The 144179-nt window shown below is 39.0% G+C and overlaps 1 protein-coding gene across 3 annotated transcripts; it reads left to right on the top strand.

The window, feature by feature from the left end:
- Positions 1 to 37346: 37346 nt before the first annotated feature.
- Positions 37347 to 141076, top strand: LOC124797465 (fibrous sheath CABYR-binding protein). 3 transcript variants are annotated; one of them, XM_047260789.1, is made up of 10 exons: positions 37347 to 37765; positions 37842 to 37952; positions 62269 to 62418; positions 63615 to 63775; positions 63998 to 64144; positions 65626 to 65710; positions 66725 to 66939; positions 82146 to 82274; positions 118821 to 119033; positions 139656 to 141076. In XM_047260789.1, the coding sequence occupies exons 2-10, from the start codon at positions 37843 to 37845 to the stop codon at positions 140822 to 140824; spliced, it is 2379 nt and encodes a 792-aa protein (XP_047116745.1). In that variant the 5' UTR covers positions 37347 to 37765; position 37842; the 3' UTR covers positions 140825 to 141076. The 3 variants fall into 3 exon arrangements, with proteins under 3 accessions (XP_047116745.1, XP_047116744.1, XP_047116746.1); XM_047260788.1 differs by having other exon boundaries at positions 63995 to 64144; XM_047260790.1 differs by lacking the exon at positions 62269 to 62418 and having other exon boundaries at positions 63995 to 64144.
- Positions 141077 to 144179: the final 3103 nt, after the last annotated feature.

The following is a 144179-nucleotide window of genomic DNA, read 5'->3' as shown; positions in this document are numbered from 1 at the left end:
ACTTTTGGCCATTGCATGTAAGGCCACTTCAAGTCATGTCCTGACATATTGCCTCTGCAAGTGATGTCATAGGATCGATGTACCCTGTAACATGCTTGCTATCCTCATACTCACTTCTAAATGCTTTAGTGAGGTCCCATTTCTTACCAAGCGCAGCAATACATGCTATCAGCCACTTCCAGCTGTTATACGTACATGCCTCATAGGTCTTGTAAGTTAGTCTCATCTAACTTCTATAACCTATTTTACTTCTATGAAAGGTAGAAATTATTATCACCTCCAATATATTCGTTACTATTTCCTGGAAATCTTTGCTTTTTGAAGAGATAAGCTTATTGGATTAAAAACACTTCATCCTAGCTTTAGACTAGGCTCCACTTCACTAGCTAAAAGCCTATCAAATCTCATTTTTTATACGTTACTTGTATTGTAGTTGACTATTACGATCGTCATGGAAGTTACATATGTGTGATAAAATGGAATACAGAGGATTTTCCATTATCAGTTACCATGAGCTGTGAGCTATGAACTATGATCTGTGAGCTGACAGTTGCAAAATGTTTTAAACCCCCATTTATTTAATAACAGTTAAACAAAGAAAAAGTAAATTATTTATAGAAGTATAAAAATAAAATCCCTGCTCCTTAGTACTACAGCCAGTGTACTGCTTACGAAAATATAAAAATTTGACATTTACTAATAGTATCAATGGTCTTACAACTACAATTATTAAGTCCTATTCTTTCTATCTTAGATGTAAACTCTATACCATCCTGCATTTCCTTTCTTTTCTCTTACACAGAAAACTCGATGCTTTCACACAGACTGTCTCTTTTTTCTTACGTGAAATGCTTGCGACCTTCTTACATTCGTTTCCTTTTTCGTACAAGGAATAATCTATAATCTCTGGCATTGCTTTTCTGTTTTCTTTATACTTTATGCCTTCCTACATTCTTAAAACAGAACTTGAACTTTCTTACATCAACTTTAGATCTATACCCTTGGAAGCATAACATTCTTAGTTCGACTAAATTTAGGTTCAGGGGCTGCTAATCATGTCCTTTCTTGTGGTGTCTCTTCGCACCATTTCTCAGGCAAATGTGCTAGCATTCTGGTTCCTTCCACCACTTATCTTTCGCCCAATATTTCCTTGGGGCCATTCTTCTTCATGTTTAAAGGGCAACCAACACTGCTATCCACTGATAATTATGGGATAACCTTTTACTTCTCTCTGTCTCCTTTTGATAATATTTTGAGATATCATGTATACCTTTCCAATCTTAGTGGTTGTACCATTGACTGCTTAATTTGAGTATACAGTCGTTCCATATTATATTCTATCTTTTCTGTAACTGTCTCTTAGAATTCATTTCTTTCAGCATTTAACTCTAATTTCATTTCCTTTATTACACCTGACACTTCTGTCACATTATGGTCTCACCTATCAGCAATTTCTTTCACTTCTTTGCTGTTGGTACATAGCTTCTCTGCCATGAACCATATAAATCTATCCAACTTATTCATTTATTCCATTGTCAGCAAATATTACTACTTAGTACTCTTTTCTTAAAAAAATATTACTCCATAATAATTAAAACTTACTTTTACTGAAGTTAATTTTGTAGCCCTGACTGTTCGGTTTATATTCTAGTCCTCTGTTCACAGATACATTTATTCAGTGGTATTGCAACACACAATTCACTATGACTAAACAGAAAATAATTTGTCTCCCTCAAATGATCTGGTTCACCGAGTATTTAACTTTGACAAACATCTGTTGCTCTAAGCACTGCTGACAGTTACTGGAAAGTACAGGTGGAATGCTCCAGTTTGTATTGTAGCAATATGCATCGGTGCATTGTTATAGTATTATGGACTGCAACTGCTCCAATGCTTGTCAAAGTCCAATGAATAATTATTGACACTTGGACAAAAGAAAAGCTCAGCCCAACACAAGTGACATTGTCTCTTTTTAGAGTTTTGGGATTCTTACTTGATTCTTCATCTTGAATCGCCAACTTCTTACTTGTACCTTCCATTCTTCCAGATGATATTTTTTACTTACCTTTTTTAATTTTTTCTTTCTCTAAAAATTTTGGCTTTCTTTATGCACCCTCTATACCAGTGTTTTTCTAAAGGGCGCCACCTGTAATGATTTTACACAAAGCAAAACTGACATAAATATGAATGATTATGTATCTGAACTTAACTTTTTCAATATACAGCTATGCATACGATGTTATTGTTGTTGTGGTCTTCAGCCCTGAGACTGGTTTGATGCAGCTCTCCATGCTACTCTATCCTGTGCAAGCTTTTTCATCTCCCAGTACCTACTGCAACCTACATCCTTCTGAATCTGCTTAGTGTATTCATCTCTTGGTCATGCATACGATACCACCTCTTTAAATACTTAATAGTTTGCCAGTTGAGATGGAACAAGCCAAGGAAGATTAATACTTCTGGATACAACTTCTGTCTGAGGCTACTGTAATTTAGTGTTGATTGTCTGTGTTGTTCAGGCACAGACATCTAGAGCCGGTAGATATGGGTATGCTGGACTACTGAAGGCACCGATAGATGTTTCTGTTGTCAAGGCATCATGATTCTAAACTGCAGTAGCCATTGTAGCAGGCGAATTAAAGCAACAGCCTTCATATTTTCAATCGATACATTCATTGCAGTTTCTGAAGCTATTGCTGCCTTTTCTTTCTTTGAAAGCAAGAATTTGTCAAATTCATAATTGTTATTTACATGTGTGTTACTAAAAATAACAACAAACTTGCAGAAATGTAAACTAGTGTCTGTTTATGTCACAGAAGCATCTGCACTGTAGCATTGTGGTTCAGTCAGTAAGAGATAATAATTAAAATAACTTACAGATAAGCAGTTAAGTGATGTTGTCAACAATTGCCAATAATTTGAGAGGAGCACACCATGCCATTTTCAAAGCATTGATTTTCAAGGAATAACCTTATAAATATAGATAATGCTTTTTGTTTAAATTCTGCATGAAATCCTGCTCTGTCCCTTGTCAAAAAGCAGGGACAGAGACAATGCTAACTCATCTGTTGATTATTAATTTCACTATTGATAACTTCTAACATTGGTCGTCTTTGATTTGTCATAGCGCTAGTGAGTACGTGTGTTTTCTTCTTCAGGAGTTTCTCTGCAAACCAAGGTTTGCCCAGCGCTTACTTGCTGCAGTTATATCTTGAAAATGGCAGCGTTTTCTCCTGTCGAGATATAGTCTAATATTGTCTTCTGTAGGGCAGTGAAGAATATCTCCGATCCTTTACTTAATATTTGTTTCTGAGACTTTTGCAGGATAGTTGGCGTCTCTCTTCAAAATGTCTGCCACGTCATGTCTTTCGCCATTCTGGTGTCGCCTTTGCACAAATCAAACAAATTTGTAACAACTATACATTCAATATCCGCCATTAGCAATACCTATTGTGTGTTCCACAAGTTTGAGTAATGTTGTAAAATGGGATCGATGAGTAATAGTAAGCAGCCTCTTTTGTAGATGTCCTCTTAAATAGGACATCTATGAAAGAGACTGCTTACAAAGGAGACAGTGAGACTAAAAGGTGCTTAAAGGGCGATGGCATTAACAGTAGCCTCTCATCACGTGGTGATTAACATGCTACTGAATATGAAGCGTTGGAATGCAGACCTCCTGCTAACCTACATTCAGGTACACCTACTAGTAGCAATTGTGAAGTAATCACAAATTCAGACTCAGGCATTTGGCCTAATGCGTTGTCATCCTGCATGATAAATGAAATTTTACAGAATGACTCTACTAACATTGTAAATTTTCAGTATCCTTTAAATGAGAAAAGAAGAAAATTTGCAACTCATTTTTACATAACAACTTTGTCAAATAGAGAGATTCTGGAGTATGCTGCTTTATAAATATAGAATCAGTTTTCTTTTCCATTTGGTGTTCTGTCCTTCAAAGGTTTAGCTGTCTAATATTATACTCCCTATTTCATAATAATCAGGTGTTATTAAAATGTTAAGGGGTATTTTTGCTATCGAATTTCTATCCACAGACTGGGCACAATTTAATTCTTTCACAACAGGGTCAGCTCAGGTATGCAGAAATGGCGCAACTGCACAGGGTCCCACGTTTTTAAGGATCCCGCGCAAAACAGTAGAAGGTAATTTGAAAATTGTCATCCATAATTTTGTTATTACAAATAAATTGAAGAAATAAAGTAAGGTGTTTATGAGACTATTTTTAATGTAATGTAGTTCAATTATACACCAATTGTAACACGACTATGGCTGCCAGAGTACATCTCAGAAAATTATGCCTGCATCCGAGTCAAGGGAAGCAGCAGCTGTGATACTGATGTGGTATTGTAATATCTGTTGTCAACACAAGATTATTGCTCATGAGTAAATTAAGAGGTATGCAAGTCATTGTTTCTCAACTCCTCTGCGCATCCTTTCTACTTATTGCTGTGGCTAACAATCAAGCATTACATTCCTCTGTCAGCAGGTGTTTTCCACAGAATGATTTGTTCATTGTCGTCAGTTTAAAAGTATGGTATTTTCCCACTCCACGCCGTTTCACGTGTTGTGTGTGCAATCTGTGTGAAGATACCGTGTTTTTTACTATCTTGTGAAGTTCAAAATGCCAGCAGGGACAGATTTAAAAAGCTAGAACATGAACAGCTTTTGACCTCACAAAGTGACGTCTTCGAAAAATTTCTTCGCCCAACAACTTTAGACAGTGAGACTAAAAGGTGCTCAAATGGCGATGGCATTAAAAGTAGCCTCTCATCATGTGGTGCTTTACATGCTACTGAATATGAAGCGTTGGAATGCAGACCTCCTGCTAACCTACGTTCAGGTACACCTACTAGTAGCAATGGTGAAGTAATCACAAATTCAGACTCAAGCATTTGGCCTAATACGTTGTCATCCTGCATGATAAATGAAATTTTACAGTATCCCTTAAATGAGAAAAGAAGAAAATTTTCAACTCATTTTTACATAACAACTTAACCAAATAGAGAACCAAGGGATCGTAAATGGCTTGCATAATCGAAACCTATTGAAAAGTTTTTTGTTTTGTTGCAGACTTTTTAGATTTCTTTCAGAAAAGCTATAATGTAATGGACTCTGTGATTGGTTTCATTTAGCAAATCGGCTTCAAGAGAATGGACAATCATTTAACCACATAAATTGTACAAAAATGGATAGCATGTGAGATATATTTGAAACAAAAGAGCAGTATTGATCAAATTGACCTTGAACTACTAGAAAAAGAGAAGGAACATTGGTGTTAGGTTCTAAAAAGAATTATACTCACCGTCAGGTACCTAGCTGAAAATAGTATGACCTTATGGTGAACCAGTGACTAGCTCGATCAAGAAAATAATAGTAATTTTCTTGGTTTGATGGAAATGAAAGCAGAATTTGACCTTGTTTCGAAGGAACATTTAAGGTGGGTAAATACTCCAAAAATTCATGACCATTACCTTGGGAATAACATTCAAAATGAACTCATAAATTTGCTTGCCAACAAAGTTAAATCATTATTGTACATTCTGTAAAATAAAGCAAATATTTTCTGTCATTCTTGATTCCACACCTGACACAAGACACAAAGAACAAATGACATTGATTGCTAGGTTATCAAAATGGTGTTCAAGTCAGAATCCTACTGTGCAATCCAAGATCATTTTATATGTGATGTGCCAGCTGCAGTCTTAATCCTGTGTTATCAGATGCATCAAAATCTACAGCACACACATTCACTTTTTCTGGCATAATGCAAAGAATGTACATCGGTTTCCCTGCATCCACTCAAAGATGGGGAATCTTACTGAACAGGGTACCAAATTTAACATTGAAGAAGTTTTCAGATACTGAATGGGCAAGTAGGGTGGAGAGTGTCAAAGCTATAAGGTACCAGACAAGAGAAGTCAGAGACACCTATTTTGAGGTAAAAGCACTGTTGAATCGAAAACAAAGAGCAAAGCTCTCTCGCTTGTTCTGAACGAATTAGAAAGCTTCGATTTTACTGTAGGTGTTGTAATGTTGTATTGCCTTCTCTTTGCCATTAACGCAGCAAGTAAGACACTTCAAACAGAAAACAGGGAAATGAAAGTAGCAACTAAATCCCTCGAAAGCCTAGTGAGGTTTATTGAGAATTTCCGTGAAGAAGGTTTTGTTAATGCGCATACAACAGCGAAAGAGATAGCTGAAAGTTTATAGACTCAGCAAAAATTAGCAGAAAAGAGATCTGGCAGGGACAGGCGATTTGATTATGGAGGTAACGACATGGTTTACCGTGTTTAATGTTCAGAGCAGAAATACAAAATCGATTTTTTGTACCCTGTTGTTGACACAATGTTGAAACGTTTGAAATAACGGTTTGGCCAACTGGCTAACTATTCCGTAATTTTCGGCTTTTTGTTTTCTCCAGAAAATTTGAAATACATACAGGATGAAGAACTTGAAATGCTATGCAAATACTAAAAGAGCTGTGTGTTAACATAAATGGTGAATGTTTGAAAGACATTGTTATATCAGACCTTTTGACAGAAATTAAAGTGTTCACAGAAATGGTGCCCAAGAATGTGAAAACTCACATGTTAATACTGAAATACTATAATGACATTGGAAACCAATTTCCCAACATTTACATTGTCTTCAGAATTTTGCGAACTGTGCTAGTAATTGTCACCTCTGCAGAAAGGAGCTTTTCAAGATTAAAGTTTATGAAGAATTGCTTCAAAAGCTGCATCTCACAAGAACACCTGTTTTCTCTTGTCATACTGTCTGTGGAACATGATATGGTTTCAAAATTAAATTTAGAAGATATTATTGATGAATTTGCTTGTCAGAAAGTAAGGAAAACATGTTTTGTGTAAACTGTGTAAAGTGGAAAACTCTTAGTATTTATAACCTATATCTCATTTAATTCCTTGTAAATACAGAACACAGTCATGTGATGAACAAATTTCAGTGTATGTCCTGAACAACACTTTTGTACATAATTTGATTTTGAATTTCATTAAATTGGAAAGACTCCCAAAGCTTACTTCGTTTTTATTATTAGCATTTTAGCAGTTACCATACCTATTAATATTTCTTCTCTGATTAATTATTTTCTTATGACAACAGTACAGCTGCTGTATTTGATATATTGGTAGTACGTCAAATACAAAACATAGATTTCTTTTCAATATGACTAAGATGTGTAACCTGAGTTAGAGGTGGGGGGAGTGTGGGAGAGCCCCACGCAGAGGTTTTGCACATGGCCCCATGCCAAGCTAAGGCGGCCCATATTGCGCAGGTATTTGTCTTCTAATACATAAAAGCAACATGTTGCTTCAATACGTGTGTGCTTGAAAACTTGCAAAATTCTTTCAAAGCTTCTCACACTTACCTAAAATATCTGTTGTTAAATTTTAGCGCTATGAAGGATAACACTATAGTTGGATTTCCACAAGCACGAATTTCTTACATGTGCAACCCTCCATCACTGCCCTTACATGTATGTTAATGTTTCCCCACACCTGAGTTTGAAACGCTATTTATGAGGCTTTCAAGTTGATGGCTACTTAAATTATTCGTGCAAGAGTTGCTCAGCTCTTAGCCAAAGGGCTTATAGTGACACTGAGGAAGAAAAACCGGACCCACAGGTGCTGGATATGGAATGAGCATCTGGTAGGAAGCATTTGGCAACATAAAATATGCTTCTAGGAGAGTTATCTGTTGAGGATGATATTTCGCTCGACAATGATTAAAAGCGATTTCGACATCTTTTAGAGATGTATTTCTGGCTCTGTACAAAAGTATAATACAAGTATGCAAGATGCCTTGCCACCTGGTATTAAGTTTCAAGTAACATTGCAACATCTGGCAACTGGAGTCACTGAAATATGTGTATTGCTTTCTGAAGAGCACTACTGAGGGTACATCGTAAAGTAAGTTTTTTTTTATCTAAATACTTCAGCTTTATTTCTATTTTCAGAGTTATTCAATGTTTTGATGGGTTACAGGTGTCTTAAATACACGTTTATTTTACCAACACAGTACCCAATTTTGTAACCAAACTTTGTACTACTGTGCAGAACAGTCATCCCCCAACGATAGCTCTGACAGAAACAGTGTTATATTTACAAAGACTTTTAATGAGGGTCAAGAGTGGTTTTAAGTCTCTATAACCACATATAATTTTCATTTTACAGTAACATTTACACTCGAAGACTAAAGCAAAATATTTTTACCAATGTGCTGAACTTTCCTAATGACAGAACTCATGGAGCATTTATATTTATGGGTAAATCATTTATGTAGAATAGGAACATGATTGTCCCTAATATGGAGCCCTGAGGCAAACCTTGTGGTACTGTCTCCATTTAGAATATTAATTAATTATATTTGGAGTGACAGGTGTGCTTTGTTTTGTTTTGTGCCAGTAAGATGTAACCCATTTCAGAGCATTGTTCTTAATCCTGTATTTATCTAATTTCTATATAAATAAGGTATGATTTACAGAGTCAAAGGCTTTTGTAAGATTGCAGGATATACCTGCAACTTTACTACTTTGGTCCAGTGCTTTCCATTCGTTTTCATTAAAGTTATTCCCTGCATCCATGGTGTTTTTTTCTTATTGAAATCCAAATTGGTTACTTACAATAATATTATTTTTATAATAAAATTTTGGATCTGAGTTGCAGCTACTCTCTCTAACACTTTGACAGGACTGGAAGAATAGAAATAGGATGATAGTTTTCCATGTCTTCCCTCGAAACTTACTTGGACAGAGGTCTCACTTTAGCATAATTGAACACATTAGGAAAGCATCCCTATTCAAAAGATTTGTTGACAATTGAAATAGTGGAGGTGCTATTAATTGACACATTGGTTTAACCGTTTTAGTGGGTATCCAATTACACCCAGAAGAGTTTTATTTTTTAAGGGTAATATAACTTTTTCATGTCCTTTACTGAGATGTCTTTTTTTAAAAAATCTGTGAAGTACTCAGATTCTTGGTGGAGTCGAAAGGAGTTTACATTACTCTGATATTCTGGTATGTCAGCACCTGACTTTGCCAATGAAGAATTCATTTAAACACTCTGTCATCTGGGCTGGTTTTACAATAAGGCTATCATCTATGAGGGTGTTTTGGTGAGTCTAGTAAAAAAGCAAGAAAAAATGTTGGTTTCACAGACAACTCGCCTTGCTTCTTGATGTAGTCTCCTTTGAGGGGTATACAGTTGTTCCCGCCATCCTCCAGCTTTTTCATTCCATCAGAGTAATAGGTTCGGTCATTTTTCTGCAAAATACTCTTTAAAAATAACTCCAACTATCACTTCCTTGTTTGATAAAAGTTTCTTCCCAGCAAGCCAAAGTCTCGAGTTTGGAAACGTGAATGTCATTTAGGGTTGAATCTGCTGAAGAAGATTAGGTAAGGACCCATTTCAAAGAACATTTCATGCATTTTCCCCATTCGTAAAGCTGATATGTGGGGTGGTGCATTTTGCTAGTAAAAGAGCACCTTTTTGAGTGCCAACCTTGCTTTTTTTCAGCCAACGCAAGTTTCAAACGATCCAACAATGAAGCATATTAAGGTTCAGTTATGGGTCTGCCTTTTTCCTAGTATGTATGAGGATTATTCTTTGGGGACCCCAGAAACAGCAGACACCACCTTATCAATGGTCTTTACTTTCTGCAGTGCACTTCCACCAGCATTTGTCCATTGTTGCAGAATGCAGAATGTGCAAATTAACAGTACAGATAGTCTGCAAAAATCAACACACTTCTCTAACTGGGAAGGTTTCAAGAATGATGTACCACAGGGTTCAGTTGTGGGTCCCTTATTGTTCTTAATATACATTAATGAAGATGCAAAGCTAGTCCTTTTTGCAGATGATGATCACACCCAACAAACAAGAATTGGCTGAGAAAATTGTAAATACTGTCTTGCAGTTCTTAAGTGGTTATCTACAAGTGGATTCTCACAAACTTTTGAGAAATCGCACTATACACTATTTATAAATATATAAATAATAAATGCAGTATACACAGTTTTGTACAGTAAATGGAATAACAGCATTGATAAATGTAGAATTTCAACATAAGTCTGTTGCCAAAGCAAAATACTCAAAATCTATGGGTGTATTAGTTGATGAGAAATTGAATTGGAAGACATACTTTTATAATCTGTTGATTCGTTTAGGTTCAAATATTTATGCTGTTAAGGTTATTGCAAATTTTGGTGATAAACATATCAGAAAATTAGCCTACTATGCCTGTTTTCATTCATTGCTTTTATATGCCATCATATTTCGGGGTGATTCAGCGTGAAGAGAAACATTTTTCATTGCGCAAAAACGTCTAAACGAATAATAGCCGGAACCCACCCAAGATCACCTTGCAACCATTTACTTCAGGAACTCGGGATGTTTACAGTACCTTCACAATACAGATGTTCATTTACGAAAATTGTAATTAATAACACATCCCCTTTCAATAATAATAGCAAAGTGCATAGCTACAACCCTGGGGAAAATCATGACCGTGACTATTCTGCATTAAAACTGACTTTGGCACAGAAAGGGGTGAATTATGCTGCCACAAAAGTCTTTGGTCATTTACTAAATAGCATTAGACGTCTGACAGTTGCCAACCAATATTTAAAAACAAAAGTATTTCTGAATGACAACTTCTACTAAATAGATGAATTTTTAGATTTGAAGTGAACTTCTGACTAACAACTCCTACTAAACGGATGAATTTTTAGATAAAAAGTAGTAATTCCAAAAACACCAAAATTAATTATATCTTGTAAAGAAACCTTCTATTAATCTGACACATCCCACATCATTATAAAATGTCGTACTCACGATCTATGGAACAAGTGGTAATGCAATATAATGTAACATAATGTAATGTTTGCATTGCTGTTTTAACTCTGGTGTGAAATAATGATTTCATCCTGCATCAACAATCGCAATTCAGTGCAAGAAGTCCTGCAGATTGCGATTAAACTTCACTAGACAGTCTGCTGAAATGTTGTACGAGACACATAATTGACCAGTGGGAGCAATCGCGGCAACCAGGTCACACACACCTTCTTTATAGCCAATTCCCCAAGCAGGATATTCGCTCCATAGAGATACCTACATTCTCAGCAATCTCAGGAATTTTTATTCAGCAGTCTTGCATTACCATATCACCGATTTTGTCAATAGTTTCCTTTGCAGTGAACTAAACTGGACAACCGGAGTGCACTTCATCTTCGGTGCTTGTCTGACCACATCTAAATTCATTGTAAACATAAATGTTCTTCAATGACTCTGCAGTATCCCCATGAACTTCACCCAATTCTGTATTAGTTTGTGTGGTAGTTCAACCTATCAAATGAAAATACTTAGTAACAGCACAAAACTTGGTTTACTCCATTTTAAATGACGGTCAATGCGCTGACCAATTCAGATGGCTGTCAACAATGAAACGAACACTGTATGTTGTTGAAATTCTTTGTATTGTTCTTGGAATAATCAAGCTTACCAACTATAAAGGCGCAATAAAAGAGTTCCATTATTTCATAGAAATTTACCAGACTTATCAAACCACCCACAAATTTAAGTTCTAGATATTTCATAACTATGAATTATGACACCTAACTCAGATATGACAATCGACCACATTGTCTTTTCTCACTTTTATGTTGTAAAGTGAACTCATTGTTTGCCAATTGTTTGAGTGCTTTCACAACTTTTTAAATATAGCTTTATAATGTCCAACATAACAGAATGCCTATTTTAATTATACTTCAGTTTGTTGTGGAGCTGAATCTTCCATGCACTATAATCCGTTCATCATAAGGATAACGACAGTAACGGTATGTTTTGTGCTGTGCATTACGTACACATCGACTTAGTGATAATAAGGGACAACAGTTTTAACGGCACATTTAACTTGGACAGCACTGGCCGGTCAGCTGGTACAGCTAGCCTGCAGTGACGTGGCCAATTGCAGTTCATTCGTAAAAAGAGATGAGCTGAAGACCAATACAGCTTAAGCATAATGAAATAACACACTGCCAATCTCCCACAATACGCTCCATAGAAGACTAGACGAAAACCGTAACACATTATCGTTTTTAGCTAACATACTATTGTAATTAAAAAACGAATGATGAAAATTCCTGACTTAACCACAGGGTAATTTTTCTGCATAAGCTGTGTGTAACGTAAGAGAGTATTGAAGGATTTCACCATTGAAGCCACTGGAGGGATTACTTATAGTCAGTGGTCTGCTAATTTCTTAGCTCCTTATTTATCCAAAGCCGAGAAATACATTTCTGTGCTGGAAGTGTCACCTGTTACGTTGATAACGAGCCTATCAACAACAGAATCAACGAAGAGAACCAGCAGCAGCATTTTCTCTTCTTCTTTTACGACGAACCATTCTACATCCCGCCAGCGTTCGGCAGTGATGTGTGAAAAGCTGCGTGCATTAGTTCCAGTATGTCTGGCAGCTTAACAGTTTTGTTACTTCTCGGGCCAAATCCCGCAGCTTGGCTCCAGATCAGTTCGGTTGGGTGCATATTGTAGTGGTACAGTAGCAAATGTAAAAGTGCAGCATTTGTATGATGTGCTCGATGCTGTGAAAACGATTGTTTTTCACGTTTTACGGTACTTATCTACCTCTGTGGAATAAAACCATGGACATAGTCCAAATAAAGAGGATTTGGTTTTTGCCTTAAAAGTTAAATTTGTTATGTTCTCTTAATTTAAACAATTTTTATGAACAGTCTTTCATAAGACATCGATAATTAAGAATTTGTGTTTGAAATGGAAACAGGAATATCGCCTCAAATATGTAATTAGAAACAAGAAGACGTGATTATTCATAAAAAATGATGGTGACTTTTATATTCACGAGATGTAGGTATTTCAAATTGAACGAGAAAAAAATTGATACTGGAACCTACGGACGAATAACCTCGTGTAGTTCACGTTCTATTACATTACCGACTGCGCTTCAGATTCAGTTCGGGTCTCATTATCAACTGTGGTACATAGAACGCTGGGAAACCTTCAAAGCCGATTATCTCCGTAAATTTATGAAAAACAATAAGAGCAGCCTAGTTCTTGTCACTTTTCAACCGTGTTCAACGCGCCTGTTTCACTACAGAACAGAAAGCAGCCTAAGCCATTTTATACTGCGCCATTAACAGCTCGACAATCAGAGCACAACGCTGCAGTGGCTGTGACTGTATTCGATTTTTGAAATAATAACTACTTAGCTAAAGTGTGATTAAGAAAAATGTTGATGGCGGTTAATACATTTGAATATCTTAATGTTTCATTTAAAGTAACTTAGTAAAAAGGTATCTAATACATAAGTAGGACCTACTTCAAGAGCGCAACACCAGTGCATGAGTGCTACTCCTGCTGACCAATCATCGCGTTTGTGTTTGTTTACATCAGGCTTATTCTTATCATGAACGGATTATAGATATTTTCATACCTTGAGTTGTCTGTTTAAGGGGACCACACCCTGCCTATATAACCCATGTTAATTTAGGCAAGTATTTGACCCATTTCTGAAAAAACTATTTGATGCAGAACTTTAATATTTTTACTGTATGTTACATGATGCTGAAAGAGTCAGCTGTTTTTAAGTGTTACTTTTTTAAATTTATTAACAAAAAATGTAAAGTTTTTCTGCAGAAAATATTTTTTGTGACCTTCCTAATGGGGGAATATTAATGAATGTAATACGAGAGGTGGCTTTTTGTGTTATACAGAGTCTCTGAAAATTTCATTCATTTATCTATGATAGTTTCTTATATAATAGGGCATATGTACTGAAAATTTTAGTTTGTGGGAAATTGACTTTAAAGGAAAAAACTTTTGAAATTTGTCACTTACAGTTAATTAAAACTGTCCTGCTGCATAAGATGGCCCTTCTTTAGCCTCTAGCAGGTCTTCCAGGTTCTTTTTCACCTTCCTGCATGTTTGTCTTGCTTTCTTGGCCATATTAGATGCAGACCTGCCTGCATCAGCTATCCTCGTTTTAACGCAGTGTTGTAGCCCAGTGATCATATTCTCACCAGGATTAATTCCCAGTTTTTTCAGTGCCCAACACTTTCCAAAATTACTGCAATCGAATGTAATAACAACATCATGAACTCCTAGTTTCATTGTATGCATGCCTACAAATACAGTTTTTGGAAAGCGGTTCCAAATTATGCTGTTGAAACATTCATTTTGGGTTCTGTGTCTGCCCATGCAGACATTTCCTTAGAAGGTCAGGATGAGCCAAAGTGTCTGAAAATAGGTATAATTGCTGTAATAACAGCAGCAGGAAGAGAATGCTGGTGAGACTAAGATTTTCCAATTGCATGAGCCCTATTGTATTTGCACCACGAGTTTTCTCCTGATAGATGCAATTCATGACATGGCTAATCATCAGTTGAGGACTTGTGGAAGAATATGGCCCAAACATCTCTCTTCATTGCCTCCAGATTTTCTTTATTTCTCCTAATTGCTTGCCCATTGTATACCTGCAAGTTTTCTATTTCAGTTTTATTTAACTGACTGTGTCCGGTCAACAATTTCCCATCTTCTAATGTTTTTCCTCTCATAGCAACAGTTACTTTTCTCTTGTTCCCAAACGCTTTTGAACATGGCCTACATACTCTATTTTGCTAATAATGGAATCTCCATATGGCTTAGAGCTCAACACATTGTTGTATGCCTTACTGTCACCATCGCCCAAATATTTGGTGTACCATACGCCTTTTGTTTCTACAGAGCGATGAAATATTTGTTATACTCCATGAACTTCCATACCACCACTTGTTCTTCTAAAATTAGCCACACAGTTGTGTTCTTTATGTTCTTTGGCTTTACAATATTTACAGTATTTAGACATTACCTCCACATCTAACACTATACTGGTGTCTACACTGTGGCTGTCACTACTCCATTCAGAGAAGTATGTTCTCTTCTCTGCCTGTTCCATCAAGTGCAACTGCAATATCCAAACATCCATCATTTTCTTCCAATGCTTCCCTAGTAGCCAACTTCATGCTGTCCTCACTGACCTCACATACAGCTTTCTCTAATATTGCAGTCAGTTTTTCAAATTTATTTGGTGGTTGATGAAAGTTCATCACTGAACAAAATGTTCTCCCTGCAGCCATGCCCTTGACAATGGATCATTAGGCGTAAACTGATCTAGTATTGATTTCATAAGGGCCACTTGCATCTGGTTTTGAAGAACTCATAAATGAAATCACAGCTGAGCATTTAGTGCAATTTAAATCCAAAGCAATTGCTAGGCCTTTTCTCCCACTGGCACTCTCACTAATTTTCACACTATGTAACTCACCACACTGTCTACATTGTACAAATATGGAAATTACATCTGATAATATTCTCAAATTTATAAAAATGTTACTGCACCCCATGTCACTTACAGTAAATTCGTTGTAACTCTCTTGAAATGATGAGATCTTCTTGGATGATGAACTTGTTGAAGAATAACAACATCATTGCCAGGCGACATAACCTCTTGTACAGAAATCTTATCTAAACTTGTTCCCTCTAAATTGTCGTCATCTTCAATAAACACAACAAAACACACGTAAACAAGCATTGCAAACGTAAGTTTAACAACTACTCGCAATCACACTTGAACAAAACTAACTGCATGATTGAAAGCGTGTTGTTTACAAACAGCAGAAACAAAAGAATACCGACCGTTGCATTCCAAGGATAGCCAACACACTCGGGAGTAAAAAAATACCTAACTTGCAATGTAGGGGATATAAAGATTTAAAATATATGCAGAAAAGTGGGTGATAGAAAAAGTTGATGTGGCACATAAACACACGTGGTAGGAAAATGCTCTTTACATGCTCAGCAAAATCCTTTTCAGAGTACTTAAATAAAACCTTCATCTATCGAAATATAATGAAAACCGAAAATCGATTTTTTCGACCTGAACCACTGTGCAGTCCCCTTAAGGGTTAGCTGTACAATCTTGGGTTAAATCCAGGAATAGCTAACTGAGGAACAGGATAACCACAGGTTAATTTAGATCATTGTATGACATTTTATTCCCCAGTTCGTTATTCCTGGAATAGTGTTCCTGTCCAGTTCAGTCGGCATTTCATATTTACATAGGGGGCGTCTGCAAAAACAGCCTGTCTAACGCAACCAATCTAGATCGAAAAATTATTCATTTGAGGATATTTTGAGCCTGGTAGAAATAGTGGACGAGTTGAACAATGTACTAGAAAACACGAAAACTTCCACGATCTAATTTCATGAAAATATTAGTGTCAACATTTAACTAAGTTTGTAGGGTCCTTGCATTTATAACGGTATAACGACGTATCGTGAAGTTGATTAAAGGACCACGTATTTGTTGTTTGACCAGTAAGAGATTATCTGAATTTCCGAAGAAAGTATGGTAAAAAATATTTAACAGTTCCCATTCCCCGCCTCCTCCCCCAACAAAGATATCGTACCTACACGTAAATGTTATGCATAGAAAAGGTAGCAGAGACTGTAGATCTTTGGCGCCCCATATGTGGAATGTAAGGTCCAAGTTGTGTACGAGTAATTTACGATTTGATAAAGTTGTCAAGGGGAAGACTTTACTGTCCAAATAGGAGCATAATATGAAAGTAACTGTGAAATGCGATGTGCTTCGTGAAATAGTTTGTCTTTTCAGAGTCTCCAGCTGTGATAGCACAGACATAATTGAGATTGCTTTAACAGATAATCCTGAAATGTGTTACTGGCTAACTTGCTGTTGTATTTATGTCAGAATAATTAATTCATTACAGCCACAAGGGTTTTCTACAGAAAAAACCTTTGCTGGATTATTCAACATTGTGCATCCACTTTCGCAGTTACTCGGCGTATATAAATTTTGTTTCTATGATGTGATTATTCATAATTATATTGAGCTTATAAACTGAAGACCCAAAGAAAGTGGTACAGCAGCCTAATGTCGTATAGGGCCCCCACGAACATGCAGAAGTGCTGCAACACGATGTGACATGGGCTTGACTAATGCCACAAACTGTGCTGGAGGGATCGGACGCCTAGAATCCTGCAGGGCTGTCCATAAATCCGTAGGAGTACGAGGGGGTGCAGATCTCTTCTGAACAGCACGTTGTAAGGTATCCCAGATATGCATTCATGTCAGGGGAGTTTGGTGGCCAGCGGAAGTGTTTAAACTCAGAAGAGTGTTCCTGTAGCCACTCTGCAGCAATTCTGGACGTGTGGGGCATCGCATTGTCCTGCTGGAATTGCCCAAGTCTGCTGGAATGCACAATGGACATGACTGGATGCACATGATCAGACAGGATGCTTACTTATGTGTCACCTGTCAGAGTCGTATCTAGACGTATCAGGGGTCCCATAACACTCAAACTGCACATGCATCACACATTACAGAGCCACCACCAGCTTGATCAGTTCCCTGCTAACTTGCAGGATCCATGATGATATCTCCATACCCATACACGCCCGTCCGCTGGATACAATTTGAAACGAGACTCGTCCGACCAAACAACACGTTTCTTGTCATCAACAGTCCAATGTCGGTGTTGACGGACCCAGGCAAGGCATAAAGCTTTTTGTCGTGTAGTCATCAAGCGTACACCGAGTGGGCTTTCGTCTCCGAAAACCCATATCAATGATGTTTCGTTGAATGGTTCGCACACTGACACTTGTTTATGGCCCAGGATTGAGATCTGCAGAAATTTGCTGAAGGGATACACTTCTGTCGCATTGAACGACTGTCTTCAGTCGTCGTTGGTCCTGTTCTTACAGGATCTTTTTCTGGCCGCAGTGATATGAGAGATTTCATGTTTTACCAGCTTCCTGATATTCATGGTCACTTGTGAAATGGTCATAAGAGAAAATCTCCACTTCGTCGTACCTGAGAGATGCCATGTCTCGTCACTTGTGTGCTGACTATAACACTATGTTCAAAGTCTCTTAAATCTTGATAACCTGGTATTGTAGCAGCAGTAACCGATCTAACAACTGCGCAAGACACGTTTTGTCTTATACAGGCGTTGCCGACCGCAACGCCATATTCTGCCTGTTTACATACCTCTGTATTTGAGTATGCATGCCTAAACTAGTTTCTTTAGAACTTCAGTGTATATGAAGAATAAGATGCCAACATGTACAATGAACAACCATAAACTTTTTTATAGTTCTGGTGTAGAAATGCACCTACGACACATATACAAACTGGAGGCTGTTATTTTATTCCACCCTAAGCGTTTGAGGAACAGAAAATGTTTCAAATATAATTTTGGCTTTCGTAATCATGTACTGCAATTACATGTCATCTGCGAGGGAAGGGGAAGTAACTGTATGCGTGACACCTTCACTGTGTTCTTCTTTTTCCACTGTCATCCCAGGTTAGCACTGTCAAATTTGTATTCAGAATAAAATACATGTCCTTAAATGTGAAAGAATTACCAGAGCTGCAGATTGTACTGTTTCAAAATTAGCGTGACAAGAACCAGAGAAAGGAGGACGAACTGTACTGGTTAAAAAAAAAGAGCATAAGTATTATTCCACATACCTATGTGTATTTTATTTTCACTTAATTACATCAGAGAACTGAAATAATTAACAAAACTGTCTCTTGTGCATGTTGTCCAGTGTCATGCACATCCTTTTAACAGTTCTGCTAGCTGTCCCCTTGGCAGTACCAATGAAGTCTCCAATGGACAGCAAAAAATCACCAGAGGCAAAATATTTCAGTGTCAGTAGAACCTGCTTAATTGGTGGAGCAGAGTCTTTTCTGGTAAAAATGAGAAAAAGAATGGCATGTATAATTTTTTTGCTCTGAAGCATTCACTGAAAGATGGGAAAGTAAGAGGGAATACTGAGATAAGAGTGAACAGTATTTTCTGCTGTAGATGTGGCTGAGTGGATTGTGGACACTAGTACACTATCAACCATTTGTTACATTAAACAGTCATAATAAGCCATCCATTTCAGAAAAATGGCACTTCAAGTGCAATATATTTCATTTTAAGTTACCTTCAGCTAACTACAAATTGAAACAAAGGAGGACACTATAATAACTTGATATTCAAGGATAGATAAAAACATTGCATTCCAGGCACTCTGTCCACATGCTACAACTACATAGATTCATTCACTACATTCCTGTTCTGCTCCTATTACATACATGCATAGCTAATATTTTATGATAAGTATAACTGTCTTATGCCAATAGCACTGATAATTGAGAAGCACAATAGCTATGTTCCTTAGCTGAGGAGTATCACCATTTCTTTAATACTAACTTTCCTATTAATCTTATTGTGTTGGACTTAGCTTGAGTAATTACAGATAGTCGACAGGCTTGGGTGATTAACGGTAGGTGGGAGACAATGTTGTTGCTCTGAAGCATAAATGGGCCTGTAATCCTAATAGTTTCACTAAATGGCGAAAGTTGTTCTGATAATGCTGTGATGTTTACAAAAAGGGTCGTTCCTAATGGAAAATAGAGTGGAACAACATTTTCTGCTATTGAAGTAAAGTGGCTGAAAGAAATTGGAACACAATTGTTTTATCAGAACGTTTTGCCACATGAGAAATCAATGTTTTCGTCTAAAACTGAAGCAGATGTTAAAACAAATAGTACCAATAACTGGTGTGGTTCTTCGATTTGGTTAAGTAAGTTAAGTCACTGCTAAACAAAACGAAACAGTCCTTTCCACCACTGCAGGAATTATAACATATGCCAGATAAATAAGTCTATTTTGGCACGAATCGTCATTTTAATGTCCCTGATTTACACAAATAATATGACAGAATTCACAAAGTACTCAAATCAAATGCATAATATTACAAATAAACAGTATTGTTTTAGAAACCAGAGGAACAGTCTTATCTGTCCGTCGTATGCTGCAGTTTCTCACGTATAAGATTGAAAAGACGAAATACAGCTTCCTTTGATATAAATTCGGAATCGGTGTCGTCTCACTTTTTTCTCCTACCTCATTCCCATGGAGAGTTCAGACAAAATCTCGTCATTGCTGTCTGCAACTGCATCTGTCACTATTCCTGCCATCTTGAAAACTTATTCCCCAGTTAAGCTCGCTAACTGGCCAAAAATCGCTGGTTATGGTGTCCTGAGTTGATTCTTCGATTAGGCGTTATTCGGGGTTTGTACAATGCGTTTCTCGCGCTATTCCGAGAATAGTGCCTAACTGGCTGCTAAATGGAGATCGTATAAGCTGCCCTGGATTTACTAGTCTTTTTGTTACGTGTAGTTCCAACTGGAAAAGTAGCATTAAACGTTTCAAGAGAGCTACTTAGAATTTATCAAAGTTACTAATACCTGAAATATAGCTGTCAAAAGACCATTCAACCTCTCACATTACAAAATATAGCTTTTTTAATGAAGTGTATTTGTATATGGACTTTGCTTCATGAAACTTCTTTATTAATTTTTAGTAGTTCAATGTATAATACAGAGTGCTCAGAGATTCCTAAATCTAACAAGGGAACCTCCCCATCGCACCCCCATCAGATTTAGTTATAAGTTGGCACTGTGGATAGGCCTTGAAAAACTGAACACAGATCAATCGAGAAAACAGGAAGAAGTTGTGTGGAACTATGTAAAAAATAAGCAAAATACACAAACTGAGTAGTCCATGCGCAAAATATGCAACATCAAGGACAATGTGCGCTCAGGAGCGCCGTGGTCCTGTGGCTAGCGTGAGCAGGTGCGGAACGAGAGGTCCTTGGTTCAAGTCTTCCCTCGAGTGAAAAGTTTATTTTCTTTATTTTCGCAAAGTTATGATCTGTCCGTTCGTTCATTGACGTCTCTGTTCACTGTAATAAGTTTAGTGTCTGTGTTTTGCGACCGCACCGCAAATCCGTGCGATTAGTAGACGAAAGGACGTGCCTCTCCAATGGGAACCGAAAACATTTGATCGCAAGGTCATAGGTCAACCACAGGAAAACACGTCTGATATATTCTACACGACACTGGTGACGGCATGTGCGTCACATGACAGGAATATGTTGTCGACCAACCTAACTTGTACACTTGGCGCATGGGTAAAAAGATTCTTCTACCTTGCCCGATTTAGGTTTTCTTGTGGATGTGATAATCACTCCCAAAAAAGTGATGAAAACATAAGAGTTTGTCACATAAACTGCAACAAATGGAAGCAACAGTTTCGATGTTTGTTTAGGTGTAGCGTCCCCATACGGCGCAGGTACCTCGCATCGGACGGACGGACGGACAGATAAAATTGTCTGAAAATAAAAAATTAAACTTTTCACTCGAGGGAAGACTTGAACCAAGGGCCTCTGGTTCCGCACCTGCTCACGCTCACCACGGGACCACGGCGCTCCTGAGCTTACATTATCCTTCATGTTGGCTATGTTACGCATGGACTACTCAGTTTGTATATTTTGCATATTTTTTCATAGTTCCACACAACTTCTTCCTGTTTTCTCGATTGATCTGTGTTCAGTTTTTCAAGGCCTATCTACTGTGCCAACTTATAACTAAATCTGAGGGGGGTGCGATGGGGAGGTTCCCATGTAAGCATATATTGGCCACGACATCTTGCTAGATGTTTGTTGCAGTGTCTGTGTGTTTATGGGTTGCATTTTTCCATGCGACTTGTCAAGCCAATGGCAGCACGGCATCTCTTGCCGCAATTGTCACAAGTGTATCTGGCTGCTGAGGCAGGAGCAGTGGTAGCATTGCGAAGCTTTTTCTGCCTTAATCTGTCTAACAAGCCTTCATCATGCTTCGACATTCCAGATGATATATCATCACGCCACTCTGGTCTCATGCTAGCCCGTGCCTCCCATCTGTTTGTGTCGATTCCAAAGCTCTCCATTTCTCGTTTACAGGAGTCCTTGAACCTCAATACAGGACGTGCTACAGGTCTTTTGGCTACAGAGATCTCTCCAAGCATCACCTCACGTGGTAATCAGTCAGGATCCATACGGTGGACGTGTCCCAGCCAGCGGAGTCGTCTCTGCTTCAAGATAGCTGAAATACTGTTGCAGTTAGTTTTATATAGCACTGCTTCGTTGGACACTCGGTCCTTCCACGTTACTCCTGTCCGCAGCTCGTGGTCGTGCGATAGCGTTCTCGCTTCCCGCGCCCGGGTTCCCAGGTTCGATTCCCGGCGGGATCAGGGGTTTTCTCTGCCTCGTGATGACTGAGTGTTGTGTGATGTCCTCAGGTTAGTTAGGTTTAAGTAGTTCTAAGTTCTAGGGGACTGATGACCATAGATGTTAAGTCCCATAGTGCTCAGAGCCACGTTACTCCGAGGATGGATCTCAGGCACCGCATGTGGAAAGCATTAAGGCGACGTTCTTGTTTGGCATAGGTAGTCTATGTTTCCGATGCATACAAAAGGATGCTGAGGGCGCAAGTTTGATATACAAGAATTTAGGTGGTCAAAGAGAGTTTGTTGTTTTTCCAAACACATGTAGAGAGTTTGCCAAAAGTATAATTTGTGAATATTTTAAACTATAATCTCTTAAAACACTATTAATACGTGTAGCTGACTGTGCATGTACTCTACTAGTGACTTGTATGAAGTTTACTTTCAAGCCAAAATCCTTTATTGTGTCAGTGAATTTGGACACATCATTTCTTTCAACTGGGATATTAATATGTAGTCAGCATCTATTACAATCTTTTTCCTTTATTGCAAATTTCCAGTGAACACTGAAATTTGAGCAGAAAAGCTTCAATTGTAGATTTTTATGGAGTTTTTCAGGTACTCTGTAAATAGAAACTATTATGACATTTAGGCCCCTTAACCTAATGCAGCAAGTCTGAAATAATGCTCTTCATTCAAATAATTAAAATGATTTCTTTTTCATTTTTTGTATTGGAATAAGTAAGAATAGTTTGTAATTCGTCAACTTTGTGACTTTTCTTTGAAAAGTCGGCACTTAGACCATTTATATTCCTGTACATTATGTACGAATTTTTCTTTGTGTTTTCAAGAAAACTATTTCTTAGGTAGCGTTTAGGCCTTCTGTTGTTGTTACCAAACAGTGTTTATTTTCCTCATCGTTTCTTATAAATTTCCCCTGTTATTTGGAATTTTTACAAATATCAGCAAACATTTTACTAAGAATTTCGGATCCCAATCTATTAACACAAAACCGTCTTGAACCAAGCATTTATTGCCGAATAACTTATTCAGATTGATACACTCAGCTCCTAGGTGATTACAGTTTTTGTTTACATTGTGGATTATTCTATGTACATATCGATCACTGATGGATATCCTGTACTACTCCATACAATTCAAAATGTTTTGTAGAGATCACTGGCAGATCGAATTAAATACTTATTTCACTAACAATTTCTTCTTAAGCATTGCTTGTAAGAGGATTTGTACCTACATGGATGAACTCCTCTTTGTGATTCTTTCAGTTTGCCTCTGCTGGAAAAAACCAAAGAACTATGTTTGGTGAAGTGTTTCTTCAGCTGCTGGATCATGAATCTGTGGCGAACGTCTTTTATGAAATTCGGCATTACCACATTTTTGAGCAAGTTTGGACAATGAGATCAATGAAACTGGTCAGAGGATGATCAAATTAGCTACCTCAAATAACCTGAGAGGAAGTTTGACTTACTTCGAACACAAGGGAATACATAAGGGAACATGTTGCTCACTGGATGGAATAACTACCAACAAGATCGATCACATCTTGGTGGACCAGCACTGTAGTCAAAGAGTCGTGGACACCACATCGTTGTGTGTAGATTCAAAACGATGGTCACCCTTATGAATAAGAAGAAGAAAGAGACACCAAACACTGCTCTGAATGCCAGGAAACTGCATGAAAGTAAAATTAAAGAAAAATATGCTATATAAATAAAAAATCGTTCTGAGGCTGTAGAAAACCGAGAAGCAAGTGAGAACGTGGAGGAAAAGTGGAAAGAAATAAAGATCACAGAACTAAGTATAGCAGGGGATATTCTGGGAAGGAAGAAGAGAATGTAGAAGAGAAAATAGTTCCACAAGACTCGCAAGTAGGCTATCGAAAGTAGATGGAAGAGGAGGGAGGGGTGGCTGGCTGACAGGGAGAATGAACTGAAAAGGCAGCATTTTCTCAATATCAGAAGGGAGATGAAAAGAATACTGAAAACAGAGAAGAGAATATATCCAACCATTTTACTATAACAAGCGAGGCAGAGAGCCACAACATCAATTCCAAATTGTTTTAGTAATGCATCAAAAATCGAAAACGTAGATATCAGAGCTCATCCTTTTTCTTTAGAAATAAGAACAGCAACTTGACAAATGACAAGGAAAGGTTCAAATGACTCTGAGCACTATGGGACTTAATATCGGAGCTCATCAGTCCCCTAGAACTTAGAACTAGTTAAACCTAACTAACCTAAGGACATCACACACATCCATGCCCGAGGCAGGATTCGAACCTGCGACAGTAGCAGTCGCGCGGCTCTGGACTGAAGCGGCTAGAACCGCTCGGCTACCGCGGCCGGCGACAAGGATAGAATTGTAGAAAATTGGAGAGAATACCTCTCAGATTTCTCGCCCCAACGCAAATGAGATGTTACCTGCAGATACTATTGAGAAAAAGCAAGATGAAGAAGAAAGGAAAGTGACCAAAGAAAATGTGATGATTGCAATGGAAAACTCAGAAAAAACAAGGTCCTAGGCGAGGACAAAATAACAGGAGAATTAATCAAAGATGGAGGTGAGAGTTCGTACTTAGAGATATAGAAATTTATCCATTTGATGTGGAAGAGTTAGAGACTGCCAGAATAATGAAAACTGACCATAATGCGCCCAATATACAACAAGGGAAGCAGAATGGAATGTGGTAACTACAGAGTCATCAGCTTACTGACTGTAACCTGCAAGATACTGTCTATCATTGTCCTCAGGGAATTACAACCATTCATACAAGAATACCAAGCTGGTTTTTGACCAAACCGATCGTCAACAGATCATTTTTTCACCTTAAAACAATTGTTTGAAAAACACTGGTATATGATAAAGATATCGACAGCCTGTTCGTCGATTTTTAACGTGCATACGACAGCATTCACAAGAATAGCGTACATAATGCATTGCATGGCTTCAGAATCCCTGAGAAGCTAGTGAGAATGATGGAAACTTGAATGGATGGATCACAAGCAGCAGTGCATTTCCGAGAAGTCATGTCAGAAACTTTCGAGATTGAGACTGGTCTCACACAAGAGGGTGCTCTTCAACTGTTCAAATGGTTCAAATGGCTCTGAGCACTATGGGACTTAACATATGAGGTCAGTCCTTTCACATGTTATGTTTAATGCCATCTTAGAGAAAGTAACAAGGGATTGTAGGCAACAGTAATAGGTTGGATTGAAGATGGATTGTAATTTCAATTGTCTCATAAATGCAGATAATATACACTCCTGGAAATTGAAATAAGAACACCGTGAATTCATTGTCCCAGGAAGGGGAAACTTTATTGACACATTCCTGGGGTCAGATACATCACATGATCACACTGACAGAACCACAGGCACATAGACACAGGCAACAGAGCATGCACAATGTCGGCACTAGTACAGTGTATATCCACCTTTCGCAGCAATGCAGGCTGCTATTCTCCCATGGAGACGATCGTAGAGATGCTGGATGTAGTCCTGTGGAACGACTTGCCATGCCATTTCCACCTGGCGCATCAGTTGGACCAGCGTTCGTGCTGGACGTGCAGACCGCGTGAGACGACGCTTCATCCAGTCCCAAACATGCTCAATGGGGGACAGATCCGGAGATCTTGCTGGCCAGGGTAGTTGACTTACACCTTCTAGAGCACGTTGGGTGGCACGGGATACATGTGGACGTGCATTGTCCTGTTGGAACAGCAAGTTCCCTTGCCGGTCTAGGAATGGTAGAACGATGGGTTCGATGACGGTTTGGATGTACCGTGCACTATTCAGTGTCCCCTCGACGATCACCAGTGGTGTACGGCCAGTGTAGGAGATCGCTCACCACACCATGATGCCGGGTGTTGGCCCTGTGTGCCTCGGTCGTATGCAGTCCTGATTGTGGCGCTCACCTGCACGGCGCCAAACACGCATACGACCATCATTGGCACCAAGGCAGAAGCGACTCTCATCGCTGAAGACGACACGTCTCCATTCGTCCCTCCATTCACGCCTGTCGCGACACCACTGGAGGCGGGCTGCACGATGTTGGGGCGTGAGCGGAAGACGGCGTAACGGTGTGCGGGACCGTAGCCCAGCTTCATGGAGACGGTTGCGAATGGTCCTCGCCGATACCCCAGGAGCAACAGTGTCCCTAATTTGCTGGGAAGTGGCGGTGCGGTCCCCTACGGCACTGCGTAGGATCTTACGGTCTTGGCGTGCATCCGTGCGTCGCTGCGGTCCGGTCCCAGGTCGACGGGCACGTGCACCTTCCGCCGACCACTGGCGACAACATCGATGTACTGTGGAGACCTCACGCCCCACGTGTTGAGCAATTCGGCGGTACGTCCACCCGGCCTCCCGCATGCCCACTACACGCCCTCGCTCAAAGTCCGTCAACTGCACTTACGGTTCACGTCCACGCTGTCGCGGCATGCTACCAGTGTTAAAGACTGCGATGGAGCTCCGTATGCCACGGCAAACTGGCTGACACTGACGGCGGCGGTGCACATGTGCTGCGCAACTAGCGCCATTCGACAGCCAACACCGCGGTTCCTGGTGTGTCCGCTGTGCCGTGCGTGTGATCATTGCTTGTACAGCCCTCTCGCAGTGTCCGGAGCAAGTATGGTGGGTCTGACACACCGGTGTCAATGTGTTCTTTTTTCCATTTCCAGGAGTGTAGTACTGCTAAGTGAATCAAACCATGAGTTGAAAGAAATGAGCAGTTACATGTAGAATGTTGGGCTAATGGTGAATCAAGACAAAATGGAGCTCATGCAGTTACGAAGGAGACAGGAGCAGCAGGAATTTCTTGACATAGATGGCATGAGCTCAAGAGAGTTCAGCAGTTCAGATACTTGGGTTCTTGGTTTACCAGCAACAACAGCATAGAATGGGCACTATAGGCCGAATAGCGGTGGGAATGAAATGCATGCATATGTTCCCTCAGCAAGACGCTCAGCTCAAAATCGTATCAGCATATACTAAGATGAGAATAACACAGTGATACGCCCAACAGTCATTTACAGTTCATAAAACTGGAACATGACTAAACGAGAAAAGGAAAAACTATTAACATTTGAAAGAAGTGTAATGAGCAAGATACGGGGACTAATCTTAGATAAAGGAGAAACGAGAAGGATGAAGGATAAGGTAAGCTATCTTTTGATGCAGCAAACAACATTATTACAAAAGACGAAGAGCAGAAGGAGTCAGTGGGCAGGCCATGTGGCGTGTATGCCAGAAGAAAGGCGGCGCTGGATGGACGAACTGACGAATGATCTGGCAGCCCTGGGGACTGAAGACACCTGGAGGAACCGAGCACAAAAGCAGAAAGGAGTGGAGGCAGCTTGCGAAATCAGCGTGTTGCCTGCAGAGACTGTGACTGCTGGAACTGTACCCTATGTATGTACACTTGTCCACTTATGTATATTTTCAGTTTTCAACCGTTGGTGCAGCAGATTTGTTGTTTGGAAACTTCGAACGAACAGTTGTATCAGTCCTCCCGTTTTTGATGTTATTTTCGTCTATCACGTCAGCTATCTTGCAAAAACGTTTTTTCTTGCGTTTCAGGTCACTTTTTTCTTGCTGCTGCGCCGATAATTCTTCTTTTAACAGGTCATAGTCGCTACATTGCAGTTTAATAATTTCTTCCTGTGAATTCACGGTGGAAGCCAGTTTCGTGGTTTGCTCCTTCAGTCTAGGCAGGTATAGTGAATACGATCGTGAATACATTTCAGCGTACTTTTCATGTAACCAGAAGTTGCGCTTCACTACAGAACTCCTGTTACAACCCGTTTTGACACTTTTCAAACGATCCACTGTTAAACTTTTGCATTTCTTCGAGTGTTGTGTCATTGTACTTTTCAGTATGCACCATCTTGTACTGTTTGATACCACCGACACCAAACAGCACATTACGAAACAACTTACAGCGCAAATTGAGTTTCAACACAGTAGCTGACCAGAGCGACCTTAAACGGGACATGCCTTTAATGTTGCACCCTACAGCCACTGCGCTGAGATTCAACTTAGTTTGTGTGGACTTTAAATCATTCTATTATATAAAAGTTAGTGAACTCCAGTTTTCAAATTCTGTAAAAATTTTCCTTTACTATACCCTTTCTTATAGCTCTCTTCTGGGGTTTAAAAGTAGTGACAGGGATCAGGGCTATAGCACTGTGTGTGACCTTGTAAAAAAATAGCATCTTCAAAGAACGATACAAATGTTGGCTTAGTTCCTACTTTCATGCAGTATGATCGACCACAATCTCTGTCAGGAGGGTCAATATGGAGTTAGATCAGCTGCTTCAGGTGGCTATTATGTCAGGCATAGGTTTGGTTCCTTTTGACCTATTGATAGGTGATACTTCACAAGACATGGCCTGCATGTCAATGGGAAAGGTATGCGTCAGTTGTGATTAAGCATTAAATGAAATTACGATTAATTAGTAGCTCAGACAGGCATGTACTAGATGTGTTAAAATACCACAAGATTCTCATACAAGTATAGTGAAAAATAATATTAGTATATTGCATCTGAATGTCAAGGGATTAAATAGCAAAGTAAATGAGCTTCTTGTTTGTTGAGAAGATTTAGAAACTGAGGCTGGAACAGATGTACCATGCCTGTCTGAACATCATATAGTCACAAATATGGAAAAGGTAAATGAAGGTGGCTATAAGCTTTCAACACATGTAAGTAGAGACTATGGAGAGAGGAGGAGTTGCCATATATATTAAAATTTATCATAGTGTGAAGAATTTAGGAACTAAACAATTTTGTGTAGAGCAACATATAAAAGCATGTCCCTGTGAACTTAAACTAAGTATTGGTATTGTAGCTGTGTATAGGTCCCCATTGGGAAATTTTCAGCTATTTCTGGAAAACTCGGATTCTTTGTTGTACTGTCAGTCAGAGGGAAGAAAATTATTGCTTGTGAGGATTTCAATGTAGATATTCTGAAAGAGTCTGATAGAAAGCATGGTTTCGATATATTACTTGGTTCTTTCAATCTGACATCAGTTATTGTTTTTCCTTCTCAGTAGAAGAAAGCAGCACACTGACAGACCAAAACAAATTTAATCAAATAAAAACTTTTCCTGTTAAGAATGGTCTTCCTGCCAGCCAGGGTGGCCGGGCGGTTCTAGGCGCTACAGTCTGGAACCGCGCGACTGCTACGGTTGCAGGTTCGAATCGTGCCTCGGGCATGGATATGTGTGATGGCTGTAGGTTAGATAGGTTTAAGTAGTTCTAGGTTTTAGGGGACTGATGACCTCAGAAATTAAGTCCCATAGCGCTCAGAGCCATTTGAACCATTTCTGAATGGTCTTCCTGGTCATGATGCACAACCAGTTACACTATGTGACATAGCTCCATTCAATAATGCAATACAGTCCTCCAAAACAGTGTATTCCATTTAATGAGTTAATGATTGCAAATTTTAGGGAAAGCTTGCAACAGTTTAGTGGGATGAGGTGTACAGGCAACTTGATGCTAAATTAAAATTTAACCTATTCCATGATACCTTTGTGAGTATATTTGTTAAGTTTCCCTAAGAAAACAGTGAAACATAGTTGTAAGACACTATTCGATAAAGCCACAGCTTACTAAAGGGATAAAAATATCTTGTAAACAGAAAAGAGAAATGTATCTGATAGCTAAAAAGAGTAATGATATAGAAACAGGGAAACATCATAAAAGCTACTGCACTGTATTAAGAAAAGTTATTATAATGTCCAGAAGGATGTGCATCATGTCAGAGTAGCACCTATGGTAATAAAATTAAAACAATTTGAAATATTGTTAAAAAGGGAAACAGGCCAACCAAGAGCACAGGAAGACTGTATTTATATTAAAGTCAATGAAAAGTTTGTTAATAAAAAGTCAAAAGCAGAAAATATTTTTAATAATCATTTTTTAAATGTTGTTAAGCAAATGGAATCCAGCAGCTCATTATAAAATGCAAGTCTATATAAGGAAGAGGCAATATCTATGCAATTTGATAAAACTGAAATTCAATTCAACTCTCCTGTTAAAATTAGGAAAATGATATATTCACTCAAAAGCAACAGCTGACATGGAATTGATAGCATTTCCAATGGAGTACTAGAAGCTTGCTCCCAACAGATATGTAGTTGCTTACTGAAACAGGGCATTTTTCAAGATAGATTGAAATATGCTACTATTACACCATTGCATAAAAATGCAAACAACTACTGCCCAATCTCTCTTCTGACACCTTTCTCCAAAAGTCTTGGAAAAGTTATGTAATCAAGAGTAGTTTCACTTATCTGTAAAAATGAAGTACTAACAAAACGTCAGTTTGATTTCTAGAAAGGCTCTTCAAGAGAAAATGTTGTAGATGCTTTCACTGATCAAATATTAAATGCTTCGAATAACCGAGCATCACCCATTGGGATTTCTTTGTCATCTCTCAAGCGCTTTTGACTGTGTGAATCATGAAATTCTGCTAGATAAGCTTAAGTATTGTGGTATGAGTGGGACAGAAGTCTGCTCCCAATTCAGAATATTCAAAATTTGTGGGTGTGTGCATTGATGAGAAATTGAATTTTAAGGCACACATTGCTGATTTGCTGAAATGTTTAGATTCAGCTACATATACTATTAGGGTTATAGAAAATTTTGGTGATAAACATATCAGAAAATTAGCCTATTATGCCTATTGCCATTCACTGCTTTCATATGGCATAATATCTGTGGTAATTCATCATTAAGGGAAACAGTATTCAGTACACAAAAACGTGTAATCGGAATAATAGCTGGTGCACACTCCGGATCACTTTGCTGACATTTATTTCAGGGACTCAGGATGTTCACAGTACCTTCACAATACATATAGTCTTTTGAAATTTGTTATTAATAACACATCCCAATTAAGAAGTAATAGCAAAGTGCATAGCTACAACACTAGAAGAAATTATGATTTTGACACTTATGCATTAAATCTGACTTTGGCACAGAAAGGGGTTAATTATGCTGCAACAAAAGTCTTTGTTCATTTACCAAATAGCATTAAAAGTCTGACAGATAGGCAACCAGCATTTATTAACAAATTACTGAAAGACAACTCCTTCTACTCAATAGAAGAATTTTTAGATATGAATATAGCGTTTGTCAGTTAACGGGCAGCACTATGGTTGTTGGTTCATACATATAAATGTTCCTCTCCCTTCACTGCCCCAACGCGACACAAATGTCAGAGGTATTCCACATAAGCTTCACTTCCGACCACACACATCACCTATGTCATGTATTGTCCAGGGTGTCCGGCAACAGGACAATCCCATGGCCAATCAGAGTGCATGGCGCCAACTTTCCGTACTTTAAAAATTGTTTGTTGTCGACCAACACTACATTAGTAATTTTGGTTCCTACTGGCATCAGCTATGCCGGGTTAAAATTTCATGACACAATTTTTCTCCACCCTATCTATCTATCTATCTATCTATCTATATATATATATATATATATATATATATATATATATATATATATATATATATGAAGTAGTAATGTATATATATTTTACTACTTCATATCTAAAAATTCCTCTATTGAGTAGAAGGAGTTGCCATCAGAAATTCTTTAATTTGTATTTCAATGCTGGTTGCCTGTCTGGCAGACTATTTGATAAATGAGCATATAGACAGAGTGAGTCACTGACTACTGCCACTTAGAATAACTCCGAAAGTATGATAGTAGCTGAAACGTTTGTGGGACAAACGTTGCATGGGACAGTGGGGGTTATAATATGATGTTGGTTTTTTGTTGCTGGGTGGAGTCATGTCTGAGATATGAAGGCCAACTCTGGTATTTTAAATGGGATGCTATAGTTCGGTACTTATTTTCTGATAGTGGCTATCAAGACGAATCCAGTGATGTGTAGCAGTAAGATCTTTCAAGGTCAACGAAGGCCAAAAAGCTGGCATGAACGTCAATTTACTGAAGGTGTTCGAGGTGATGACCATTGGTATCATTGCAGTGCTTCAATCGTCTTATCATGGATTGAGTGGTATTTCTTATCACTTCGGTACTGATTCAAGCACATGCTCTGACAATTCTCTCTCGTATACTGTTCAGATAGTAAATATTGGCCGAACATGGGGTATCCATCTTATATGCCATTGACATGTAAACACCATTCGACAGTTTTGCAATACAACACTAACATATTGGATTAGATTAGATTCAGTTTTTGTTCCATAGACCCAAAAAATGAGATGATTCTCGTGGGTGTGGAACATGTCAGAAAGTATGGCATAAAAACAAAACATTTGAGTATAATACTTACTATCCTGATCCTTTGTCAGGAGATAGTCGAAAATAGGTTAATACAATGCAGTAAACTGGGACAGCTAATATTTACAGAATTAACACACTGTCAGAATGAAACACTGTTATGTATTATTAATAAATTTATCATACGCAAAATATCTAATCTTGACTGTTGTGACCAAGTGTTGTCAAAACTGAAATATTACAGATATTTTTACTTAAGCTGACGTAACGGTCTCTGTTAAGATATTCATCTATGGAACAGAAGGAATTGCCTATCAAAAAGTCTTTCAAACTCTGTTTAAACCATACTTTATCTAAACCCAGTTTATAATGGTTGCTGTCAATTTATTAAAAATGTGTGTTTCCGAATAATGGACCACTTTTTGGACCAAGGTAAGTGATTTTAGGCCTTTATGTAGATTCTTCTTATTCCTAGTATTGATACTGTGTACTGAGCTATTTGTTGGAAATAGAGATGTATTACTTGCAACAAATTTCATTAAGGAATAAATATACTGAGAAGCAGTGGTAGGAATAGGAAGTTCCTTGAGCAGATTTCTACATGATGTTCTCGGATTTACACGACAAATGATTCTTATCACACGCTTTTGCTCGGTTTGATGAGTTCCCCAGAATATGATCCCATACGACAAAATAGAATGAAAGTAAGCAAAGTATGCATGTTTTTTATATTTATATCTCCTACATCTGACATCATTCTCATGGCAAATACAGACTTGTTTAGGCGCTTAAGCATTTCTGTGGTAAGCTCTTCCCAACTGAATTTATTATCGAGTTGTAATCTCAGAAATTTAACACAGTCAACCTCTTCGATCTGCATGTCCTCATACGTTATACTCATGATGGAAGGAAATCTCTTACAGGTTCTGAACTGCATATAGTGTCTTCTCAAAGTTTAATGACAAAGAATTAGCTTTAAACCACTTATTAATGTCAGTGAAAACCTGATTACTGCTTTTTCTAAATTTGTATTTGATTTGCTGCTTATTGCAATGTATCATCTGCAAGCCAAACAAACTTAGCATCTGGCAATGTAACAGATGAGAGGTCACTAATATACACAAGAAAAAGCAATGGACCCAGAATGGAACCGTGAGGAGCACCACATGTAATTAATTCCCATTTAGATGAAGACTGACTGCTTAATGCACAGGTATTTCGTAGCAGGAACAGTAAGATTAGTATCGTCGAATCAAGCGAGTGTGAATGATGTATTCCTTCGAAGAACAAGTCAATACGCTTCTCATTTACAGAGAATGCCAATGAAATTCAGTGAGAGCTAGTGACTTATACGCTGAAAGATATCCTTAATGCACTCACCCAACACGTCGTACATTTAAATATGTGTAGGATAAATAAAGAACAACTGGATCTTTAACACATCGGAAACATATCCGGCAAAGAAAAGTTACTAACAAGGAAACGCAAAATGGTACTCATGCCACTGTAGTTCGAGATCCTTATGTTAGTTATTAGTTCGCGCCAAATCGGTGGGGAATCTGTAATTGGCCAGAGTAGTGTTGTTCGTGTTCTGCATCACCATAAATATCATCCTTACCATATCAGTCTCCACCAAGAATTAACTGGTATGGATTGTATGCATCGCATTGAATTCTGCTGATGGGCTCAGCTTCAGATTCAGAGGGCTGACACATTTTTTAATTTGTTTTTATTTACTGACGAGGCCACATTCACGAATTTTGGAAATGTTAATTTGTATAACAGGCATTATTGGTCAACTGAAAATCCATGTTGGCTGCAGCAAGCTGCACACCATAAACCGTTAGATTAGATTAGATTAGATTAATACTAGTTCCATGGATCATGAATACGATATTTCGTAATGGTGTGGAACGAGTCGAATTTTCCAATACATGACATAATTAGGTTAATTTAACAACATACTTAAGTTAATATAACAACTTTATTTTTTTTGTGTTTTTTTATTTTTATTTTTTTATTTTTTTTAATGTTTTTTCCCTTAATTTATATATAAAAATTCCTCTATGGAGTAGAAGGAGTTGTCATTCAGAAATTCTTTTAATTTCTTCTTAAATACTTGTTGGTTATCTGTCAGACTTTTGATACTATTTGGTAAGTGACCAAAGACTTTAATGCCAGTATAATTCACCCCTTTCTGTGCCAAGGTTAGATTTAATCTTGAATAGTGAAGATCGTCCTTTCTCCTAGTATTGTAGTTATGCACACTGCTATTACTTTTGAATTGGGTTTGGTTGTTAATAACAAATTTCATAAGAGAGTATATATACTGAGAAGCTACTGTGAATATCCCTAGATCCTTAAATAAATGTCTGCAGGATGATCTTGGGTGGACTCCAGCTACACTCCTGGAAATGGAAAAAAGAACACATTGACACCGGTGTGTCAGACCCACCATACTTGCTCCGGACACTGCGAGAGGGCTGTACAAGCAATGATCACACGCACGGCACAGCGGACACACCAGGAACCGCGGTGTTGGCCGTCGAATGGCGCTAGCTGCGCAGCATTTGTGCACCGCCGCCGTCAGTGTCAGCCAGTTTGCCGTGGCATACGGAGCTCCATCGCAGTCTTTAACACTGGTAGCATGCCGCGACAGCGTGGACGTGAACCGTATGTGCAGTTGACGGACTTTGAGCGAGGGCGTATAGTGGGCATGCGGGAGGCCGGGTGGACGTACCGCCGAATTGCTCAACATGTGGGGCGAGAGGTCTCCACAGTACATCGATGTTGTCGCCAGTGGTCGGCGGAAGGTGCATGTGCCCGTCGACCTGGGACCGGACCGCAGCGACGCACGGATGCACGCCAAGACCGTAGGATCCTACGCAGTGCCGTAGGGGACCGCACCGCCACTTCCCAGCAAATTAGGGACACTGTTGCTCCTGGGGTATCGGCGAGGACCAATCGCAACCGTCTCCATGAAGCTGGGCTACGGTCCCGCACACCGTTAGGCCGTCTTCCGCTCACGCCCCAACATCGTGCAGCCCGTCTCCAGTGGTGTCGCGACAGGCGTGAATGGAGGGACGAATGGAGACGTGTCGTCTTCAGCGATGAGAGTCGCTTCTGCCTTGGTGCGAATGATGGTCGTATGCGTGTTTGGCGCCGTGCAGGTGAGCGCCACAATCAGGACTGCATACGACCGAGGCACACAGGGCCAACACCCGGCATCATGGTGTGGGGAGCGATCTCCTACACTTGCCGTACACCACTGGTGATCGTCGAGGGGACACTGAATAGTGCACGGTACATCCAAACCGTCATCGAACCCATCGTTCTACCATTCCTAGACCGGCAAGGGAACTTGCTGTTCCAACAGGACAATGCACGTCCGCATGTATCCCGTGCCACCCAACGTGCTCTAGAAGGTGGAAGTCAACTACCCTGGCCAGCAAGATCTCCGGATCTGTCCCCCATTGAGCATGTTTGGGACTGGATGAAGCGTCGTCTCACGTGGTCTGCACGTCCAGCACGAACGCTGGTCCAACTGAGGCGCCAGGTGGAAATGGCATGGCAAGCCGTTCCACAGGACTACATCCAGCATCTCTACGATCGTCTCCATGGGAGAATAGCAGCCTGCATTGCTGCGAAAGGTGGATATACACTGTACTAGTGCCGACATTGTGCATGCTCTGTTGCCTGTGTCTATGTGCCTGTGGTTCTGTCAGTGTGATCATGTGATGTATCTGACCCCAGGAATGTGTCAATAAAGTTTCCCCTTCCTGGGACAATGAATTCACGGTGTTCTTATTTCAATTTCCAGGAGTGTATTATTCTGATTACACGCTTCTGTGCAATATATACTTTATTCCTCAGTGATGAATTACCCCAAAATATGATGCCATATGAAAGCAATGAGTGAAAATAGGCGTAGTAAGCTAATTTACTAAGATGTTTATCACCAAAATTTGCAATGACCCTTATTGCATAAGTAGCTGAACTCAAACGTTTCAGCAGATCATCAATGTGTTTCTTCCAATTTAATCTCTCATCAATGGACATACCTAAAAATTTGGAATATTCTACCTTAGCTATATGCTTCTGATTAAGGTCTATATTTATTAATGGCGTCATACCATTCACTGTACGGAACTGTATGTACTGTGTCTTATCAAAATTCAGTGAGAGTCCGTTTACAAGGAACCACTTAGTAATTTTCTGAAAGACAGTATTGACAATTTCATCAGTTAATTCTTGTTTCTCAGGTGTGATTACTATACTTGTATCATCAGCAAAGATAACTAACTTTGCCTTTTCATGAATATAGAATGGCAAGTCATTAATATATAATAAAAACAACAAAGGACCCAAGACTGACCCTTGTGGAACCCCATTCTTGATAGTTCCCCAGTTTGAGGAATGTGCTGATCTGGTCGGTGAATGTGTGGTGTGGGATTCTGGAGGATGTAATGTAAAGGTTTGTTGTGCCATGTTTGTTACCCTGCAGTAGAGGTCCTACACCAGTCTACTGAGTATAAATTAATAATACGCACGCAAAAGCCTTTATATATTGCAGTACTTTTGAAGCTTTCTCAACGCGTCAGGACACTTACTTAATTTTGCGTTCAGTATTTTCCATTACTTATTAATTGCCGGAAGCTTATAATCTCTGTTTTTCTTATATCATTCACTGTCAAACAGAAATCGCAAACTGTTTTGCTACCCTAGTGATGACAGTACAATGAACTCTAAAACTACATATGAAACCGAAAGTTTTTGATGAACGTCACGATGTGATTCGACAGTTCAACATGAACATCTCTATTGATGGATACCTCGGAATTCAGGAATCGCAACGAGTAATCGTCGATATCATATCGAATGAGTTTCGAGGCTGTGTAGTGTTTTACGTCGATTTGTATTTATACAGGTCACAAATGTTTTGCGTTTGTAAAATTTATTTATCTTTGTTTTAATACCTCGTAGTTCATCTTTATGCTTTTAAAAAGACGTATAGTTTTTGCCTGATTAGTATTATCTCAAGTAACAAAATTTAGGCTGCTTCCCAAAGTCTGTAAACAAACGACATGTCCGCTATATGATCATGCACCTGTCAAACTAGCGTAAATATGACCCTCAAGTGTTTTAACGATAATGCATCGACGGGAAATAAGGGGCGAAGAATACCGACTACAGTACCTGCATTCAGGGAGAATGGCATCTTGCGAGTTTTCAGATACCGGATATGATTCATTTGCTGGTATTGAAATACAGTGACTAGCTTAATTATGCTGGCGATTTTGCAAGGTGAGATCGTTTACGTTTATAATTTTGAAAATATGTATCTTAATTCGGCAGTCTTCACGTATTTTACCTGTTCCAGGATGTTACCTATTGATATCTGGCCGACATGGGTGATGTCGATAGGCGTGGTTGTTCCACTAGTCGCTGCCCTAGCAGTGTGTATTTGTGGATGCAGGAAGACCGTTCCCAAGTAAGATAACAAAATTTGGTAGAACAGTGGCACTTCAATAGTTTTGTCATGAAGTGTGACCGATTTAGGAATAAAGCCTTTGACTATATTAACGAATCTTTCGAGATACTTTCGAAAATGGTCATAATTAATATTTTTTGACCTGTAAAACTTTTTCCTTTCTTTTTAACTTTGAAAAATATATACAGTAGGCTAGTACAGCAAATAGCCCAGCATTGCTTATCATTTGCCGTAATGTAAACAAATATTGACAGGTAATACATACATAGTGAAAGTGCCTAATGCTTAACTTGCACTAAAGTGATAGGAAACAGGATACTGACATATTAAAAATAAAAAATGGTTTGGTAGTTTACTTTTAAGTAATATAAGGTGACTTCAGTTTAGTATCGTAGTGTAGTAGTTAAACTTTAAGCAATCGATTTAAATGCCTTGTTACTGCTTGACAAGAATAATTTGTCACCATCCTTAAATTACCTCATGACACCAGCAATATAAATACATGAAACAGTAAAAAAAAGAGAACATGTAATTCTGGTACATGGATTACAGTGTATGTGCTATTGATGTAGTATGAAGTAGGTGTAGTAAAAACTGGTTAGTGTGTATAGTTCCAGCCCCCCCCCCCCCTCCCCTATGATAAATGCAAGATCTAGATGTGAGTTGGCACTACGTAACTCTTGTTCCAAAAATCACTTTCATTGTGGAGTCGCAATGTTTTCATGTTATGTGTGAAGAAAGGAAAAATAAGTCTGTGATTAAGTGAGCATGTATTAATATACAAAGCAAGAAAATTATTCATTTATTTGTCCTTCGAGCATGTGGCATTGCAATGTAGGACTTGTCAGTTTCATTACAGAAGTAACATATACACAGGTTAGGCAAGGATATGGCAGGAAATTGGTTATGGCATATTCAATGGGATTATCCCAGCAATCACCTTAGAAGCATGAGGATACCATAGAGAACCCAAGTGAGGATGGCTGGACAGGAGTTCGAACTCCATTCCTCCCAAATGAAAATCCACCGCATTAACATTGTGCCATCCCACATGTTATGTGATTTGAGAAGAAAACTTTCAACAGAACCACACACATCTAGGCTACAAACAATTTATGTTATGCATTAGAAGTATAAACAATATCATTATTAGAATATTAAGCAGAGCTCAATGACAGTTGGGATGTGAATTGGGTGAAGGCAATAGGACAAGAGGTGGGTGTGGGGGCAGTAGTTTACTTTAGGTTGAGGCAAGGATGATTTTGATAGCAGAGAAGTGTGGTAAGAGTAGCTCCAATCTGCTAATTTCAGAGAAGCTGGTGGTGAAGGTGAGAATCGAAATGACTCGGCAGCCATTGAAGTCGAGCATGTTATGTGCAGCTCTGTGTTGTGCCGTATGGTGTTCCACTTTCTTCTTGGCCACAGTTTGATGGTGGCCATTCATCCTGTGGACAGCTGACTGATAGTCATAGCACATGTAGAAAGCTGTGCAGTGATTGCAGCAGAGCTGGTATATCACATGGCTGCTTTCACATGTGGTCTGGTCTCTGATGGGATAGGATAAGCCAGTGACAGGACTCGAATAATAGGAAGTGCTGGGTGGGTCGATTTGACAGGTCTTTCACGTGGGTCTTCCACAGAGATAAGATTGCTGTGGCAATAGGCTGGCTTTGAGAGTGGTTAGGGATGGACCAGGATGTTGTGGAGGTTTGATGGGTGATGGAACACCTCTTTAGAAGGGGTGGGAAGGATCTTGTGTAGGGTGTCCATCATTTCAAGAAGCAAAGCCCTGACATAGGCTGCCATTCAGTTGTTTCAGTCTGGGGTGGAATTAGGTGATGAAGGGGGGCTCTCTTTTGTAGCTGGTTCTTTGGGGTGGTGGGAGGATTAGGGATATGTGGAGAAATGACATGGGAAATATGTTTGCAGACTAGGTCTAGAGGATAGTGCCTGTCTGTGAAGGCCTTTGTGAGACCTTCAGCATACTGGAGAAAGGAGTTCTTGTCTCTGCAGATGTGCCATCCCTGTGTGGCGAGGCTGTACGGGAAGGATTATTTGGTTTGGAAGGGATGGAAGCTGTAGAAATGCGGGTACTTTTGGTGGTTGATGGGTTTAATGTGGACAGAGAGGGCAGATGGGAGGAATGCGTTGAGGTTGTAAAGGAATGAGGATACGATGTCTTGGCCCTGAGTCCAGATCTTGCATATATCATCAGTGAACCTGAACTAGACCAGGGATTTAGGGTTTTGGAAGGTTTCCTCTAGATGTTCCATAAAATGGGTTGGCGTAGGAGTATGCCAAGTGGATGCCCATGGCTGTGCCATGAATTTTTTGATATGCTCCCTTCAAAGGAGAAATCATAGTGCATTAGGATAAAGTTAGTGTGTTGTGTGGGGAATGAGGTGGTGAGTTTGGAGTCTGAAGGATGATGGAACAGGTAGTGTTCAGTAGTTGCAAGACCTCAGGCATGAGGGATGCCGGTGTATAGGGAAGTGGCATCAGCATTGATGGGTGGGATAGTAGGTGGTGAAGGGGTAGGAAATGGTGGAGAGTCAGTGAAGGAAGTGATTGGTGTCTTTGATGTAGGAGGCTAGCTTTTGGACAATTTGTTGGCGGTGTTGGTCATTGAGGGCCAAAATTCTTTCAGTGGGAGCACAATAACCAACTAAAATGGGTTGTTCAGGATTGTTGGTTTGTGGATTTTGGGGATCCTGTATAATGTGGGTGTGCAGGGTGTCATAAGGGTGAGAAGGGAGGTGGTTTCAGAGAGAGAGGTTCTGGGAAGGGCTTGAGGCTTCAGGCAGGGATTGGAGATTATGTTGGAGTTCTGGGATGGAATCAGTCTGGCAGAGTTTACAGTTAGAGAAGTCAGATAATTGCCAAAGGTCTTCTGCCATGTAGTCACAGAAATTCATAATGACAGTTGTGGAACTGTTGTCTGCAGGTAGAACGATTAGGTGAGGATATGTTTAGAGGCTGTGGATGGCTGTCCATTCCTTTGCTGAAAGGTGACGTTCTTAGGACGGTACCTGGGGAAGGATGGTGAGGCCAAGTTTGAGGTAAGAAATACCTGGAAGGTAACAGATGGGTGGTTGGGTGGGTGCGGAGGGTTCGGTGCTGGGTGGAATTGTGCTTGGGTGGTGCTATGAACTGGAAGAGGTGGGGTTTAACATTGTGATTAGGTTGCCTTTGTTTATAGGGATTTGTGGCAAATAGGTATTGTCATTGCAGGAATTGGGAGGAGGAGAATAGGTCTTGGACAAGTGCAAGTGGGTTGAAACTAGGTATAGAACTGTAGGTGAGGCCTGTGGATAGGACTGAAACTTCTGTGGGGCTGAGGATTTTGGTGGAAAGGTTACATCAGTGTTCTGAAATTATGGAGTAACACTATGGGTAGAATATATGTTGTTGGACAGTGGTGCCCCAAGGCAGCAGGTTGCATACCTTATGGAGGTGGTGTCTGTAATAGTCTTCCAGGTGCTGGAGAGCAACAGATTGAATTTCAGAGATATGATGTATGTAGTAGGATTGCACAGTAGCAGTATCTTGCATAGGTGGCTCTGCCCATGCCATGGAGGTGTGCTTTTGTAGCCCCAGGTTTGTGAGGGACAAGGACTGGAGGAATCTGAAAAAGTGCTATGCCTCTCCCTTCCCCACCCCACCCTGGGTTGCTGCTTTCATTTAGTGTTATAGTGGCATTCTGGCTGCAGATGCCAGTGATAGAGGGCATGCGTGCATCAGGTGTGCTTACTTGTGTGGCTGTATGTGTAACAATCATCTCGTTGTGCCTGTCTGCAACTCAACATGCCGATCTTTACAGTGAGTAGCTGTCCACCCTTCCCATAATATTGTTGATACTCCAACCTGGACTTCCTATCATTTGCTTATTCCTTCTGTTGATAGTGGTTAGATTTTTAATTTTAATTTTTTACTTACATCTTGTGACTTATACATAACTCTACATGCAGTCTCTCTCTTCACATCACGTTGTGTAAGTGATTGATGAATGAGTTGAACCTTTGAGCTATGACTTAATGATATTGTAGTGTAATAAATAATTTAGGAGTAAAGGAGACTGCTCATTAAATAACAGAAGTGTTCAGTTGTAGACATGCACATGCAGTAGAGAATGAAAACTTTGCTAGCTTTTCTAAGAAACCCTGTGATGAGCTAGAGTACACAGTATGCAGTTCGACTAGTGGACTGGGGTGGCGGTTGTCACATGGAATGGGTAGAGGGAGGAAGAGGCAGGAAGAAGAGAAGGGATTGGGGATGAGTAGCTAATGGCTTCAAGGGAGGCAGTAACTGTGCAAGATTGGACTTCTGGAGGTAGGGATGGCAAGTGCAAGGGCTAGGCATGTGACACACCGTTGCCATATCTGCTGACGTGCATCAGGTGCAGAAGATGACATGGAAGTGAGGATTTGGAGGGGATAACAGGACAGAGGAAAGGCATCCATTGAGCAGTGGATGTGGGGTCAGTGAGTTAGTAGAAATTGAAGCTGGGAGGATTGTGGGAGCAAAGGATGTGTTACAAACATAACTTCCATCTAAATAGTTCAGAAAAGGTGGCGCTGGAGGGAAGAATCCAGACGACATGGGTTGTGAAGCAGCTGTTAAATCCAAACATGTTGTATTCAGCAGTGTATTGTGGCACTGGATGGTCAACTCTGGTCTAGGCCACTGTTTGGTGGTGTCCACTTATTATGGTGGACAGGTGGTTGGTGCTCATGTTCACAAAAATGCTGTGCATCATTGCAGCAGAGCCAGCATATGACATGGCTGTTTTCACAGGTGACCCTGCCTCTAATGGGGTAGGCTAAGCCTATGAAAGGACTGGAGTGCCATGTGCTGGTTTAGTGGATCGGGCAAGTCTTGCACCTTGGATCTTCTACAGGGATACGACCCCTGTGGCAAGGGATACGAGAGGTGGGTGATAAGGATGAAACAGGATTTTGTGTAGGTAGGGTGGTTGATGCAGTGTCACTTTTGGAGGGGTTGGGAGGTTCTTGGGAAGAATGTCCATCATTTCAGGGCAGGAGATAGATTATCAAACCCCTGGCAAAACACGTGACTTATTTGATCCAGTGCCGGGTGATATTGGGTGAAGAGAGGGCTGCACCTTTGGAGCTGATTCTTCGGGGTGATGGGGGAAGGTTAGGGGAGTGTGAGGAAATCTGTTAGTGCGTTAGGTTTGGAGGATAGTATTTGTTTCAGAAGCCCTTGTGAGACCTTCAGCATACTGGCCAATGGAATTCTCGCCACAGCTCATACACTGTTCATGGCTGGCAAGGTTGTATGGGAGCAATTACTTTGGTTTGGAAGATGTGACAGCTGTCAAAATGCAGGAAGTGTTGGTGGTTTTTGGGCTTAAAAAAGACAGAGCTGGAGATAGAGCCGTCAGGAGGTGTTCAATGGTCAGGAAGGTGGTTATTGGGTTGAAGATGACCAAGTTTGAAGGAGATGGGAGAGAAAACATTGAGATTGTGGTGGAATGAGGATAAGATGTCTTGACCCTGGGTGCAAATATCAATGAACTTGAACTTGACAGGCTGGCGTAGGAGGGTGCCACGCAGATACATGTGGTAAAGGACTGATGCAAATGAAATTAAGCACATCACAAACTTTCTCAGCTCATGTCATGATCACTACTAATTGCTAATTGCTCTACTCTTGTGAAGAAAACCTGATTGCAAAATTCTGCAACATTTAAAAAAATATAGCAGCTGTATGTTGGTGACACCATATCAGTAATTCATAACAACACATTGTTACTAGAAGTTAACGATTAATAGTTTTCATCTATTTTAAATGAACATTTTTACTGAATGTTCCCTGATGGATTAAAAGTGTTTGCTGGACTGGGACATAAACTCGGACTCAAAAGGGTTTGGTACTGCTTTCAGCTATTGGGGAGGTTCATAACAGTGCATACTCCATTGCAAAAACAGGAAGATCTGTTGTGTAGATAGTAGATAAGGCATTCTCTGCAGTATTTCCAAGAATAGTAGTCCAAGCAGATGCACAGGAGAGTTGCTGTGGAGCTTAAAAAGTAGTATGGAGGTGCAGACAGAACAGGATCTTGGGTTCATTTGGAATCATGCCATGAGAGGAAAATTGTCACTTGTCATGCTAAGTTAGATAGTGGATTCTAAGGCATATGCAGGAGCAGATCTACTGTAGATTCAGATCACAATTTAGTAACGAGAAAGGGTAGGCTGAAGCTTAAGAAACCATCTGGAAGAGTCAGTGAGGGGAAAAAGTGGGATACTGAATTACTAAGGAATAATTATGTCCATTTGAAGTTCTCCAAGACTATAGATATATTGTGATAATTAATACCATAGTATGTGGCTCAGTTGAAGAGAAATGGACATCTTTAAAAAGAACAACAAGAGAAGCTGGAAAGACAAGTATAGGTGTAAAGCAGGTAAGTTTGAAGAAACCTCAAGTTGGACTAACCAAAGAAATACTTCAGTTGATCGATGAAAGGAGGTGGTATAAAAATACCCAGTAAAGAACAGGAATACAGCAATATAAGTCACTTAGGAATGAAATGAATATGATTTGCAGGGAAGTTAAGCAAAGTGGTTGCAGGAAAAATGTGAAGAAATGAAAGAAAAAAGAGTTGTTGAAATGACAAACTCGGCATATGGAGAAGGTAAAACAACCTTCAGTGAAATTGAAAGCAAACATATCAAAATTAGGAGTTCTGTATGAATCATACTGTTTAACACAGAGAAAAGACCAGATAGGTGTAAAGAGTACACTGAAGGCCTCTATGAGGAGAAGGAACTACCTGATAACATGATAGAAGAAGAAATAGTAATATGAAAGACATAAGGGTTTCAATATTAAGAGTCAGAGTTGAACAGAGCTTTGGAAGGCTTTCAATCAAATAAGGTGGAAGGCCTAACTAACATTCCTTTGGAATTTTGAGATCAGTATTGCAATTCTGAAGCTACTGAGGATAAAATACAGGAAGCAGTAGATTATCTACAACTTGTACGTAAACCGGACTGTAGTTCTAAAAGTTGGTGTACTTGAAAGGGAAGTGGCAATGGAGAAGGGAGTGAGAAGGTTACAGTATAAGCCTCTGGCTATTATTTATGTACAGTGGGCAAACACCAAAGGAAATTGAGGAGAAATGTGGTAACATAACTACGCACAGTGCTGGACATTAAAATTCCAACAGCATGAAGATGGCACACAACAAATTGCAAATTTAGCATGAAATATACTACATGCTCCATTTAGTGCAGCCATGCAAAATTGGTAGGAGTAATGCCATCCATATTCTGTATACAAAGAAACTTTACACACCTGATCTCTCATTCAAAAATTCTAGTTGAATGTTGTTAATTTGTGAAAAGATGGTGTGAATACCTTTAATTACTTATTTCTTATTTAGGCTGACCAGATTAGGGCCTTACGGCTCTCTCTGAATTCTGACGACGAACAACACACATGCAAAAATATTACATAAAAATCACAATTATTATAATTTGCATTATTAATAAAAATGATTGTTGGCAATAATGATGATGATGATGATGACGATGATAATAATAATAATAATAATAATAATAATAATAATAATAATAATAATAATAATAATAATAATAATAATAATAATTCCCGTGGAGGCCCGGGAAAAGAATAGGCCTCAGGTATGTTCTGCCAGTCGTAAAAGGCGACGAAAAGAACAAACCACTAATAGGGCTAACCCCCCTTTTAGTGTGATTAGTTGGTTCAGGACAGATCTAAAGAAGCCTCGGACAAGTGCCGTCATGGTCGGGGACGACGCTTGAACTCTATGCCCGCCCACAATGGTAACGACACTGCTAGCCAACTGGAAAATTATTCAAATCCAAATAGAGGTGTTTTGCAGGATATGCTTCCTGCAACCACCCTAGAAGGAAAACAAAGACAGAGGATGAGATGGTCAGATGAAGTTAATCGACACCTCCTGTTCTGTTATTACCAAGCAACAAACCTAGGAACCAACACAACTGGATACAGATCACAAGTATACACAACATTTATTACCAGATACCCAGAATTAAAATTTTTAACATAACAATGACTAGCTGATCAGATCCGTGTAATAATAAAAAATAACAGGATACCCCAGTCAGAATTAGAAAACATCAAACAACAAGTACAACAAATACTGGAACAAAATAATGTGCAATCAGAAGAAGAAGAAAATACAGTAATGGACTCAAACATCCCAGTGCAAACAAACAAAGAACAACACGCATCAATTAAACAGTCAGAGGAAAACGAAATTCTAAGACAGCCACCAGAACAAGCACAAATAGAACACGAAGTGACACACATGTTAGATATAGAAGAAAAATTTCAGCTGACATATATAGAATACAAAGACACAAATACAGACATTAGACCATTCTTGCATAGACCGCCAAATAACCCACAAGTCGAAACAACAATAAAAACTATCAACACAATCATACACAACAAAATAAATGAAAACACAACTATGGAAGAGTTATAACTACTGGTTTATATAGGAGCACTCACTACACTAAATATACACACTAGGCAGAGATCAGAACCAACCAACACACAGAAGAAACCCACAAAACCAGTATGGCAACACAGGCTACAGATCAGAATAGAAAGACTGAGAAAAGACATCGGACAGCTAACACAATTTATAAGAAATGAAATGTCAGAAAAAAAACGAAAAAGGGTAGGTAAAATCTCACAACAAGAAGTGATAGAGCAATTAGATGAAAAGAAGCAGAAATTACAAGCATTGGCCAAACGACTTAGAAGATACAAAAAAAGTGAAAATAGAAGGAAACAAAACCAAACATTCAACACAAACCAAAAGAAATTTTACCAGACAATAGATAACACACACATTAAAATAGACAATCCACCAAACATAACAGGCATGGAACACTTCTGGAGCAACATATGGTCAAACCCGGTACAACATAACAGGCATGCATGGTGGATACAAGCAGAAACAGATACGTACAAGATGATACCACAAATGCCTGAAGTGATAATTTTGCAACATGAAGTCACCCAAGCAGTTAATTCTACTCACAATTGGAAAGCTCCTGGGAAAGATAAAATAGCAAATTTCTGGCTAAAGAAATTCACCTCAACACATTCACATCTAACTAAATTATTTAACAGTTACATTGTAGACCCATACACATTCCCTGATACACTTACACATGGAATAACTTATCTGAAACCTAAAGATCAAGCAGACACAGCAAACCCAGCTAAATATCACCCCATAACATGCCTACTAACAATATACAAAATATTAACTTCAGTCATTACACAGAAATTAATGACACATACAACACAGAACAAAATTATAAATGAAGAACAAAAAGGCTGTTGCAAAGGAGCACGAGGATGTAAAGAGCAACTGATAATAGATGCAGAGGTGACATATCAAGCTAACAAAGGTCGCTACACTATGCATACATTGATTACCAAAAAGCTTTTGATAGTGTACCCCACTCATGGTTACTACAAATATTGGAAATATACAAAGTAGATCCTAAATTGATACAGTTCCTAAACATAGTAATGAAAAATTGGAAAACCACACTTAATATCCAAACAAATTCAAATAATATCACATCACAGCCAGTACAGATTAAGCGTGGAATATATCAAGGAGACTCATTAAGTCCTTTCTGGTTCTGCCTTGCTCTGAACCCACTATCCAACATGCTAAATAATACAAATTATGGATACAATATTACTGGAACATACCCACACAAATACATGGATGATCTAAAACTACTGGCAGCAACAAATAAACAAATCATCCAATTACTAAAGATAACAGAAGTATTCAACAATGATATAAATATGGCTTTTGGAACAGACAAATGTAGGAAAAATAGCATAGTCAAGGGAAAAGACACTAAACAAAAAGATGACATATTGGATAACCACAGCGACTGCATAGAAGCGATGGAAAAAACAGATGCCTATAAATTTCTAGGATACAGACAAAAAATAGGAATAGATAATACAAATATTAAAGAAGAACTAAAAGAAAAATGTAGACAAAGACTAACAAAAATACTGAAAACAGAATTGACAGCAAGAAACAAGACAAAAGCTATAAATACTTATGCTATACCAATATTGACCTACTCATTTGGAGTAGTGAAATGGAGTAACACAGACCTAGAAGTGCTCAATACACTTACACGATCACAATGCCACAAATATAGAATACATCACATACATTCAGCAACTGAAAGATTCACATTAAGCAGAAAGGAAGGAGGAAGGTGATTTATCGACATAAAAAACCTACATTATGGACAAGTAGACAATTTAAGAAAATTCTTTATAGAACGAGCAGAAACTAGCAAAATACACAAAGCAATCACTCATATGAATACATCGGCTACACCACTGCAATTTCATAACCACTTCTACAACCCTTTAGATCACATAACATCAACAGATACGAAGAAAGTAAACTGGAAAAAGAAAACACTACATGGCAAGCACCCGTATCATCTAACACAGCCACACATCGATCAAGACGCATCCAACACATGGCTAAGAAAAGGCAATATATATATAGTGAGACGGAAGGATTCATGATTGCAATACAGGATCAAACAATAAACACCAGATATTACAGCAAGCATATTATTAAAGATCCCAATACCACAACAGATAAATGCAGACTTTGCAAACAACAAATAGAAACAGTAGATCACATCACAAGTGGATGTACAATACTAGCAAATACAGAATACCCCAGAAGACATGACAATGTAGCAAAAATAATACATCAACAGCTTGCCTTGCAACATAAACTTATAAAACAACATGTTCCCACATACAAGTATGCACCACAAAATGTACTGGAGAACAATGGATACAAATTATACTGGAACAGAGCCATTATAACAGATAAAACAACACCACATAACAAACCTGACATCATACTCACCAATAAAAAGAAGAAATTAACACAACTAATCGAAATATCCATACCCAATACAACAAATATACAAAAGAAAACAGGAGAAAAAATTGAAAAATACATCCAACTGGCTGAGGAAGTCAAGGACATGTGGCATCAGGATAAAGTTGACATTATACCAATCATACTATCAACTACAGCAGTCATACCGCACAATATCCACCAGTACATCAGCGCGATACAGCTACATCCAAACGTATATATACAACTACAGAAATCTGTAATTATTGGTACATGGTCAATTACCCGAAAGTTCCTAAATGCAATATAACACATACCATACAGTTAAAAGGAAGTGAAAGTGACGCTTGATCGAGGTCCCCGTCACTTTCCATTTTTAACCAGACTTAACGTCTGAGAAAGTAAAGAAAGAATGAATAATAATGATAATATAATAATAATAATAATAATAATAATAATGACAGTAATAATGATGATAAAATAATGGAGGAATTAAGAATGATATTAATTAGTTTTTGCGTAAAAAAAAAACTCAATAATAATAATAATAATTTGCATGATTAACAAAAATAATAATTTGCAATAATGGTAGTAATAATGATAATAATAAAATAATGGAGATGATACAAATGCTTTTGAAACCTTGTTTGGTATTAGAAGTAGTTACAGTGGTTGCTAGGAAAGAAGAGAATTTCAATAGAAAACTCAAACTGGAAACTCTAGGTAGGAATATCAACAATGTAAGAAAAGGTAGACTGCTACTTGGCGTGTCTTCTTTACAGTAAGTAGCAGTCTATCTTCTCCAACATTGTCTGTAGAGAACTCTGCGGATAAGGGGAGGGAAACATCTACCAGCACATGCCAGAATGTGATAATGGCAGGGTTGTGGTCTATTAAGACTGCAGTTTACCATTCCATGGTATTATGCCAGAATGTGATAATGGCAGGGTTGTGGTCTATTAAGACTGCAGTTTACCATTCCATGGTATTGTCACTTGCGTTGGTCAGGATTTCATGACTGTCCTGTGAGAATGGAAATGATGGGTTCAAGAGGAGCATACTCAGTTGCTTTGCAGGATTGTACACCCATATCAGATGCCTTGAGGCAGGAAAATGACTTGTTTGCAGCAAGACAAGTATCTACATGTGCAGTGTGACAATGTCTGGATCACCACGGACGTGTCAGAAAGCCGAACATTGTTGTGGCTTCCCTTCAGAGCAGAGAGGCCACCAACAGTGGGGCACCTAATGACAGTACTGGACACACAAGTGGCACCATGTCGTATTTTGAAAAGAGTCCCAATTCTGCTCCAGAGAGAATGAGCTTTCATCATTGTCATATGGGCCCATTACATGACGCGTGGGGACTGCCACTGGCTAAAACCCTGATCCACCATCAGATAAATCGTGGCATGATGGGTATCAAACTTACTACACGAATACAATCACTTCTGGTTTACAGAGCCTGTAATTTGGACTGCAGCCATTACATTTCTGAAGTGTTAAGGCCAGTGGTAGTGGTCTATATTTGAGGCCTTTGTGACATCTTTCAACAGGATAACGTAAGACCACAATTTGTCAAATTTGTCATGCTTCTCTACAGAAGCTGTACTACTCTTGCCCTGGCCAGCATGTTCTACAGAAGTCTCATTCATCGGAAGTATCTGGCCACAGATTGCTGGGAAACTGGCATGGCACCATTGCTGTTGACGAATCTTGGTATAGAAATGAATCACCATCAAATATCATATCTGTTTCTCTCATCCAGCTCAGTTTGGCTCACTGGCCAGCCAGGTTAGAGCCGTTGTTACTGCAGGCATTGGAAGATCTGTGTACTAAATCACACATCTTGTATACCACCAAACCACCAACAAATTTAATCATTTATTCTCTCTACTATACTGTGTCAACACAGTAAGTAAAATTTTGTTGCTTGCTGTCATTCCTGGTGTTGCAATTTTAACTAACAGCAAAGTGTAGTCATATGTAAATTTGTGTGTTGGGAAATACTTTCTGAAATTACTTGTTAGGAGTGTAGGCTTACTTGGAAGTAAAACAAAGAACTGCTAGAAGAGAATAGATACTCTGAAATGTAGTGCAACAGAAGAATGGAAAGATCAGATAACTAGCGAAGAGATACTGAATCAAATTGCCAGGTGAAGAGCCATATTGCACAACTTGGTTAAAAGAATGGGTATGTTGATAGGACACTTTCTAAGGTTTGAGGGAATTGGCAGTTTGGAAATGGAAGGAACAGTGACAAGTAAAAATTGTAGAGGGAGATCAAGGCTTGAATACAGTAAGCAGGTTCATGGACGTAGGGTGTAGTAGTTATACACAAGATAGAGTAACTTGGATCAACCAGTCTTCAGTTTTTTGAGTGACAATAAAAACAACAGTAGTAATAACACAGATTATAGAAAATCATTGAGTTGACACAAGCATCATCTGAATTATATTTTCAAATTGAGAAAGGTGGAACAATGATGTTAGCAGCTACGTGATTTTGTCTGATGTTTCTGAACCATGTTTCAGAACAAGCATAACCATGTTCTTCCTTCTCTTCCATCTGTGGATTCGCATTATGTACCATATTCATATTTTACAGGGTATTGTAATGATTTCTGTATTCTGGCACCTACATATATTGCCCAATGCTTTGTTAATGTACAATGAATTCCATCTCTTTTATAATAATGTTTATAATGCCTTAGTTCTACAGTTCCCTATGAAGCAGTTATAAACTCAAAATAATCTTTAGGCCATGGTCTCTCTATCTGGCTATTTAATGGTGGATAAATTGGCCCAAGTTTTAGACATTTAACATATTCTTAATGTGATGAGTAACCTTTGCTTGTGCCCGTTATTTTCCTATTTTATTTTTGTACCTATTTGTGATGTGCATGTATGTACTGCTGCTATACATAAATAAAATGAAGCCGTTTTTTTGTTGCTTACTTGCCACAGATTGATTCTCCTTTGCCATGTTAAGTAATTTTATGTTGCCTATTTAGAAAAATGTAAAGTATATGGATAAAGTATATGAACAGTTGCTATGTTTGGGAAATGTGAACTTTCTGATTTATGCAATTGTGGGAACTTATGATTCATCATCTCATTGAAGGAGAAAGCAAAAAGGGCTACTTTTAACACTTTAGTACTGGTGTGGGGTGCTGTGGACACCACACACACGAAAACTGCCCTTATCATAAGGTTAAATTTTCATCATCTCCGTATTATAGTCACCTGTTCCAGTCTCATCTGTATCATACAGCCATCTCATAAGAGGTTTTTTATTTATGTATATAATCAGCCTATTTTCAAACAATGGAAATTCCAGGCAGATATTGCAACAATGTAGGAAAAGACAGATTGCTACTTACTGCAAAGAAGAGACGACAAGTTGCAGACAGGCACAATTAAGACACTCACATAAAGCCTTCATCAGTAAAACACACACACACACACACACACACACACACACACACACACACACACACACACACACAAAGCAAGCTCACCACATGAGCACACAACCGCCAACTCCAGCATCCCAGGCCAGAATGATTTTCTATCATTCTGTCAACATGATCCTTCCATTTCTTCCATTCCCTTCTGTGTTGTCATTAACTGAAAAGATTTTAAAATCTGGTCTTATTGTTTCTTTCTTTGTTTTATCCATGTTATTATAATCCCGGTACACGTCTCATGAAATTCATCTGTGCTACCTGTTTGTGTGTTTTTTATTATTGTCCATAATTCAAAACCGTATACAAGAACATATGCAGCAATAACTTCATAGAATTTCATTTGTGTTACTTTTCTTGTTTTTCATAATTGTCTAAAACTCCTGTTAGTTTTCTGTTTGGCACTTACAGAAATAATTAAATTGTAATATGCTAAATTTCATTTATCAAACAATGGAAAATCCAGTATGGCATGTAACAATATTATGAGAAGGAAAGTTGCACAACTTGTGTGTGTGTGTGTGTGTGTGTGTGTGTGTGTGTGTGTGTGTGTGTGTGTTGCGTTTGCATGAGCGTGTGTGGGTGTGCGTATGTGTGTCTGTTGTTGACGAAGGCCTTAATGACTGGAAGCTTTAATTGTGACAGTCTTTTGGTTGTGCCTATCTGCGACTCAACAGCTTCGCTATATGATGGATGGCAACTTTCCTTCTCATAATATTGTTAAATTTCAGTTATCATTGTTGTTAGATTGCCAAAAACATACTCTGCAGTGTTGAGAAAACCACATGCCAATCTTACTGTGACAAAAATGAAAAAAGTATCAATTTTCATTTCATGTTACATTAAGTAAAACAATTGTCCAGTACCACTTTCTAGCTGCTTTCCTAGTGAAATAAAAGTTAGTCGGTTCATTTTCTGTCACTGTGTTGTAACAACTCAATACACGGGGTGTATCAAAAAGAATTATCTGATCTGGCACGTCTGTATTTATGAAACTAATAACCATATACAATGAATGAATTTTGTTTTTTGATTAATGGGAAACTCATAAAGGTTTTTTTTTTCATACCTTTTCCTAGGTGTTTAATATGGCACCCTTGAGATGCACAGCATATGTCAATGCAGTATCCAGATTGTTTGCACACTGCAGCAAGCTTGTCTTGAGTTACAGCTTCCACAGCTGCTGTTATGTGATGTATCAGTTCATTCGTTGTTGTTGGTAATGAAGGCACATCAACAGTCTTTTATTAACCCCCGTAAGAAGTAATCACATGCAGTCAGGTCCGGTAACCTTGGAGGCCAGTAATGTAAGGCTGAATCATTTGGTCCAATGTGACCAATCTATCATTCAATAATCCTTTGATTTAAAAATTCCCGCACTTCATGATGCCAGTGTGGCGGTGCCCCATCCTTTTGGTAAATGAAGTTCGAACCAGTCTCCAACTGTGGGAAAAGAAAGTTCTCAATCATATCAAGATACGAGCTTCTCGTAACACCGTTCTTGGAAAAGAAAAATAGACCATACACCTTTTCTCATGAAACTGCACAAAGCACATTAAATTCTCGAGAGTCCCTCTCAAGTTGTACAACTTCATATAGTTGATCTGTACCCATATTATCACATTATGACGGTTCAACTTTCCATGTATATGGAATGTTGCCTAGTCACTAAACACAATTTCCCTTTACACTAAGCTTGGAAGAAAACTGTCATCCTCCATCTTGCGACGAACAAAATTTCAGAACTCCACACATCATTGTTTGTCATCGTCACGAAGAGCTTGTAGTAGGTGTAGTTTGTAAAGTTTCATGTGTAAACATTGATGTAACACAGCCCAGAAGAACATCGGGGACATGTTGAGCTGTCGAGTACACAGCGAACGGATTTCTGTGGACTCCTTGTGGAATTGTGGCAGATATGTTCAATGTATGTATCAGACACTCGGGGATAGCGTGGCAATTTCCCATTACACGGACAACCTGTTTCTTGGAATTGTTCATGCCATCGTCTAATGCTCTGTACTGTACGAGGGTCCACACCATACCTAGTATGAAAGTCATGCTGAATGACTATTACTGACCCGCACTGCGAAAAACATAAGACACAAAATGCTTTCTTTTGTCCTGACACAATTTTTTCTAGCGCTGAAGTGGGCCCACACCGCACCTATCTAGTGGAAAGCATGTGAAACTCAAGAGTTTGCTGTTTCCAACAGTACGTAGTTTACACACATATCTCAAATAACATAATAGTTATGATTTTTTTAAATTCAGATGATTCTTTTTGATATACCCTGTTTATGAAGAAAACATGAATAGAGATATTACTTGGAGGAGACGAAGCAGAGAAAATATATGATAAATCAGATTGAGAACCATCTGTTGAAAAAATATATGATAAATCAGATCGAGAATCATATGATGATTGCAAAGAACTGGGGCATGGAACTGATACAGAAATGGATGGTGACAACAATGATATAAGGTTTGAAAATAATAGTTTTTGCTTGGGAAAAAAGGCTAATCAATGAAATGAATGACAAACCGTTCACCACAAAATGTAAGGACACAACTTCAGAATACTATTCTTAATCACCCAGATGGGAGAGGTGGAGCCATAGTTTCGAAATGGGTCTTAGAGTGCATCTTTTTGTTTTTTGAAGAAGACATGTTTTTTTTTTTTTTAAAAAAAAGGTGGACATACTGATGTGTACATAAGAAGCATTTAGAGGGATTTTGCCCAGAAATGAAACATCGAAGAGACAGATATGACCGTAATTAAGGCTTGTGTTGGACTACTTATTTTGTCTGGTTTTACCCACTCTGCATATAAGAAACTAAAGGACCTGTGGTACACAGATGGTTTGGAATTGAGATATGTCACACTATGATGAGCTTGTACTGGTTCCTATTCATATGCATATGATTTGATAACATTCAGAGGTGGCAAGAGAAAAAGAAAATAGATAAACTTGCACCCATTAAAGAAATATTTGAGCAACAGTTCTAGGTTAACTGTAACAACAATTAAAGTGTCTTAATATACGAGTTACCTGAAAAGTAATGCTCCACATTTCTTTTCTTCAACAATTACTTATTGAACACAATGAAACGTACACACAAGACGGAATGGTGTTTCTTCTAAAACAATCCATATTTTTCCATGTTATTTACTTCCCATTCTGTGAGCATCTTCCAGTAAGACAAAAGTGCTTGTATGCCCTGTTGGTACCACTCCTTATCCTGATCATGAAGCCATTTCTTCACTTTGCAAATCACCTCTTTGCCATCCTCAGAATCTTCAACAAATGGCATCATTTACTTCCCAAATGAGGGAGAAATCTGAGGGATCTAGGTCAGGACTGTAGGGTGGATGGGGGTAACACTGTCCATCCCTGCTTAGTGATGTGTTATGAAGTCCCTCAAACTTGTTATCATGTTGAATCAAACAGTCACCAGACATTTTATGGCACCTAAGTCACTGGGAGTTTTTGTTGAATTTGGTTAATGTGTGCACATATGCTTCAAAATTGATGGTGCTTTCTCTTGGCAGCAAGAATGAGCACATCAGCAGTTTGATTCTTGAAGGGTGTGACAGCCATGGAAAGCCTCCCCGAATGCTGCAACTTTGCGCAGTGACTGGCTGTACTTCTGTCAGCTGCAAATCCTCTATAAACAACACACAAATGTTTATGAATGTTCGTAGCAGTTTCTTTTTCGACGTGAGAAATTTGATCACAATATACAGCTTTTAAGCACAACACATCACATACAGACACCATTTTTAAAGCTTTGTTGCAGCTACACTATCTGTCGGAGGAAATGGAAAATTTGTGCACGCGCTCTGAAAATTTCAAATTATGCATTTCTGAAGTTACACATTTGTACCATTGTTGTTGGCTGCAGGGGGGGGGGGGGGGGGGAGGGGCAGAAAAATTGTGCATTGCTTTCTGGGCGACCCTCTTACTACTATGGATGAACAGTCACTTTCAGAGGAAAATGTAGTTTTCAAGCAAGCAGTCAAAGTATGGTCTGAAAATTCTAATGTTCTGTGATGCCAAGACGTGGTACATCCATGCCATGGAAGTATACTTCAGAAAATAACCAGATGGGCCATACAAAGTTTCAAACTCATGCAGGCTGTGGTACTCTACCTGAGCAAGACAATTGAGAAGACGGGCTGTACTATGATGGCAAGCAATTGATTTACTAGTTGCAGCATGACTAAAGAGGTGCTGAAAAAGCAGCTTACTTTGGTTGGAACTGTTCATAAATATTATGAATGTGATGCAATGTGAAGTAACCAGTAGCTTCAAAAGGATTTGGCAGTCCTTTCATATATGCCGAAAAAGATCAAGAATGTGATACTGCTCTCATCTGTGTACTTGAATTATAAATAGATGACAGCACAGGAGAGAATAAGAGCCTGAAATTGTCACAGTATACAATTCAATGAAAACAAGAGTTGATACACTGAATTAAACATATGCTAACTACTCCATGCCAAGACAAACAAGACACTGGCCCTGTGTAATATTTCTCTATATCCTGCATGGTTCTGGAATAAATGATCAAATAATATTTAACAGAAATAATGATAAAAATAACATGTCCAGAAGATTGTTCCTATGAAAACTGAAAGTTCAACTGATACAGTCAGTTATACACGAGAGTGACGTCCCTACCCAAATCCATCAGACAGAAAGTGGCCGACATGAAAAAACAAGATGCTGAAATCCATGAACCTTCAGCGGAAATATCAGGGCTCACAAACAGAAATGTGGATAATGAAAGAAACAAGAAAGGGAAGATGTACAAAGTGCCCAAGAAGTAAAGATGTGAAAACAAAAAGTGTCTGTGTGGAGTGCATAAAAATGTGTCTAAGTCATAAGATTACAATTTGAAATGACAATTTCAATGAAAAGCATGTTTATGATATAGAATGAAACATAAGATAATGTAGACAGTGTTAAAATTTGAGAGAGCTAATAGATATATATGAATGCATTAAGCACAGAAAAGAAGAAATATTACTATTTTTAGTACTATTTGTGGTGTTTATGTTTAAATTAATGTTACTAATACATTTATGTAAACCTGTGGAAGATCTTAACTTTTCGGTACATTATTGCATTGCAAGGGCATACCCAGGATCTGAACTGGGGGGGGGGGGGGGCAGGTCATACTAGTCTCAGGAAACAAGGACTCGGGACAACATACAGCACTTCTTATTAAATAAAACAGTAAACCAGTGAAAAACTGCTTTCAATAAACATTTTAAATATAAGAACAGTAGCATAGCGAGGTGCCCGTTTAGACTGCAGGCTGAGCAGAGCGATGCAGAACAGTGCTGCACGGTAGCTCCGAGTTTTGTTTAGTGGGATCGTTGGATGCGATTTCTTGCGATGGACATCGAAAGTCCCATATGTACGTCAACATCCCGTGTTGTGGGATCAGAAAAACAAACACTGCCACGACAGAGGTCTGGTATGCCAAGCTTGGAATGAACTGTATAAGTACAAAAAATTAAAATAAATAACTACCAAAAATACTACAGACAAGAAACGCATAAACTTGGTATATTATCATATCTGAATTACGTACAAATTTTATCATTTTATTAAAGAAATGATAGCCCCCAGTAGTTACAGTATTCAATAAACGATTCATGAGGTACATTTGCAATAATGACAGTTGACAGGTTTTGAACACCTCTCCTCCGCTCCTCATCCTTCTTGAAGCTCCACTATTTGCTTCTGAAAGCATGCTTCAAAACGCTGTTTTCGATCATGTCCTGGTAAAAACTCAACTGAAGGGAGATTTTGGGTCTACCTTTATCGATTAATATGTTGTGAAAGAAGGAGATGCACTGAATAACAATGTCTTCATGTTCTAAAGGAGTTTTTTTTTCTTTGGGAGAATATGCAACTTGCTCGTCAAAAATTCGAACGTACGTTCCACTAGCACTCTAGCTGCAGATAATTTCTTGGTAAATAATCTTTGTTCGTCACTTAGTAACAAACCAGAAAATGAACTCATTAAATTATGCAAGTGAGCAAGGGTGTCAGGCAGCCCTAATGGGGGCTTTTACTGAAGTGCCAGATAGTTTTTTCGGTGATGGCCAGTTTTGTGGAACGTTCTAAAAATTATTTTATAAATGTCTCGCCATCTACTGTTTGTCATAACCTGCACGTCAACTGTTATTAATCTACAGTTAGCGTCAGCTGTAACTAAAAAATTTATAGTTTAGGAGCAGAAAAGCCTTTTATATTTAAATATGGTAGGCGAACCAATATTGTTCGTTAGAAACTTCACATAGTCATGATCCCTTACTGCCTACAAGTGAATACGCTGTTCCTTGGCGACGTTAACATGCCTGCGAATAGCAGAGCGGATTGCTTATCGCTAAATTTATTATTTCTATAAACTTCCCTGCCAACAGTAACATGCCGAAGATGAAAAAATTACTCCCGGATCTGCCGCGAACGAGTTCAAATATCTTCTAGGGGGGGCAGCTGCCCCCCCCCCCCCCCTGCCCCTCGCTGGGTACGCCCATGTTGCATTGTAACATTATTTGGGCTCTTAAACCTCAAGGTGTTTCCAGCACCCTGCACCAGTACTAATGTTATAATAAAGTGCACCAGTCTGTAAAGGGTAAATGACTATAGCCAACAACTTTGCAGTTGATGCTTTATGCTGATACAGACGCGAATGTCATATGACTTGGTTGTCCAGTAAGAATCATGTGTGTGGAATGCTTCTTTCCAGACATGCAAGTGGTGTATGTACTGGAAAAATTATTATACTGGCAATGAAGAATTCTCTGTATTGAGCCTCAGAGTCAGTTGAAACATGCTGAAGAAATGAAATCTCATATTTGGCCAGGCTAGACAGATGTTTACATAGAATGTTAGTGGCCAAATCCTTTGACTAGTGTGGTATTTTACCCTGTTGGTATTTATGTGGTGTTCTGTTTGTAAAGAAGTTAGAGCAGTACTAACCTGGTTATGGCTCTGCAAGCCCTCAATGGGCCATGATAAATTGAAGTCTCATACTATGAAATTGTTTTAATGGGAGGTCTCAAACTTCAATAACAAGCACAACGCCATTGACTTAATTTTGATATCCTCCCACATTAATTTGTGTTAATCCAATTTGGCGATGATTGGAAAAAGTCAGTATTTTCATATTATTAAATGTCTTTAAGAATATGATTATTAATGCTGTTCTGATCAGCCCTCTTTTCTTCATAATAATACTACTAAATCAAGCTAGTTACTGCACATAATAGGTTCTGACAGTGATAGTTTTCCAAGACAGATTCCCATATTGAAGTCAGGTGAATGCTGACATCAGACTTTTACACAAGAAATTTTACATGTTGGTGAACTTTTGCACTGAAATGTGGGCTGAGTGGTAGCTGGACACAGACTTTTTCCTTGTAGATGTTATATGATTATGTCCAAGTGTGGATTTTTATCTCATAGATGTTATTACCGTTGTTAGGCCCTACTGAGTGCTGACTGTAGAGTCATTGTCTGGTAGAAGTATATATGTCATGGAATATCTCCAAAACACTTGCATCTTGATTGAACCTATGAGTAAGAAATCTAGCTGAGCTGCGCGCTTCTGAATTGCTTTGACATCTTCCTTTAATCTGACCTGGTGGGGATCCCAACACTTCCCACCCCTCACCCCCCGTTGCGGACGTCGCATGACATCTGTTGAAGTTCGTTGTTGGCACGCTGAGCTACCGTGCCGGCAACACTCAAGCAGTGCTCAGGAATGTGTCCTACATGCAATCTCCTTTATACTTCAGCTACACTTCTCTAAAATTCTGCAACCATTTGCCTTCCCTGCTACCATCCTTACATGCTCATTCCATCTCATATAGCTTTGTAGTGTTACGCCTAGACAAATAATTGACTTGACTGTTCCAAGCAGCACAACATTAATATTGTGCTTCACAATGGAAGTTTCTCAAGTTTCTAATATACCTAAATTATTCACTTTCTAACTGAGTACATTATTTGGATGACCAGATGTATTATCTAAGTAAGAAGATTGAAGGCAACAGAAACATAACACCAGATCTGGGAATTAAACGGAAGTTTAAATTTCAAATAATTGAAGTATTTCACAAAACTTTAGTTGCGAATAATTTTGTAATTAATAGTTTTTCAGATAAAGTAAGTCTGGAAGGGGGGGGGGGCGAGAGATTTAGAATAATTAAATGTTTTTGGAAGAAACAATTATCAGTTTACAACATTTTTGCAATCACATAGCCTGGAAACAGTCAGTTACCAATCTCTCTTAAATGAAAAGATTTTGTGTAAAACTAAATAGACTAGTTGGATCAGCATGGCTTAAATGAACTACTAAATAATGACATTCTGAAGAGGAAAGCTGCTACTCACCATATAGAGGAGATGCTGAATCGCAGATAGGCATAACAGAAAGACTGTCACAGATAAAGCTTTCGGCCAGTAAGCAGTGTGCCTCAGTTGCCTGAGACTGCAGTCGTGTGTGAGAGTTGCGTTTGTGTGTGTGTGTGTGTGTGTGTGTGTGTGTGTGTGTATGTGTGTGTGTGTATTTTTCACAGACGCCTTACTGGCTGAAAGCTTAGTGATAGTCTTTTCATAATATTGTTATGTTCCATCCTGGATTTTCTACTAAATAATGAGTTTTAATGTAATATGGTCTAAGTAAGATCTTCAGGATTTTATGTAAATGTGGTGTGACAATTACCTGTATATTATAAGAACAAGGGGGAGGGGGGGGGGGGAAGTGAGGAGTATAATTCTATTAGATGGACTAATTTCACCATACGAAGATTCAAAGTGGTGTTGTGTCTTTTAGATATACCCATAAGTGAAGGAGGCGGTGGCAAAAAGAGCTAAACCACAAGAGCATCATTTTTAATTGTTGCACATTATGTGTTTCCTAAATTCAAAGAAAGAACATAATTACATTAACATAAATCAATTTTTATATCTGACAGTTCTGTATAGCAATACAAATGGAATTATTTGCTGCTAACTTGGGGTATTCAGCTATACAACAAAAATGTGACCAGACTTATTCTGTCAAAACTGAGGTTTGCCTGTTTCTTTCAGCAACCCCATCATTCCATATAAAATTTGCTTGTATTGGATGTAAAGATTCCACTTAAGAGGAAAAAAGACAAACTACAGACTTGAGTTGGGGGAAGTGTGCAAAATGATATCACACATTGGCCTTTCTCCTTCTTAGTGTTAATATCTCATTGGCAGTGAGCATTAGACATAAAGTACTGACTTAATACAACAATTCGAAAGTAATCTTAGTTAAGTAATCTTGTCTGCTCTCATTCAAAATGATTATTATGAAAAATGATTTTTAAAATTACCATTATAGTGGTTCGTTAGAGTGCATGTGAACCAGCATTGTCAAGTAAATGCAACATATCAGCCAGTTATATAGTGCACATGACATTCAAACAGACTGATTTGTTTTTAACTGAGTGTTCAGACTGCAGTAAAAGTTGTGCATATGTAACTAAAAGTGGGTTTTGTTGAGCTTTTTCTGTAATTCAATGTAATGTCTTGGTAGAACACTATGCATGTCTCTGTTGATCTTGCTGTTGTTTAAATCTGTTTAGTTTATTTCCTATTTCTCTTTCCCAGGTTGCACTTACATTTTCTTGACCATTCAGCTTCCACAGCACTCCCACCCCAACTACGTATGTTTATGTGTGTGTGATATCGTTTTTGCCGCTTAAATGTTACAGAATTGGTTTATAATTGAGTGTATGCTATGTATGCTGTTTATGTTTTGTGTATTATTTTGTACGTTAGCTTTTTCTGTGATTTGTTTTTATGTTTTGCTGTCCTAGGAATGAGTTACTGGGCCTTGATGGTGTTGTGAAAATAACAAATCCAGAAGAAAACTTAAACCATAATCACCAACCAAGTGAACTCAATGACACCACAGTAACTGTTCGAAGCACTACACCAGTTACAGATTCTAATGATATAAGTAGAAGGTAGATTTTGTTGTAGATCTGCATGTTATGAAATTATTTTGGTAGTGCGAATGTTATTGATTGAAGATGTGATGTTACTTTTTGTTATATGTAATATATTGTACACTCTTACCTTCTATGCATCTTTCACTTCTCTGTCTGTTCATAACATGATCCTGAGACCAAATCAGTGGCTCAGACTTTTTGTTTTATTAGTATGTTAAATTTTGAGAAAAATTAAAGAATCTCAGAAGTGGGGTTCCCTGCAGATATTGGCAAGTACACAGGCTACAGATATAGTGAGATGGTTGGGTAAAACAGTTTAAATCCCAGCAGTTTATTACCAGTTACACCCTTTAAGTGGAACAGTAAACCATGATCAACAGTAAATACTGAAACTGGCAGATTGACCCCTATGTTATTATTTCAGTTAATGTCCTCAAACAGCCACAAGAGAGAATTCTGTCTCTACATAGTGTGTGTGTGTGTGTGTGTGTGTGTGTGTGTGTGTTGGGGGGGGGGGGGGGTTATATCATGAAAACAACCATAGGTGATCATTTGAATTGCCTTTGCCTTTCTTTCACTTTTGGGCCATTGCTTGGTATCAGAAGGATAATGAAGCTATATATGGTTGCATGTACTTGTTAATTGATGAGGTGACCCAATATTTTGTTCCTTCTAGAATGCCCAATTTAACATCAATACTGAGCTACAGTCAAGTTCCATCCTGAAAATTATTTTGTTTGTGATTTGACAGCAAAATGACAGAAAACCACTTATTGTATTGAACTTGCGTGGAATGATGAAGACAAGCACTGTCAGTTTTCTGTGAGAGCACTGCCTCCCCTTTTATCCTTCCCCAACTTCTTTCCCAAAACACACACACACACACACACACACACACACACACACACGAATGTTCACTATCTTGCTTATGTACCTAGGTACTATTCAATACCAGCACTAAAATTTTTTGTCCGTTTTCATATTGTATGTAACGTACCCCAGTATTTTTTACTATCATATTAATTCATACTTAATTCGTTTCTTTGCTCTTAAGAGCTTAGTGCTCAAACATTTTATGTGTTATGAAAGTGCTACCTTAGAATTGTTGAGCATGACAAACAGAATACTGTTTATTAGTTGGTATTTTTTGATGAAATAGTTCTTTCTGTAGAGAACAGTATTGATACATGGAAATTTTAAATATCTTACAGACCTGCTAGCGCAAATAGAAGCCTACCAGACATTCCTGTTGACTCGGATAGGTCACAAGTGGAGAGCAGATTGCCTCTTTGGGAGCAAGAACCAAATGGTGATACGAGTTCGGAGCTTTATGCTACAGTTGGAGAAAATAAGAATGTGACCCACCCACTCTGTGAGTAATTTTCAGTTTGCTATTTGGAAGCTCAAGTCTCTTTGATCTAACAGAAAAGCAACTAAGTTGATGTTTGTTTATGTATTCTTATGCTCCTTAACTTATCTATTTTAAATAATGAAATGAGTTAATATTTATGGAGATTATTTAAACAATAATTATCTGTCCTTCATAATAATTGGAATATTTTTAGTACTAATAAATCATGATATTTCCCAGTAGCTCGACCACTGCCACAAAATGATGCACCTACCACTTCACAGCAAGAAACCTTAGCAGAAACTGCAGAGAGAAACCTGCAGCCAGCAGACTCATTTCCATCCTATGCAACTGTGAAGTCGGAGCATCCTTATGACAAGTTGAAGTCAAGTATGTTCACTAATATGAGCTTAATTATATGACTGGTGGTTTACATACTCTCATTGTATGTAGATGTGATGGAGAGAAAAATAATAACCTATGTATATAATATTGTTCAGGAGCTGAGTAGTCAATAAACACAGAAACAAGACAGAAAAAAATGCAACTTTCAGACAATATTATCCTTTTTTCTATTTTTTTTGGGGTGGGGGTGGGGGGGGGGGGGGGGAGAGAGAGAGAGAGAGAGAGAGAGAGAGAGAGAGAGAGAGAGAGAGAACTAGCTATCTGCATGGTTGTGGCTGATTCCATTGTATTGGTGCTGCCATTTGACTAGAATGAAGTGCTTTGTCAGGGGAAGAGGGTGAGAGGACACAAAGGAGGCAGGGACGGGGAGGAAGGGTGATAGAGATGCGTGGCTGTTAGCGGACAGGGAGAAGCAACAAGAGGATGGGATAGTAATGTGTCACCTGTGAGATTGTGTGTGGGACACAATGAAGTGACTAACTAGATTGGAAGGGATCAGGACTGAGGAAGAGGGACATTGTGAGGAGCAGAGAGTGGGTGTATTAAGATGCACATGGAGGGGAATGGAGGTGTGGGTGGGACACAAGTTAGTGGAGAGCTGATGAATGACATTTTGTGAAGACTAAGTAATGTTTCAAATCTTTTTACATGGCTCTTGACTGCTCAGTGCCTCAGTTATATGGTGAGTTGTTATGTCTATTCCTTCCATTCTTTGTATTCCACTTGAACGTTCCATTAGCCTGTGCTTATTTGTAAAACCTTGTGATTTCACTGTAGAATTCAGAGCTTTTGTTGATGCAAGACTATAATGAATGAAAATTATTGGCAACGCTTTAATACTCATGCAGTTTTCTTTCAGAGCAGAGTATTGTCCTTTTTCTCAAGTACCATGGTTTTTCATACATAAAGTCAATTCACAGAGTGCATATACATACAAGGTTGATCTGAAAAGTTCGGTGAATGGTCTCAGAAAATAAAAGAAGTAACCACTTCTTGAAGGATTGTCCGAAGTGTTGTGGTCATGTGTAGCAGGATATCTGCAACGTCTGCATGCTCAACTTCCTCACGCAAGTCGAGGTGACTGTTGTTAGACACCCTCCTTCCAGATTTGGTGCCGGCAGACTTTTTTGTGCCCGTGCCTTAAATTAGCCATGAAAGGCTTATGCTTCAAGCGATTCCACAAGAAGCATTTAATGATATTTTCCAGAGCTTTACAACTGAAGTCAGAAGGGCGTTGTAGATAATAGTGATTATTTTGAAAGCCAGTAATGCTATTTAATTTGTAACTCCTGTTTTCTTTATTTTCTGAGGTCATTAATTGACCTTTTCAGTGCATTTTGTATATATTTTTAAGTTGTTTGCATTTTTTTCAAAGTGTGTCTTAGGATAATTATCAGCTTTTTAATTCCTCGTTTGTAGTTTTTGACAGAGACTACTAATGTATATTCCACAATTATTTGTTCTAGATGAACATCCTTATGCTCAAGTTGGATCCTCTGTTCAAAATACATCAGGACGTGCAGTGGAATTAAGGCATGAGGAGCATGTGAGGTACAGCAATATTAATTTTTGTAGGGTATATATTAAGCTACTCTCAAAACCACAAAACAAAGTCAGATAACATAGGTGTAATTGTCTATTCTGTATCAAAATACATTCTTTCATTAATTTATTATAGATTTGCAGGCAATTGTTCTATTGTCCCTTTGTTTCATTTAATTCACAAATCACTTACCAGCTTCCACTTTTGCGTAAAAGAATGGGAAAGCTGGGGGCATGGAAGCCATGGCAGCACAGAAGAAGGTGAAGTGACCTGTTTGCTAAACATTTTTGACCAAAAGTTTAAGTGTCATGAGATACTGATTTATTTGTGTACACTGAGATTTTTTTAACATGGTGTGATATTCGCTGCCATTATTTAATTATATAAATGGATTTTGTGTATTATGATGCCTCAAAAGTAAGACCACAAATCTGTGGGTTTAGTGTTCAATTCCCAGTTGTCCTTAGGTTTTGTTCTGAGATTGAAGATGATTTATTTCTTGCACTGCTGTATGTATGTGAATTATGAAAATGTACTCATGCTTTGGATTCCCTTTCCCACTGGAGATTCTCTATAATCAGATGATGTACTCTCTAAGTTAGGAGGAGGTAAGATAATTCCCCGAGGCCATTCTTTGTATAGCCTGTTTTGTTCAAACCAATAATCAAATTGTTCGCTGGTATTTAGCATCAACCTGATACTGTGGGTATTATGAAACAGCGTATCTGTTTTTACTCAGAAAACACACACACACACACACACACACACACACACACACACACACACACACACAAAACGATCTTGTATATTAACATAAGAAAATATATATTTAAAGTTCTTACCACTTTCATTTTACATTAGTAATTTCCAATAATTTAGCAACGTTTTTATGCTGTATATCATTCTCTTTCAATGTTAAGTAATTGCATCACTAATGTGAAAGTGGCATTACGGTGTTTGTGTAGCCACAGTAATTACAGAAGTGCAGCAAATTGATCCAAGACTTCAACTTTATTATCTAGAAATGCTTCATCAGTACCTCCAGCACAAATAGAGAGTGAACCAATTCCACCTCCTCGGACTCGACGAGCTGTCTCATTGAATCCTCCACCAGTGGAGCAAGCTTCTCATGAGATTCCAGCTGCTCCAGCAATAATGGGCCATATTCATGCCAATCAAGATCTTCCTTACATGACGCCACCCATACCTGGATTCAGTGGAGATTCACAGGATTCCAGTAAGTGACTATGAATTGTATTGATTTTTTTTGTATTTTGTGTCCTTTGCTCTCAGTAATACATCAAGAGCTAAACATGGCCAGAGAAGACAGATATCCCACACATTTGATTCCTGTGTTCAGTCTCCATCAGATCAGTAACTTCAGACCTAGACTGTCATCTAACAAAAGAAATATGAGGTGGAATCCAAAATTTTTGGGACTGGTGCTGCCATCTGGAAAGTAGGAGTAGTAGATCTTTGCACTGCTTGGTGGTGACAGCTGCATATCTGATGAGTCAGTGTGCTGAGTGGCATTCAGCTTGGAGGACATGTTGCGCGTCCACAGTAATTTCCATAATAATCTGTGTTTGGTGTGTGGTAATTTTACGATGGATCCGTGAACAGAACAGTGTGTGTGTATCAAATTCTGTGTGAATCTCAGGAAAAGTGCTACGGAGACCCTTGCAATGATTCAACAAGTGTTTGGGGGACAGAGCATGAGCCGTACGCATGTGTTGGAGTGGCATGCTTGGTTCAGGACTGGCCGTACAGATGTCGAAGGTGATGCTCACACTGGAAGGCCCGTTAGCCGCACAATGTCAGAGATTGTTGTCAAACTTCAACAGTAGGTTCGTGCAGATCGACGTTGAACCATTCAAGACCTTGCAGATGAAGTGGGTATTGGTTATGGGACATGCCAACAAATTGGGCATGAATAGTTATAATGTTAAAATTGTTGTAGATTCTATTGTACACAGACTGTCGTGTGTAGCTATATTGCAGCTATCAAATTCTAAATGGTGGCCTCATTTCTTCATTGTATTGAGCATTGCAGTAGTGTCCAATGTGACGGAGAAGAGTGGCCATTTAGTATTTCAAAGCTTTGTCATGTACACATGGCAACCTGTGCGCCACAGAGATCTATGTCAATTTTTACATCATAAAGGTTTCATACCTGACAAACGCATTGTTTGATATAGACTTACAACATATATGCCACAGATGATGGGCTGTATGCCCAAATACCGATCTGGCAATCGCTGGAGATCTGGCTTCACAAACTGACTTGTGAAGAACAGTACACAGATTATGTATACACTGCTTGGCAATTGTTAAGGAACAACTGAAACTTGCTAAGAAACATCTGCCAATTGGTACAGAACACCTGACCAATGATGATAAAAGGAAATGTAGAGGGTGGGATGTGTTAACTGCAACGAAGTCTGTGCACAAATGCTCTGTATGCATTAGATAGTTTATGAAGTTCAGGGTCTGTCGAAGATGGTCGTCTAACTGATATAGTGTGACATTTGCTTTGGTATGACATGTCTGCAAGACATCATTTGAATGCTTACAATTGTTTATGAGCAGCTGGGTAGCTCGAAGCCAGTCAAAGTGTGTCCAAAAGTGTCATCCTGTGATTAAAAATGGCCACTGAAGTTGGAAACACTATGTGAAAGCGTGCCAGTGGTCGTAGATGGATTACTGAACCACAAGAGGATCAATACGTAAACCTAGTGGCAAAAAGGAACAGACAACTCACTCTAGGTAGACCACTGCAGACCTTGCAACCACTGCTGGTAAATTTGTCTTTGCCACATCCATTTCACGCTGATTAAATTGGGCTGTTTTGCGTGCTCAGAAGCCTGTTAAATTCATCCCACTTCAACCAAGCCGTTATGGAGAAAGAGTTCAGTGGTACAGGGAATCTTTTAGTTGGGGGTGAGCCATAGTGGTCCACAGTGAAGTTCTCCAACAAATCCTGCTTAACTGTGCCGAGTGATTCTGGCCACCAAGTAGTGTGGGGAGAGAGGGCAACATGTTACACACCACAGAATGTTCATAAATGTCATCAACATGGCCTAGGCGTTATGGTTTGGGCAGGCATTATGCACAATGGCCGAACACAGAGCTGCATAAATTTGTACAGCACAGCAGTGTTGCAGGGAGATTATTCTGGATCATGTCTGTCTGTTTATCATGTGGTTGGTCCCAACTTTCTGTTCATGGATGACAGTGCCCACCCACACAGGACTGCTGAGATGTTGAACACGCTGGAGAGTGGAGTTACTGAATCTATGGAATAGCCAGCATTCTCCCCAGACCTAAAGTCTGAAGAGCGAGCATGGGATGTTCTTGGCAGATATATTTCTCAATGAAAACCCCCTCCAAAACCTCTGCAAGAATTGAAAACTGCCTGGAGAGAAGAGTGGGACAATATCCCCCATGGACTCTGGACAGTTTAGTAGCCGGCATAAATAATTTATGTAAAATGTGCTTTAGTGCCTGAGGAGGGGGATATTCCTTACTGAGAGTCTGATATCAACTTTTATGTTGGAAGACTGACCTGTGTCAAACATGAACGTTATTTATATCCATTAGCCTATATCCCATTGCTTACCATTTTTGGGTATAAATACACTTCTCCACCTCTATTATGTATGTACTGCGTGTCATCTCATCCATCATTGTTTGTGATTACTCCTGTCCAACAATGCCTCTGTTAACTATGTAAGAAGTAGTAGTAATAATAATAGTAATAGTAGTAGTTTTTGCTGTTGTAATAATAATAATAATAATAATAATAATAATAATAATAATGTGGCATCAGGATAAAGTTGACATTATACCAATTATACTATCAACTACAGGAGTCATACCACACAATATCCACCAGTACATCAATGCAATACAGCTACATCCAAATGTATGTATACAACTACAGAAATGTGTAATTATTGATACATATTCAATTACCCGAAAGTTCCTAAATGCAATGTAACATATACCGTACAGTTAAAAGGAAGTCACGCTTGATCAAGGTCTGCGTCACTTTCCATTTTTAACCAGACATAATGTCTGAGAAAGGAAAGAAATATAATAATAATAATAATAATAATAATAATAATAAACCCCGTGGAGGCCCAGGAAAAGAATAGGCCTCCGGGATGTTCTGCTAGTTGTAAAAGGCGACGAAAAGAACAAACCACTAATAGGGCTAACCCCCCTTTTAGTGTGATTAATTGGTTCAGGACAGAACTAATGTAGCCTCGGACAAGCGCTGTCATGGTCGGGGACGACACTTGAACCCTATGCCCATCCACAATGGTAATGACACTGCTAACCACACGGAAAATGATTTAAATCGAAATAGAGGTGTTTTGCAGGATATGCTTCCCGCAACCACTCTAGAAGGAAAACAAAGACAGAGGATGAGATGGTCAGATGAAGTAACCGACACCTCATATTCTGTTATTACCAAGCAACAAACTTAGGAACCAACACAACTGGATACAGATCACAAGTATACACAACATTTATTACCAGATACCCAGAATTAAAATTTTTAACAGAACAATGACTATCTGATCAGATCCATGTTGTTGTTGTGGTCTTCAGTCCTGAGACTGGTTTGATGCAGCTCTCCATGCTACTCTATCCTGTGCAAGCTTCATCATCTCCCAGTACCTACTGCAACCTACATCCTTCTGAATCTGTTTAGTGTATTCATCTCTTGGTCTCCCTCTACGATTTTTACCCTCCACGCTGCCCTCCAATACTAAATTGGTGATCCCTTGCTGCCTCAGAACATGTCCTACCAACTGATCCCTTCTTCTGGTCACGTTGTGCCACAAACTTCTCTTCTCCCCAATCCTATTCAATACTTCATTAGTTATGTGATCTACCCATCTAATCTTCAGCATTCTTCTGTAGCACCACATTTCAAAAGCTTGTATTCTCTTCTTGTCTAAACTATTTATCGTCCGTGTTTCACTTCCATACATGGCTACACTCCATACAAATACTTTCAGAAATGACTTCCTGACACTTAAATCTATACTCGATGTTAGCAAATTTCTCTTCTTCAGAAACGCTTTCCATGCCATTGCCAGTCTACATTTTATATCTTCTCTACTTCGACCATCATCAGTTATTTTGCTCCCCAAATAAAAACTCCTTTACTACTTTAAGTGTCTCATTTCCTAATCTAATTCCCTCAGCATCACCCGACTTAATTCGACTACATTCCATTATCCTCGTTTTGCTTTTGTTGATGTTCATCTTATATCCTCCTTTCAAGACCCTGTCCATTCCGTTCAACTGCTCTTCCAAGTCCTTTGCTGTCTCTGACAGAATTACAATGTCATCGGCGAACCTCAAAGATTTTATTTCTTCTCCATGGATTTTAACACCTACTCCGAATTTTTCTTTTGTTTCCTTCACTGCTTGCTCAATATACAGATTGAATAACATCGGGGAGAGACTACAACCCTGTCTCACTCCCTTCCCAACCACTGCTTCCCTTTCATGCCCCTCGACTCTCATAACTGCCATCTGCTTTCTGTACAAATTGTAAATAGCCTTTCACTCCCTGTATTTTACCCCTGCCACCTTCAGAATTTGAAAGAGAGTATTCCAGTCAACATTGTCAAAAGCTTTCTCTAAGTCTACAAATGCTAGAAACGTAGGTTTGCCCTTCCTTAATCTAGCTACTAAGATAAGTCGTAGGGTCAGTATTGCCTCACGTGTTCCAACATTTCTACGGAATCCAAACTGATCTTCCCCAAGGTCGGCGTCTACTAGGTTTTCCATTCGTCTGTAAAGAATTCGCGTTAGTATTTTGCAGCTGTGACTTATTAAACTGATAGTTCGGTAATTTTCACATCTGTCAACACCTGTTTTCTTTGGGATTGGAATTATTATATTCTTCTTGAAGTCTGAGGGTATTTCGCCTGTTTCATACATCTTGCTCACCAGATGGTAGAGTTTCGTCAGGACTGGCTCTCCCAAGGACGTCAGTAGTTCCAATGGAATGTTGTCTACTCAGGGGGCCTTGTTTCGACTCAGGTCTTTCAGTGCTCTGTCCAACTCTTCATGCAGTATCATATCTCCCATTTCATCTTCATCTACATCCTCTTCCATTTCCATAATATTGTCCTCAAGTACATCGCCCTTGTATAGACCCTCTATATACTCCTTCCACCTTTCTGCTTTCCCTTCTTTGCTTAGAACTGGGTTTCCATCTGAGCTCTTGATGTTCATACAAGTGGTTCTCTTATCTCCAAAGGTCTCTTTAATTTTCCTGTAGGCAGTATCTATCTTACCCCTAGTGAGATAAGCATCTACATCCTTACATTTTTCCTCTAGCCATCCGTGCTTAGCCATTTTGCACTTCCTGTCGATCTCATTTTTGAGACGTTTGTATTCCTTTTTGCCTGCTTCATTTACTGCTTTTTTATATTTTCTCCTTTCATCAATTAAATTGAATATTTCTTCTGTTACCCAAGGATTTCTACTAGCTCTCGTCTTTTTACCTACTTGATCCTCTGCTGCCTTCACTACTTCATCCCTCAAAGCTACCCATTCTTCTTCTACTGTATTTCTTTCCCCAATTCCTGTCAATTGTTCCCTTATGCTCTCCCTGAAACTCTGTACAACCTCTGGTTCTTTCAGTTTATCCAGATCCATATAATAATCAAAAATAACAGGATACCCCAGTCAGAATTAGAAAACATCAAACAACAAGTACAACAAATACTGGAGCAAAATAATGTGCAATCAGAAGAAGGAGAAAATACAGTAATGGACTCAAACATCCCAGAGCAAGCAAACAAAGAACAACACGCATCAATGAAACAATCAGAGGAAAACAAAATTGTAAGACACCCACCAGAACAAACACAAATAGAACACGAAGTGACACACGTGTTAGATATAGAAAAAAATTTTCAGCTGACATATATAGAATACAAAGACACAAATACAGACATTAGACCATTCTTGCATAGACCACCAAATAACCCACAAGTCGAAACAACAGTGACAACTATCAACACAATCATACACAACAAAATAAATGAAAACACAACTATGGAAGAGTTATAACTACTGGTTTATATAGGAGCACTCACTACACTAAATATACACACTAGGCAGAGATCAGAACCAACCAACACACAGAAGAAACCCACAAAACCAGCATGGCAACACAGGCTACGGATCAGAATAGAAAAACTGAGAAAAGACATCGGACAGCTAACACAATTTATAAGAAATGAAATATCAGACAAAAAACTAAAAAGGTTAGGTAAAATCTCACAACAATAAGCGAAGGAGCAATTACATGAAAAGAAGCAGAAATTACAAGCATTGGCCAAACGACTTAGAAGATACAAAAAAAGTAAAAATAGAAGGAAACAAAACCAAACGTTCAACACAAACCAAAAGAAATTTTACCAGACAATAGATAACACACACATTAAAATAGACAATCCACCAAACATAACAGGCATGGAACACTTCTGGAGCAACATATGGTCAAACCCGGCACAACATAACAGACATGCATGGTGGATACAAGCAGAAACAGACACATACAAGATGATACCACAAATGCCTGAAGTGATAATTTTGCAAGATGAAGTCACCCGAGCAATTAATTCTACGCACAATTGGAAAGCCCCTGGAAAAGATAAAATAGCAAATTTCTGGCTAAAGAAGTTCACCTCAACACATTCACATCTAACTAAATTATTTAAGTTACATTGCAGACCCATACACATTCCCTGATACACTTACACAAGGAATAACTTATCTGAAACCTAAAGATCAAGCAGACAAAGCAAACCCAGCAAAATATCGCTCCATAACATGCCTGCCAACAATATACAAAATATTAACCTCAGTCATTACACAGAAATTAATGACACATACAACACAGAACAAAATTATAAATGAAGAACAAAAAGGCTGTTGCAAAGGAGCACGAGGATGTAAAGAGCAACTGATAATAGATACAGAGTTGACATATCAAGCTAAAACTGAACAAAGGTCGCTGCACTGCGTATAAGCTTTTGATAGTGTACCCCACTCATGGTTACTAATGAAAAATTGGAAAACCACACTTAATATCCAAACAAATTCAAATAATATCACATCACAGCCAATACAGATTAAGCGTGGAATATCCAAGGAGACTCATTAAGCCCTTTCTGGTTCTGCCGTGCTCTGAACCCACTATCCAACATGCTAAATAATACAAATTATGGATATAATATTACTGGAACATACCCACACAAAATCACACATTTGCTATACATGGATGATATAAAACTATTGGCAGCAACAAATAAACAAATCATCCAATTACTAAAGATAACAGAAGTATTCAACAATGATGTAAATATGGCTTTTGGAACAGACAAATGTAGGAAAAATAGCATAGTCAAGGGAAAACACACTAAACAAAAAGATTACATATTGGATAACCACAGCGACTGCATAGAAGTGATGGGAAAAACAGATGCCTATAAATATCTAGGATACAGACAAAAAAATAGGAAAGGATAATACAAATATTAAAGAAGAACTAAAAGAAAAATATAGACAAAGACTAACAAAAATACTGGAAACAGAATTGACAGCAAGAAACAAGACAAAAGCTATAAATAGTTATGCTATACCAATATTGACCTACTCGTTTGGAGTAGTGAAATGGAGTAACACAGACCTAGAAGCACTCAATACACTTACATGATCACAGTGCCACAAATATAGAATACATCACGTACATTCAGCAACAGAAAGATTCACATTAAGCAGAAAGGAAGGAGGAAGGTGATTTGTCGACATAAAAAACCTACATTATGGACAGGTAGACAGTTGAAGAAAATTGTTTATAGAACAAGCAGAAACTAGCAAAATACACAAAGCAATCACTCATATAAATACACCGGCTACACCACTGCAATTTCATAACCACTTCTACAACCCTTTAGATCGCATAACATCAACAGATACGAAGAAAGTAAATTGGAAAAAGAAAACACTACATGGCAAGCACCCGTATCATCTAACACAGCCACACATCGATCAAGACGCATCCAACACATGGCTAAGAAAAGGCAATATATACAGAGGGAAGGATTCATGATTGCAGTACAGGATCAAACAATAAACACCAGATATTACAGCAAGCATATTATTAAAGATCCCAATACCACAACAGATAAATGCAGACTTTGCAAACAACAAATAGAAACAGTAGATCACATCACAAGCGGATGTACAATACTAGCAAATACAGAATACCCCAGAAGACATGACAATGTAGCAAAAATAATACATCAACAACTTGCCATACAACATAAATTAATAAAACAACATGTTCCCACATACAAGTATGCACCACAAAATGTACTGGAGAATGTTGAATACAAATTATACTGGAACAGAACCATTATAACAGATAAAACAACACCACATAACAAACCTGACGTCATACTCACCAATAAAAAGAAGAAATTATCACAACTAATCGAAATATCCATACCCAATACAACAAATATACAAAAGAAAACAGGAGAAAAAATTGAAAAATACATCCAACTGGCTGAGGAAGTCAAAGACGTGGCATCAGGATAAAGTTGACATCATACCAATTATACTATCAACTACAGGAGTCATACCGCACAATATCCACCAGTACATCAGCGCGATACAGCTACATCCAAACGTATATATACAACTACAGAAATCTGTAATTATTGATACATGGTCAATTACCCGAAAGTTCCTAATTGCCATGTAACATATACTGTACAGTTAAAAGGAAGTCACGCTTGATCAAGGTCCGCGTCACTTTCCATTTTTAACCAGACATAATGTCTGAGACAGCAAAGAGAAATAATAATAATAATAATAATAATAATAATAATAATAATAAGAAGAAGCTGTTGCTTTCAAATGACTGATAATTAACAGGTAATGAGATAGGTGATGACCAGCCCCTATTTTTTAGGAACCTTCTTGGAATTTGTGTGAAGTAATTTAGGAAAACACATATTAGATTGGCTGGTGAACTAACAATCTTATGTCTTTATTATATTAAAAGTATATCCTCAGGTCAGTTCATTGTAGTAACTCACACAACGCAATCACAGCTACATGGACCTCTGGTAATATGGTGAGGAAAGAGGGGGAGTTTCAAAGGGCAAAGCAAACTGACAGTTGACAATGTATGCTGCATAGTAAAACATGCTTTTGCAAACAATAGATAAGGCTGTGTTGCCCACTTAACACATTAATTCTGTTTTGTGTTCATTGAACAGAATGGGCATCCAGAAGCAAACTGCAGTGACTGCACCAGCACACTTTATATAAACACACAAAACTTCTTACTTCCTTTGTACAGCAGTCATTCAAAATGATGTTAACCAGAAGACTGTACTTCTGACTGCTCTGAAATATTTGGCTTTTCTTTAACTAGTTATAACCAAAAATAATTTGGATTCATTGAGTCTAGCTTTTGTAGAGATGGATGTGCAAATGTAATCATAAGAGTAAAGAGACAACGTAGTACTGGTACAAAGGAGAAAAGAAAACAGTTTAATGACTACATTTGACTGTTACAAAGAGTGTGTGACATTAAATAAAAGTAGTTAAAAGTCACAAGTTTACAAGCCCTGCCCTGTCCCGTCTAAATTACATTGGCATCTAATCCTCTGGATGAATTTCAAAGTGTGAGTCCTTTGCATTGTTCACAGCTGTTTTACAATCAGTTATATTCTTGTAGAAAGCAAGATTTTTGCAATCTACCCAAGTTTACCTGAAATGCTTTTGGAGGAGAACATGAACGTCTCTCATCTTTGCTTCCTTGAAGGCTCTTCTAAATCACATAATATTTGGTTCCATGGATAAATAGGCTTTGTCTCATCTGCATATCCCTTCACCTTCAACAGTGTCCATTCTGTAGGCCACTTCACCTCTTAATAGTGCGTTTCCACGTTTACATCTGACGATCACAACCTGTTTTACATGGGCATATCTGAAGTATCACTGACCGGGTGGCTTAATGACCTCAGCAGCTGCGGCTTTCCATCAGTTCTTGACATCTATTCCTAATGGTAAAACTGTTCAACACTTGAGTACAAGATGCCCAATACCCAAGAAGCATCCTCCCAAGTGCATGAACTGTGGTGGCCCATTTTACACACTGGGAATTCGGCTATGCACCAGCACAATGCAAAAGTGCTTCCCCAGATCCAGGTACTATACACAGCCAAATGCTTCACCACCTTAGTGACTGTAAGTAGACAAAGTATCATGGTAATGAAACTTCCTGCCTGATTAAAACTGTGCGCCAGACAGGGACGAAACTGTGTGTTGGACCGGGACTTGAACCTGAGACCTTCGCCTTTTTTCACAGGCAAGTGTTCCACTGAATGAGCTACACAAGTGCCCTCACAGCTTTACTTCTGTCAGTACCTCATCTCCTACCTTCCAAACTTCACAGAAGTTCTCCTTCATAAATTGCAAGACTAATGGTTCTGGAATAAAGAGAAATGGAGACAGGGCATAGCCACAGCCTGAAGTTTTCACTCTGCAGCAGAATGTGCACTGGTATGAAACTTCACGGCAGATTAAAACTGTGTGCCAGACTGTGACTTGAACCTGGGACCTTTGCATTTTATGGTCACATGCCCTATGAGCTGAGCTATTTGACATTGCCAGGAAGATTCATATTAGCACACACTCCATTGCAGAGTGAAACATTCATTCTGGAAACTTCTCCCAGGCTGTGGCAAAACCATGAGTCCACAGTTCCTTTCTTCCAGGAGTGCTAATCCCACCTGTGAAGTTTGGAAGATAGGAGATGGGTAGCAATATGGAGAGCTCTATACGACTCCCTCAGTACTTGAAAGACAATTGAAAACTACTCTCTGACTCATCCTTTGGTCTCTTGTGCAGGTGGCTCATCACAATATGCCAGTCACTACTCTTGATGAACTGTGGTATCGTGTTGAAGCTGCATGGGCAGCTAGCTGTATCTGTACACGCCATCCAAGCTCTGTTTGATTCAATGCCCAGGTGTATCAAGGCCATTATTATGGCCAGAGGTGGTTGTTCTGGGTACTGATTTTTCAGGATCTATGAACCCAAACTGCGTGAAAATGTAATCACATGTCAGTTCTAGTATAATATATTTGTCCAATGAATACTTGTTTATTGTCAGCAATTTTAATGGCCAGTGGTGTACCACTTCACAATTAAGGTATTGCTGTGGTATTTCTCTCTCTGCCAAGCCATGGGACTTCCGGGAAATGATCATGCTCATACATTATCTATCGAAGGCTCCACAGAGGAGTTGCTGACTTAAGGGTGCATTTTACAAAAGTGGGAAGAAGAGTGGTTGGCGAAAATCCAACTTGGCAAACTTCAGAGTGGAGAATGTCACTTTGCCCCTTTCAAAGAGAAGCTGTGCTCCTATTTTTTATCTGTATTGTTTGTGCTTACCTTACACATGCACACTTACTAAGGCAAGAGAACCTGTCTTATTGCTTCAGCAGAGTGACCCTGACAGTCCATCATGCTCTTGATACATGTTCAGACTCATGTGATCTATAATGTAGATTACACCACAATGAGTCATCACTAGTGATTCTAGCAGATGATGCAACAAATACAGCCTGCATCTTAACCTTCCTATGGTAAAGTGGACATTACAACTAACTTTGAAGACTCATTTTAGTAGTTCATTTATGCGGTGGAGTTGGAGAGGCCTTGTGGCCAGGGACAGTGGTTTTTTTTGTGTGTGTGTGTGTGTGTGTGTGTGTGTGTCCATGTTGTCTACTTTAGAAGAAGGTCGTTTAGCCTAAAGATCACATGTTTAGAAAACCTTTTTGTTGTGCCTGTCAGTGACTCCATGTCTCCTCTATATGGTGAATAGCAGTCTCTCTTTTTCATAATGTTGTTATTATTTCAGCCTGGATTTTTTGCAGTTTAGACACTGCGATTGGATGATACCTTGCTTTTACGTTATGTCTTCACACCGACAATACCGAGGAGTGGTCTGCACCCCGTTGGTATCACAGAATGAGCTTGGAAGGAAAGGCCGCACTTGTCTCTGTACGGGTAGTTGGATACCTTGTGTGCCACATGGTTGTCTCCGTCAGACACACACAGTATTTCTAGGTAGTAATGGGTCCAAGCAGTACTCTGTTGATAGCCCTGCCTCTTTGTGGGACTAGCCCTAGTACTTCTTGTAATGACTTCCTTCCTTTATAGTGCTGTATCAGAATCCCGTGGGACTGCATGGTATTATAGTCAATTCAGAATTTAACTTATTGTTGCATATAATGTATATAGCGTTCATTATGGGTGCTGACTGTGTTCAGTGGGCAGAGAGAATGCTGTGGGCTGCAGCACTGGTGTGGGCGCACCATGTGCATTTGCTTTGGTCAAAACGATATATTGGTAGTTTCTCTACCTTGTTGGATAATGGCCATGTGTTTGACTTTGAGTGAACTAGAGTGCTTTGGATTGTGGAACTGGATAATAAATAATGTCATATCAATTAGGACCGTTGATGGCCACATGAACAGTGATGGAAAAGTTCTGCATGGAACTTGTTATTGGCCATAATACAGGGTGTACCTAAAAGAATCATCCAATTTGGCACATCTATATTTCTGAAACTAATAAGCATATACAATGAATTTTGTTTTTCAATGAATGGGAAACTCCAAGTTTTTATTCATACCTTTTTGTAGGTGTTAAATATGTCCCCCCTTGGGATACCAGCATATATCAATGCAGTATTCAGTTTGTTCCCCCACTCCAGCGAGCATTTCCTGAACTACAACTTCCACAGTTGCTTTTATGTGATGTCTCGGTTCATTCATTGTTGTTGGTAATAGAGGCACATAAACAGAGTCTTTCATAAACCCCCATAAGAAATAATCACATACAACCTGGTCTGATGATCTTGGAGGCCAGTAATATAAGGCTGAATTATTTGGTCTAGTGTGACCGGTCCGTCATTCAGTAATCCATTGATGTAAAAATTTCCACACTTTCAAATGCCAGTGTGGCGGTGCCCAATCCTGTTGGTAAATGAAGTCATTTGAACCAGTCTCCAACTGTGGAAAAAGAAAGTTCTCAAGCATATCAAGATATGTGCTTCCTGTAACAGTATTCTTGGCAAAAAAAGGACCATACATCTTTTCCCATGAAACTGCACAAAACACATTAAAGTCTTGAGAGTCCCTCTCATGTTGTACAGCTTCATGTGGTTGTTCCGTACCCCATATCCTCACATTATGATTGTTCACCTTTCCATTTAAATGGAATGTTGCCTCATCACTAAACACTAAGCATGGAAGAAAACTGTCATCCTCCATCTTGCCAAGAACGAATTTACAAATCTCCACATTGTGTTGCTTGTCACCCTCATGAACAGCTTGCAGTAGGTGAATTTTGTATGGTTTCGTGTCTAAACATCGACGCAGCACACGCCAGACAGACTTCTGGGGCATGTTGAGCTGTCAAGCTGCATGGTGAATGATTTCTGTGGACTCCTTGTGAAACTATGGCAGATGCATTAAACGTGTGTGTCAAGACACTCGGGGATGGCCCGGTGATTTCCCTTTATACAAACAACCTGTTTCTCAGAATTGTTCATGCCATCGTCTAATGCTCTATGCTGTAGAAGGATCCACACCATAACTAGTTCAAAAGTCATGCTGCACTGCACAAAACGTACAACACAAAATGCTTTCTGTTGCCTGACACCATTTTTACTAGAACTGAAGTGAGCGCACACTGCTGCTACCTAACGGGAAGCATGTAAAACTCGAGAGTTTGCTCTTTCCAACCATACATTGTTCATGCACATACTTCAAATAACATAATAGTTATTTTCTTTTTTAATTGGACGATTCTTTTTGATACACTCTGTGCATTGCGAGTACACCCAGCTGAGAGAAATCCCTATCAAGCACATGATTTTTTCAATGTAGTTGTGTTACTTCACAGGGTTGCTAAGATGCTGTTTAGTGTACATATTACCACTATGACTTTTGTCATTTAAGAGATCTTAAAAATCCCCTAATTTATGAACAGAAGTGTGTAAAAGGCGGTTTGATTTAATCTGCCAGTTAAAACCAGTGAAGATATTTGATCTATTATTTGTATCCTTTCATTTTTGCTATTATTAAGCCTTGCAGTACATTAATAATAGTTTATAGCTAAAAAACAACCAAGAGAAGTAGTTTCATGTCGCCACGTATCTTCGTTAATTTCTAGTTTAATTGTTCATATCTCTGATGGTTTTACATGATCTGATGTCCACAGCAAGAATGGAAAAAAATTGTTTGTGTGTGTGTGTGTGTGTGTGTGTGTGTGTGTGTGTGTGTGGGTGGGTGGGTGTGGGTGTGTGAGTGATTTAATCTTAAATTTTCTTTAGTTACTTGGAACAGTTTCTTTGGCATCTGCTAGATGGTGGCTATTTCTTGTAATTATTTCGCCTTAGTTGTATCAAGAATAGTTATTTAGAATTATTTGTGATACCTGTTAAGTGCTCCCATGATAGCCGAATGTCATTGTAATATAATTGCAGCTCATTTTAATGTTGTAGATAAGACTAGTACATTGAATTTGTGAAGTAATTAGGAAATAAAATGGCTAATTCCAAATTGTGTATTCGTGCAGTCTGCTAATAGTGTTGATTCAGCTTGTTTAATGAGACATTTCCACCATGAATGCAATGAACAGATAGCCAGTTACATGACTTAGATCTTGGCGGGATGTTAGTTGATAACTTTATTATTAAATAGTTGTTGGTTTCTAGAATGAAATTTTCACTCTACAGCGGAGTGTGCACTGATATGAAACTTCCTGGCAGATTAAAACTGTGTGCCGGACCGAGACTCGTACTCAGGACCTTTGCCTTTCGTGGGCAAGTGCTCTACCGACTGAGCTACCCAAGCACGACTCACGCCCCGTCCTCACAGCCCCCAGGCTGTAGCTAAGCCACGTCTCCGCAATATCCTTTCTTTCAGGAGTGCTAGTTCTGCAAGGTTCGCAGGAGAGCTTCTGTAAAGATTGGAAGGTAGGAGACGAGGTACTGGCAGAAGTAAAGCTGTGAGGACGGGGTGTGACTCGTGCTTGGGTAGCTCAGTCGGTAGAGCACTTGCCTGCGAAAGGCAAAGGTCCCAAGTTCGAGTCTCGGTCCAGCACACAATTTTAATCTGCCTGGAAGTTTCAGTTGTTGGTTTGTTTCTTATTTTTAAGTGGTGCTGAATTTCTTTTCATGTGTGTATGTGTGTGGGGCATATATTGTAGATGTTAATTTTTTTAAATTCCAAAATGGAATTGGATAATTGTTAAGAGGTTTCTGGTTTTCATTATGAAGACTAATCATTGATTGTGAAATATTTTTTTCAGAAGGCTACACAAGCATAAGTGTGCGTGAACCTCTAGCGAAAATCAAAGCTCAGACAAAGGCGGCAAATCAGCGCAGCAGGACACAGGAACTTGTGGACTCTCATTATGCCACTGTCTCTGATGATTCAGGTATATTCCATTTCATTACATGCGTGTTTCTGTTTTGAGACCTGATTATTTTGTGTATGTTCTCTCTTTTGAGAAACGTATACACTGTATTAATACTTTCAGATGTATGGTGTGGTATGTATGCGAACTGATTGTCTCATTTACTGGTAGTGAAACAAATATATTTATAGTTTGCAGGTTACGATCTTTAACTTGCTGTAGTATGGGGTGCATAAAAAAGAATCATCCGATTTAAAAAAAATCATAACTGTTATGTTATGCGAGATATGTGCATTAACAACTTACTGTTCGAAAGAGCAAACTTTTAAGTCTTACATACTTCCCACCAGGTAACAGCAGTGTGCATCCACTTCAGTTTAGTAAAAATGATGTCAGGCCAACTGAAAGCATTTTGTGTTGTACATTTTGCACAGTGGAGGTCAGTAATAACTGTTCAGTATGACTTTCGTACCAGGAATTGTGTGGGTCCTCCTACAGCACAGAGCAGTGGACAATGGCATGAACAATTCCGAGAAACAGGTTGTTTGTGTAAAGGTATATTGTTGGGTCGGCCCTGAATGTCTCATGTAGAAGTTTAACGCATCCACCATAGTTCCACAAGGAGTCCGCAGAAATCCGTTCACTGTGCATTCGACAGCTCAGCATGTGCCCGATGTCCGTGTGACATGTGTTGCATTGACATTCGCACATGAACAATAAAAAATTCGGCTAGTGCAAGCTTTTCACGAAGGTGACAAATGACAATGTCTGGAATTCTGTAATTTTGTTCTTCGCAAGATGGAGGACGATAGTTTTCTTCCATGCTTAATGTTTAGTGATGAGGCAAAATTCCATTTAAATGGAAAGGCAAACTTTCATAATGTGAGAATATGGGTAAGGGACAACCACATGACATTGTACGACATGAGAGGGACTCACGAGTATTTAATGTGTTTTGTGCAGTTTCACAGGAAAAGGTGTAGGGTCCATTTTTCTTTGCTGAGAACACTGTCACAGGAAGCACATATCTCAATATGCTTGAGAACTTATATTTCCCACAGTTGGAGACTGATTCGAACGACTTCATTCACCAATAGAATGGCATCTGGAAGTGCTGGAATTTTTAAACGGGCTTACTGAACAATGGATCTGTCACACTGGACCAAGTAATTCAGCCGTACATTACTGGCCTCAAAGGTCACCAGACCAAACTGTATGTGATTATTTCTCATGGGGGTTTATAAAAGACTGTTTATGTGCCTCTGTTACCAAGAACAATGAATGAACTGAGACATTGCATAGCAACAGCTATGGCAGCTGTAAATCAAGACGTGCTTGCTGCAGTGTGGGAAAAATCCGAATTCCGAATTGACATACGCTGTGCATCTCAAGGGGGGACATATTGAACACCTACGAAAAGGTATTAATAAAAACTTTGAGTTTCCCGATCATAAGAAAACAAAATTCATTGTATATGCTTATTAGTTTCAGAAATATAGACGTGCCAAATAGGATGATTCTTTTTGATACACCCCGTATTATGAGTTGTAACATTCAGCATAGTTTTTCCAGGAAACGATCAAAGCAACTTTTTTTTAAACTAGCTTGTAATCACACATTTTATTCATAGAATTACTGGTTTCAATTGTGGAAAACAGAAGTTCTGTAAGTAAAATCTGTGATATTCAACTGGTTAAATAAAAGAAAGATTATTGTAAGAGTATGAATCAAGGCATTCTCAAAAACAGCAATTATACTCCATTCTACAAAAAATGAGGGAAATGGAATTGTATAACAAGTAAGTGGACAATATTTTAAAAGTAGACGTTCCATGTATCTTCGTCCATTTGGTAATGTTCACTTGTTTGTTTGTTTGTTTGTTTCTTAGAATTTGAAATGAAGAATAAATTTACACATTTGTTACATTCTGTTCTATTCGGTGATCTTGAAACTACTTGAATGTAGATCTCTGGTCTCTGAGCACAAAGAAAGAGCTACGTCATCTGTATTGTTCACCGTGTTGAATTTGGACAAACAGTTTTGATCAATCAGTAGGTGATTAAGATAATTTATTTATTGTTAATATTTGCAGCCATTCTGCCTCAGTTGCTATTTGTATTATGTTTATCATGTAGATAAGGACAAATGATACTTGTCTCTTGCAACCAAATGTCTATTTTGTTTTTAACCAAAGGTGTTTCACCTAATCATATTGGTTGGTCCCCACCCCTGAATCAACCACCCTAATTATATTGGACATATTTAGTGATTTTTTATGTTTCCCATTCTATATGTGTGTCCATTGGCTCTTGTGTGGTTGGTAGATAACACAGTACATGTTTCCTGTCGACTGTATGTAGCTAGTGTGCATTTTGCTGTACATGACCTTTTTTTTCTACACACTGTGTGTTCATGTGTTGTAGTGTGCAGAAAGAAAAGTTATGTGCATTGAAATGCACAGTTAGTGTCAGTTGACTGGAAATCCATACTGTGTTCATTTATTGCGTACACAAGAAGAAATGGACGTATGAAAAGAATGAGAAACAAAAAAGACTGATGATGCCTAATGTGAATAGAATTGTTTTATGTCATTTGCCTTCTCGTTATGCTTGTGTAAGTTCTGTTCCTGTTTGGCTATTCTTACAGAAGTAGTTTTGTGTGTGTGTGTGGGGGGGGGGTTAAACAGTGTTGAACACTGAATATTGTTTGTTCATTAGCAAACATGAGTGACACAAGGAACTCGCCACTGTTTGAGCTTGTTTTGCCATTGCTTTTGGCTGTAATAAGATTGAATGTGTCATTAACAAAAATGCTAGATGCAGATTTTGAGTGTGAATGTGATTAAAAAATTAATAACTGAATGGCAGGGAAATAGCGGATACTGTATGGCTTATACGATTGACACAGTGCTGTACAGAAAATGGAAAACCACTGTGGATGAAACTGAAAGACTTGCGAGAAGCTTGAATCATACCCATGGACACAATTTATGGAAATCATGACTTTTTAAAAGGAAATGACTGTCTGAAAAGGTGATAAATGAGTTGCATATTCAGACTCAAAAGAAGGTACTTGCAGTTTATTGACTACTCTAGGTGTCAGGTATAAGAGTCCACTTTTGTCAGAACAGTTATGTCCTCAAAATATATGAGTAGTGATGTCCTCTTCAGTGTCGCAACAGGATTGTTTTATGTCATTTGCCTTCTCGTTATGCTTCCATTCACACATAGGCATTGCACTGTGGGAGAGGGTTGAGAGCTTGTGCTAAAGTAACTACTACTGCCTCTATGATTCTGAAAGCTACCAATATGAATGCTCATCACAACAAACTGGGTGATATTCAACCAAGTGGCCATTTTCAAAGTCATAAACCAGGGTTGTCACAGGTTCTGGAAATCAAGGAAATTTGAAAAAAAAGAAAAGAAAAACCCACTGGAAAAATCTCATTTTTGTCTCACTAGATGAAATGGTTTGTTTACTGAGGTGTCTTGCATCGTCGCTAGCTGAGTGCAGCTGAGAACATGCACCACTACCCTACTCCCACATTACTACTGCTTCTGTCCTTCCTACAACTCCCCTGAGCTTGCAGTCACTTCTTGCCACTAGCCTAGCAGCTGCCAACGAGAGGCAGGGACGTATGAAGAGTGGCTTGTTTGGATCTGATCCTTAGAGACTGTTGACACAGTGGCCAGAGATATGGTGGTCATGTGTGCCCGAGTTGTGCCTAAGTGATTGTGTAAATGTGTGTGTGCTCTCATTTTATAACAGAAGCCATGGCTGAAAATTTAGTTGTGAGAGTGTGACTCTCTTTTCTATGTGCCTGTATGCATCTCGGCAATCATCTTTACAGTGTTTTGGTACCTATCACCATTATTATTGATTCTCAGAGTATTTGAGCAAGTTATCTATTGCATGGATTGATCACCAAGGTTCATTTCATCAACACGTTGTCTGTGGCTCGTGAATAGCTGGCCACACAAGTGGATTTCCCGACAGGCCAAAACTGCAGGCCGTTTCTGCTGGCTTCTGTAACGGATCTGGCCTACCGATCTGAAGCCATTTGGTTCCCACTAATGTGCAGGCTCTGCCCATTGGATCTGGTCTCACCAATCTGTCCGTAGACAGGGTCTGTTTGTGTGTGGCGTAATGCAGTGGACCCAGGACTGCGGTGCTCCTCAGCAGGCCCGAGGCCATGGGCGATGGACTTCACGAATTGCAACTGTCTCTTCAGAAGTACCTGCAAAATAAGAGGTATAACACAGTGGGTAATAACCTACAACAACGAACATAGTGGAACCAACATTTAATTGGTGATCACCTACAGTGTTTGTTTACACAATTCTTTCCCATCTTATACACTTCTTCAAGAGGTGTTGTTCTTTCTGTGGCTATTTCTGAATCAGTGAAGGTATTTTAAATGTCTTGCATCTCCGAGGAAATGTGTATTTTTGTCAGCAAATGTGTTTTGTTTTATTGAAGTAAAATAACATCAGTGGTCTTAATGAAACACATATAACATTTGGCTTGCTTTTTCCATCTAAAAGCAGTTAACTACAAAAGATGTTGATGTTAGTACTTAAGATATTTGCTCACATCAGGAAACATCATCTGCTTGCAAGGTCCCCCCCCCCCCCCCCTCCCCCCCTCCGTCGTTTGCACTTAATTGTTTTGTGTACCATAGCTGCAAAGACAGATTTTCAACTTGTGTCTTAACTTACCATTGAGATCTGAAAATCTGTCACAGAAAAACGCTACAACTTGTCGGGAAATCAGGAAATTTCACTTGGGGAAAGTTGTGGCAACCCTGTAAACCGGGTCCAGGATTGGGTGAATTGTATTACAAGTATGACCCACCACACTGTTGGTAGATTCCCATTCCAAATTACTCAAGCCAGCATCACAGACAGTCCGCCCCTGGCATAACTACCATAAGCATTAGTGCAGTTAGCGGTAGGCATAAAGCATTGCCATGGTTCAAAAATATCGATAGTCTATAGAGGACCTCAGCCTTTAAAGCCATTAGGACAAAGGCATGACAAACAAGGCAGGGAACAAGAAGAGGTTGCTTTACATGTTTCTGGACACAACTAATCAATCTGATAGCTCTATAAAGGTTTATGAAGTGATAGAATTTCTGGCTGGACTGTTGAATAGTTTGCAGTTCTCATACTCTCAAGCCTATATGTGAAATTATTTTGGTCTGTGATGCAAAGGTTTATGAGATCTTCAGAGACTGGAACAGATAGACATATTTAGACTATGAAATTCTATATCTTCTCTGATTCTTGTAGTTCAATAAAAACATCCATTCTATTATGTACACGGCAGATGAACCTGTCTGGTCCATCCAAGGTACCCTCCCCCATACAACATTATGAAAATAGTTGAGATTCTATTGGGTATCAGAGCATGTGGGAATTAGGAGCAATTAAGTAGTGAATTCAGCACCCAAGAAGGCCTCTACAATACCTATAGTAGCAAAACCACATCCCCTTTTATGCTTAAATCTTGGTGTTGAGGAACAGGACCTTATGTCAGTGTGAGGAGAAGTAACTCGAAATGAAAGAGAACAAACTAGGTGTGGTGAAACTGACTGTACAGCCATGATGCAGCTGTACTCAGGTACCGAGGGAAAAAGATGTCCTGTTGCATTGCCTCTGAGTGAGATGCTAGCGGTTGACATGATTTCCCCATCCGATGAGAGGACTCACTAGATTTGTGGTGTATATCTCTCTGTATCCCAGATTTTATGTGAATGCACAGAGAAGGCATCCCAAATTAGTCTTGAGGATCAATCTTATTTTGAGAGATGGCAATCAAATTTTGAAATATTTAATACATTCTTTTTCATTTACCCAACTTTTTGAGAGAGGCTTTAGGAACACTTAAAATTTTCCTCAAGTTGATTTATCAGACTAGCTCTTCTATTTTTAATGTCTCCAAATGTTTTAGATCTGTTCATGCATTTTCTTTTGTTGTAGTATTATTATTAGCTTATTGTTCTTTCTGGCTAATTTTTTTAACATTGACTGCACATGACTAATGACTACATAACTGGATTTCCTTTACAAAAGCTATTACTACTACAGCAACAGCTTTTAGTGCAGTTACCACAAAAGACAGGGGCTCAAGTCTTTGACACACGTTTTTAACGTGTCACAAAAGTTTGTCATTGTGAATGCTTGATGATACTAACCTGGTTCGAGCCCCCATCTTCGTGTGTAGCGCGTAAGTAAGTTGACTCATAACTGAAAACTTTTCTGGATATTGAATGGTGTTAAACAGTGATGGTTGGAATTGTTAATTGTTCCTTATGTGACAACAGATGGGCTACTGTATACTTCACTTCCTAACTTGACTCAAATAAGCACAAATTTGAAACAAGAAGTTGACAGAGTACGTTCTAGAGGCTGACAGAGTACTTTCTAGAGGCTGACTACTGCATGACTGCAGATATCAATACGGAGAGGTTAACACAGTAGTCATGATATACAGACTCGTTACATAGATATTAATTTATTAATAGCTAGCTGTTGACTAAAGATTTTTGGATGGGCCAGGCTGCATAAAGACTTGTGTGTGAATATTTTTTGATTTTGGAATATATATATTTCTTTATAAAACTATATGGTTGAAATTTACTAGAGTGGATGAGCTATAGATTCAGGCAATAATTTGTTTGATCTAATAAGTTGCTAGTAAATTACAAGAGGTTACAGAACTATTTTGTGTGTCTGTGCTGGGAATTATCAATTTACAAGTACAGTTGCCATTTTTAAAATGATGATATTTGTGCAAATTCCTGATAAATGGTTTGATTGATTGATGATTGGTGTTATTCAAATTTAGGGCAACCAAAGTATAATGGTAAACTTGGTACTTAAACAGGTGTAACTGCACCAAAAGCAGTAGTAATTTTTGATGTGTCCAAACTTCAATACTATTTATCTTTTAAGTTAGTTATACTATTAATAACATAAATTCATAAATGCAGCAATAGATAAAATAAGAGCAATGCAACCACTCATCTAGGCAAGGATGCAAGGAAGGTGTAGCGGGAAAAAGGCAAGTCTTTGGACAGATGACTTCGTGGCCACACAACGAAACAAAGAGTGTACAACAAACAGAGAGGGCACCTCTCCCTCTTCCTATGCTTTCCAGTGAAACTAAGTGTGCAACTTTAATCAGCATACTGAAAATTATCATCTGAATTATGAATTTGCCTCGATTATGGTCTGAATAACATTTTGACAGATTTGGACAGGCACTACATACACATGATATGGATAGCTGCACTCAAAATAAATATCAAGTGGAAGAGCAGCATGTTCTGTTTCAAATACTCTGCTAAAGAGTAGAACCTTTAATTTCAGGAAGATACTTAGTTCTTTTAGTAAACTAAATATTTCTTCATTTTTTCCTGTTTTCTTTTGTTTTTTTGTTTTTTACCATTCCTTTGTTGCTTCAAAATTCATGGAGGAATGTTCCATCTACGCAACTAATTGAGGGCTTTCCCTCCCCCTCCCCCCCCCCCCCCTCCCCTTTCGATACATGTTTCACTACTTTTATATGTGAAGCATCTTCAGTGGCTTGTAATACATGTTTCTCTTTATACATACAATAAGTGTATTAACTGGTAGTTACAGTACGTTACTACGTTACATTTTGTCTTGTTTTTCTCTTGTTTTTATTAGAATCAACATTTTTACCAGAAATTTCGTGATTTGCATTTATTGTTCAGTGTTACTTACAATTAGCAGCACTGTTGGCCCATATGTATGGTTCTGGAGATGTGTTCATTAGTCTTTATGCTCCAATTGGCCAATTTCTGGCATTCTTTCATCAACATTTTATTCAACACATGACGTACATCACTTGCACTTTGTATTTTGTGTTGTGTTTTCTGTTTGTAGTGTTGCCAACAGTCGTTGTGTGTGTGTGTGTGTGTGTGTGTGTGTGTGTGTGTGTGTGTGTCGAGAGAGAGAGGGAGAGAGAAGTGGCAGAGAGGGGATGAGTCATTAATTATTTATCCTGGTTATGTTTTTAGATATCTGTTTGTTATTGTTTTAGTGGCCATCATGGTCAGAGAGTAGTTGTTTATATAGATTTGATCACGGGGTACCTTCCTTTTCGTTGCAATGGCTATTTGTATGTGGAAGTTTTCATACAATGTCAGGAGCTTTTTGTTATGATTATTCATTCTAATAACTGTCATGTCATGTTCCATGCTGGATGGTTCATGTCCATGTTTTATCGGGTGTTCAGTGAAGGGAGGATGGCTATTTTCATATTTTCATCTTCTTATATGTTCTTTATATCTAATTTTGAAGTTCTTACCTGTCATTCCCACATGTACTGATTTATATTCTTAGTTCCTACCTGTCATTCCCAGATATACTGATTAAATTCTTGGTACTCCAACTGGTATATATCTGCTCCTCAGTACTTATCTGGTTTGTCTGTTGTTTTTTGTAAATGTGACTGGAATGTGGTTTTATTTCTGTAAGCAATGTGTAATCCCCATTTATTTAATATATTTGCCATCTTGTGTGTTGCTTTGTGTTTGTCTGTTAGAGTGTGCCATTTTTTTTCTGTTAGTCATGTTATGAGTGTTATTGTTTCGTGTTTCCATGTGTGCTGTAATATTTATGGGGATTTTTGGTGTTTGTGTTCTGGGCTTGTTTTGAGTTTCGTTTAGCTGTGTTTTAAGTTTTTGGCTGAGCTTTTGTACTATATGGACATTGTAACCATTATTTGTGACTATGAGTTGTATTGTTTGTAATTCTTTTTCATAGTTTTATTTTCCGGCTGCGATGTTATTTAGTCTGTGTGACATGTGTTGTAGGGCCGCTAATTTTTGATTTTGCAGTTGGTTGGATGAAGTATGTGTAATAGTGTCTGTGGCTGTTGACTTTCTGAAGATGTCAAATGTGTGTTTATTGTTCTCTCTCTTTATTGTTATATCCAAGAAATGTATTTGCTTTTGTGCTCCTTTTTCCATGGTAAATTGATTATTTTTACGTGTATTGTTTATGTCTTTATGAAGTTTATCAGTTTTCTCTGTTGGTTCATCTACCATACAGATTATATCATACACATATCCCTCAAAGCAATCATATCTCAAAATTACTTCAAATTTGGAAAGGAATTTTGCTGACAAGAAGGTGGGCTTCCAATGGGATCCCCAATCTCAGGAACACTGGCAAACACATTCATCAACCACATAGAAAACACAATCTTAAATATAGTCATCATAAAGAAACAATACAAAATTGTTTACTGGTACAGATATGTAGATGACGTAATCTCTATGGTAGATGAACCAACAGAGGAAATCAATAAACTTCAGACAGACATAAACAATACACATAAAAATAGTCAATTCACCATGGAAAAAGAAACACAAAAGCAAATAGATTTGTTGAATATAACAATAGGGACAACAATAAACACACACTTGACATCTTCAGAAAGTCAACAGCCAAGGACACAATATAAATGCTTCATCCAACCAACCGCAAAATAAAAAATTAGTGGCCCTACGACACGTGTCACACAGACTAAATAACATCCCAGTCGGCAGAGAAAACTATGAAAAAGAATAACAAACAATACAACTTGTAGCCACAAATAATGGTTACAATGCCCCCCCCCCCCCCCCCATATAGTACAAAAACTCAACCAAAAATTTAAAACACAGCTAAACAAAACTGAAAACAAGCACAGACCACAAGCACCAAAGGACACCGTAGACACTACAGGACACATTGAAACATGAAACAGTAACACTCATGACATGACTAACAGAAAAACATGGTACACTTTAACATACAAACACAAAACTACACACAAGATAGCAAATATATTAAAGAAACAGGGATTACACATCACTTACAGAACTAGAAATACACTCTAGTCACATTTACAAACAACAGACAAACCAGATAAGTACCAAGGAGTATATATATATCAGTTACAGCACCATCAATATAAAACAGTATATCTGGGATGACAGGTAGGAACTTCAAAACTAGATATAAAGAATGTATAAAAAGTTGGAAATATGAAAATAGCCATTCTCCCTTTGCCAAATGCCTCATGAACATGAACAGGAACCAATGACTCATCTTCTCCGCCCCTTCTCTCACTCTCTCTCTCTCTCTCTCTCTCTCTCTCTCTCTCTCTCTCTCTCTCTCTCACACACACACACACACACACACACACACACACACACACACAGCAAATGAAAATATCAAACCACATACACAACACAAAAAGGTGAATGATAAAGACACAGAACACACAACGACGGTTGGCAACACCACAAACCGAAGACACAACACAAAATATAAAGAGCAAGTGATGTATGCCATGTGTTGAATAAAATGTGAGTGAAAGAATGCCAGAAATCGGCCAACTGGAGCAGAGAGACAATTGAACACATCTCCAGGACCATACATGTGGACTAACACCGTTGTAAATCGTAACAAACACCAAACGATAATTTCACATCACAAAATTTGTGCTACACAAGTTGATTGTAACCTAAAAAATAAGAGGAAAAAAACAACAAAATGTAACGTAGTAACATATTGTAGCTATCACATAATACATTCGTTGTATGTATAAAAAGGAACATGTATTAAAGGACACTGAAGATGCTTCACATATAAAAGAAGCAAAACACATATGACAATGAACAAACTGCTTTGAAGTACTTGCATAAACGGAATATACCTCCATGAATAAATATTTCTTATTGCCACATATCAATTTATGAATAATCTTTTGTTTGTGGGACGTTCACAACTGTTCTGCAACATGTTCATGCGAAACAAATCAGCCACAGTTCTAAAATATTTTTGTTGATCGAAGCGTTGCACACATAAGTAACAGTACTCTTCCATGATTCAAGGTCTTCGCCCAAACCATCAGCTGTATCTGAAATCTTGAGGCTTTGCTGGTTTAGAGTGTTTTGCATGAGAATTATTTGAGTTACACCTGTTTTCAAACTGGAATTTAGTCCAGCCATTGCATTATGCGTGCACTCTTCTGACAAAGGGAGCAATACTTCATGTTCACATCCATTACTGTAAACAAGAAAATTTGCTGGTTTTAGAGGGTTGTGAGCGAGAACTATTTCAAGTTACGTGAGACCTCAATGTGTAATTTTATCTACCCAGCCCATGAAGCATAATAGTAATCTGTGAATATTGATCGTACTGCTATATTTCAATACAAATCATGTTAAATTGCCTCTAAACTGAATTATTTCACATAATTATAAGACCTATAATACAAACAATGTCTAAAGAAACTAACCAACAGCAAAAATTTCAAATGACCCTTCCCCATGTAGGAGTTCATGTTCTGCATCATTTGCAGCTAAATAGCAACTAAGTCTTGTGTGGATCATTTACAGTTGATAGGAAAAGAGGTGAAGTAACACTGATTTTATTAAGCCAGGCTAATGGCAGACTCCTGATTCAGGAAAGATGCAATATTAGTTTTCCTCCATAGACTTGCGTACATTGCCAGCTGCTTGTTGAAATGTTGCCTTAGAAAATACTCTGGGGCACATGATGAAAAGGAATCTTAATTATATGTTATGCTCCAGGAAGTTACGTGGTCATGTTCTTGTAGCTTCAGGAGATACCATTCCCTCCTCAACAACATGACCCTGTTGAAGGCCGCTATGCAACAAACTTTTGTATCCAGACAACACCCTGTAGACACATTTCAGTATTATGAAAAGTGTAGTTGCTACTCACCTTACAGCAGAGATGCTGAGTATAAGTCCTTTGTCAAAAATAGGCAAAACACACACGCGCGCACACACACACACACACACCCACACACACACACACACACACACACACACACACAGAGTCTCTGGCTGCTGAGGCCAGACTGCAAGCAGCAGCACATGATGGGAGAAGCAGCCAGGTGATGACATTAAGAAGTGGCTGGGGCAGGGAGGGGTAGGGATAACAGGGTAGGCCTGCTTGTGGGAGCATGCAGGGATGAGGTGAAAGAGAGAAGGGCAAGTAGGTGCAGTCTGGAGGTTGGACGGAGGGCAGGGTGGGGGATGACTAGTAGAAAAGGAGAGAAGTACAAAGACCGTGGGTGCGTTAGTGGAATATAGAGTGCTTGTGTAGTGCTGGAATGGGAAGAGGCTAGATGGATAAGGACAATGACTAATGAATCCTGAGGCTAGGAGAACATAGGATATATTGCAGGGAGAGTTCCCACCTGCACAATTTAGAAATGCTGGTGTTGGTGTGAAGGATCCAGATGGCACAGGCTGTCAACAAGTCATTGAAATGATGAATGTCATGTTGGGTAGCATGCTCAGCAGTGGTCCAGCATTTTCTCGGCCGCAGTTTGTGATAGCCATTCATGCGGACAGACAGCTTGTTGGTTGTCACGCCCATGTAGACTGCAGCATAGTGGTTGCAGCTTAGCTTGTAGATAACATGACTGGTTTCACATGTAGCCCTGCCTTTGATGGTATAGGCTATGCATGCGACCCAACTGGAGTAGGTGGTGGTGGGATGATGTATCTTGCATCTAGGTCTATTACGGGGATTTGGAGCAGGGATTGCATTGGGATGGACGAGGCTATTATGTAGGTTCAGTGGGTGGCAGAATACCACTGTGAGAGGGATGGGAAGGATAGTGGGTATGGCATTCCTCATTTCAGGGCACGACAAGAGGTAGTCGAAACCTTGGCAGAGAATGTGATTCAGTTGCTCCAGTCTTACATGGTTCTGAGTCACAAGGGGAATGTTCCTCTGTGGCCTGATGGTGGGGCTTTGGGAGGTGGTGGGTGACTGGAGATATAAGCCACAGGAGTTCTGTTTTTGTACAGGGTTGGGAGGGTAATTAGATCTGAAAAGACCTCAGTGAGACTCCTTGAGAAGGACCACTTGTCGCTAAGTTGCGATGGCCATGGCTGGCTAGGTGGTTTGATATGGGTAGAGATACTGATGTAACCATATTCGAGGCAGAGGTCAGCATGAAGGAAGGTGGCTTGTTGGTGTGATTAGGATCAGGTGAAGTGAATGGAGGAGAAGGTGTTGAGATTGTGGAGGTATGTGGATAGGGTATACTCACCCTTGATCCAGAACACAAAGATGTCATCAGTGAATCTGAACCAGGTGAGAGATTTGGGATTCTGGGTGTTTAGGAAGGATTCCTCTTGACTGCCAATGAATATGTTGGCATAGGATGGTGCCATGCAGGTGCCCAAAGCTGTACCCCAGATTTGTTTGTAGGTAATGCCTTCAGAGGATAAAGTAGGTCATGGCCTCTGAGGAGGAGGTGGTTCGTTGGGTGTTGGGAAAGGTAGTGTTCAGTAGTGGTAAGTTCATGGGCATTAGGGAGGTTAGTGTAAAAGGAAATGGTATCAATAGTGAAGGACAGGGCACCATGTTGTAAAGGAACAGGAACTGTAGAGAGTAGAGGAAGTGGTTGGTATCTTCTTTATAGGAGGGTAGGTTGCAGGTTATAGACTGAAGGTGTTGGTCTAAGAGAGCTAAGATTCTTTCAGAGGGGGCATAGTAAATGGCCACAATGGGCCATCCTGCGTGGTTGGGTGGTATGCACTTCAGGAAGAGTGTAGAAGGTAGGAGTTCTGGGAGTGCTAGGGGTGAGGAGAGAGATGGACTCTGGGGGGAGGTTCTGGGATGGGCCCAAGGATTTGATGAGAGAGTGTAAATCCTGTTGGATTTCTGGAATAGGGTCACTGTGGCAGGGTTTGTAGATTGATGACTCTCACAGCTGATGGAGTTTTTCTGCCAGGTAATCAAAACAACAGTGGTGGAGCCTTTGATAGGAGGTAGGATTATAACATTGGGATATTATTCACATTGGGAAGCCCTATGATATTATCTGAGTCTGGCCTTGGCAACCAGGTACTGTGTGTGTGTGTGTGTGTGTGTGTGTGTGTGTGTGTGTGTGTGTGTGTAATTCTAATGAGGAGGGCCTGTTTGGCCAAAAGCTTTCGATATGGTGAGTAGCAGTTATAATTTTCATTGTATTGTCATTATTCCATCCTGGATTTTCTATTATTTGTACCGGAGGGAAAATTTGTTCTGACATTTCCACAGATGGAGCTTTTAGGGGACTTTTGTGTATTTATATTGCTCTTGCTTCTCAAATGATTTTTTAAAAAGTATTGTTTCAGTGTCATCTGTCAGATAGATTTGAATAAGCGGGTGATGTCCCTCAAGGATTTTTTTTTTTTTTCCTTTTTAAGTGTCACTCTGAATCACAGCTAGTTTTTTCTGTTTTCTACTCTCCCTTTAGTTTTACAACATATATTAATCAGTCGAACTGAAGACAAAATTCTTGTATGAGAATTCAGCTAGCAATTTTTTTTATAAAAAAGTGTTCTAACTTATAATCATCTCTCTTATTTTACTAAGATAGCAAAACTTCATATGAGACTCTGAATATACCTAGAAACAGTGTATACTGTTTAGGCATCAAGTATGATGGAAAAACTGACATGGTTGCCACAATTAAAGGCTCTAAAGACAAAAAGTCTAAAGGCAGTGTTTATCATGAAATAATTCACACACACAATCATGTGGAGCAGACTGAGTATGTACCTTAGTTCTATTAGGCTTTGATACTTGGATTATAGAAGCACTGTTAACAGCTCAGATAAGCTGTTATGTCTGAAAATCACCACTGTTCATCAAAATAAGATTAGTCTGTTGTATATACAGACTTGTTGATGCTGGAGATCCACCATCCAGTGACAGCTCCTTACAGTGTTCCATGCGTGTAGCTTACTGTATTCTCCAAAAAAGACCAACCATCATTCTGTAATATTTCTGACCCACAAATGGAGCATAACTTCAGAGATTTATTCTGAACAACAAGATCTTTTGAGGTAGGTGGTAGAAGCATTTCCTGCCCTGGTCTTTGAAGAGCCCTAAACTGGTTTTAAGCTTACCACAGCACAGATTGTGTTTGAAAGTTTGTGTTTTTATATCATTTTAAAGACTTACTTGCCCTTAAAGAGCGCAGTTGGACTAAACTACATGGCCAATTCCTTTTGCTGCCTTCCTTACTGCCCAAACTTCTCTCTTTCACGTGCTATGTTTCTGTTTCCGGTCCTCTGTCCATGCTTCTTGTTGGCTTCGTGTCTTCGGCTTCATCTTGATTGCCTTTTTGGTTGCCCATACTTCTTTCATCTTTTGGCTGTGATCTTGCTTGTGTTCTTCAGTCCATTTTACACCTGTTCGTTTGTCACAGTGTTTCTCATGTAGTTTACTATATAAAGTAAAGTGGAGGGAGACACTATGGTTGCTCTGTGGTATATTATCAATTTGTCCTCAGGACATACTTAACAAATTCACACTTACTAAAGTAGAGTTGTATATGACCGTGAGGACACTGAAGCAAAGATGTGACCACATCATGAAATTTTTTACTTGGTCACACTTGAGTGCTGTGAAAGCTAACCAGTAGAAGTATCAAGCAGAGATAAAAGCCTACTCAATGTGGATTCGTTATCTGTATACAAAAAGGGGGTTGTGGTGATGGTTATCAAAGTGAATATAAATTCATGGAAACTGGTTTGCCAGCTGGAGTGGTCGAGCGGTTGTAGGTGCTTCAGTCTGGAACACCACGACCGCTATGGTAGCCGCAGGTTCGAATCCTGCCTCGGGCATGGATGTGTGTGATGTCCTTAGGTTAGTTAGGTTTAAATAGTACTAAGTTCTAGGGGACTGATGACCTCAGAAGTTAAGTCCCATAGTGCTCAGAGCCATTTGAAACTGGTTTGTACATATAACAGGAAGAGAAAGTTGCATGAGGCACACTGTAATCCATTGTGCTGTCCTCTTGCATGCTGTAATCTACCTTTTCAACCATAGTGTCAAAAATAATCTGGAAATAGTGGGTAACAGTGGAGATGATAAGTTGTTCTTATTGAAAGTATCTAGACATGCCATTCTACTTTTGGCCAGTTAGACGAAGTGAATGTAACATCTCCCCAAATTGGGCTCTGTTGATCCTGCATGAATTCTGTATATGACCAAAAAAAAAAAAAACCAACTATGAATTCTACCCACAGCAAGAAGACCCAACAATGTTTTGTGCTTGCAGCACATAGATAAAATGATAGCAATTTATTGGCCATCTTATTTCTTCTCTGCTTTGTATTGTCTTGTTGTAACCACAGTCATGTCAAAATCCAAAACCAGGGTCAGCAGTGAGATACCAGTTATACATACATCAAATATTCCAGAATATACCATTATTACAAACATGAGGTATTTCAATAATCTTCTAGGAATGATAAATACTAAATAACAAATAATTGCTGGTGGTGGAGTTTCAGTGCTAGAGACCAGTACATCTCATCTTAAACATTATCTAAGACCTTATATATCAGGTCAGCATTCATGGCTGCTTTCTGTTGCTTACTTGATTCGACAACTGTGGTTGCCATAAAATGCTATAACTCTTCCCTCTTTACCTGGCATATGAGAGAAGCGAGGTCATGGTTATATTTGACAACTGCCATGGGGACCACATTTGCGAGTCATACTTCTTTGATCCAGTTTTATGTTGTTTCCTCAGTGCACGGGAACCACTTGAATTCTGTTGTTTTTATGACATCCTTTACAAGAAGTGCATGGTACATGTTTTCTGCAACTCCTTTCACCTAGTTTGAGATGTTTTCATCTTCTGTCATACTTGGATTCATAATGTGGGATGGGGCCAAAGCATTTAGTATGGAGAACTGTTCTGTTTCCCCATGATGTTGGACCATTCTCTTCAGCAGTTGTCTCTGTAAGCAGACTTGCTGCTGATTGTCACAAAACATTTGCTTTAGTTTGGCCTGGCATTTATTCCATCTGTTGAGCTTTCCTTTTTTGTTGTTGGATCACTGCTGGGCTCTGCTGTTTAAGTAAAAGTGGACATTTGTCAAACTCATCATGTCAATATGATGATTGTATAAATATGGTAAATATTTTTAAATTTTGCTTTGTATGTAAACTTCCACCTAAATAACCGAGCGGTAGATATAACTGTAAACTAAGGCTAGATGATGTATCCATTCCTTTTGTAAGTAATCATTTGGCCATAAAAAACTGATGTTTTAGTCTTCTCACTTTAACTGCATTTGTTTCAGACAGTTCATTTTAAACCAAGACCTATGTGGCTAACAAATATTTTGTGTACTCAACGATGAGAGAATGAATGATGTGGAAAAGACTAAAGTAAGATAATCAGTGAAATTTTATTTTGTTTATTGTGTTTTTTATGTACTAATAACATGTATGTCAGAGTATTTTACTGAGCACACTACTAGTTGTGATATTGTGCTCCACAAATCATAATCATCATTACCATCATTAGCATTTTGGTTCTGTGTTAAATCATTTAATAAGTCAAAGTTGCCTATCCATATTCTCATTGATCAAGATAGCAATGGGAAAGAAGATGACAAAATTAAGACTAAAATGCTAAATGATTCGTTGTGAAATTGGTTCACCATACAAAATCAAAACACAGTTTCTACTTTAGATTGTCACATGGATGCAAAAACGATTGGTACAAAAACAAATGAACACGGAGTCAAAAAAACAACCAAAGAACCTTGATAGGTCACTTAAATAATAGAGCACTCAACATGATTGAAAAATATTCTGACGATTCCAATCTGTAAAAAGGGCTGCAGGACTGATACAAAGAATTGAAGACACCAGTTTATTGTAGATTTATGGAATATATTTTTGGGGTATAACACCTGCTCTGTAGAACTTGACACTGATTCCCCATACACTGGTTGTAAAGCTTCAATATTGTTGGACTACATGATCAAAGTTTAGCTACTGGATTCAGTTACAATTGCTAAACGTCTGGAGTAAACCCCAGTCCACTTTAAGATAGAAGGATTACATAAATCTAGCTGCAGGAAGGCAGATGAGTACCTCCTCCCATATACATATTTAAAACAAATTGACTAATTTATTATTATATGGTATTGTACTTTCAAAGCCACAGAAAATCATATGTACTAGAATAAGGGAAGGCATACAAAATGCATTAGTCATATAGAATGTTTCACATTAATAATGTCTGTCATAATTTCATAAAATTATTCACATCACAGGGAGGCATAAGATTTTTTACAAGCCAGGATATAAAGCACGCATATGGAAATTCAACAAAAACACTAGACATTGTTAATTGCTCATAATTTCAAAGAAGCCATAATCAAACCTTAAATGGACCACCACCATCAGCCGTGCTAGATAGTGTGCATTTAACCTTTGCAGTGGCTGGAGGAAATAACTGTAGGTGTGAACAATTGTAATAAAAATGTAAGACTGTATGAACATGTGTGCAGGAATGAAACCTTTAAGAGAGTAATGTGACTAAAGTAACATACAAAAAACCATAAAGTGTTGTTCCAGACCATTCAAATTAAACTTTTTGTGTGAAGCAATCATTTGATCAAATAGAAAGATTCGTTATTTGATGTCTTGTGCCATTGGAAGGTGTAATGTAATATGAGATCTTGTTTGTCTTATGTTAACTAAAATGCATGAGAATGAGCCCACAACTGAAAACAAGTTGTGTACAAGAATAAAGATGATGTGCAGCTGTTTCTTGTCCAGAAACCTGTAGCCCCTCCCAAATAGCCCTAGGTCTTCAGGGTCCTATTTCTCGCTTTGTTATTTTAATCATTTCTACACCTACAACCATATTCTACAAACCAATGTGAAGTGCTTCCATTATACCATGTATTAAGGTTTCTTTCTGTGCCATTCACATATGAAGCAGAGAAAGCATGATTTCTAAAATTCCTCTGTGTGCCTTTTTCAATAATCTAATCCTGTCTCCACTGTATGTATGGGAATGATCCATACAAGACTGTTCTATGTTCCTGCATGCCTCATGAAACTTTGTGAGTAAACTTTGATGCAATAGTTGGTATCTTTCTTCAAACACCTGCCAGTTCTGGTTTTTCAGCACCTCAGTTATTCTCTTCCATGGGTCAAACAAACCTGTGACCATTTGTGTTGCCTTTATTTATGTACATCTGATATTCTGTGGTAGTCCTACTTGATGTAGGGCCTACACAGTTGAACAATATTCTAGATTGGGTTGCACAAGTGTTTTCCAAACAATCTCTTTTGTAGATTGTTTTTTTTTTCAATACCCTGCCAATGAAGTGAAGCATGTCATTTGCATTACCTAAAACCAAGTGTATCATTCCATTTCATATCCCGACAATTCATTAACCTAGGTTTTTTGTGAGGGTTGACTGATTCCAGTTGTTACTCATTGATATTGTAGGCATAGGATACTTCATATCTGTGTTATGTGACATGTGAAATTTTAAATGTATGAAAATTTAAAGCAAATTGTCAGTCTTTGCACCATTTGGAAGTTCTGCAAAGATTTTATTGGGTACTTGTACAGCTTTTTGTGGGGTAGTACTGCATTAGATAACTGGATTATTTGCAAAAAGTCTGGGGACACTATTAACATTATCTGCCAAGTTATTAGTATACAACATAAGCAGCAAACATCTCATTTTCTTGAAGCATATCCAGAATTACTTCTGTATTTGTCAGTGACACGTAATGTGAGATAACATAACATGCTGGATGCTCCTGTAAAGAAATCCTGTCTCAAATTCATTTGAGATCGTAGCTCGTGTGATAATGCTTTTGTTAATAATCATTGATGTAGTATCGAATCAAATGCTTGTAGAAAAGTGAGAAATACTGTGTCCACCTGATTGGCTTGATACATAGCTTTCGGAACATGAAATGAGGAAAAAAGGTACCTCAGATGTTGAAAGGAGAATGTACCATGGGCCAGTGTCAGGCTTATTTGATTAATCTTTCAACCTGCAGATGGAATCAAATTTTTAAAGTTTTATCATTATTTTGTGGTCTTCCTTCCACATATGTATACATATGGCTGTCTGTCAAATTTCATGATATATTGTAACCCTTTCCACTCCAGTTGCGAGTGACACTCTACATTACGAATTTTGTTTTCATTCTCAAATCTGATTGTACTAGAGATCATTGATGCCCTGTACTGGCATCTAGGGAAGCCTGTGTTAACACAGTATCAAACTTTATAACAATTTTGTTAAGAGAATGATTATAATTAACGGCTGGTTCTTCATGTACAGCCCTTTCTGAAGAAGAGATCTTAAGGCATTTAGAGGAATGTCTAAGTGTAAATTAGAGTGCTATGATTTTGATGATGACAGTGATTCATTTGTAAACAACTGGAACGAAAGGATGGTGGAAACTGTCCATCCTCAAGAGTTTCAGAAAATATCACACACTATTGTAATGCTTCTGTAAATATATTTGAATGAAAATGCAGGTTTTGTTGTAATGTTGTTGGTGGTCAGTGGCCTCATCGTTCCCACAAAGATGCCTGCATGGTTCTCTGTGACACGCTCACTACCCGGGCAGCAGCCGTTTAAATAAGAGTGTAAAGAGACTCCCTGTGTCTGCATTATGAAGTACAAAGGGTTAATCAATTATTGCAGTAAAAATGTAAACATTATTGTAAAAACAAAAATAATAACTAAAAATATAGTAATAAAACAACATTTGAAAAGATAGTTGCTACTCACCATATAGTGGAGGAGCTGAGATGCAGATAGGCACAATAAAGAGACTGTCAGAAAGTGAGTTTTCGGCCAACAAGTACACACGCACACACGCACACACACACGCACACACGCACACACGCACACACACACACACACACACACACACACGCACACACACACACACACACGAAAGTGCGCGCGCGCGCGCGCGCGCCAGAGTCTCTGGCAGATGAAGCCAGACTGCAAGCAGCAGCGCATGATGGGAGGGGCAACAGGGTGACGGGTGTAAAGAGGAGGCTGGGGCAAGGAAAGGGAGGGATAGTAGGATAGGGGTGAGGGATGGTAAAGTGCCGCTTGTGGAAATGTACAAGGACGAGGCGGAGAGATGGTTGGGCAGCTAGGTGTGTCGGGAGGTGAGAGAGTGGGTGTGGGGTAACAGAAAAGGAGAGAAATAAAATGACTAGGTGTGGAATAGAGGGCTGCGTGGTGCTGGAACGGGAACAGGGAGGGGCTAGTTTGGTAACGACAATGACTAATGAACGTTGAGGCCAAGAAGGTTACGATACATTGCAGGGAGAGTTCCCACCTGCGCAATTCAGAAAAGCTGGTGTTGGTGGGAAGGAGCCAGATGGTACACGCTGTGAAGTACTCATTGAAATGAAGAATGTTGTTTTGGGCAGCGTGCTCAGCAACAGGTCCAGCTGTTTCTTGGCCACAGTTTGTTGGTGGCCTTTCATGCAGACAGACAGTTTGTTGATTGCCATGCCCATGTAGAATGCAGCACAGTGGGTGTAGCTTGGCTTGTAGATCGCATGACTGGTTTCACAGGTAGCCCTGCCTTTGATGGTATAGGTGATATTTGTGACCAGACTGGTGTAGGTAGTGGTGGAAGGATATATAGGACAAGTTTTGCATGTAAGTCTATTACAGGTATATGAGCCATGAGGCAAGGGGTTGGGAGCAAGGGTTGTATAGGGATGGACGAGGATATTGTGTAGGTTCTTTGGGTGGTGGAATACCACTGTGTGGGCGGGAGGGGGGGAGGGAAGGATGGTGGGTAAGACATTCCTCATTTCAGGACACAATGAGAGGTAGTTGAAACATTGGCGGAGAATATGACTCAGTCCTGGCCTCAACATTCATTAGTTCCTTCTCTAGATTGTCACACAGATGACAAAATGGTAGATATCGAAATAGATGACAGAGGGATAGAAAAACAATTAAAATTGCTCAAAAGAGGAAAGGCCACTGGACCAGATGGGATACCAATTCGATTTTACACAGAGCACACGAAGGAAATTGGCCCGCCTTCTTGCAGCGGTGTACCATAGGTCTCTAGAAGAGAAAAGGGCACAGGTCATCCTCGTTTTCAAGAAAGGATGTCGAACAGATGTGCAGAAGTATAGACCTATATCTCTAAAGTTGATCAGTTGTAGAATTTTGAAACATGTATTATGTTAGAGTATAATGACTCTTTTGGAGACTAGAAATGTACTCTGTAGGAATCAACATGGGTTTCGAAAAAGACGATCGTGTGAAATCCAGCTCGCGCTATTTGTCCAAGAGACTTTGAGGGCCATAGATGCGGGTTCCCAGGTAGATGCCGTGTTTCTTGACTTCCGCATGGCATTTGATACAGTTCCCCACAGTCGTTTAATGAACAAAATAAGAGCATATGGACTATCAGACCAGTTGTGTGGTTGGATTGAAAAGTTCCTAGATAACAGACTGCAGCATGTCATTCTCAATGGAGAGAAGTCTTCCGAAGTAAGAGTGATTTCAGGTGTGCCGCAGGGGAGTGTCTAGGACCGTTGCTATTCACAATATATATAAATAACCTTGTGGATAACATCGGAAGTTCACTGAGGCTATTTGTGGATGATGCTGTAGTATATAGAGAGGTTGTAACAATGGACAGTTGTACTGAAATGCTGGAGGATCTGCAACGAATTGACGCATGGGGCAGGGAATGGCAATTGAATCTCAATGTAGACAAGTGTAATGTGCTGCGAATACATAGAAAGAAAGATCCTTTATCATTTAGCTACAATATAGGAGGTCAGCAACGGGAAGCAGTTAATTCCATAAATTATCTGGGAGTAGGCATTAGGAGTGATTTAAAATGCAATGACCATATAAAATTAATCGTTGGTAAAGCAGATCCCAGACTGAGATTCATTGGAAGAATCCTACGAAAATGCAGTCTGAAAACAAAGAAAGTAGCTTACAATACACTTGTTCACCCACTGCTTGAATACTGCTCACCGGTGTGGGATCCGTACCAGATAGGGTTGATAGAAGAGATAGAGAAGATCCAACAGAGAGCAGTACGCTTCGTTGCAGGATTATTTAGTAATTGCGAAAGCATTACGGAGATGATAGATAAACTCCAGTGGAAGACTCTGCAGGAGAGACGCTCAGTAGCTCGGTACGGGCTTTTGTTGAGGTTTCAAGAACATATCTTCACCGAGGAGTCGAGCAGTATATTGCTCCCTCCTATGTATATCTTGCGAAGAGACCATGAGGATAAAACCAGAGAGATTAGAGCCCACACAGAGGCATACCGACAATCTTTCTTTCCACAAACAATACGAGACTGGAATAGAAGAGAGAACCGATAGAGGTATTTGAGGTACCCTCCGCCACACACTGTCAGGTGGCTTGTGGAGTATGGATGTAGATGTAGATGTAGAATCATTGTCCTTATCCATTTAGTCCTTCCCTGTTTCCATTCAAACACTACCCAGCCATCTATTCCACCAACCCATCATCAGTCTTTTTACTTCTCTCCTTTTCCATTACCCCCCTCCCTCCCCCTACTCTCTATCAGATCTCCTGACTACACCAAGGTGCCTTACCCTCTCTCCACCTCATCCCTGTATGTTCCCACAAGCAGCACTTTGCTGTCCCCCACCCCTACCCTGCAATCTCTCCCTCTCCCCACCCCAGCCTCCTCCTTATCCCCACCACCTGGTTGCCTCTCCCATCATACACTGCTGCTTGCAGTCTGGCTTCATCTGCAAGAGACTGTTATTGTGTGTGTGTGTGTGTGTGTGTGTGTGTGTGTGTGTGTGTGTGCTTTCGATGAAGGTCTTGTTGGCCGAAAGTGTATTTGAAAATTTAGTTGCTCAGGAAAGAAATATTGAGGTGGAAGGAAAAATGGACTGATAAGTACATGTTTTAATAATTGACATATACCAGTGGCAAGTGACAGTCATTACGTTCACTGTGTGTGAGCAGTGGTAACGTTATTATTATCAGTGCCAAAAACAGTTTTTTCGAAAATTCCTTCAGCAAAAAAGGATAAGCTAAAATACTCCATAATTCAAATCAAGAACAGCTGCCAACATGAGTAACATAGAAGTAGATATCCTCGATATAGCAAAGCAACTTAAACACTTAATGAAGTCAAGTCTTCCAGTTCATATTGTATACCAATTAGGTTCCTTTCAGAGTAAACTGATGCAATAGCTCCATGTTTAGCAATTGTATATAACTGCTCGCTTAAAGTTGTTTACCTAAGGACTGGTAAGTTGCACAGGTCACATCAATACACAAGAAAGGAAATGGAAGTAATCCACTGAATTACAGATCCAGATCACTTACGTAGATTTGCAGTAGTATGTTGTAACATAGTATTTGTTCAAACACTGAATTGCCTCAAAAATGATCTGTTGACATATAGTCAGCACAGATTCAGTACACGTTATTCTTGTGAAATACACCTGCCGCTTTATTCAAACAAAATGAGTGCTATCAATAGAGGATCTCAAAAGTATTCCATTTCTCTAGATTTCCAGAAGGTATTTGACACCATTCCTCACAAGCAGCTTCTAATCAAATTATGTACCTATGGAGCATCAAAACAGTTCAGAGACTGGATTCATGATTTCCCATCAGAAAGGTGTCATAGCTGTTGGTGGAAAATCATAGAGTAAAACAGAAGTGATATCTGACATTCCCTAAGGAAGTGTCATCAGCCATCTGCTGGTCCTAATCTAATAAACAATTTAAGAGACAATATGAGCAGCCCTTGTAAGATTATTTGCAGATGGCACTGTCATTTACTGTCCAGTAAAGTCGTCAGAAAATTGAAACTGATTGCAGAATTATTTAGACAAGATATCTGTATTGTGTGGGAAGTGGTAATTGATTCTAAACAATAAAAAGTGCGAGTTCATCCACATGTTTACTAAAAAGAACCCAAAAATTTCTTTTATACAGTAAATTACACAACCAAATAGCTAGGGATGACAATTATGAACAACTTAAATTGGAATGACCACATAAAAAATATTCTGGAGAAAGACAACCAAAGACTGGGTTTTATTGGTAGAATGGTTAGAAGATGCAACAAATCTAGTAGAGAGGCTGCCTTCGTTACACTTGTCTGTCCTCTTTTGGAGTATTGCTCTGTAGTGTGTGGTCTAGGATCCTCACTAGATGGACAGAGGACATAAAAAGTTTGAAGAAAGGCAGATCATTTTGCATTAACCTGTAATGGAGGTAGTGTCAGGAATACGATATGGTAGTTGGCGTGACAATCATTAAAAGGTAAAGGTGTTTCTTGTTGTGTTAAGATCTTTTCATGAAATTTCAATCACTAACTTTCTCTTCTGATTGCAAATTGTTTTATTAACTCCCACCTACACAAGAAGGAATGACCATTGTAATGAAATAAGAAAAACCAGAGCCTGCACAAACAGATTCAAGTTTTCCCACATGCTGCTTGAGAGTTTAATGGCAGGGAAATAGTCTGGATGTGGTTCAATGAATCCTCCGCCATGCACTTGAGTGTGAATTGCAGAATAGTCATGTAGATGAAGCTATTGGCCTACTTCCAGACCATCAGTGTTAAGACACAATAAAATCTTTATGCAAGATTTGCAAAGACAGCAATGAATCCACAATAAGAAAATGTTGAAGATTAAAAATAAATCTCACTCACACTTGGATAAATTTACGAAATAGCATAGTTTCCATAACAGTTATCAGTGGTGGCAGTGGCTGATACTCATGCCTGAGTTTTCATTTTTCTTTTGCATTTTCATTATTGCATGACAGTTCAGGTATGGAGATGCCCACGGTGGCATAGCAGACCAGTTGAGCCATGAAACATATGGTCACATAATTGCATGTAGTAAAGAGTAGAGGGTGTGGCTGAACCTGATGAAGTTTACATTTCTGACATTTTTCATTTTCCTGCCTCTGACATTCCTGCTCAAAATGTAATACAACAGCTGCAGTCACTGTGCGTCATTGTTTACGATCTTCTTCTGTGGTGCACCATTTACTTGGGTAAATGTTTAGACTTGTAGGTTTTTCTTGAGTTGGTCCTTACATTGTTTCAGAGGAGCACCATGAGGCCTTCTACCTGTGCTCACTTCACTATATAAAATTTGTCAAGGAAGTCTGTTGTTTCTCGTCCACTGGATATGTCCAATCCATCTGAGTAGATGACCAATAACAATAGCTTCTTTTCTATACATCTTTGCCTTCTCAAGAACCATAGTGTTTGATACAAAGTCATCCCATTTGATGTTCATAATGCATCTGAGTCTATTGGTTGAAGCCTTATGGCTTCTTAAGATCACTGTGATATAGTATCCAGGTTTAGCAACCATTGAGATGGGTAAAAACAACTACTGCTAGATTCATCATCAGTTTGGTGCATAGTGTCAGATCTTTATTCAGGAAGACCTAACGTAGAGACGTCCAAAAGCGACTTGTGTGACATGCATCCATGTCCTTTTCCGACAAACAATTAGTTGATAATATACTTCCTAGATAGATCACTTCCTCTAGTTGTTCCAAATTTGTGCTGGAAATAGAGATACTGGGATCCAGAAAGGCAGTTCCAGGGTAATAAGATAGTTTGTGCTCAGACTCTAATGGCCACTCAGCTTAAAACAGTATTTTTATGATACAGGTGCTAAATGGGCAAACAATTTTATTTTTAAGTGTATAGTACCATGTTGTGTGTTCACAAACTTGTCACTTTCTCTATTCGGTGTGTGGGTTGACAACTAATTTTCATTAAATTATTAATTGTTGTCCTGTCAAAGGGACATTAAGCAGTACTTTTACTTACTCTCCTTTACTGACTGTATGCATTGATGACACAGCAAAATTTGACTATTATATGAAAGACGCCAGACAAACTTATGGTTACTGAAGAGGGGCAGCAGCCTTTTCAGAAGCTGCAGGGGCAACAGTCTGGATGATTGACTGACATGGCCTTGTAACACTAACCAAAACGGCCTTGCTGTGCTGGTATTGTGAACGGCTGAAAACAAGGGGAAACTACAGTTGTAATTTTTCCCAAGGGCATGCAGCTTTACTGTGTGGTTAAATGATGATGGCGTCCTCCTGGATAAAACATTCCAGAGGTAAAATAGTTCACCATTCGGATCTCCAGGCGGGGACTACTCAGGAGGAAGTTGTTATCAGGAGAAAGAAATCTGGCATTCTATGGATCAGAGAGTGGAAGGTCAGATCCCTTAATCGGGCAGGTAGGTTAGAAAATTTAAAAAGGGAAATGGATAGGTTAAAGTTAGATATAGTGGGAATTAGTGACGTTCGGTGGCAGGAGGAACAAGACTTTTGGTCAGGTGAATACAGGGTTATAAATACAATATCAAATAGGGGTAATGCAGGAGTAGGTTTAATAATGAATAAAAAAAAAATAGGAAGTCGGGTAAGCTATTACAACCAACGTAATGAATGCATTATTGTGGCCAAGATAGATACGAAGCCCACACCGACCACAGTAGTACAAGTTTATATGTCAACTAGCTCCATAGATGACAAAGAGATTGATGAATTGTATGATGAGATAAAAGAAATTATTCAGATAGTGAAGGGATACGAAAATTTAATAGTCGTGGGTGACTGGAATTCGACAGTAGGAAAAGGAAGAGAAGGAAACATAGTAGGTGAATATGGACTGGAAGCAAGGAATGTAGGAGGAAGCCCCCTGGTAGAATTTTGCACATAATCAAAGCTAACATTTGGTTCAAGAATCATGAAAGAAGGTTATATACATGGAAGAAGGCTGGAGACGATAAAACGTTTCAGATAGACTATATAATTGTAAGACAGAGATTTAGCAACCAGGTTTTAAATTGTAAGACATTTCCAGGGGCAGATGTGGACTCTGACCACAATCTTTTGGTTATGAACTGTAGATTAAAACTGAAGAAACTGCAAAAAGGTGGGAATTTAAGGAGATGGGACCTGGATAAACTGACTAAACCAGAGGTTGTAGAGAGTTTCAGGGAGAGCATTAGGGAACGATTGACAAGAATGGGGGAAAGAAATACAGTAGAAGACGAATGGGTAGCTTTGAGAGATGAAATAGTGAAGGCAGCACAGGATCAAGTAGGTAAAAAAAACAATGGCTAATAGAAATCCTTGGGTAACAGAAGAGATATTGAATTTAATTGATGAAAGGAGAAAATACAAAAATGCAGTAAATAAGCAGGCAAAAAGGAATACAAACGTCTCAAAAATGAGATCCACAGGAAGTGCAAAATGGCTAGAAGAAAACTGAAAGGATTGAGGCATATATCACTAGGGCTAAGATAGATACTGCCTACAGGAAAATTAGAGAGACCTTTGGAGAAAGGAGAACCACTTGTATGAATATCAGGAGCTCAGAAGGAAACCCAGTTCTAAGCAAAGAATGGAAAGCAGAAAGGTGGAAGGAGTATATAGAGGGTCTATACAAGGACGGCATTCTCGAGGACAATATTATGGAAGTGGAAGAGGATGTAGATGAAGATGAAATGGGAGATATTATACTGCATGAAGAGTTTGACAGAGCACTGAAAGACCTGAGTCAAAACAAGGCCCCGGGAGTAGACAACATTCCATTAGAACTACTGATAGCCTTGGGATAGCCAGCCCTGACAAAACTCTACGATGTGGTGAACAAGATGTATGAGACAGGTGAAATATAATAATTCCAATCCCGAAGAAAGCAGGTGTTGACAGATGTGAAAATTACCGAACTATCATTTTAATACGCCACTAACACATATTCTTTACAGACGAATGGAAAGACTGGTAGAAGCCGACCTCCGGGAAGATCAGTCTGGAGCCTGTAAAAATATTGGAACATGTGAGTCAATATTGACACTATGACTAATCTTAGAAAATATATTAAGGAAAGACAAACCTACATTTCTAGCATTTGTAGACTTTAAGAGAAAGTCTTTTGACAATGTTGACTGGAATACTCTCTTTCAAATTCTGATGGTGGCAGGGGTAAAATACAGGAGCGAAAGGCTATTTACAATTTGTACAGAAACCAGATTGGAGTTACAAGAGTCGAGGGGCACTAAAGGGAAGCAGTGGTTGGGAAGGGAGTGAGACAGGGTTGTAGCCTATCCCTGATGTTATTCAATCTGTATATTGAGCAAGCAGTAAGGGAAACAAAAGAAATATTTGGAGTAGGAATTAAAATCCATGGAGAAGAAATAAAAACTTTGAGGTTTGCAGATGACATTGTAATTCTGTCAGAGACAGCAAAGGACTTGGAAGAGCAGTTGAACGGAATGGACAGTGTCTTGAAAGGAGGATATGAGATGAACATCAACAAAACCAAAATGAGGTTATTGAAATGTAGTTGAATTAAATGGGGTTATGCTTAAAGTATTAAAAGTGTTTTGCAATTTGGGGAGCAAAATAACTGATGATGGTGAAGTAGGGAGGATATAAAATGTAGATTGGCAATGGCAAGGGAAGCGTTTCTGAAGAAGAGAAATTTGTTAACATCAAGTATAGATTTAAGTGTCAGGAAGTTGTTTGTGAAAGTATTTGTATGGAGTGTAGCCATGTATGGAAGTGAAACGTGGACGATAAATACTTTGGACAAGAAGAGAGTAGAAGCTTTCGAAATGTGGTGCTGCAGAAGAATGCTGAAGATTAGATGGGTAGCTCACATAACTAATGAGGAGGTATTGAATAGAGTTGGGGAGAAGAGAAAGTTGTGGTACAACTTGACCAGAAGAAGGGATCGGTTGGTAGGACATATTCTGAGGGATCAAGGGATCACCAATTTAGTATTGGAGGGCAGCATGGAGGGTAAAAATCATAGAGGAAGACCAAGAGATGAATGCACTAAACAGATACAGAAGGATGTAGGTTGCAGTAGGTACTGGGAGATGAAGCAGCTTGCACAGTATAGAGTAGCATGGAGGGCTGCATCAAACAAGTTGTGGACTGAACACCACAACAACAACATAAAAGTCACTAGTTGCACATGTAAGTCACTAATTTATTTTCACTTAGAACGGCACCTCAAAACTTTAGTTAGTTAATTCTTGAAGAGGCAGTCTGTAACCAGAATGTGTCACCTTGCAAATAATGATTCCAGGTGTGCAGATCAACATTATTTGAATTGAGGCAACAACCTTCATTATAGAACGAGAGTGCACAAAAAAATGATCTTCACTCTGTTGCAAATTATCATCAGCTATACACAAATCTTGTTGTTTACAAGTTTCTGGCTTAAGCATGGAGTTTTCTGTCACAGATTATCTTCATGAAATTATGTCCTGTGCGTCATATAGTTTACTTATGACGTACTGCTAAAAGTTTTTCCATAAGCAGTTACTACAAATATTACTACCCTTCGGATTTTCCAATTGGTACTTTCATAATATGTCACACGAATACATGTGTACGTCCTTAGTTTGTTCCAATAACATAAAGGTGGCTCTATATGTCTATTCTAAGTGCACTTAGCTTAAAACAGCATTTTTATGATACAGGTACTAAATGGGCAAACAATTTTGTTTTAAGTGTGTAATACCACGTTGTGTGTTCACAAACTTGTTACTTTCTCTATTTCGTGTGTGGGTTGCCAACAAATTTTCATTAAATTTAAATGTACTTTTTTTGTCTTTTGGTGCCGGTGGCTACATTTATGTTATTAATTGTTGTCGTGTAATATAAAACAGTTAAAATTTCGTTTCTATTTTTTGGCAGCCAAACAACTAGAAGTAGCTCATAAGAAGATCACTTTCTATGGTACTCAGCTTTTCATGTTAAACGATTATTATTCGTGTAAGTTGCAGTTTAAATAAATTAAAGTGCATGCATTCTTGATAATACCATTTGCAATTGCTACAAAATTTATTACAGTCTGAGCAGATATTAAAATTTTGCTTGAGCAGCGGCATTTAATAATCCATGGAGTAGAATACCTATCAGTGGATAAGTAATAAAATGCACACTTACTTGGAATGTTTAATTACAGAATACCTTGTTCTCAAAATCCTACCAATGTTACCTGTTGATGTTAATTACTAATTCTTTTCTTTGCTTATTTCTTTTTGAAATTTTCAGGTAGTGGTGTCTGAGTTAGAACCTGTTCCTACATGATATTATGCAGAATATTAATTTTGCATTGCCTATGCCATTTACATATGTTTATTGTAGAAATACCCAAGCCTTTTTATTTTTGTTAACTTTCAGATCTAATGATATTTGATTACATTTGCAAATAAAATGTAAATATGTCCAAAAGTAGAATAGGGAAGTGTGTCTTTATAGTGCAGGGCTGTTGGATTATGACTGACACTCAGGAACATGTTGAATATTAATTATCAGAATTTCCACTACCTTCTATTAGTGTTGAATCAATATTGTTATAAGCTTCTCTGATGATATTATCTCTGCACCTACCTGTTTATGAATACTCCTTTCTTAGCACTTTGTCATTGTATAACAACATTCACTTGTCAGCTCTGCTTGCAACAGAGAGATAACTATCTATTGCAAGCTGCCTCTTCATAAAATTTGTTAATCAGTGTCTTTTAGAAACTGCAGTAATTATGTAGCTGTTCCCTTTTATTATCTAAAAGCGGAGTATGTATCATTTTGGTTGAATTAGAAATCAAAAGTCTAAAACACACACTAACTTTTGAATATTGCTCTGTGTTGGTGAAAGTATAATACATTTATCTTGCAGAAACAATGCAGAAGCCTACCTCATGGCTAAATTATGTAGAGCGTCTGTATATCAGTCACAACACAATGTATTTCTCACATTGTCAGTATTATTCAATAACTTTTCTGCTACTTCAAAACACAAAATGAAAAGTAAGGATCATAGAATAGATGAGTGAATACTTAACAAATTGCCATAACTAAAGCAGTGAGAATATGGCTGAAAGGAAAATAGTTTTTGGATGAATAGTTTAGAATCTCAAATTAGCAGTAGTGTGTAGATTGTGGAAGAAATAGAAGATAGGTACAAATATTAGTGAGGAAGAAAATGATATTTTGAAAGGACAGACTATAAATTTGCATACAAGATGTAAAAGATAACTCCGGAGTGCAGTAACAGAGATTAAAGTTCTGGGAAATGGCTACCAGGGTGTCCTTGTGACAGATTTTGTAACAAGGCATCTCACATGGATACAAACTGGGGCATTTCTTGTGAAATTGGTCTTGCTTTTATAAAATGCAGAAGATGGTAGTCTGTTCAAGTTGCTTTAGGAAGTAAAGGGCATAATGGATCTCATTGTGTGATAAATAATGTTCATAAAATGTGTATCCATTACTTGAAGAGAACTAGATGCATTATCTTCCTGAACTGAAAATGTATCTTATGAAGAGGTGCCCAGTTTTATATTGTCTGAGTAGGAAGCACTGCTTGACTGATAGTTTCTAAACTTAAACAAGTGAAAGCTCAGGTTGAATGTCTCCAATATTATGAAAAGGATTGATTGCTATTCACTGTTAATGACACATTGAGTTGCAGATAGGCACAATGAAAAGACTGTTACACCTTGAGCTTTCGCCCAAACTCTTCCTCAGAAAAGAAAACACACACACACATTGACACAAGCAGGCACACCTCACACATGCTTGACCACTATGTCTGACAGCTGCAGCCAGACAGCATCTCTCGAGTTGAATGAAAGCAGCAATACAGAGTTAGGCCTATGTAACAGTCTCTTCGTTGTGCCTGCCTGCAACTCAGTGTGTCATATTTATAGTGAGTAGCAATCTGAGTTTCATAATATTTTTGATAGAAAACATTGTATGCTTCACTTCAGAATGTATTATTATTATTATTATTATTATTATTAGTGGTTCATCATTACAGCTGAATGTAGCCTCCTTACAAATCCATTACTTACATTTTATGCAAGTTTAAATCTTTATGGTTTGATCAACAGGTACATGCAGAAATTGACAAAAGATTTTCAATCTCTTAGAAACAGGCGATTCTTAGTAACTGATGAAAGAAAGATGGGAAGAAAATGGGTTAGAAGTGATGCAGAGGGAGCAAAATTGGAAAAGTATCCAGAGGAGGGATAGCTATTGACATGTCAGATGCCTAAATCCTCTGAGTAGTATAATATGAGGTGTGATTGGAAAGTTTTAAGAATGGGCTTGTAATTTTACAATGGTGGTACTTACATGCTACTGTGATTCATCTCCTTCAAAATAGTCCCTCTCTGACTGAACACACTGATTCTAACGGTGTTTCCACTTTTGGAAACATTGCTGGAAATTTTTTTCCTGAAGTGTGTTAAGGATGCCTTCCATATTTGCCTGGATGTCTTCAATTGAATCAAATCGCTTCCCTTTCAGTGGAAATTTCAGTTTAGGAAACAGGTAGAAGTCCGCAGGAGCCAAATCGGGAATATGATGGTCGTGGAAACACAGGAATTCTGAATTTGGTCAAAAATTAACACAATGGAGAAGGCACGATGAGCTGGAGCATTGTCATGGTGTAGCAGCCAACTCCTGTTTTTCCACAGTGCAGGCCTTTCCTTCTGCACCTTTCCGCGCAGACACTCAAGGACACATTTGTAGTATTCCTGGTCAAATTTCTGTCCTTCAGGAGTAAATTAATGATGCACAATACCAGTAGGATCGAAAAAAATCACCAACATTGTCTTCACCTTTGACCGACTTTGCCGTGCTTTTTTCAGTCATGGTGAACGTGGAGTCTTCCACTGTGAAGACTGCACTTCAGGATCATATCCATATACTCACGATTCGTCACCTGTAAGTACCCTGTTTAACAAATCTGGGTCATTTTTGGTCCGATTAATCAGTTTGTGGCACACTTCAAGTCAGTGTTGTCTCTGGTCATTTGACAAAACTTATGGAATGAATTTTGCGGACACTCGATGCATGTTCAGATCTTCAGTTAAAATTGACTGAACTGCATGGAAGCTTGAGTTAAGTTCATCAGCCATCTCCCTAATTGTAAGTCTACAATCAGAGTGCACTAAGTTATGAACTTTATTCGTTTTTGAGGTGGAAGGACGGCCAGACCATGGTTCATCTTCAAATGAAACTCGGCCATTTTTAAATCTGTTGAACCAGAAGAAGGAAAAAAAAAATTGACTGGCTCATACAGTTATCTTCAAAAGCTGTTTTTAATAGTTCGTAAGTCTCAGAACCTGATTTCCCGGTTTTAAAACAAAATTTCACACGAACTTGTTGCTCAATTTTTAAATCCATTTTCACGTAGACAAAATCTGGCAACAAGCCCTAACAGACCCACACTCAACCAGCTGCCACAATGAACTGAATAAAGGAAACACAGTTTCCTGTCAAAGGGTGTTCAAGTACAAGTCAATGACTCACTCCCCACCCTCCGTGTAACTGCCCGCCAAACCAGTAAGCAATAGTGAATCCATTCCTAAAACTTTCCAATCACAACTTGTATAATGATACTGACTAATGCATGAGCATCTGAGCTCTTCGTTTAAGCTGTCTGTTGCAACTTGTGGCTTATTTTTAATATCCACTGTAGGATTTAATTCATGTATTAACACTAGTGTTTAAGTTTGTTTGTAACAAATCGTTACCAACAGTTTGATACTTCAAAAGACTTACTTCTCTGCATGGCATGATATATGAATAAATTGTTGTCAAGATGAAAGCTTTTGTGTTATAAACACTTATAATAATTATTATATTACACAGAGCTACAGTTGCATTGTAACAAATGGTCACCCAGAATAGTGTGTTAGAAGTTGTTGTTTGCTTGAACTGATGGGAGAAGCAGCATTGAGTAGTAGGTAAGCGCAAAGCAAGAAGTTGAACATTATAGTTCAGTATATTTGAACTTCTGTTCTTCTTCAGAGCATAGCATGCATGTGTATGCGTGCTCCCTTGCCCTTCCAATAAATAACACACACACACACACACACACACACACACACACACACACACACACACGCTGCTGTGTTCTTCTGATACTGTCTCCCTATAGGGGATTTCTGCAAGCTTTTTGGAGTCTTACATTCCTTTTTGTTGTGCTAGAGGTTGTAAAAATAGTACTAAGACAACTGCTCGCAGAATGAAATCATCATTGTGTTCCTTGGGTTATAAATGTTACAAATCTCTTTTGCACTGCTTTTTGTCACATTTTTCTTTACAGCACAATGTATTTTAAGATTTTGCTCTAAGGATCTGAAATGAAAGCTGTGACATGTCCGCATTCATCCTTGCAGATTTTCTTTTTATTGTAACACCAATATTTGCTCGAACTGAATTATTTAGATTTGCTGTCCTACACCTCATCTGAAACTCCAGAGACTGCACTTGACAATACATTTAGGTCATGCCTGAGAATTACATATAAATAAGAGCAGTGTAGGCTCTACTTTCCTTTTGTTTAGTGATGACAAGCATTTTCTTTCATGAGATAAGATGAAATTCCAAGAACTCTCAACAGAAACTCTTAAAAGTTCTCACAATTTGTATCTCCCTTCCTCAGGGAGGAAAGAAGGATTCAGGTTGAAAGTGCAGGACAGATCACTCATATCTCAGGTTGAGAAGAGCCCTCCAGTTGAACAGGTCCCAACCAATCTCTCTCTCCTTGAGGAAGTCTCTCTCATCCTTGAGAAAGGAACGTAAATTTTCTAAAAGTGTGAATAGTATTTTTCATTTTCAAGTGGTTCTATTGATAGTACTTGGAATTTTGGTTCCTTAAGCTAGCTTCTAGCTAGCCATTCTGTATTATTTTTCTCAATTTAATTTGCAGTTTGATACAATGCTAAATTATAGTTTCCTTCATGCAGTTAGTTGACCTAAAGAAATGATATAGATGAAGTTAAAATGGTAATAAAGAAGTAACAGAATAAAAAATGGGCTTAATAGATGAGAAATTGAACAAATATAAAAAGTGCTGTGAGATGTCTATGACTCACTGCCACTGACTAGCTCTTGTCTGTCCACTTGCTTTTGTTATTTTACCAGTGAAATATCAAAACTATTTAAAATTTTAATTTTTGCTTGCTGTTCAAGTAATTTGTAATACATGTGACTTTCCCACTCATTGTCATGTTTAATACATCATTTACATGCTGAGATATTTGTTTGGTTACACATAAAATAAATTTCTTTTCTCGGATGTTATCCAGTACCATTGTAACTATTCATTCCTTTTTTCTTATTGTTATTGCCCTTATTCTCTTCTTCCCTCTCTCCCTCCTGTTTAAAAAGGAAAAGAAATATCAGTTGCCCAGTTATTGAGTTGATTATTATAGTACAAAAAACATGTGAATTTCTAATTCTGTAGTTCAAAGCTTAAAATAAAGCAAAGGAGCATTATTACTCAAATAGTTCACTTTTGACTGACATTAGAAAAACATGGCTTGAAGAAAATATGCTTTTCATACCCACCATTACTCTTGCTTTTCAGCTTGAAGCCTGCAGTTTTGCATTCTTAGAATTGTAATTTCGCAGTCCATATTAAAGAGACATTGGATTCTATTCACAGACTTCTCATTGCTATGAAGTATGATTATTGCAGCTTTCTCTAAAAATAGTTGTGCATTCTGCATATGATGAGATTTCTACATATTTTCAATGCTGTTAAAGAAATGTTGTATATCTACTCCATTTGCATCAAATAAAACACTAAATTTTTTTTAGAATGTATGTGACATATTCCTGTTGTTATACAGATGAAATGTATGCTGCAATTGAAGATCCTGGAATGGAATACACTAGTGGGAGTGACACGTATGCACAGATACAAACAACAGTACCTGAAGTCATCCCAGCACCTGCACCGGTGGTCGATCCAGAAGAAATTAATCCAGCAAGCTCTGCATTTCCCCCCCAGCCTCCAAGTGTAGACAGTTTACGACATGTTGCACAAGCACATTCACGTCAAGGTAAGATATGAGTATAATTCCTTATCTGATAAAATATATATTGTAACACCTAGGGAGCTGAAATATAAGATCTATATTTGACAAAATTCACATCTTTTTTTATACAATTAGGCATAAAAATTTAAAAAAATTATAATTCTGTTTGCCTGAAGGCAAAGTCTTAGTGCTTTGAATTTGAAATAGAACTGAAAACAACCTTATTTATTCACACATTATGGGAAGACTTTCAGTGTACTCACATTATAATAAAGATATTATAAAGTAGGCAGCAGCATAAACAAACTAGAACATTGACTGCCAGAGTGGAGTGGAGAGGAGCAGTGCTGGGAAACAAGCCCTCTTGCAGGACTGTCAACCTGCACTTGTATTCTATGTTTTTGCAAAAACAAAACTTGACAAACACTCGTAGGGATCACTGCTCCCTTCTGGTGTTTTGGTGATCGTAATGGAACTCAGTGATACTCATTTCTAACTAAGAAAGGACGACCATAAACAACATACAACACAAACCATTCGCTAAGAGCTATGGTGAAGTTGCTTGCCATGTTGGCAGTGCTGTAAATGAGTGTCTTCAGGCCTGTCCTCTACCAGTCTTTGGCACAACCACAGTTCAGAACACCTGCCACCTAAAACTGCTATGTTAAAGTGTACACATTATACCAGGTTTCGAACTTTACGTAGCAGACAAATGTGTGTTTTTTAGTTCCAAGCTAGGTCCCACAGTTGTCCTACCTTGCATTACTGTGTGTTTCTTATACAGACCATTCAACCACCCACAATTGGTTTGACACCAGTACATCCAATGCACTCACACATAATTGAATTTGTGACTCACTCCCCCTCCCCCTGCCCCCCTCCCCCTCGCCCTCACCTTGCCCCCCTCCCCCTCGCCCTCACCCTCCACCCTCGCCCCACCCACACTCGCCCGCTCTACCCACCCCCGGCGAGGTTGTAAAGTTTGTGACATATTGGTGGGAAGACCGGTTGACGCAGAGAAAAAACAACCAAGACACTTGTGTATGTACCTATTAGGGTACCACATATAAAAATAAAAAAAAAATTTGTACTTTCTGTGTGTACTACATAAAAGAGAAATATTGTAAGCTAACAATCTTTAAAAGTTCAAAGAGACTGGTTTGATGCAGCTCTCCATGCTACTCTATCCTGTGCAAGCTTCTTCATCTCCCATTACCTACTGCTACCTACATCCTTCTGAATCTGTTAAGTGTATTCATATCTTGGTCTTCCTCTACGATTTTTACCCTCCATGCTGCCCTCCATTACTAAGTTGGTGATTCCTTGATACCTCAGAATATGTCCTACCAACCGATCCCTTCTTCTAGTCAAGTTGTGCCACAACTTTCTCTTCTCCCAAACTCTATTCAATACCTCCTCATTAGTAATGTGATCTACCCATCTAATCTTCAGCATTCTTCTGTAGCACCACATTTTGAAAGCCTATATTCTCTTCTTGTCTAAACTATTTTTCATCGACGTTTCACTTCCATACATGGCTACATTCCATACAAATACTTTCAGAAACGATTTCCTGATGCTTAAATCTACACTTGATGTTAACAAATTTCTCTTCTTCAGAAAAGCTTTCCTTGCCATTGCCAGTCTACATTTTATATCCTCTCTACTTCAACCATCATCAGTTATTATGCTCCCCAAATAGCAAAACCCCTTTACTACTTTAAGTGTCTCATTTCGTAATCTATTTTCCTCAGCAACACCCGATTTAATTCAACTACATTCCATTATCCTTGTTTTACTTTTGTTGGTGTTCATCTTATATCCTCCTTTCAAGACACTGTCCATTACATTCAGCTGCTTTTCCAGGTCCTTTCCTGTCTCTGACAGAATTACATTGTCATCTGCGAACCTCAAAGTTTTTATTTCTTCTCCATGGATTTTAATTCCTACTCCGAATATTTCTTTTGTTTCCCTTACTGCTTGCTCAATATACAGATTGAATAACATCGGGGATAGGCTACAACCCTGTCTCACTCCCTTCCCAACCACTGCTTCCCTTTCGTGCCCCTCGACTCTTGTAACTCCAATTTGGTTTCTGTACAAATTGTAAATAGCCTTTCGCTCCTGTATTTTACCCCTGCCACCTTCATAATTTGAAAGATAGTATTCCAGTCAACATTGTCAAAAGACTTTCTCTAAGTCTACAAATGCTAGAAATGTAGGTTTGTCTTTCCTTAATATATTTTCTAAGATAAGTCGTAGGGTCAGTATTGACTCACGTGTTCCAATATTTTTACAGAATCCAGACTGATCTTCCCGAAGGTCGGCTTCTACCAGTCTTTCCATTCGTCTGTAAAGAACGTGTGTTAGTGGCGTATTAAAATGATAGTTCATTAATTTTCACATCTGTCAACACCTGCTTTCTTTGGGACTGGAATTATTATATTATTCTTGAAGTCTGAGGGTATTTCACCTGTCTCATACATCTTGCTCACCACATGGTAGAGTTTTGTCGGGGCTGGCTATCCCAAGGCTGTCAGTAGTTCTAATGGAATGTTGTCTACTCCCGGGGCCTTGTTTCGACTCGGGCCTTTCAGTGCTCTGTCAAACTCTTCATGCAGTATATCATCTCCCATTTCATCTTCATCTACATCCTCTTCCATTTCCATAATATTGTCCTCGAGAATGCCGTCCTTGTATGTTGTTGTTGTTGTGGTCTTCAGTCCTGAGACTGGTTTGATGCAGCTCTCCATGCTACTCTATCCTGTGCAAGCTTTTTCATCTCCCAGTACCTACTGCAACCTACATCCTTCTGAATCTGCTTAGTGTATTCATCTCTTGGTCTCCCCCTACGATTTTTACCCTCCACGCTGCCCTCCAATACTAAATTGGTGATCCCTTGATGCCTCAGAACATGTCCTACCAACCGATCCCTTCTTCTGGTCAAGTTGTGCCACAAACTTCTCTTCTCTCTAATCCTATTCAATACTTCCTCATTAGTTATGTGATCTACCCATCATACAGCATTCTTCTGTAGCACCACATTTCGAAAGCTTCTTTTCTCTTCTTGTCCAAACTATTTATCGTCCATGTTTCACTTCCATACATGGCTACACTCCATACGAATACTTTCAGAAATGACTTCCTGACACTTAAATCAATACTGGATGTTAACAAATTTCTCTTCTTCAGAAACGCTTTCCTTGCCATTGCCAGTCTACATTTTATATCCTCTCTACTTCGACCATCATCAGTTATTTTGCTCCCCAAATAGCAAAACTCCTTTACTACTTTAAGTGTCTCATTTCCTAATCTAATTCCCTCAGCATCACCCGACTTAATTTGACTACATTCCATTATCCTTGTTTTGCTTTTGTTGATGTTCATCTTATATCCTCCTTTCAAGACACTGTCCATTCCAATCAACTGCTCTTCCAAGTCCTTTGCTGTCTCTGACAGAATTACAATGTCATCGGCGAACCTCAAAGTTTTTATTTCTTCTCCATGAATTTTAATACCTACTCCGAATTTTTCTTTTGTTTCCTTTACTGCTTGCTCAATATACAGATTGAACAACATCGGGGACAGGCTACAACCCTGTCTTACTCCCTTCCCAACCACTGCTTCCCCTTCATGTCCCTCGACTCTTATAACTGCCATCTGGTTTCTGTACAAATTGTAAATAGCCTTTCGCTCCCTGTATTTTACCCCTGCCACCTTTAGAATTTGAAAGAGAGTATTCCAGTCAACATTGTCAAAAGACTTTCTCTAAGTCTACAAATGCTAGAAACGTAGGTTTGCCTTTCCTTAATCTTTCTTCTAAGATAAGTCGTAAGGTCAGTATTGCCTCACGTGTTCCAGTGTTTCTACGGAATCCAAACTGATCTTCCCCGAGGTTGGCTTCTACTAGTTTTTCCGTTCGTCTGTAAAGAATTCGTGTTAGTATTTTGCAGCTGTGACTTATTAAGCTGATAGTTCGGTAATTTTCACATCTGTCAACACCTGCTTTCTTTGGGATTGGAATTATTATATTCTTCTTGAAGTCTGAGGGTATTTCGCCTGTTTCATACATCTTGCTCACCAGATGGTAGAGTTTTGTCAGGACTGGCTCTCCCACGGCCGTCAGTAGTTCCAATGGAATATTGTCTACTCCGGGGGCCTTGTTTCGACTCAGGTCTTTCAGTGCTCTGTCAAACTCTTCACGCAGTATCATATCTCCCATTTCATCTTCATCTACATCCTCTTCCATTTCCATAATATTGTCCTCAAGTACATCGCCCTTGTATAGACCCTCTATATACTCCTTCCACCTTTCTGCTTTCCCTTCTTTGCTTAGAACTGGGTTTCCATCTGAGCTCTTGATATTCATACAAGTCGTTCTCTTACCTCCAAAGGTCTCTTTAATTTTCCTGTAGGCGGTATCTATCTTACCCCTAGTGAGATAGACCTCTACATCCTTACATTTGTCCTCTAGCCATCCCTGCTTAGCCATTTTGCACTTCCTGTCGATCTTATTTTTGAGATGTTTGTATTCCTTTTTGCCTGTTTCACTTACTGCATTTTTATATTTTCTCCTTTCGTCAATTAAATTCAATATTTCTTCTGTTACCCAAGGATTTCTACTAGCCCTCGTCTTTTTACCTACTTGATCCTCTGCTGCCTTCACTACTCCATCCCTCAAAGCTACCCATTCTTCTTCTACTGTATTTATTTCCCCCATTCCTGTCAATTGCTCCCTTATGCTCTCCCTGAATCTCTGTACAACCTCTGGTTCTTTTAGTTTATCCAGGTCCCATCTCCTTAAATTCTCACCTTTTTGCAGTTTCTTCAGTTTTAATCTACAGGTCATAACCAATAGATTGTGGTCAGAGTCCACATCTGCCCCTGGAAATGTCTTACAATTTAAAACCTGGTTCCTAAATCTCTGTCTTACCATTATATAGTCTATCTGATACCTTTTAGTATCTCCAGGGTTCTTCCATGTATACAACCTTCTTTCATGATTCTTAAACCAAGTGTTAGTTATGATTATGTTGTGCTCTGTGCAAAATTCTACCAGGCGGCTTCCTCTTTCATTTCTGTCCCCCAATCCATATTCACCTACTATGTTTCCTTCTCTCCCTTTTCCTACACTCGAATTCCAGTCACCCATGACTATTAAATTTTCGTCTCCCTTCACAATCTGAATAATTTCTTTTTTTCATCATACATTTCTTCAATTTCTTCGTCATCTGCAGAGCTAGTTGGCATATAAACTTGTACTACTGTAGTAGGTGTGGGCTTCATATCTATCTTGGCCACAATAATGCGTTCACTGTGCTGTTTGTAGTAGCTTACCCGCATTCCTATTTTCCTATTCATTATTAAACCTACTCCTGCATTACCCCTATTTGATTTTGTATTTTTACAGAGTGTACTCTACTGCATTGGCTCCTTACTTAGCTTGCATTTATCGTGAATCTCTTGCCCAACGTAAAGTCCGAGCGACTGGAAAAAAGCGCAGGTGACACCTGTACATAAGATGGGTAGAAGGACAGATCCTCAAAATTACAGACCAATATCCTTAACCATCAGTTTGTTGCAGGATTCTCGAACATACTCTCAGTTCGAATATAATGAATTTCCCTGAGACAGAGAAGTTGCTGTCCATGCATCAGCACGGCTTTAGAAAGCATCGCTCCTGGGAAATGCAACTCGCCTTTTTCTCACATGATATCTTGCGAACCATGGATGAAGGGTATCAGACGCATGCCATATTCCTTGACTTCCAGAAAATGTTTGACTCGGTGCCCCACTGCAGACTCCTAACTAAGGTATGAGCATATGTCATTGGTTCCCAAGTATGTGAGTGGCTCAAAGACTTCTTAAGTAATAGAACCCATTACGTTGTCCTCGATGGTGAGCGTTTATCGGAGGTGAGGGTACCATCTGGAGTGCCCCAGGGAAGTGTGGTAGGTCCGCTGTTGCTTTCTATCCACATAAATGATCTTTTGGATAGGGTGGATACCAATGTGTGGCTGTTTGCTGATGATGCTGTGGTGTATGGGAAGGTGTCATCGTTGAGTGACTGTAGGAGGATACAAGATGACTTGGACAGGATTTGTGATTGGTGTAAAGAATGGCAGCTAACTCTAAATATTGATAAATGTAAATTAATGCAGATGAATAGGAAAAAGAATCCTGTAATGTTTGAATACTCCATTAGTTGTGTAGCGCTTGACACAGTCACGTCGATTAAATATTTGGGCGTAACATTGCAGAGCGATATGAAGTGGAACAAGCATGTAGTGGCAGTTGTCTTCGGTTCATTGGTAGAATTTTGGGAAGACGTGGTTCATCTGCAAAGGAGACCATTTGTAAAACACTAATACGACCTATTCTTGAGTACTACTCGAGTGTTAGGAATTTCAATCAGGTCGGATTGAGGGAGGACATAGAAGCAATTTAGAGGTGGGCTGCTAGATTTGTTACTGGTAGGTTTGATCATCATGCGAGTGTTACGGAAATGCCTCAGGAACTCTGGTGGGAGTCTCTAGAGGAAAGGAGGCATTCTTTTCACGAATCGCTACTGAGGAAATTTAGAGAACCAGCATTTGAGGCTGACTGCAGTACAATTTTATTGCCGCCAACTTACATTTCACGGAAAGATCACAAAGAAAAGATAAGAGAGATTAGGGCTCGTACAGAGGCATATAGGCAGTCATTTTTCCCTCATTCTGTTTGGGAGTGGAACAGGGAGAGAAGATGCTAGTTGTGGTACAAGGTACCCTCCGCCACGCACCGTACAGTGGATTGCGGAGTATGGATGTAGATGTAGATATTTATAACCTTGTATTTACCTGACCTGAGGTCTTGTTCCTCCTGCCACCGAACTTCACTAATTCCCACTATGTCTAACTTTAACCTATCCATTCCCCTTTTTAAATTTTCTAACCTACATGCCCGATTAAGGGATCTGACATTCCATTCTCCGACCTGTAGAACGTCAGTTTTCTTTCTCCTAATAACAACGTCGTCCTGAGTAGTCCCCGCCCAGAGATCCAAATGGGGGACTATTTTACCTCCGAAATATTTTATCCAAGAGGACGCCATCATCATTTAACGATACAGTAAAGCTGCATGCCCTTGAGAAAAATTACGGCTGTAGTTTCCCCTTGCTTTCAGCCGTTCACAGTACCAGCACAGCAAGGCCATTTTGGTTAGTGTTGCAAGGCCAGATCAGTCAATCATCCACTGTTGCCCCTGCAACTACTGAAAAGGCTGCTGCCCCTCTTCATGAACCACACGTTTTTCTGGCCTCTCAACAGATAACCCTCTGTTGTGGTTGCACCTACGGTGCGGCTATCTGTATTGCTGAGGCATGCAAGCCTCCCCACCAATGACCAGGTCCATGGTTCTTGGGCAGGTCGGACAGACATAGACTACATTTTTATACGTACGGTATGTTAACATCTATACGTTATATAAAGGGGACACATTGTTATCAAAAATTTCATAAAGCTCTTGACCGATTTATTTAAAATGTTTACACAGTGTTCTGTTAAGTGTTCAAATGGAGATAGATCACATACTTTGTAAATACGAGGGCGGTTCAGAAAGTAACCTCCGATTGATCACAGTGCGGGTTGTGGGAGGAGTAGCGATGCCATCTGTGCATTCACGCACTCAACAGGTCAGTCGGCATCAAGCTGTGGTCGACTGAACGTCGTACCTGCGCTAGTTTAGTTTTTGTGGCAGTTTGAAATGTGTGGTGCAATAGAAAACCACGCCAAATGTGAAGTGCGTGCTGTCATAAGGTTTTTTACAGCCAAAGGATATTCTGCAGCAGCTATTCATCGTGAGCTTTGTGCCGTGTACGGACCAAGAGTTATGAGTGAAGGAGTTGTCCGTGAATGGGTACGTTTATTTAAAAGTGGACGAGAAAACGTTCATGATGAAGAGAGGAGTGGTAGACCATCATTGGTGACTGACGAACTCGTTCAGACAGTTGATGCAAAAGTTCGTGAAAATCGACGTTTCTCAATGTCGGAGTTGTCTACTGGTTTTCCACAGATTTCTAAGACTCTCTTGTACGAGATAGTGACAGCAAGATTGGGTTACCGTAAGTTCTGTGCACGATGGGTGCCCAAAATTCTTCCCGACCACCACAAAACTCAAAGAATGGCCTCTGCATTAGACTTTCTGTCACGTTATGAGGACGAAGGAGAACCATTGTTAAACAGAATCGTGACCGGTGATGAAACCTGGATTAAGTACGTGAACCCTGAGACAAAAGAACAATCAAAGATGTGGGCACATTCAAATTCGCCTACCAAACCAAGAAAAGCCTCGCAAGATTTTTCTGCCAGAAAACTGATGGCAACGGTGTTTTGGGATGCCAAAGGGGTGTTGTTGGTTGAATTCATGGAACGTGGTACGACCATTAATCAAGACGTGTACTGTGAAACAAGAAAAAAGTTACGACGGGCTATACAGAACAAACGCCATGGTATGCTGACTTCCGGTATCGTTTTTTTGCACGATAACGCCCGTCCTCACTCTGCTCGCAGAACAACGGCCCTTCTTGAGTCCTTCAAGTGGGACGTTATCAACCATCCACCTTACAGCCCAGACCTGGCACCAAGTGATTATCACCTCTTCATGCATTTGAAGAAAAGACTCGGGTCACAGCGGTTTGATGACGACGAAGAGCTCAAAGATGCGGTCACAGGCTGGCTCCAGGCACAAGCGGGTGATTTTTATGCAGAAGGAATTTCAAAGCTTGTGAAGAGATACAATAAGTGCCTCAATCGCTATGGAGACTATGTAGAAAAATAGTGCAAAGATGTAGTTGTAAGATGTATATATTAAAATATTTTTATTTAACTTGGTGTATTTTTTTAAATCAACCGGAGGTTACTTTCTGAACGGCCCTCATATATATTATATTTAAATACATGTGTAATATATTAAGAGGAAATGTTGTCACAAAAATCTCAAAAAGTTCATCATCAGTTCACTTTAGGTTTTCTCACGATACTGTAATAACACTCGAATGGCCATAAATTGTATGATTTTTTAAATATGTGTAAGGTATAAAAGGCAAATGTTGTTGGCAAAAATCTTTTAAAAGTTTCTGATTGATTTATTTCAAATTTTTGCCCAATACGTTAATAAACATTCAGATGGGCATAGGCTATATTTCTTTTTAACCCACACTGTCCTGGTTTTCTGCTAAAACTGACTGAGAAAAAACAATGCTGTGCTGCAAAGTGAAAATGTATTGTTTTTTCCCCCCAGTCAACTTCAACTACAATATCAAGGCACTTAAACCATTAAACAGATTGTTTCTCCTATATATATTATCTCTCTATAAGTATAGTTTTAAACAAAATTTGTATACACAACATTGTACTGTTTCGTTTCATTCTTCAGTCATTTTTAACAGTAATCAGGAAAATTGTATTTATGGCATATCTGCTTATGATTAGAAAACGTCTACAGAATCTGTTTTATCTGAAAATTTGTTATTATACCCATATTAGAGATTAAAACCATTCAAAAAATAAACACTATAACTCATAGATACAGCATCTGGAGAGGTGTCTCTCATACCCTGTATGCCAATTATCCCAACCGATTTACCCATTCATGCTAAGTTACTTCAACTCCCAATTGCAGTTTCCTTTATAACACCTGTGAACAAGGCTCAAAGTCAGAGAGAGGGGCAAAGACGACGTGAACAGAGAGGGGGGGAGATGGGAGATGGGAGATGGGGGGGGGGGGGGAGAGGAGAGGGAGAGAGAGAGAGAGAGAGAGAGAGAGAGAGAGAGAGAGAGAGAGGGGGGGGGGCAGGCAGGAGGGGAAGAAGAACAAAGAGAGGGCAGAGGAGGAGATGGAGATTAGGACGTAAATCCAATTCCCATACATATTTAGCAATTGTGAAGCATTACTATGATTGCTAGTATTATACAAATTACGTGGAAGATACAGAGCTTATCTCTTCAAAACGGACTAATTATTTCTAAAATCTGTCTCTTTCAGCAGGTAATAATGACTGAAAATAAGAAATTTGTGGTATATCATTTCTAACCACCAGCTGGCATGACTAACTTCACCCATGTGATACACAAATTTATATTATTGTTTTATGCAGTGCATAAATTAGTGTAAATAGATATGTGCCTTTGTTACTTACATGAAGCTATCTCTTGAAATAATTTGGATGATGAGCCTATGTCCCAAAGACACATGAGTGTTTTGCCAGAGGACAAGTCATGGCAATCAAAATTGGAGCGATAGTAGTTCTTCTAATAAGCAACTGAAGTCGCTGGTAATGGGAAATGGAAGCACACTTTGTAAGTCAGTTTGGAGAACTCGACATGTTGCACCATTATTATTCGTGCAGTCTCATCATGTTTCATTAAAGTGGATCTTCTCAGCCTTTCACAGATACAATATATACTGGGCCGTCTTCTTGATAGAGAGCAAATTTCTGGCAGAAATCACTGAAATGTGGATTAAATTGTACAAGGGATGTTCAGTAAGTAATGCAACACCTTTGTTTCTGAAAGCAAGTTGGTTTTATTGGGGATTCCAGTACACTATATTATTGTCCTCTCGTTTGATTACAAAACCTTATTTTTTAAACATAAACTCCATTCAGTGTGATGTCCGTACACTACTGTACTGGGAGTGCCTGTATGCCCTCATGGTACCGCTCTACTGGTAGATGTTGGAGGCAACGTTTTGCTGCATCAGTAACCTCCACATGATCCATGTACTACTTCCCATGGAGCACACCCTTCGTTGGGCTGACAGATGGAAGTTGGATGGTGCAAGATCCAAGCTGTAGGGTAGGTGAAAAAAACATTCCAGTGAAGTGTTTGGAGTTCCTTTCAAGTGCACAGATTTTGTGAGGCCTTGCAGCCTTGAACCTACCCCCCCCCCCCCCCCCCCCCCGCCCCTCTCTCTCTCTCTCTCTCTCTCTCTCTCTCTCCCTCTCTCTCTCTCTCTCCCTCCCTCCCTCCCCTCTCCAGAGGAGAAGTGGATTGCAGTTTTGTTTCTGGTTCAAAGTGATGAACTGATGCTTCATCACTGTGACACTGTTCAATAAAAAAAACTGTTACAGGCAGCCTCGTAATGCACAAGCAAGTCCACTCTGATGGCGATTCATTGCTCTTTATGATCTTCTGTAAGCCTACAAGAACCCAGTGGGCACACACACCTTTGAGTACCCCAATATGGATGAGTGTGTCAGCAATACTAGCAACATGTCCAGTTGAGCAGCTAGGAGTGTGATTGTGATCTGTCGATCACCTTGAATGAGTGCCCTTACATTCCGGCATTGAAGGAAGGAATCACAGCTGTGTGCAGCCAGCCAGCATGTGAGAGATGACACAGGTTTGCGCGACTTGTTGTGATGATTACAGACGCCTCACCCAACAACTCACCATGCTTTTATTCACTGCCAGGTTAGCATAGACATTCTGCAAGCACCTATTAATATCTGCAATGCTCTGGTTTGCCAAAAGAAATTTGATGACAGCTCTCTGCTTGGAATGCACCTCTGTTACAGATGCCATTTTGAAGGCTACATATAATGCCACCACCTGTTGGATCTTCATGAAACTACAGGGGCCAAAGTAGGAATATTCTATGTCCCACAACAAATTCCATATTTTCTCAACCAAAATAGGTTGAAGGGAAAAAATGTGTTGCATTACTTATTGAACACCCTCACAAGTTCTGCTGTTATAAAATGTTTCTTTATGTTCTCGTACACTGTATATTCTTAACCTGGAAATGTTTGATGTGCAGATAATACATTTTCTTAAAGATGATCAATGTCAGAGTACAAGGTGCCATTGTTGATGATTATCATATTGAATGTAGTGACTCTATTGTGTCTTATTGAATGTAGTGACTCTATTGTGTCTTATTGAATGTAGTGACTCTATTGTGTCTTATTGAATGTAGTGACTCTATTGTGTCTTATTGAATGTAGTGACTCTATTGTGTCTTATTGAATGTAGTGACTCTATTGTGTCTTATTGAATGTAGTGACTCTATTGTGTCTTATTGAATGTAGTGACTCTATTGTGTCTTATTGAATGTAGTGACTCTATTGTGTCTTATTGAATGTAGTGACTCTAATATGTCCACTATAATGTTCTGTTGTTTAGTTGGAATTATACAGGGCTATTACAAATGATTGAAGCGCTTTCATAAATTCACTGTAGCTCCATTCATTGACATATGGTCACGACACGCTACAGATACATAGAAAAACTCATAAAGTTTTGTTTGGCTGAAGCCGCACTTCAGGTTTCTGCCGCCAAAGCGCTCAAGAGCGCAGTGAGACAAAATGGCGACAGGAGCCGAGAAAGCGTATGTCGTGCTTGAAATGCACTCACATCAGTCAGTCATAACAGTGCAACGACACTTCAGGACGAAGTTCAACAAAGATCTACCAACTGCTAACTCCATTCGGCGATGGTATGTGCAGTTTAAAGCTTCTGGATGCCTCTGTAAGGCGAAATCAACGGGTCGGCCTGCAGTGAGTGAAGAAACGGTTGAACGCGTGCGGGCAAGTTTCACGCATAGCCCACGGAAGTCGACGAATAAAGCAAGCAGGGAGCTAAATGCACCATAGCCGACGGTTTGGAAAATCTTACGGAAAAGGCTAAAGCAGAAGCCTTACCGTTTACAATTGCTACAAGCCCTGACACCCAATGGCAAAGTCAAACGCTTTGAATTTTCGGCGCGGTTGCAACAGCTCATGGAAGAGGATGCGTTCAGTGCGAAACTTGTTTTCAGTGATGAAGCAACATTTTTTCTTAATGGTGAAGTGAACAGACACAATGTGCGAATCTGGGCAGTAGAGAATCCTCACGCATTCGTGCAGCAAATTCGCAATTCACCAAAAGTTAACGTGTTTTGTGCAATCTCATGGTTTAAAGTTTACGGGCCCTTTTTCTTCTGCGAAAAAAATGTTACAGGACACGTGTATCTGGACATGCTGGAAAATTGGCTCATGCCACAACTGGAGACCGACAGCGCCGACTTCATCTTTCAACAGGATGGTGCTTCACTGCACTTCCATCATGATGTTCGGCATTTCTTAAACAGGAGATTGGAAAACTGATGGATCGGTCGTGGTGGAGATCATGATCAGAAATTTATGTCATGGCCTCCACGCTCTCCCGACTTAACCCCATTGGATTTCTTTCTGTGGGGTTATGTGAAAGATTCAGTGTTTAAACCTCCTCTACCAAGAAACGTGCCAGAACTGCGAGCTCGCATCAACGATGCTTTCGAACTCATTGATGGGGACATGCTGCGCCGAGTGTGGGAGGAACTTGATTATCGGCTTGATGTCTGCCGAATCACTAAAGGGGCACATATCGAACATTTGTGAATGCCTAAAAAAACTTTCTGAGTTTTTGTATGTGTGTGCAAAGCATTGTGAAAATATCTCAAATAATAAAGTTATTGTAGAGCTGTGAAATCGCTTCAATCATTTGTAATAACCCTGTATTTTGAGATGCAGCCACATACATTTGCAAGATCTCTTGCTTTTGTAACAACTATTAATTATGTTGATTAGTCCATTACGTATCACAACAACCATCAACAATTAAATGTCTGATGTCATCATATTCACTAGATGTCCTTCCAAAAATATCAGCAAAGTGCTCACAATGGTTATTATAATTTGTATGGACGTGGTCAGAGGGATAATAACTACATGACTTATGCCATTGTTCTTTAACTGCTAAAAGAAATTCTTGATCTCATCTTTGCTTAGATCTGCCAAGTACATGCAAATATGAGAAATACACTCCTGGAAATTGAAATAAGAACACCGTGAATTCATTGTCCCAGGAAGGGGAAACTTTATTGACACATTCCTGGGGTCAGATACATCACATGATCACACTGACAGAACCACAGGCACATAGACACAGGCAACAGAGCATGCACAATGTCGGCACTAGTACAGTGTATATCCACCTTTCGCAGCAATGCAGGCTGCTATTCTCCCATGGAGACGATCGTAGAGATGCTGGATGTAGTCCTGTGGCACGGCTTGCCATGCCATTTCCACCTGGCGCCTCAGTTGGACCAGCGTTCGTGCTGGACGTGCAGACCGCGTGAGACGACGCTTCATCCAGTCCCAAACATGCTCAATGGGGGACAGATCCGGAGATCTTGCTGGCCAGGGTAGTTGACTTACACCTTCTAGAGCACGTTGGGTGGCACGGGATACATGCGGACGTGCATTGTCCTGTTGGAACAGCAAGTTCCCTTGCCGGTCTAGGAATGGTAGAATGATGGGTTTGATGACGGTTTGGATGTACCGTGCACTATTCAGTGTCCCCTCGACGATCACCAGTGGTGTACGGCCAGTGTAGGAGATCGCTCCCCACACCATGATGCCGGGTGTTGGCCCTGTGTGCCTCGGTCGTATGCAGTCCTGATTGTGGCGCTCACCTGCACGGCGCCAAACACGCGTACGACCATCATTGGCACCAAGGCAGAAACGATTCTCATCGCTGAAGACGACACGTCTCCATTCGTCCCTCCATTCACGCCTGTCGCGACACCACTGGAGGCGGGCTGCACGATGTTGGGGCGTGAGCAGAAGACGGCCTAACGGTGTGCGGGACCGTAGCCCAGCTTCATGGAGACGGTTGCGAATGGTCCTCGCCGATACCCCAGGAGCAACAGTGTCCCTAATTTGCTGGGAAGTGGCGGTGCGGTCCCCTACGGCACTGCGTAGGATCCTACGGTCTTGGCGTGCATCCGTGCGTCGCTGCGGTCCGGTCCCAGGTCGACGGGCACGTGCACCTTCCGCTGACCACTGGCGACAACATCGATGTACTGTGGAGACCTCACGCCCCACGTGTTGAGCAATTCGGCGGTACGTCCACCCGGCCTCCCGCATGCCCACTATACGCCTTCGCTCAAAGTCCGTCAGCTGCACATACAGTTCACGTCAACGCTGTCGCGGCATGCTACCAGTGTTACAGACTGCGATGGAGCTCCGTATGCCACGGCAAACTGGCTGACACTGACGGCGGCGGTGCACAAATGCTGTGCAGCTAGCGCCATTCGACGGCCAACACCGCGGTTCCTGGTGTGTCCGCTGTGCCGTGCGTGTGATCATTGCTTGTACAGCCCTCTCGCAGTGTCCGGAGCAAGTATGGTGGGTCTGACACACCGGTGTCAATGTGTTCTTTTTTCCATTTCCAGGAGTGTAGAATGTGCCATACTATTACAGTTGAAAAAAAGTCTTCTGCATTGTATGAGGAATTCAATTTAAAAAATGAGTTCTCAAAGTATTTACATAACAGTAACAACTACCCATAACCATGTTACACTAACCAAATTAGGTAATAGAAAATTTAATTCAGCTTTTGTGTAGTCATAGTGTCCCAGTTTTTGTATTGACAGCTTTTGTTAACTTCCCTGTTGAACTGTAATTTTGTTTTCGTCATAAAAGAGAACACATGTTTACAAAACTATGATTTGCTTGAATGGTGCATGTTGCATTTTTGAAATTCTACCATGTGCCCAAAGTTAAATACAAGCTTCATCCTGGAAGGCTTCTTTTATGAAACCTATGATTTTGAGGGCCATATAGGCTTATGATGAGACATGGAAAATGTGTCCAAAACATTGAATGGAACAAAACTTTTTGTTAAATTTTAAAAATAATGTTTGTTGTTAACTTCTGTGGTTATTTACCATCAGTTCTAGATCAGTGCTGTTCAGCATGTCCTTTGCAGCTGTATTCTTACTTACAAGATAAACTGTGCAGTTGCAATGTGATTGCTTCAGGACTTTCAAATAGAGTTGGTATCAATAGGGAGTATTTTAAATAAAACATAAGGCTTAAGACTCAATATTCTCACTATATTCCAGAATATGAAGTACAGTTGGGTGCTTGGGTTGTAAAAAAGACCTCCATCCTGTCAGGTTAGTCAAGGCAGATGTTGAGTGGTAGTGGAACAAAGTTGGAAACCCGTCAGGAGAGTGAAGAGAGGAAAGATGACATACTTCACTGAGAATCAGAGCCATAGAGGACGTCAATCTGTTGTTTGACACTCCAACACGTGTCTCAAACCAACATATGATCTTCCTCCCAGGCTCCCTGTTGGTCACTCAGACATGGTGCATAGAGACTTTTTAGCTAGAGCATTTTAGGGGAACAAGCAACTTAATACTGGGTGACTATTCTACTTGGTACATAGTTCACAGCAGTTGGTACATGGTTATTGAGAGTGAAAGCCTAAGTGGAAAAAAATTTAAAATGAGCAATAAAAACTACCGATACACCCAAGGCAGACGGTATGACCTGCACAACATATTATTTTGATTTAAATATTTATTATTTGCTAACATATATCAAAGTAAAAAGGATACGCCATAATGGTGGACTTAGTCTATGGTGTAAATATTGCAGCATTAATTATATCACATAACACAGCTAATACGGTGACAGTAGAGTGCAGTGTAGCAACACTGGTGGCTCATTCTTAAATTTAGATTTTGTAATTTGGAAAGACAGATATGTGTAAAGGGATACAACAGTACTCAGCACTCTCAAAATTCCATATTATTTGAAAAATGCTGTAGGTGAACTGTTGAGGTAATTACGTGACTTTTGTAGTTAAATAACTTAATACAAAATTTTTATACCTTCATGTATTGACTCCAACTAACCATTAATACTGCAGAAAAAATTTTGAAAGATTAAGATGCAGTAATCATATTTTACTGCATTTTTTTTAATATTTTTAAAAAAGGTTTCTTTTTCTTCTTTCGTGTTTTTAGCTAAGTAGTGGAAACCTTTCAGATTCACAGGTATACCTCTGTCAGAAGTAGCATCATAACTGTATTTGTTTACATCTGACCAGTACCAAAATTGTAAAAATGCCTGAAGCCATTTCTGTTGTGCATAAATTTGTGCTTTTTTTGTTGTATTTTTTTTCTTGTCTTTCCTCGAGACAGTTCTGGTGAAGTGGCACAGAGACTAAGGATTATTTTTTTCTATGTTCAATAACATTACTGTGTTGTTTCTTGTGACACCTTTTGCTAGACTTCTTGTTCAGTTTCTTTTTCTGTGTACTTTTAGGTTTGTTATGAATGTGTTGGGGGTAACAAATAATGGCAAGTTGGCTTGCCTTGTTGGTGAGTAGCTCCCTCCAGTCTATTGTGTGGAGTTCATTTGCATTTGTGTGGATGAAATAATGATCATACAAAAAGCCCTTTAAATTAATTCCAGACTAATTCTTTAACAATTCAAATGTTGTTTGATCTCTAATATCAGCTGTTGTGCCACTTCCAAAGATTCTGGAACTGTTGTTATTTTTCCAAGATACAAAAAAGTATAACAAATTTAATATCTCCTTAGTCTTGGCTTGTACTAAACATATAAGTCTATAAGAATGCAACTGCATATTACATTATTATGTGTTTGTCAAAAAGTACTTCATTTTAGAATTACTGATATACAAAGCATGGAAAAAGTATAATGTCTGTTGTGCTTACTTAAATCACAGTAGTCTTAATAGAAACTGAAACATATTCATCTTCATAGATCCTTTAATATTTTACAAACTGAACTTTATAAAGAGCTTCTCATTGCAGATATCGAATCTATTTCAATTCGCTTTAGAAGCATGCTCTATTTTGAGCTGAACACAGCAGCCAGGAAGCATTCTGCAATTCTTTGCATTATCTAAATCCCTGCCGTAATGCTGTTTGTTGAAAATAGCATATTGCATGAGCATGACTAATTTTCAGGAGCAAGTTGGATAAATATTCCATGGCCCTTTCACAGGAACACCATCTCTGGTAAAATGCTGTCAATAATGTTTATAGGCAAATGCTCAATAAAAGTTTCACAGGACACTATAAGGAAAGGCCTAACAGGTTGATCATTAGTTGTCTGCTGATTGCAAGAACATGAATACCATTTGTATGAGGAAATGCCTAAAAGACATGTAGAACTCAATATCTCGTGTAACATTCTGAAATCAAGCTAAAATGTAATTAACATATTCATGCTGATACTACTGTTATTGCTTATTATGAAATGCTCAACAGATCATACTACTTAGAAGTGTTACACACCCACAAAACCAGAAATCTCATTTCAGTTTTAGCTCACATTCTGAGTTGATAAAGCATTTCTTATATACATATTCTCGCTTTTTTTAATAGCTCTATTACTTACTGCTTCTGTATGTTGTGTAGTTATGCAGTTCGTCTTCACTGATACAGCACTTTGGAGAGATGTTTTGATACTTACTGTTCTGTATTGTGAGTGAACAATATTTTTGGGTTAATGTAAACCAAATGTGAACATTTATTTTGAGATGCCACTAATCGCTAATTCAAAAGCAGTTTGACCCACTTTTTGTCAAACACCAATGATGTACATCAGACTTACGTACATCATGAAGTACTATTATTATATTTTCGTTAAATGCTATCTTGCTGTACACTGTGATGAGCTGCAGGTAAAAATGGGTAATTGCCAGTACAGTATTCAAGCATACAGCCCATTGTCAGTGGTATCTGATGCAGAGGGCAAACAAATAAATGTATACATACCTGTCTGTAACATAAGGATATTTTGTGTGTGTGTGTGTGTGTGTGTGTGTGTGTGTGTGTGTGTGTGTACATACATGGAGAGATAGTATTCAAGGCTAGAATATATAAAGTATATAATGGTGGACTATATAAAGGAAAAAAGCTGAGGTTAACTGTTATGAACAATACACTGAGCAAGATGAAAGTAAGGTAACAAAATCTGTCTGTAGCATATAAAGAGTTTCTCAGCTCAGAAAGGGACCAAAATATGTTGTCAGATTTAGTTAATTTTACATGCATGAAAATGGGGAAAACTCTAATCCTAACATACCTGTTTAAAACACTGTCAAAGTTTTATTTGTATAGATCTTATTTCTTAACTCTGTCTGCTCATTAATGACATTTGATATTTCATCATGTGACTGTATATTTCTTCTAGGATATTAGATAATCTACATTTTATTCCTAATGAAGAATGCTTTTAGCAATATCATTAACAGAATGCTTACTCTCTCTTAAATGACCACTAAATGCTGAGAGGGATTGAATTCACTACCATTAACATGTTCTCTAAACCTCATTTTGAAGTTTCTCTCAGTTTGCTCAGTGTAAAACTTGAAAAGATTATTACATATAATTACTTATCTGTGTCATATATAAAGAGTTCTCTATCTTGAAGCCAATTTGCGGCCCAATTTTCTGAAACAGATAACGTATCTTGTTGGAAATATGCCCCTGATATGGTAAAAAAAAAAAAAAAAAAAAAAAAAAAAAAAAAAAAAAAAAACTGTAATCCTATATTTTTTCTTTTGTTCACTCCTCTGTAATGTGACCTGATCTCTGTTCCCAGTTTGTTTCTTCTATTATACTGTTAGTCAGAGTTATTTCAGAAGCTACCTTTTCAGTGTAGGTAATTCAGTTTTAATATTCACCTCACTTAAAGGATTTTGACTGAGCAGGAATATGCTGCTTTAATGGGTCATGGATGGCAAGAACTATTCTGAAGTATGCAGTCAGATGTAATGGATTTTCAGAATCCATTGAACAGGTGGTCACCACCTTCATTTTTAACCTTCAGATCAAAATAAAAATAATTCAGTTTCCTTGTGCTGTACGGTGAAAGTGGTATCTTTATCTAACAATTTAAACCATTGGTAACATCTGTTAGCTTTGTCAAGAATGTCAATTTTAGTTTATGTATTTATCCATCTGTAAACAATCAGGATTGTATGGATGTTGTCAACATAAATATACACAATAGATACACAATCCACCAGTACAAGTGTGTTATCTATGTAATGGTCATATACAACTTTTTTAGTCAGATCATTGTAAAGTTCAAAAAATTCATATTCGACATGATCTAAAACTATATATGAGAGAGCTCCTGATAGGAAGTTCCCCATAGCTAGATCGTTTTTAGTTCATATACACGGCCATTGAAGGTAAAATAGTTCAGAAATAGGACTAACTTGACAAGGTCACATTATACATCAGTTTCTGTTTGGCTCATTCTATTAAATTTATACAAGTTCATTTTGATAACGGATATAGTTTCATTTATGGCTTCTCTTTTAAGTCCAATTGCTTGCACAAGGTAATGAAATTTTGAGCAAGAAAATATTAACATTCATGTACAAATACGATTTGGTAATATATGTTACTAGAAGTGAAATACACTTTCAGCAAGGAAAAATTGTTTCATAAAATTTAAGTACCATATTTGTGAAATTTCCTGTACAGCTTTCAGAGTACAATGTCAGAAGATGTCAGTATCAAGAAATGAGCAGTGATCTATGAAATAGTGTGTGTTCCTCAAATAAAAAACATGTTTTGCATAAGAAATGCATTGATTTTAAAAAGTGTGAAGGTTAAAAAGCGTGATAACAAAATGGCTAGGGAAAGCTGAATTTCTCTCAATAATAAATGTCAAATAGGCATTCAGATGTGGCTGAAATGGTTAAGATGATTGTTATTTACACAATAATGATTACATAGTATAGAATTTAGTTTTAGAGATACATTTATCATGCTTTCTAAATAAGTGCTCATCTGTTCCAGCATCAACATCGAGTGCAACAAGCTCTGTAATTAATTTGGGTTCACCAAAACCGGAGAAGCGTCAGGCAAATTCTCCCTTACCTCCACCACCTGTTGGCAGTCCAGAGCTTAGATATACTGTACCTGTTACAAGTCTGGAAGAAATGTATGCAAAGGTGATGAAGAAGAAACACAAATCAGCTAGTCAGGTGGAGACCCCCACAGAACTAGCTGGACTTCCTCAGCAATCTGGAGACACTAGTCTGCTTGCAGAAGCTACTGCTATAAATGAGTGTATTACCCAGATTGAACCAATTAGTGACAGTTTTGGCACTGTAACAACAAGCAAAGCTGTCCCAGTAGAAGAAACCAGTAGCAGTGATTTATGTGCATTACCCCAAGTGCAAACTGAAATCCAAAATGAGAGTGCTGTATATGAACACCTCCCAAAGCAAGGAAATTTCAAAGAACAGGAACCTGGTTATGAAAGTGTTGGGCCCAATAGTTTAGTTATGCCATACGACCCAGGTTATGAGGTTGTACATCAGGTCCAGCGTAATCCTTCAGACTGTGATCCGAATTATGAACAGCTTCGGCCACAGCGCAAAACTGATTCTCATCAGTACAATACAGACAACAGGGAGGAAGGTGGTATGAAACATGAATACAAAGGCACAGACAGTGGGCAGAAGAGAACAGATTTACATACGGGCTTCACGAGTGTAAATCTACCAGAGATGACATTAACTACTGATGAACCAAATTATGAGAGTATGACCAGTGATACTCATGAACCTAACTATGCTGTAGTTTCAGGAACATCAGGAGGAGAATCTGATTCAGCCTATGAAGTTGTTCACCAGGATGATCCTAACTATGAAAGTGTTAATTACTTCGATGTCAATAGTGTTGAGCCTCCATATGAAAGGCTCCATAACGAAGAAGCAAGAGACTCTGATAGTGAAACTGTTTCAGGTTATGAGAAAGTAAAACTACATTGCAACAGCTCACTTAGTACGTCACAGAGTGAGCAAATCTCAAATTATGTTTCACAACAAAATGCTGAACCAGGTTATGAAGAAGTGAGACACACATCCAGTACTGCAGTTGATAATGGGAGTTCAAATAATGACTATGGAAGTAGTGCTAATAGCAACATTGATATTTATGCTCGTATTACAAAAAGCTAAGTGAGGTGCATAAGAATATCATTGTGTTGCATGTCCAGTATTATGCGTGAATGTTTGTGTGTGACTGCTTTTCCATTATTGCTGTGCGTGTGACTTGTAACTTTTTCGATGACAGTTTATAAAAATTGTACAGTGATATTAACTGCCTTTTTATAATCAGATTCTTACATATTATTTATTAATATTTTCATTAAATTTTTTATACTGAAAGTCATCATTGCCATTTTTCACAGAGTACCTAATATATACATATAGAAAAATATGAATTGTTGATTTATTTAGTATATTTATGATACATTATACAAATCATTAAAGTTTCCAATTATTGTGGTGTAAAAAGCAAATTATTTAATTTTTCATTAAATTATTTTAATTCTGATGTCTCATTCTTTGTCACTTTCAAGATTAGTCCATATTTGTCTTCATTTTCCTATGTACATAAGGTCTTGTTGCATAAATTGGCAACAAATAGCTTTCAGTATTTGAAGAGTTATGGAGACACAATATTCATGTGGCATCCCTTATATTTAATGCTGTGAACGAACGTATACACCTTCTCATTCATTGTATGCATCTCTGGAGCTTGGTCCTCAGTCTAAAATATTTGCACATATGTATCTGTACATTACAGCTGAAGCTAATACAGCCGCACGGTTGTAGGTACATTGCCATGGTTCACATGGCTTTCCCCGTTGCAGGTTAGAGTCCTCCCTCGGGCTGGGATTTGTGTGTTGTCCTTGGGTAAGTTAAAGTTACAGTAAGGAGTGTGTAAGCTTAGGGACTGATGACCTCAGCAGTTTGGACCCATAGGAACTTAAAAAGCTAGTACATATTTATGTATGATGATGGATTAACACACCAACAGGTACCACTTACGAAATTTGTTTTCTAATCAAACCATAATAGAGTTCAGATAGCTTTGTACACAGTTCATTACATTAGCAACATGCCTTCTGCTGCTGTGATGGATTTAGTTTTTATACTGTAGTCCTTTATTTGTGTGAAAGAAGTACACAATAAAGACTATCCGACAGCAGCTGACATCACACTTACATCAGGTACATGGATGCGGTCATCTGCAAGTGATTATGACTTGAAAGAAGATGAAATCAAAATGTTAGATGTTGGTGCTTTATTTCACTGTATATTACTAACACAGCCCTTGAAAGCACAGCCATACAGTGCAGGCTGCTATCTCACTACAGCCTGCCAATCTGGGCTGGCTGCCCATTGGCCCAGAAGCATTCAACACTCGCCGTGTGAACTATGTCTGCAGTGATCGTCTCCATCCTGAAGTATGTAATCTTGCCAAGTATGTAGGATAAACTAACACTGCAAGAGCTATCTTGCTATAGCATAAGCAGTCACAAGTACTTCTACATTTCATACAAGAGCTTAACAAAATATAATTTAAAAAATCACCCATTACAAATGTAGCTACCAAAGATTATCTCATCTAGATAAGTCTCAAGAAACAAGAAGAGTTTCTTTGTTGTAAGTTCTCTGCATCAAATCCAGTTTGAAAATTAAAAATAAATAAATAAGCATGAAATAATTATCCATCCTATACTTACATGGAAACAAACTATCCAATTTCACGGTAAGTAATTTTGGTGATGACAAATAATCGTGTATAAGTAGAATATTATGGAAAGGAAAGTCGCTGCTCACCATATAGTGGAGATGCTGATTCGCGGATAGACACAACAGAAAGATTGTCACAAATAAAGCTTGTGGCCAGTAAGGCCTTCGTCAAAAAATACCACACACACACACACACACACACACACACACACACACTCTCACTCTCACTCTCACTCTCTCTCTCTCTCTCTCTCTCTCTCTCTCTCTCTCTCTCTCTCTCTCTCTGTGCGTGTGTGTGTGTGTGTGTGTGTGTGTGTGTACTTTTGACAAAGGCAACTCAGCATCTCTGCTATACGGTAATTAGCAACTTTCCTTTCCATAATATTGTTACATTCCATCCTGGATTTTCCATTGTTTGTAGAAGTAGAATGTTATTCAGATTTTAAGCATATACTGCAGTCCTTTTCTCTGAAATATAACAGTATCATGAAAAGAAATGGCTAGACATATCTAGCTGAAATTACCTTCTGCTGAGGCACTACATATATATCTGCATACATATACATTTACATTTAGTCTGCAATTCGCACTTCACTGTTTTGCAGAGGGTTCATAAAACCATTTTCAGACTATTTCTCACCATTCCATCTCAAACAGTATATGGGAAAAAAGGACACCTTAATCTTTTTGCGTGATCTTGGATTTCCCCTACTGTATTGGGATGGTCATTTCTCCCTAGGTAGGTGGAAGTCAACAAAATACACACACCAAAAAAAGTATTGCATCACCCCATTTCCCAGAAATCCTGATTGTGGATATTGTATCACAGACACAGTCCCTTTGACTGTTCAGAGATGTCACAAAACTCGCGCAAAGATGTGAAAAACCATGCATGAGCAGTGCCTATTATATGGAGGGAGTCCGACAGCCAATCAGTTCCAGTAATTCCACCAGGTCAGTACCGCGGTTCGATCGCATATGCATTGTTACTTTGTGGCAGGAGGGGCTCTCATCAAGGGAGGTGTCCAGTGTCTCAGGGTGAACCAAAGTGATGTTGTTTGAACATGGAGGAGATACAGAGAGACAGGAACCGTCGATGATATGCCTTGCTCAGGCTGCTCAAGGGCTACTACTGCAGTGGATGACTGCTACCTACGGATTGTGGCTCGGAGGAATACTACAGCAATGCCGCCATGTTGAATGATGCTTTTTGTGGAGCCACAGGACGTCGTGTTATGATTCAGACTGTGTGCAGTAGGCTGCATAATGCACAATTTCACTCCTGATGTCCATGGCGAGGTCCACCTTTGCAACCATGATACCATGCAGCATGGTGCAGGTGAGCCCAGCAACATGCCGAATGGACCGCTCGGGGTTGGTATTACCTTCGCTTCACCAATGAGTGTTGCATTGCATATGCTTTCAACCAGACAATCATCGGAGACGTGTTTGGAGGCAACCTGGTCAGGCTGAATGCCTTAGACACACTGTCCAGTGAGTGCAGCAAGGTGGAGCTTCAATGATTTTTTGGGGTGGCACTATGTGGGGCTAATATACGCCCCTGGTGGTCATGGAAGGCGCCGTAATGGCTGTATGATACGTGAATGCCATCCTCCGACCGATAATACAGCCATGTTGTTGTTGTTGTGGTCTTCAGTCCTAAGACTGGTTTGATGCAGCTCTCCATGCTACCCTATCCTGTGCAAGCTTCTTCATCTCCCAGTACCTACTGCTACCTACATCCTTCTGAATCTGTTAAGTGTATTAATCT

Source organism: Schistocerca piceifrons, chromosome 1, assembly GCF_021461385.2.
Source record: "Schistocerca piceifrons isolate TAMUIC-IGC-003096 chromosome 1, iqSchPice1.1, whole genome shotgun sequence".
In the NCBI taxonomy this organism is placed as follows: Eukaryota; Metazoa; Arthropoda; class Insecta; order Orthoptera; family Acrididae; genus Schistocerca; species Schistocerca piceifrons.
This window is presented reverse-complemented; position numbering and strand designations above follow the sequence as displayed.

Coding starts and splice junctions, on each gene's coding strand:
- LOC124797465 (XM_047260788.1), top strand. CDS start 37,843: ATGTTACCTATTGATATCTGGCCGACATGGGTGATGTCGATAGGCGTG. Junction 62,419..63,614: donor TCTAATGATATAAGTAGAAG/GTAGATTTTGTT, acceptor AATATCTTACAG/ACCTGCTAGCGCAAATAGAA. Junction 82,275..118,820: donor CACTGTCTCTGATGATTCAG/GTATATTCCATT, acceptor GTTGTTATACAG/ATGAAATGTATGCTGCAATT.